General features: G+C 36.9%; 2 protein-coding genes across 7 annotated transcripts; one reads left to right on the forward strand and one right to left on the reverse strand.

Moving 5' to 3' along the window:
- Window positions 1-15796: 15796 nt before the first annotated feature.
- Window positions 15797-33322, reverse strand: FCF1 (FCF1 rRNA-processing protein). The gene is made up of 8 exons (XM_074235716.1): window positions 33235-33322; window positions 32926-32993; window positions 31003-31074; window positions 28445-28593; window positions 23551-23623; window positions 23178-23265; window positions 22774-22868; window positions 15797-20162 (listed from the first exon to the last, which is right to left on the reverse strand). Exons 1-8 carry the CDS (start codon window positions 33235-33237, stop codon window positions 20114-20116), a joined length of 597 nt encoding a protein of 198 aa, XP_074091817.1. The 5' UTR covers window positions 33238-33322; the 3' UTR covers window positions 15797-20113.
- Window positions 33323-33358: 36 nt separating this feature from the next.
- On the forward strand, window positions 33359-96578 carry AREL1 (apoptosis resistant E3 ubiquitin protein ligase 1). 6 transcript variants are annotated; one of them, XM_074235718.1, is made up of 21 exons: window positions 33359-33501; window positions 70046-70351; window positions 74470-74723; window positions 75956-76016; window positions 76722-76948; window positions 77706-77967; window positions 79353-79522; window positions 79646-79826; window positions 80321-80568; window positions 81867-81944; window positions 83135-83276; window positions 83409-83530; window positions 84685-84760; window positions 85272-85381; window positions 88386-88565; window positions 90042-90167; window positions 91411-91540; window positions 91623-91681; window positions 93602-93691; window positions 95401-95576; window positions 95676-96578. In XM_074235718.1, exons 4-21 carry the CDS (start codon window positions 76001-76003, stop codon window positions 95776-95778), a joined length of 2496 nt encoding a protein of 831 aa, XP_074091819.1. In that variant the 5' UTR covers window positions 33359-33501; window positions 70046-70351; window positions 74470-74723; window positions 75956-76000; the 3' UTR covers window positions 95779-96578. The 6 variants fall into 6 exon arrangements, with proteins under 6 accessions (XP_074091819.1, XP_074091818.1, XP_074091821.1 ...); XM_074235717.1 differs by having other exon boundaries at window positions 74470-74620; XM_074235720.1 differs by having other exon boundaries at window positions 74470-74620; window positions 77730-77967.
- The last annotated feature ends 47601 nt before the right edge of the window (window positions 96579-144179 follow it).

The following is a 144179-nucleotide window of genomic DNA, read 5'->3' on the forward strand; positions in this document are numbered from 1 at the left end:
CTTGAGGAACCATTCACATTTGGGTTTTGATTTACCCATCGATTCAATTTTTTTTTAAAAAAAAATTAAAAAAAAGAATTTATGCTGTAGAACTTGAGGAACCATTCACATTTGGGTTTTGATTTACCCATCGATTCCATTTTTTTAAAAAAAAATTAAAAAAAAAAGAATTCATGCTGTAGAACTTGAGGAACCATTCACATTTGGGTTTTGATTTACCCATCGATTCAATTTTTTTTTTTTGCAAGGCAATGGGGTTAAGCGGCTTGCCCGAGGCCGCACAGCCAGGCAATTATGAAGTGTCTGAGGCCGGGTTTGAACTCAGGTACTCCAGACTCTATCCGCACCCGGCCTCCCCTACAGCATAAATTCTTAACCTAAGTCTTTTCAAAGAATCGGTAACTGCATTTTAATATAATTGGTTTCCTATGTATTTTTATGCTGTGCTTTTAAAAACATTATTCTGAGGAGTTTTACCATACCACCAAAAGAATTCTGGACAGGGGAAAAGGTTCAAGAAGCAAGTTCTGAAGTTCACAAGGGAACACAGAAGCAGAGTAGCATTGATACTAACACAGGAGGTCAAATAGACACTTTTTAAAAATGAAGGTATATATGTTCAATTTAACAGTATCACAGGCAACCTTTTTGTTTTTCCTTCTATGGGTCATGGTCATAATTTAAAAAAAATTTCAAAGAAGAAACTGCTTTACAGAGTCAGCAGGATCTTCTATTTGGTTCAAATTCCTTAGCCCAGCATTCATATCCTCCACAATCTTGAAGAAGTCTCAAACGGAGTTGAGTGAAGAATTCATGAGACAAATGAAGGATATAAATTAGATTTATTCCCTTTCAAGAGTGAGCTGAGTTCCCTATTAGAACTTTCCCTTTTCAGGGAGGAAGTAGAAAGTAATTTATATAGACAAGATTTTACACATAACTAGCTCATTATGACTAAGTGCCTAAATTGAAACTAGGGCTCAGGGGGCAGCTGGGTGGTACAGTGAATAGAGCACCGGGCCCTGGAGACAGGAGGACCTGAGTTCAAATGCAGCCTCAGACAATAATTGCCTAGCTTCTGTGATCTGTCAAGCCCCTTAACCCCTTGGAAAAACTAAAAAAATAAAAAAAATAGGGCACAAACAAAAATTAACTCATCAGTTTAACTCTTTGTTAGCATAAATCTGACCTATCTTTCCCATCTTACTTTCTACACCTACCCTAAAAAAAAAAACCACCCCACCCAACCTGAATTCTTTACAGTCCTCTCTGTTTCTTCAACTGTAAAATAAATGATGCAATTGGGCTAAAGAACAGGGACTCCAAAGTCCTTTCCAACTCTAAATTCTTTCATTTTTTCCCATGCCATGCTCATTTCTAACTTTTTCCTTGGCTTGGAATATGTGCCACACCTCCCCCATTTAAATCCTCTCCATCTGTAAAGGCCCTGTGAATATTCCACCTGCTTCAGGAAGTTTTCCTTGACAATATGAAGTCACCTTATTCTTTTTTTTCTCTGAATTTCTATAGCATTTATGGTCTGAACCATACCAACTACCATTTGATTTTATACTTTTCACACTTCTGTTCTATTTGTGTGATTCTCATCTTATCCACCAAACTGAGGAACTGGGAGGGTGGTGCATTTCTTTACAATAATAGAAAAGATGGTGGTAGGGAAGATTTAAGGGGAAAGATGAATTGAGTTTTGGGCATGCTGAATTTACAATGTTTCCTGGATATTCAGTTTGATATGTCTAAAGATGTACTTACTATTTCTTATGTACAACTATCTATCCCAAAATGGTAGAGAGTTCAACAAGGAGACTAATTTGAAGTACTGTTACAATAATACAGGCTAAGGTTGCTGAGTACATGAATTAGGATGATGACTGTATGATTGTAGAAAAGGCAACAAATACAGAGAAGTGCAAGTAGAAGTGACACTCAATCCATCGGAACAAACAGGGAGGCCAAGATTCAGCATCTTTAACCTTTTGCCCTAAAACTGTAGAGATTATGACTTTACATTTCAGCATCACCCACCACTGTTCCTATGGCTAGCAAACTCCATCCACCTGTTGCTCTCCCTTGCCTATCTTTTATTGTTCAATTGTGTCCAATTCTTCATGACCCTATTGGAGTTTTCTTGGCAAAGATACTCTTAGCTCATTTTACAGATAAGGAAACTGAGCTAAGTGTTAGGTTTAAGTGACTTGCACAGCTAATACATGTCTGAGTCCACATTTGAACTCAGAAAGATGAATCTTCCTTTCCTTACTTCTCAGTCCCTTATTTCTATCCCCAACTTGTGTCTCATTTCAACTCTATTCATACATTCCACTACACCTTTTGAAGGTCCTTTTCCAAAAAGGATCAAATTTATAATTGTTTCATGTACTTTAAATTGAGAATAGGCAGAGAAATCTATAATTGCACTTTCCCAGACTTGGCTGCTATTACCACTAGTGTGTGTTAAGGTTTAATGACACCCAATTTTACTTAGAACCAGCTTCTGAACTCCCCACAAGCTTATTGATGCAGCACAATTTTAATTTCACCTTCCTCACCCTGAGCAAGCCTCCTGGTAAATTTTTAGAAACCTCACTTTAATTATTGGCTTATATTTCCTAGCTCCATCATTCTATTAGAGAGGTGACAATTGTCATGACAGGTCTTTTGTTTGAAAACCCTATGTAAACCCGGGCCCCCTAGTGGTTGTGTCTCTTCAGCTGGAGTGTATATTCAACTACTGACCTGAGCCACCATTCTGCACCCTACTTCTTTGTGAGATCCATCTTTCTATGAGTGCTCTTTGTCTGCAATCTTTGGGTTGGCAGTGTACTGACCTTTTTTAAATTCTATTGATTTTTAAATCTTTTTTAATTTAATTTTTAAGTCAGGAGACCACTGAATTGCTGTACATCTGTTCATACCCTCCTATATTGTGCTTGGATATGAGTATGATTAAACTACTTTTAGTACAGACTGGTGTTGCTGAATACACTCAAATGCTACTGTCAGTTTGTTTGACAATCCAAATAATTTCTGATCTGGATCAATTTGACTTTAATCTATTTGACTTTAATCTTACTGAATCTAGGAATCCCAGGGTTCAAGAGATCTATCAGCCTCAGCTTCCTCATGAAGTAGAGATTACAGGTAATTACTACAATACTTAATTTGCTCTACTTTCTTGAGAAATTCAGCCCAGTCTTCAGCACCTCTGACTCAAACTCCTGCTCTTATAATAGATAGGATACTTCAATATTCAAGCTAATGATTCCTCAAATACTCTAATCTTCCAGTTCTTCACTCTCAATCAATGAATAAACATTTTAAAGCACTTATCTATAAACATTAGAATAAGTACTGAGGAAACAAAAAAAGGCAAAAGGTATTCTGAAACTCACAGTCTAAGGGGGGGGGGGACAACATACAAACAAAAATATACAAAGTGAGATAGGATAAATAAGGAAAGGGGTTGGGTAAGCTTCCTATAGGAGGCAGAATTTTAATAAGGATTTAAAGGAAACCAAGGCAGTCAGTAGTTGGAGTTCAGGAAAGAAATGGCTGTCTATTCCTCTGCTGTACATTACCCATGCATAGGTTTCACCTTGGGTTTCACTGTTACCCACAAGTATTTCACTTCCTAGATAAAAACCAAACAAAACAATACAAAAACCTCTGATACTCCTCTACTTGACCACTGTATCTCTTCCCCCCCCCATCTCTGGGCAACTCTCCTTTTAAATATACTCTCCACCCATCAGAATTTAGCCCTGCTCTTCTCTGACTTCAATTTCCTGGCTTCCTAATCTTATTGTAATAGTTAACTAATTCAATTCAAATTATCTTCCACTCAACAATCCCTCAGCCCCTTATCTATCATGTTGAATACCTCCCCAATAATCATATGCAGAATTATTTTTATTATCTTGCTCCTCTGCTCCTTCTTAGATTGTTTGTTTTGTTTTGTTTTATCCTGTTTTTCCTGGTGAAGGTACTAGAGTGGTTAGCCATTTCCTTCTCTAAGTTATTTTACAGATGAGGAAACTGAGGCAAGTGAGGTTAAATGGACTTATCCAGGGTCTCACCCAGCCAATAAGTGTTTGAAGCTGGATTTGAACTCAGGTCTTCCTGACTCCAAGTCTGGCATTCTACCCATTGAATCACCTAGTTGCTCTTTTTTGATATATGATGTTTAATGAAGTTGAAAATGTGACAGGACATGTTAAAAGTTAAATGGGTCCTCACTATAGGAAGGAAATCTTTTTCATCTTCCCTGATTGACTGTTTCACCCCCCCCCCCCAAAAAAAATATTTCTCTTCTCAAGCATTCTACCCCTCCCCTCCCTGATGCTTTTACCTGAGGTTTAGAAAGGATACAGTTAATTGGGGGGAAAGTATTTCTGCAAGTATTTCTGATAAAGGTCTCATATCTAAGATATAAAAGGAACTAATTCAAAATTATAAGAATAAGAGCCAGTCCCTAATTAATAAATGGTCAAAGGATATGTATAGACAGTTCTCAATGGAAATCTAAATTATCTATAGCCATATTATTATTATTATTATTATTATTTTTTTTTATGTTTTTGCAAGGCAAATGGGGTTAAGTGGCTTGCCCAAGGCCACACAGCTAGGTAACTATTAAGTGTCTGAGACCAGATTTGAACCCAAGTATTCCTGACTCCAAGGCCAGTGCTTTATCCACTACGCCACCTAGCCGCCCCTAGCCATATTATTTTTAAAATATTTCAAATCATTAATTACTAAGAGAAAGACTTTGTTAAAGTAATTCTGAGATTCCACCTTCAAAATCATCAGCCTAATAAAGTTGACAAAAAAGGGGAAATGACTTGTGTTAGATAAAGGAAAACAGGCATGTGGTGAAACTGGTTATCCAGTCTTTCAGGAAAGTAATTTGGAACTATGCCCCAAAAAAGTTACTAAACTGCATGCCTTTTGACCCAAAGATTAGGCCTATGTGCCAAGGAGATCAAGAGAGAGATTGAGAGAGATCCGAGAGAGAGAGAGAGAGAGAGAGAGAGAGAGAGAGAGAGAGAGAGGTTCTATATATACAAAAAATATTTCTAGATAGTAAAGCATTTAATAGGCACTTTCCATATGCTAGATGTGTTAAGAATTGGGAATATAAATACAGGTAAAAAAGAAAGACAACCCTTGACCTCAAGGGGATTCTATCATAATTGAGGAAGACAACAAATAAAGGAAAGCTGGAAAGTCTTTGGCAAGTGGAGAATGAGAATTCCAGAGAATTAGGAATAGATCCAGAAAGAACCTCTTCAAAGGAAGTTCTGTCCATCGGATTTTCTTCGCAAAGATACTGTGGTTTGCCATTTCCTTCTCCATTAGATTAAGGCAAACAGAGGTTAAGTGACTTATTCGGGGACACACAGCTAGTCAAGTGTCTGAGGCTGTCCAGTACCCTATCCCCTGAGTCACCTGGCTGCCTTCCAAAGAAATATTAATGAGGCAGTAGATACAGCACAGCAGGAGCCCTGTAGTCAGGAGGACCTGAATTCAAATCCAGCTTCAGACACTAAATACTTACTTATCTGGGTGACCTTGAGCAAGTCACTTAACTCCATTGCATTACAAAAAAAAAAACCAAAAAAAAAGGAAAAAGAAATATTATTGTGCCATAAAAAAATAACAAAAGGGAAAATTTCAAAGAAAAGGGGAAGATTTGTATAAATTGAATAATGTGAGCAAAACAGGTCAACAAATGATGCAACAATAACAACATTTTAATGTTTGTCAAAATGTTTCTATTTTTTGTTTCAGAGAGGAAGATGAAAAGGAAAAATGCTTGATAATTGAAAAAGAAAATTTAATTTGACAATTAAAAAAGGATCATTCATCAATTCCCTCTTCTCTCCTGTCTCAAAACATCAAAACATTCTCTTCTCCTTTCCTCTGATCTCTGATAATGAGGTGGCCTTTATCTTTGTCAAGGCCAATTCTACTACTTTTGCCCTTGATTCTATGACTTTCTCTTTTCTCCAGAAGAATGTTCCCTCATACTGTTGGAGACACACTGCTTCAATACTAGTCTCCCTCCTGTCTCAAGGAATTCAGAGTACTGTCTTCTCACAACCTCCTGCCCTTATAAGTAGGAGATTTCATTTATTCATGTTGATGTTCCCTCTAACAACCTAAACTTCACAAAAGGGGTATGGGTTTTGGAATGGAAGACTGGAACCCCAGAACTGCTGGCATATAAGGGAAGACAGTCCTCATCATGTCCCTTGCCCTGTAGCACCTGCAATCCTAGACATATTGAGAGTGGACCTCCTTTGAAGCAGGTCATTTTTGCTCTTGTTCCTTGTTTGAATTAAGGTTTTTCTCCCAACTGAGGATCTCATTTACTCTTTTTAGGTTTTTGCAAGGCAAATGGGTTAAGTGGCTTGCCCAAGGCAACACAGCTAGGTAATTATTAAGTGTCTAAGTCCGAATTTGAACCCAGGTACTTCTGACTCCAGGGCAGGTGCTTTATCCACTGGGCCACCTAGCTGCCCCTCATTTACTCTTGTATTCCTCATTTACTCTTGTATTCTTTGGTATATGCTAATCTGTATAAGTCTACTTATTTTCTTTAATAAAGAAGTTTAGAGATATTTGTAATTTTTTCCCTATAATCAGCATTTGATGGAAATATAAGCTAAGTGCTATCCTTTTTGAGAACATCCAAGGATAGTGGCTTTTGTCCTAAATGCATTCTCATACTCCTAGACTAGTAATATTTGAAGTGGGGTTGATAGACACAAAACTAGGCCAAAGTTCCTTTTCAAACTTGGATGAGCAGTTGCCCATCTCCAGCAGTCCTGAACCCTATGCCTTTTTTGCCCACCTACATTATTAGTACTCCTTTTACTCTCTTTACTTAATACAGATCTCAGATCATATTTAACATATCACATTTATCCAGGTCATGCCTGAGTCAGCTGCATCTACATATTTAGATAGTTTCCAAGTGAGAGGAAACTACTCTGTCCCTGTGGACTGCAATTCCCAAAGGCCATACAGCCAGCTTCTGTGACTTAGTTACACTTGGAAAAACAGACTCAGAGAGTTATGCTTGAATCAACTGCCTATCAAACCACGAATTTGTGAGATCCAAGATCAAGCTTAGTTGAAAAAAAGAGTAGAGAATAATAAAAAGAAAAAAATCTTAGTATTGAATTAATTCAGCTCTTTTTTAAAAAAAAATTATTTAAGGCATCTGGGTTAAGAGCAACTTGCCCAAGGTCACACATCTAGGCAATTATCATCTGAGGTCACATTTGAACTCAGGTCCTCCTGACTCCAGGGCTGGTGCTCTATCTACTACATCTAGGTGCCCCAATTCAATTCTTAACTAAACAAGTAATTGTCCATCAAAAAATTCTAAATACACCACAGAATTAAATAAAATGATTTTATCCAAAACTTTAATCTAATTCTCTATGTGTCTTTATGAGGTTTTTTTGAGCAGAAATTGTTAGGTTTTATTTTTAAATTTATTTTTTATTTTGACTTTCTGATTGCTGAATTTATATACTAACCTATTAAAATCATTGTATTTTCCTCCACTAATTTATAATATTAATTTCCCCTTTTTAAAAATATATCAGGTCTATTTATTATATTAACTCTCTTATAGTCTTATTAACTTACACAAGATTCTTTGGATGAATCCGCTATTTTATTCTATTTTTCTCTGTCTCTCTACCTGCTCTGTCTCTCTGTTTCTGTCTCTGTCTCTATCTTGCTTTCTCTCTCTTTTCCCTCTCTCCTTTCCATGATCAGAAAAGAGTATAGTACAAAAATTTTCCCTACCTTCCATCTCTGTCTCATCTTTAGATTTGTATTAGCATTCATCTATGTGGCCCTTCCCAATACATGTTGATTTCATCCATTCTCTTTTTTTATAACTCTGCCTTAGATTTTGATTTCTCCTTGCTCTTGAATGTTTTTTTCTTTATGGCACTTCTTTAAGTTAGGTCTTCTAGAAGACTCAGTGTTTGTCTCATCCTATCTCTAGCTCATCTAAAAGTGTAATTGTTTTTCTCTCATGCTTCCCTTCCCTATCTTTTTATTTGAAGAGTCTAATTTCAAAAAATACTGATTCAAAGAGGCAGTACCATATGGATCTCTGTATCTAGATTCATAGGATTCAGTCCAATCCAAGCCCTCCCCTTTATCCTTTGTTCATTCTGGGTCTAGCACATCAATTTTCTGGACACAAGCATCTACCTTCTTAACTCATTTCCTTTGGAGATCCAGATTGCTCCTCCCTTAAGGCAGAACATAGTCCTGAGAAAAATTGCCTCTTCCCAGAGCTAGAAAAAAAGAACCCTCTCTGAAGTAGCCACTTTCCTTTGAAAAAACCCATCCCAAAGGAATTATCACATGCATCACTTTTGGAGAAATATCAGAGGTTACTCTTTCCATAGGCTGCTTTCTCACCCATCTTGGTTCTTTTCTCCAATTCTTTGGATGTACTCTCCAAATGTTTCATTCCCCTCAGATAGGTTGAGAATAAAAGAACCACAGCAAGATTGTATCTCTAGATTCCCTTCTCCACAATTCTTCCTTACCATATTCCTTTCCGGAATGGTCTTCCTCTTTGTAATCCCCTTTCACCACCAAGTTAATTTACTAATAAGGGAGCTTGGATTCTAATTCAAGGAAAAATTGAGTTCTCTATTTGCCTCTTGGACTCTCTTTGAAATGTGTCTATAGAAATTCTCTTTGATCTCAACCTATACCTCAAAGAATTTTTTAAAATCCCTAACTGTATTTAATCCTAGAAGTGTGTAAGCATTGATTAAACTTAGTTTTTTCCCCCTCTTTTTAAATGTTTGTTTATCTTTCTTGTTCTTTTATTTGATGAATTTACATGTCAAATGCTTTGGTTACCTCTACTTTTTTTTAATTATTATTTTTTTTGCAAGACAATGGGGTTAAGTGGCTTGCCCAAGACCACACAGCTAGGTAATTATTAAGTGTCTGAGGTCAAATTTGAACTCAGGTACTCCTGACTCTAGGGCCTGTGCTCCACCCACTGCACCACCTAGCCACCCCCTACCTCTACTTTTTTTGAAGGAAAGATTTCCATTCCTTTTTAAGTTCATTTTTTTCACTAATGATAAAGCGCAATTTTGCAACATATGGTATTTGGTAGTGCAAGTTGATCTTTACCTTTTAGTGAATTTTTGTACATCTTTTCTATATGTCTAATTTTGCTTTTTAAGGCATTTTCTTTATTGGATTGTTGTACCTCTTTCACCATTTGATCTATACTATCTTTAAAGTATTATTTTCTTTTTTCTTTTTTTATATTTAATATTTATTCTCATTTTGTACAAATAATTTCTTTTTTATACATTAATAAAATATTCTTGTTTAAGAGTAAACAAAATACGCCCTCCCCCCAAAAATATAGACTCACTTGAGCAATAAAGGGGAGAGAAAAAATTAAAATTAAAAAAATAATAGTAATAATTGTAGGTATGGCTAGGTGGTGCAATGGACGGAGCTCCAGCCCTGGAGCCAGGAGCACTGGAGCCCATATCCAGCCCCATACACCCAACAATCACCCAGCCATGTAACATGCAAACCACTCCAACCCCACTGGCCTGCAAAAACCAAAAAAAGAAAAAGAAAGACCCAAAATAAAATAAAATAGTAATAATAGTAGGGGTGGCTGGGTGGCAGACAGAACATTGACCCTTGAGCCAGAAGCACCTGGGTCCAAATCCGGCCTCAGATACCCAAAGATCACCCTGCTATGTGGCCCCAGGCAGGCCACCCAGCCCCATTTGCTCTGCACCACCCCCAAAAAATAATAATAATAAAAAATGTGCTTCAGTCTTTGTTCCAACACCAACAACTCTGTCGCAGGTGGATCACATTTTTTATGATAAGTCCATGGCAAAAGATACTTCCATATTTTTCCACCATTGCCATTGCTGATTGCAACTCCCTCCTTTCGTATTTCTCCACTACCATGCACTATATTTTCTCTCTCCTTTCACTCTGGCTCTGCTGTACGGTAGCTGAATGGCACAGCAGACAGATCCCTGGCTCTGGGGCCAAGAGGCCCTGAGCCCCCATACCACCCCTTAGGCCCAGCATCCACCTGGCCCTATGGTCCTGGACAGGCCTTCCAATCACAGCCCCTTGCAAGAAGTAAAAAAGAAAATGTGTTACATCTGACCACTCTCTCACCATGGTCCATCCTCTCCTCCATCACTCACAACCCCTGCCTTCCCCCTGTCCCCCCTCTCTCCTTCTTACTCCAGATGTCTGTACCCCATTGAGTATATATGCTGTTTCCTCTCCTAGCCACCTCTGATGAGAGCAAAAATTCCCCCCATTCTCCCTTGCCTTCTCCCCTTCCATATCATTGCAATAGCTCACTGTAATAAAGAAAAATCTTATTATATGAAATATCTTGGCCTATTTTTCCCTCTCCTTTTTCTTTCTCCCATTACATTTCCCTTTTTTCCTATTGACTCCATTTTTACACCATATTTTATCTTCAAGTTCAGCTTTCTCCTGTGCTTCAAGTATAAAAGCTCCCTCTACCTGCTTTATTAACTGAGAAGGTTCATATGAGTATTCTCAGTGTCATTTTTCTATGCAGGAATACATGCAGTTCATCATCATTAATTCCCTCATATTTTCCCCTTCTCCTCCACCCTCTATGCTTCACCTGAGTCCTGTATTTGAAGATCAAACCTTCTGTTCAGCTCTGGCCATTCCAACAGGAACATTTGAAATTCCCCTGGTTCACAGGACATTCATTTTTGCTGGGTAGTTGATTCTCAGTTGCATTCCAAGTTCTTTTGCCTTCTGGTATATTATACTCTAACCCTATGAGCTTTTAATGTAGTTGCTGCTAAGTCCTGTGTGATCCTGACTGCAGCTCCACGATATTTGAACTGTGTCCTTCTGGCGGCTTGTAATATTTTCTCTTTGACTTGAGAGTTCTGGAACTTGGCTATAATATTCCTAAGGATTGGTTTTTTGGGATCTCTTTTTTGGGGAGATCTGTGGATTCTCTCCATTTCTATTTTGCCCTCTGCTTCTAGAGATGCCAGGGCAATTTTCCTGTAGTAATTCTTTGAAAATGATGTCAAGGTTCTTTTCCTGATCATGACTTTCAGGAATTCCAATAATTTTTAAATTATCTTTCCTAAGTCTGTTTTCCATATCAGTTGTTTTTTCAATGAGATGTTCCACATTTTCTTCTAATTTTTCATTTTTTTGGTTTTGAAGTATTGAGTCCTGATTTCTCATAAATTCATCAATCTCCCTGAGTTCTATTCTTTGTCTGAAGGATTTGTTCTCCTCAGAGAGTTTTCTTTTCTCTTTTTCTATATGGCCAGTTTTGCTTTTTAAAGCATTCTTCTCCTCAATAACTTTTTTTTTTTTTTTTTAGGATTTTGCATGGCAAATGGGGTTAAGTGGCTTGCCCAAGGCCACACGGCTAGGTAACTACTAAGTGTCTAAGCCCGGATTTGAACCCAGGTACTCCTGACTCCAGGGCCAGTGCTTTATCCACTGAGCCACCTAGCCACCCCCTCAATAACTTTTTGTTTTATCCATTTGACCTAAACTTGTTTTTAGCATGCTATTTTCTTCAGCATTTTTTTTTATTTCCTTGACTAAGCTACTGACTTCATTTTCATGTTTTTCCTGCATCTCTCTCATTTCTTTTCCCAGTTTTTCTTCTAACTCCCTCATTTTATTTTCAAAGTCTTTTTTGAGCTCTGCCATAGCCTTAGCTCAATTTTCATTTTTCTTGTAGTCTTTTGATGCAGGAGCTTGTGCTTCCTCATCTTCAGACTGAGTATTTTGATCGTTCTTGGGATCATAGATAATGTATTTCTCAAAGGTGTTCCTCTTTTTTCTCTGCTTGCTCATTTTCCCAGCCTAAGCCTGTTTTTGGGGTGCTTCCTGAGCTTTTGAGACACTCCCAGAAGGGTCTCAGTGTGTGAGGCTCTGTCTTCCCTCCGGGTCTGTGAATGACCATATGCACCCCCTCTGCCACGGGGCTGAGGTAGAAGGGACCCTTGCTGTTCTATGGGGGGGCCTAGACTGAGATCAGGATCTGAATGTGTTCAGAGCCCTAGAGTCCTGTTCCAGGGGCAGAGCTCTGCAGTCTCTCTCTCTTCACTCCCCTCCCTAGGTTCAATGGGCTCATGCCCTGGGGGCTCCTGCTTACTGGCTCCTCCTGCTTCTTTTTCCTGGATCTGGCCATGTTGCTCTCTGTGTGCCCTGAGAGCTGGGCTTCATGTGCTCACTCTGGCAGAGGTCCCTCGCTGTTCCCTCAATTTGTGCCTGGTGCTCCCCAAGGCGTAACTCAGGAAACTCCCCTGCTGCTGTGAGCCTTGGCTCCCAGCGCCCTAGGGCTGCCTCCTGGAGGCTGAAGTTCTTTTGCTTTGGTGGGCTGCCCCTCCAACCCTGGGGAGCAGAGCCTTTCTGCTCTTTTCCAGGTTACCTTGAGTAGGACAACTGCCTCACTGGGTCCCTCTGTGGGCTCTGCCTCTCGAAAATTTAGTTAGAGTCCTTAGTTTTGAAGATTTATGAGAGAGCACCTAAGACAGCATCTGCTCTTGTTGCATCTTGGTTCTGCCCCCCCCCCCCCCCCCCCCCCCCCCGCGGTATTATTTTCTATCATATTTTGTTTCTGTGTCTGTCTATATGTTTACTAAACTGTTGACTTTTTTTTCATGATTTTCTTGCATTACTCTTTTCTCAATTTTTCCTCTTTCTTAACTTTAAAAATGCTTTTTGAGCTCTTTCAGGATTCTTCTTGAGCCTGAGATCAACTTACATTTTGACTCTTGCATTTGTGTTTTGATCTTTCCTGTCACTCATGGTCAGGATCTTTTTTGTTGTTGTTTGCTCATTTCCCCAGTCTATTTCTTGACTTTCTAAGTTGGACTCTTCTCCCAAGATGAAGGGGTACTTTCCCAAGATTATACAGCTGTTTTCAGAGCTAGTTTTGGGAGTCCTTAAGCGTTCAGTTCTTCCAAATTATATAATTAAAAAATAAAAGTAGGATTACTACTCTCTTGACTTGTGCTCTGGTATGTGAGTGACCTCAAATATTCTTTTCTGCCCTGAGATTGTGAGAGGAGCCTCCAAGAAGCCATAATAGATAAAGCCAAAGTCAAATGGGGCTTGGTGCCACTGACAGGGAATTGTGAAAAGAAGAATGCAGGGCATAAACAGAATCAATAACATAACCTTCTAATGTTTATTTTTCCTGTAGTTATTAACTTGTAGGAAATTTGTTTCCTTTTTCCACTTTCTGTTAGTCATATAACTTTATTTGACATAATTCAAGCAATTTTGAGGTGGTGAGGGGGAGAGAATTTAGATGTATCATCCCATTCAGAAATCTCCTTGGCTATATTTTAAATGAATCCCTCTTTTTTTCTAGAAAATTTCACCTTATTCTTTTTTTTCGGCAAGGCAATGGGGTTAAGTTACTTGCCCAAGGTCACACAACTAGGTAATTATATTAAGTGTCTTGAGGCCAGATTTATCACCTTATTCTCTTATAAACTTCTGGCACTAACAGAAACCTGATTCATTTCCGACATGATTATACCCTTAATCACTCTTTCTAATATTGGGTGCTCCTTCATTCATAATCTCTACACATGAGACTAGGAAGAGGATATGGCAAATTCCTTATTCTTCACTGACCTTGCTGCTGCTAGGAAAACCATTTATATCAGCCTTATCAACTCATTATCCCACTCTCTATAGTGGCTCTTCCAAACCTTTTTCATCCCTTCTCAACTCTCCATTGGTTCTCCCTCCCCTCAATCTCTCAGTTGAAAACCTTGCCTCATAGTTTACAGAAAAAAAATTGGAGCTAGTCACTGTGATCTTTCTTCTCTCCTCTTCCTCATATCACTCAGATGCTTCCTGTCATTATCTCCTCCTTTCATGTTTGAATCACATGATGAAGTCTAAGACCAAATTACTTGCTCAAGTAATCCCTTTCCATCCTATCTCTTCTAACAGGCTGCCTGCTTTGTCACCTCACTCCATCACTTATTTTCAATTTCTGTCTAAAGGCTCACTACCTACTGTCTAAAAAAATAGAACAAAAAAAAAACCAAACAAAAAATATGCTTGTTTCCTCTACTGTGGAAAAAACCCTGATCTTTCTATTTCTGATTACTTGCTATATCCTTTTTGCCCTTTTTGACAAAACTCCTTGAAAATGCCATCTTCAATAACTTTTTCCATTCTTTTTTTTTAAAGATTTTTCAAGGCAATGGGGTTAAGTGGCTTGCCCAAGGCCACATGGCTAGGTAATTATTAAGTGTCTGAGGTCAGATCTGAACCCAGGTACTCCTGACTCCAAGGCCGATGCTCTATCCACTGCGCCACCTACCTGCCCCTCATTCTTTTCTTAAACTCTTATAAGTTTCTTATCATTGCACTGAAACTGTTTTTTCCAAAACTATCAATTATCTCTTAACTGGCAAATCCGAATGCCTTTTCTCAATCTTCATTCTCCTATATCTCTCTGCTGCCTTTGACACTATTGATCAACCTCTTCTCCTTGTCTCTTCCACCTAGGTTTTTCCTGTTCATCAGATCATTTCTTCTCAATCTCCTTAACTAAATCATCCAACCAGGTGTCCCACAGAATTGCTTCCTAATTCTTCTTTTCTTTCTTTATACTATTTCAATTAACAAACTCTGCTCCCAAGGATTTGATGATTTTCAAATCTCTATATCCTGCCCCAATCTCTCTGCTTACCTCCAATTTTGCATCTTCAATTGCCTTTCAAACATCTTAAACTAGATGTCAGTAGATATTTTAAACTCAATATGTCCAAAATTTATCCTTCTTCCATACTCTCTCCCTATCCTACCTTTACTATTACTGTAAAGGGCTACCCCATCTTACCAATTACTTAGGTTCACCAGTTGGTAGTCATCCTGGATCCCTCATTCTTGCATCCCCTAATCTGTTAGCCTGCTCTCTTCCTCTCTCCATTTTCTTCATAACTTGCTGGTGGGTCTGCCTATCTCAAGTCTCTTCCCATTCCAATCCACCTTCAACTAAAACAATTTTCTTAAATCAAAGATTATACATATACATATATATGTATATATACACGCCCTACTCAATAAGCTTCAGTAGCTCCTTATTGTGCCCAGAATCAAATGCAAAATATTCTGTTTTGGCATTCTAAATTTTTTGTAATTTAGTCCCCTCCTATCTTTCTAGTCTTTTTTACACCATATTCCATAACACATACTCTTTGATCCAGTGATATTGGCCTCCTGGCTCTTTCCTGAACAAACATTTCAACTCTTGGCTCTAGGCATTTTTTCCTGATTCTCCCCAATGCTTGGCATATTTTTTAGGTCCTAAGTAAAATCCCATCTTTTATAGGAAGACTTTCCCAGCTTTTAATTCTGGGGTCTTGTTAATCATTTCCTTTTTATTCCATGTGAAGCTTAGGGGCAGCTAGGTGGCACAGTGGATAGAGCACTGGCCTTGGAGTCAGGAGTACCTGAGTTCAAATCGGGCCTCAGCCACTTAATTACCAAGCCGTGTGGCCTTGGGCGAGCCACTTAACTTAACCCCATTGCCTTGCAACCCCCCCCCCCAAAAAAAACCATGTGAAGTTTGTTTGCACCTATTTAATAGCTTGATGTTTTCCCCATTAGATTGTGAGCACCTTGGGGCAGATTGTTTTTTGTTTTTGTACCCCCCCCCCTTTAGCTCAACTCATTGTTAGGTACATAATAAATGTTCATTGGTTGATTGCCACTTCCAGACAGATCCTTCTTTTGCTACCATCCATCAGAAATTTCTCCTTTGAGAAATTTGCTGTCCATCACATCAGCTGGTATAAACATTTTTACTGAAATTTTATTTTTCCAATTACATACAATGATAGTTTTCCAACATTCGTTCATTTGCAAATGAGTTTCCCATTTTTCTATCACCTTCCCTTCCCCTGGCACTGAACAATCTTATGCTGCACATGTACAATTGGATTTAACATTTTTCCATATCAATCATGTTATAAAGTGAAATTAGAAGGAAAAAACCCTTGAGAAAAAAAAATGAAATTTTAGATGACAAATTCCATAACAGGTCTCTCAGAATTGTCCCTTGATCACTGAACTACTGAGAAAAGTTGTGTTCAGCAGAACTGATCCATTTCATAATGTTGCTGTTAATGTGTACAAATTTTCCTAATTCAGAATCAGTTCATCCAAGTCTTTTCAGGCTTTTCTAAAGTTAGGGTGCTTATGATTTCTTATGAGTACTCCATAACATTCATATACCTTAGCTTGTTCAAGCATTCGCCAATTTCTAATTCTTTGCCATTAAACAAAAGAGTTGCTATAAATATTTTTGTGATCTCTTTGGAATATAAATCAAGTAGTGGTATTGTTGGATCAAAGGGCATGCTCAATTTTATTGCCCCTTGGGTATAGTTCCAAATTGCTCTCCAGAAAGGTTGGGTCAGGTCACAACTCTACCAACAGTACATTAGTGTCCCAGTTTTCCCACATCCTTTTTTGTCATCTGAACCGATATGATAGGTGTGAGGTGATACCTCAGGGTTGTATTAATTTGCATTTCTCTAACCAATACTGATTTGGAGCATTTTTTCATGACAATAGCTTTAGTTTCTTCATCTAAAAACTGCCTGTTCATATCCTTTGATCATTTATCAATTGGAGAATGACTTGTATTCTAATACATTTGACTCAGTTTGCTACACATTCTAGAATTGAGTCCTCCATCACAAACACTAGCTGTGAAAATTGTTTCCCAGCTTTCTTCCTTCTAATCTTGGTTGCATTGGTTGTTTGTGCAAACCCTTTAAATTTAACATAGTGACAATCATACATTTTGCAGAAAGTTGAAAAACAATCTTCAGAACCAGGAGTTTTGATAAAGGTCTCACTTCCAAAATATATAGAGAATTGCATCAAATTTATAAGGTTCAAGTTATCCCCCAATTGATAAATGATCAAAGGATATGAATAGACAGTTTTTAAATGAGGACATTAAAGTTAAATATAATAATATGAAAAAGTGCTCCAAATCATTATTGATTAGAGAAATGCAAATTAAAACAACAATGAAGTAACACCTCATTGGTCAAGTTGAGAAAAAAGGGAAAATGGTCAAAGTTAGAGAGGTTGTGGGAGGATTGGGACATTAATATATTGCCGTGATATAGTTGTGAACAGATCCAACCATTCTAGAGAGCAATATGAAACTATGCACAAAGAGCATTAAAAATAGGAAAAGTTCCACATGTTCCAAAATATTCATAGCAGCTCTTTTTGTAGCGGCAAAGAACTGGAAATTAAGGGCATGCACATCAGTTGGGGAAATGGTTAAACAAGTTATGGTAGAAGAATACCATAGAATACTATTGTTCTGTAAGAAACCATAAATGGTTGGATTCTAGGGAAGCATGGAATGAGTTACAGGATCTAATGCTGAGCTAAGGAAGTAGAACCAAAACAATGTACATATTAACATTGTGAGATGATAAACTTTGATAGATGCAGCTCCTCTCGGTAGTTCAGAGCTAGGACAACCATTAGACCAGCTATGGAAAATTTTATCGCAATCCAGAGGAAGAAAAACAAAGCAAAACAAAACAAAAAACTAATCCTTCAGAATGTGAACACTTTATAATTATCCTTGGTGGAGACGAAAGATACAAAATAAGAACTGAATCATACTCTTACCAGTTTGCCATTTACCTCATTCCATCCACCTCAGTTTGGGGTACTTCCCATCTTTGATTCTCCTTTTGCTCAATATAGCTTTAAAAAATTGGAATAAGCCTTTTTAAACTTGTCTTTTGTATTTCAGGCCAGTCAGCACTCATTCTGTGTTTTATTGCTCCTGATCCTGTTATTCTAGCACTGTCATTTTTGTATTCATTTTGTTTTCACTTCCATATCTTAGAGTTTTTAAAAATCTAAGAGTACAGGGCAACTAGGTAGTGCAGTGGATACAGCACCAGCCCTGGAGTCAGGTGGACCTGAGTTCAAATGCAGTCTGGGACACTTAATAATTACCTAGCTGTGTGACCTTGGGCAAGTCACTTAACCCCATTGTCTTGCAAAAACTAATAAAAAAAAAATCTAAAGAGTTCACTTACACAAGCATCCTCAGACAACTCTCTTTTTCTTCTCACTGTGACTGTTTCTCATTTGTGCTTTTGAGATGTCACTCTTGGGAGCTTTCTAGTCCCGCCCCCCAACGGACTCTGACTTTGCTAAAGAAATTTTTAGATCATGGGACCCTATTTTCTTTGCATTCCATGCAAACAAAATCTTGAACCTGTTAAATTTAACCCTCTTTTATCACATAGTCTAACACGGAACAATCAAGCCCCTTAACTGCCCCACTCTCATGCCTTCAATTTCCTCACTATTAACTTATTCTCATTTACCTCCAAATACATTTTTAAACCCCACTATTACAAAACCCTTTTGTGACCCATTTCTGTCTCTTCTCTTTGATTTTTAAACTTTAGGAAAAAAGTCATGTATGACAAATAACCTTCACTGATCTTAAAGGCACAAACTCACTTTATTTAACACTTCTATTTTTTCCCAGTACCCAGGCATAAGGCTCAGTACATAAGAATACCTAATTTGGGGGGAATGAAAAAAAAATAAGTTAGTTGAAATGGGAAAGAACAAAATGATCAACCTTTACTTCAAAGTGAATTAAAAATGTATTTTCATCCTTGAATCAAGACATCTCACTGATTATACTTCCCAAAGGAATTTGGGAGACTGAAGCTCTGTACCAACTCTGCTCCCTTACCCCAATCCCAACAAACTATAGCAATGTACTTCCCTTCTTTCTTTGGATATAGTAGATTATGGGAGCTCACAAGGTGTTTCAATTTGGAGATATGTTAGTTTAGCTGAACTTTTTTTTCTTTCTCTCATTTTTTAAGGTTTTAGCAGGGGAATGGGGTTAAGTGGCTTGCCCAAGGCCACACAGTTAGGTAATTAGTGTCTGAGGTCTGATTTGAAATCAGGTACTCCTGACTCCAGGGCTTGGTACCTCATCCACTGTGCCACCTAGTCGCCCCTTTTCTCTCTTTTTTGACTCATCTGAGTGGAGGAGTAATTATTAAGAAAGGAAGGCAATGTAAGAAAAGGTATGAATAATACTTTTCAAAAGGTCCCTTAGAGGAGAAAGTTAAGACATTTTCCCAGAATGCTGACATCAATATGCATAATTATCAAGGAAGTATTTCTTCATACATTTTTCTTCTTCTTCAGTTTTTGCAAGGCATTGGGGTTAAATGACTTGTCCGAGGTCACATAGCTAAGTAAACATTAAAGTGTCTGAGGCCAAATTTGAATTCAGGTCCTCCTGACTCCAGAGTTGATGCACCACCCAGCTGCCACTCATCCTTCTAATACAAATTAGAAATTATTACTTAAATGTTTGAAATATATATATTCTAAGATATTTGGCACCACATTCTTCAAAGAAAAATTTCTTTTATCTAGTGACAGCTTCAATACTTTTTCTCATTTATATGTTAATTCCCAATACAAAATATTATACATAGTAACTTCATAGAGGGAAGGGAAGAAAGCACATGGAAGAAGTACCAGCTTAAAGCAGTGAAGAAGAATAAGACAATTAAGAATAACTCAGGGGGTGGCTAGGTGATGCAGTGGATAGAGCACTGGCCCTGAGTTCAATTCCAGCCTCAGACACTTAATAATTACCTAGCCTTTGGGTAAGCCACTTAACCCCATTGCCTTGCAAAAACTAAAAAAAACAAACCCCCCCCAAAACCCCTCAAAAACCCAACAAAAAAACAAAAAAACTCATTCTACAAAAACATCTGAACAAAATTAAATTCTGTATAAATTAAATGAATTTTTCATTAAGATAAAAAAATCATTTTGGAATAGGATAAAAAATAAAGAGTCTGTAACCCCCTTTTACATAGTATGACAAGAGAGGGACTAGAATGTTGTTTCTTTAACAGTATGGGTATTTCGTAGGCTGGCATCACACAAGTTCAGTCTCTTGATGTTACAATCGAGGAGCTCCGTAATCATCTGGCATTCTCTCGATGTTATACCTATTTACAATAAAGAATTAACACACTGTTCAGCAAAACTTGAAGAACCTATTCAATGGTCTTTATTTTGCTTTGTAGTAACTATCTGATATTCTCTCTTAGGTCTTGCAGCAAAAGCTATGAAACTAATCTTGGAATCTAGAATAATTCAGAGATTGAAAGAAATGCTGAAGATCAGAAGTAACAGCAACATTCTGTGATGATCAACTATGCTGACTTAGCTCTTCTCAGCAATACAATGGATCCAAGACAATCCTAAGACTCATGCTGGTAAATTCTCTTTTTAATAAAATTATATAAATATTTTATTTGTTTTTCCAACTACATACAATGGTAGTTTTTACTAATCACCATTTTCTTTGCAAAATTTTGAGTTTCACAATTTTTCATCCTCCCTCCTTTCCTTCCCCCTGACAGAAAGCAATCAGATATGACTCTACATTTGTAATCATGCTAAACATAGATAAAATTGAACATGTTGTGAGAGAAGAATCATATCCAAGAAAGAAAGAAAACATTAGAGTTAACACAATTACCCAATACATAAGACAACTTTTTTTAAAAATTGAAGACAGTTAAAACTTGATCTTCATTTAAACCCCATAGTCCCTTTTCTGGATATGTATGGCATTTTCCATCACAAGTCCCTTTGATTATTGTACTGCTGAAATGAACAAGTCCATCATGGTTGATCATCACACCATGTTGCTGTTAGTGTATATTAATATTCTAGTTCTGCTCATCTCACTCAGCATCAATTCATGCCAGTCTTTCCAGGTTTTTCTGAAATCTCATGCCTCAAGATTTCTTATAGAACAATAGTTTTCCATCAAATACATATACCACAATTTGTTCAGCCATTTCCCAATTGATGGGCATCCTCTTAATTTCAAATTCTTTGCCACTCCAAAAAGAAATGTTATGAATATTTTTGTACATGTGAGATTTTTACCCCTTTTGTGATCTCTTCAGGATACCAATACAGCAATGGTATTTCTGGATCAAAGGGTATGCAAATTTTTAGTGCCCTTTGGGCAAAATTCCAAATTGGCTCTCCAAAAAGATTGGACAAGTTCACAACTCCAGCAACAATGAATGCATTAATGTCCCAGATTTCCCAAATATCCTCCAAGATTGATCATTATCCTTTCTAGTATGAAGTAGTACCTCAGAGATGCTTTAATATGTATTTCTCTAACAGTCATATGACTATAGATAGCTTTTATTTCTTTGTTTGAGAATTGCCTTTCCATACCCTTTGATCATATATCAATTGGGGAATATCATATATCAATTGGGGAATGACTTGGTTTTTTTTTTTTTGGTAGGCAGTGAGGTTAAGTGACTTTGCCCAAGGTCACACAGCTAGGCAATTATTAAGTGTCTGAGGTCAGATTTGAACTCAGGTACTCCTGACTCCAGGGCCAGTGCTCTATCCACTGTGCCACCTAGGTGCCCCATGACTTTTTTTTAAAAATAAATTTGACTAAGTTCTCTATATATTTTATAAATGAGTCCTTTGTCAGAAATACTAGTTGTAAAAATCATTTCCTGATTTACTACATTTCTTTTAATCTTGTTGCAGTGGTTTTGGTTGTGCAAAACCTTTTTAATTTAATGTAATCAAAATTACATGATGGAAAATTCTATCCACATCCTAAGAAAAAGAACCAATGGGAGTCCAAATACAAATCAAAGCATATTACTTTTACTTTGCTTTTTGTGTTTTTCTTTTTCTTCTTTCACAACATGACTAATATGAAAAGACGTTTTATAAGATTATACACACACACACACACACACACACACACACACACACACACATATAACATCAAATTACTTTCTTAAGGGAATGGGGAAGGAAAGTTTAAGATTTCAAACTTTTTTTTTAATTTATTATTAAAGATATTGAGTTTTACAATTTCCCCCCCCAATCTTACTTTCCTACCCCCACAGAAAGCAATCTGTCAGTCTTTACTTTGTTTCCATGTTGTACTTTGATCCAAATTGGGTGTGATGAGAGGTAGGATTTCAAACTTTATAAAAAAATGAATTCAAAAATTACCTTTACATACAATTAGAAAAAATAAAATAGTATTAGAAAGGAAAGAAATGCTAAGGTATTTGTAGTACAGTATACTAATTTTGGTTTAGTAGAGTCCACAATGTGGGAAAAGAAGGACACAATTCAGTTCTGGGCTGGAATTTAAAAAATTCTGGAAAAGTAAAGGCAGTTCTTTTATGAGGCTTTAATTAACCAGGATTCAAGAGGTCAGAGGGGTTTTTGGCACATTTAGGTACTAGACTTAGATCCTGACTTCTGTGATTTCTGTTTCTAAAACTGACCACTCCCAAGGACTCCCAGTATTATCTTATATGTTCATATCACCCCTTTAATTCCTTACACTTTCTTTTGTTCCTTCTTTCCCTGCTGGTTCATCTTTTTTCCCCTCCTCATGATGTATAGCTATTTCAATTTTTGACAGAGGAATATATATGGTTTTCCATCTTGACCTTACCTTTAAATGAAAGGGCACATAAAATGATGAATATTTTTAAACTAATTTGAATGACAAATATTCTCATCATCATATTCAGACATTTCTCTCACCTATGGTTAGAAATATACATGATGGGAACTCCAGGGATCTTCCGGATTCTTCGCTTAAGATCTCGATCTACTGTAGCCACTATGTAACACTTGTGCTGGAAGACAGATAGGGGTTGAGATTATCTAGAAAATACACTGACCAGTGATACTATCCAAATTACATAGCCTAATATTAGTAAGAAAGGTGACTAATATCAGTAGTTATTGTCTATCTTCTTTTTCCCCCTCAGGAGGAGATATTCATGAGAATATTTGCTTATAAATAGGTTTCACATGATTTCCCCCCCCCCCCCCCCGCGCCCCCCCCATTTGCATAAGTTTTTTGGCTATAAGCGGAACATGGTTCGCCAATTATTAATCAACTTTTCTAGGCTAAACACAAAGAAGACCATCAAAATGGTTACCTGAGTGACCCTCTGGACTAAGCAATCATCTGCATATGTTCCTTTGTGTGAGCATGGCAATCGTTCAAATCTTGGGTCCTTAGCAATCCTGTAGGGATATAAAAACTGAATTCAGAGCCAGTCTAGGTAATCTGGTCCATTTTTCAAGCAATGGATTCACAACAAAAATCATGAAGTGATATCAATGGCAACATTTCCTAATATAGTTCAGTTCTATCAATGATCTGAATTAAAGGCATAGATGATGATCCATTAAGAACAGGTAAGACTAGGTCATTCTGGAAGCAATTTGGAACTATGGTAATTTGCTTTACATGAATTTTAACTAAGATGAGAAAAATTGGCATAATAAATAAATGAAACAGCACCCTACCTCAGAGCTACTCGGTATTTCTGCCCCAGTTTTTCAATTTCAGCCATCACACAGTCAGTTATGCAGGGAATACCTATATGTAATTTAAAAAATTATCATTCATGTCTCTGAAGAAAACTGTATTACTTTGCTTAGTATATATATATTCTAAGAGACAAAAATCAACCCTACTTTCAGATGATATAGTGGTTTGTTTAGAAACCCCCCCCCCCCAGAAAATTGGCAAAGAAATTGAGACAATAATTTGAGTAAAGCTGCAGTAAATACATGCACTGAAATCATCAGCATCAACACGGTTCATGGTTGGTCAGTGGCAATGCAATAAAAATGTTAAAATTACTATAAGTTTCAAACTAGAACAAATTACCAAATTTACTTTACAAAATTAGAAAAAAAAAGTAAGATATTAATTTAGAACAGGAGTCTTAACTTTTATCGTGCTGTGTATCTCTTTGGCAGGTTGGTGAAACCTATGAACTCCTGCTCAGAATACTGTTTTTTCCAAATAAAGAAAGTACAAAGCAATACAAAAAAATCAACTGTATTAAAATAAAATTATCAAAATGTTAAAGAAACAAGTTAAGGGGAACAAAGATCTAAAATCTCAAGGTTAAAAGCTATATTACAATAATCATGAGAGCTTTCCAGTACAGGTGAAAACAAAAAGAGAAAAGTAGATTAATAGACTAGAGAAATTAAATTTAAAAGTAATCAAATGTAGTAGCCTAATATTCATTAAACCAAATAACATAAATTACTTGGGACAAGAATACCTAATTCAACAAAAACTGGAAAAGCAGGAAAAATATTTTGGCAAAAATTACATTTAGAACAGCATTTTATGACACATTTCACAATTAACTCCAAATGCAACAAAATAGAGGTGGCAGGTGGTGCTTTTCAGATCTCTGATTAGAATTCTTTCTAAAATATGACTCTTGTTTTTATATTATCTTTCTTTCTGAATATATTCTTTTTCCAGCCCCTACCCAGTGAATCATCCCTTTTAACAAAAATTTCAAAAGAGGGAGAATAACAGGAATTAATCAAAACCAGCAAATTAGTGGAGCCTAAGTAAATTGCCTCATGTTAGGAAAATTCTTAACCCAACAAGGAATAGCGGTGATCATAAAACAGAAAACATTTTCAAATGTATAAAATTTAAAACAAAACAAAACTAAAAACCATTTACATGAACAAAATCAATATGGCTGGAACACCAAAAAATTCAAGTAGGAAAAATAGCTTTATATCATATATGTGATAAAAGCCTGATATCCAAACTATATGAAAGCATATAGTGAAGTGCATTTTAAGATCAAGAGCTATTCTGAAAAGATAAATATTTAAAGAATATGTATAGTTTTCAAAACAATTGCAAACTATCAAGAGATAAAAGAATGCTCCAAATCATTATCAATAAAAGAAATGCAAATTAAAATAACTGGCACATCTTAACACTCCTCCAAGTACCAAAGTTGATAAAAAAAAAAAAAGTCAGGGCAGCTAGGTGGGGCAGTGGATAGAGCACTGGCCCTGGAGTCAGGAGTACCTGAGTTCAAATCTGGGCTCAAATCCTTAATTACCTAGCTGTGTGGCCTTGGGCAATCCACTTAACCTCATTGCCTAGCAAAAACTAAAAAAACAAAACAAAAACAAAAAAAAACAACAACCCCAAAACAAAGAAATATATAAGAAATATACAAAGGCCACAAACTTAAAAAACAAAGTCAATGCTGGAGGGGGTTGAAAGAGGCCAGGTATACTAGGATTCTGTTGGTAAAATTGTAAAATGGTATAGCCACTCTGGAAATCTATTTGCTATAGTTTTTTTTTTTTGCAAGGCAATGGCTTGCCCCAGGCTACACAGATAGGTAATAAATGTCTGGGCAGGTGCTCTATCCACTGTGCCACCTAGCTGCCCCTCTGGAAATCTATTTGGAATCATAGGAGAAAAGTATCTGAATTGTTCCAATCATTTGACAATCTTACAACTGGTCACGTGTCATGATAGTCAAAGACCAAAATCACTTTAGATACTTATAATCTACCACCTCTCCAAAGAAAGAAGGGAAGTAAGGGGCAGCTAGGTGGCTTAATGGATAAAGCACAGGCCCTGGAGTCAGGAGTTCCAGAGTTCAAATCCAGTCTCAGACACTTAATAATGACCTAGCTGTGTGGCCTTGGGCAAGCCACTTAACCCCATTTGCCTTGCAAAAAAAAAAAAAAAGGGAAGTATATTCTTACTGTTTGATGGGATTGGGATAAGAGATAGTACAGGGGATCCCATTAACTTGGTTCCAGAAAACATGAAGAAACATCTCTCCTCTTCATATAGGTAGGAAACTATAGCTGTGCAATGTGGGGAATGTTGTCAAATTGTCAAAAGTTATTACATTAGCTTTGCTTAACAGTTTTCATTACAATGAGGTATGAAATTTCTAGAGCATGAAAAAACAAAGATGTTAAGTTTAAAAGAAGCACAACTATGGGAGAGTATAAAAATACTCTCCCTGAGATTATCCTCAAAGGCCAATGAAGAAATTGAAACTTCTCTATAGTTATCCATTTTATTTATTATATCAATAATTGCTATACTTGGGGACAGCTAGGTGGCACAGTGGATAGAGCACTGGCTGAGTCAGGAGGTCCTGAGTTTAGATTCAACCTCAGACACTTAATAATTGCCTAGCTGTTGTGGCCTTGGGCAAGTCACTTAACCCCACTGCTTTACAAAAAGCAAAACAAAAAAAAAAAATAATTGCTAGACTCCAGTACTTTAAGAACAACTACAATTTCATTAGTTTGGGCATGCTATCTACTGACAAAGCAAAGTGAACCATTCCATTTCTATGATCCCTCAAAAAAAATTCCTACTGGTCAAACTTTCTGGTGATAACTCAGGCATTCTTGAAGCAAATTGGATTTGATAGGCCCTAGCAGAGCTTATGCTCCAAAAAAACAATTATTTTCCATGACAACATTTAAAAAATTAATTACCCAATTATTTAAATTTTCCAATTATATGCAAGGATAATTTTCAACATTTATTTTGGTAAAGTTTTTTCCTTCCCATTCCTTCTTCCTCCCATCCTAGGATAGGAAGTAATCTGAAATAGGTTATACATTTACAATTGTGCTACACATATTTCCATAATTGTCACACTGTGAAAGAAGGATCAGAACAAAAGGGAAAAACCATGAGAAGGAAAAAACAAAAAATTAATAGTATGCCTTGATCTGCAATCTTTTCTGCGTGTGGATAGCATTTTCTATCACAAGTCTTTTAGAACTGTCTTTGCTTGCTGTTTTGCTGAGAAGAGCTATATCTATCACAGTTGATCATCACACAGTGTTGCTATTGAAGTGTATAATATTCTCCTTGTTCTGCTCACTTCACTTAGCATCAGTTCATGCAAGTCTTTCTAAGTTTTCCTGAAACCTAACCATTCATTGATTCTTATAGAGCAATAATATTCCATTCATATACCATTTAACCATTCTTCAATTGATAAGCATACAATTTTCAATTCTATGCCATTACAAAAAGAGAGGCTATGAATATTTTTGTATATGTGGATCTATTTTGATCTTTTTAGGATTCAGACCTAGAAGAGATACTGCTAGATCAAAGGGCATGCAGAGTTTTATTGCCCTTTGAGTACAATTCTATATTGCTCTCCAGAATGGCTGGATCAGGTCACAACTCCACCAACAATGCATTAGTTTCCTAGTTTTCCCACATCCCCTCCCCAACATTGATCATTTCCCTTTTCTGTCATTCTGATAGGTATGAGGTTAACATGAAAACATTACCAATAAAAACTTATGCACAAAAATTGCATAGGTCTTCTCTATGACATAGTTGAGTGGAAAATATGGGGAAAACATGGGAAGAGGGTCAAGTGTTAGATGGATATTTATAAATATTGAAAAACTCAAGAGGTAGATCTTCAAACATAAGGTAGATCCTATATGAACAATAAATACAACTTGGCTGAATTACAAAACTGATGAATTATAAATTGGTAAGGCAAAGAAAGGTTGCAATGAGTAATGGTGGATTACTTGCATTGATAGATGGGAGTTACTTAAGCCCAAGATATATCAAGCAACAAACATTAATTATATGAATAGTATGAAATATGAAGTCATTCCTCTTTGAAAATAAAGAGCACTGATTATGGCTCACTGAAAATTCAATGATTTCTAAATCAGAAAGTGCAATAGAATTTAAATAATGTATACTAATATTTGATGTTCTAGAGGCACTAGGATGATGTTGATGATGTTTGTCTTTGAGATGTGGGTATGAATTGGTTAAGAGATGTGATATCATGAGAAGTGATATCATGACAAGCACAGGAACTGGATGGGGGAGGGGGCTGTGCTAAATCACCAGTCTTCTTTCTTTTCTAGAGCCATCTGGGTCTAGAGGTGAGATATAGATTGGGACAACTGGAGACGGCTCTGGATGGGAGGCAGAGTTAAGTGACTTGCCCAAAGTCACACAGCTAATGAGTATCAAGTGTTTGAATCCTCCTGACTCCAAGGCCAGTGCTCTATCCACTGTGCCATCTAGCTGTCCCTGGCTCTAGGAAATTCTGAAGCAAGAAATTATATCCAGATATTTTTGGATTATGTGTTTTTCCAGTATTCTAATTCCTTGAAAATGGATAGTTGTCATGCAACTAAATATAGATATAAATTATTAGGTTAATGAGAATTTCTCATTTCACAACCATTTTAGGTAAATGGAACTTAACATATTTTAGGGCAGAGACAGTTTCATTTTTTCCTTTCTATTCCCAGCACTTGGCACATATTGTTTTAGTAATATTTCACTGATTAATTTATGCTATAGAAAAAGTCTTATTCTAAGCACAGTACTCACATTTGGCATACAGACAATCCATCATTGATTGCACTAAGTCCAACTTGGCTTTGATGGAGAAGTTGATAAAGTTGGTATCAACTAAAATGTAGTAAGGGGGTCCCAATTGTGTGTTATATTGAAAAAATAAGCAGGATGGGTGCTGGGGACTAAAAGATAAGAGTACAAATTAATTTAAAATGATTTTTATTCAGTACCAATAATACACTTGACAACAACTGAGAAGAATGCTGCACATAAAGTAAGTGAAAGGGAGCCTGAGAATTAACTTCTTTCCCCTATTCTGTCTTCAAAGAGAAAGACTTTGGACAGCAAATGGAATGCTGGGTAATAATGAAGATGGAAAGGTGGGTTGAGGGCCAAGTTGTATATGGGCTTTAAATGAGGAAATTATGTTGGATCTGAGAAACTACAGGAAGCCACGGGGGGGGGGGGGGGGGGGGGGGGGGAGTGACAAGGGCAAACCTGCACTTAAGGAAAATCACTTTGACAGTTGTAGGGAAGATGGACTGGAATGGGACAAGACTTGAGGCAGAGACCAAGGAAGAGACTATTGCCACAGGCAACAGATGATGAGGGTCTGAACTGGGGTGATAGCCATGTGAGTGATGAGAAGGTAATGAATGTGGGAAACAGTGGTAGAAATAACACCTGACAATCAATGGCATATAGGGTGATTACATGAGTAGGGGGTTAAAGATAATGCTCAGTTTGCCTCCTGGGCACCATAAAAAAAATAGGGAAGATGGAAAGTGGGGATTTGGGATTAGAGGACTGGAGTTTGGAGGACAGATTTAGAATCTATATAATTGGACTCATTTTATAGAGATAACTAAACTCAATGGAATCCCTGAGATCATCAACTGAAAGAGTATGTAGGAAAGAAGATCCAGAACAGTCTTAGATATACTCACTTTTGGAGGGGGTATGTCAAATCAGCAAACAAGGCTGATGGAGTCAGATAGGAAGGAAGAGAACAAAGAAAAAGAGCATAATAAAAATATTGAGAATAGGGCAGTTAAAAAATATCAAATATTGTTAGCATTTCAGAGATTGGGGGGAGGAGGCACAGAGGATGGCCACTAGACCTGGCAATTAAGGAACCCCTGGTAACTTTGGAGATAGCAGTTTCATTTAAAATTGTTCAGTAAAAGATTTAGAAAGTAAGAGAAATTGGAGGAAATGAGTATAGACAACTTTTTTCTAAAAGGCTGGCTAAAAAAAGGAAAAGAAACATTTGCTTGAGAGGGTGGCAGTGTCTAAGAGGCTTGGATGTGTTTGTGAGCAGCAGGAATGGAAGGGATAATTGTGAAGGAAATTTTTTTGAAAGGATGGGAGGAAGTGGAATCAAAGAGACAAGAAGAAGGGTGGACCTTGATGATAGGGATCACTTTTTCATCAAAAATGGAAGATAGATGAGATTAAAGGAGATTATCAAGGGGTTTTGAGATACAGAGTAAGGGGGAATAGGAAGCTTATGGTAAAAACCTCTCCATTTTCTTAATGAATTGTGAAGTGACATCCTCAAAAAAAAGATGAAGGGAATAATGAAGGAGGATTGAGGAAGGAAGAGAAAGTCTGGAACAACCTCTTTCCTAAGTAGAATACTGAAACAGTTAGTAAAGAGTAAAAGGTGAGGGTCATGTTGAGATTAGATAACATGAATTTGGAGTGAACCAGTCCACTCAATTGTATGGCTTTCTCCAGCTTTGTTCAGTAGCACGTGAGCAGGAATGGAGGAAATAGATGTTTAGTGTAATATAGAATTAGGGTTTGAAAAAGTGTCAACAGAATCTGGGACAAAACAGAGTATGAATTAGTTAAATGTAGTGGGGTGTGTGTGTGTGTGTGTGTGTGAAGATACAGCAGGGGTGAAAAGCCTGGGGAAAATACAGGAGGATGGGAATTTGAAGATCCCAGTGTGGATAAAGAACATTATTGGTTTAGGAGAGATAAGGTATAGGGAGAAATGGAATAGTATCAAATTATGATATAATAAAGAAATATAATAATAATTTTTAGAGTTTTCGGTGGTTGAAGTAAAACACTTGTTGGAAAGAACAAGGCTACGATCATCCCTGTGTGTAACTGAAGTGAAGTAGAAGAGGACTGAGAAAATTGTGGTATGTGGGGACAGCAATATACATTTGGAAGGACTGTTGTTGGTAATGGAAGTCTGCAACTGGAAGTGAGAAGTACTCTGGTAGATAATTGTTACCAAGATTTTAACCAGGTCATAAATTTGAATGAGTTAATGGTGGTAAAGGGAGAGTCTGGAACTGGATATGAGAAACAAAATGTATTCCAACTCATCCTCAAGGAGCAATATGTAAGAAAGTTGAGAAAGTGCTAGAGAGATGGCTAGGAATGTACTACATAATCTTGGAGAAATCAGGTCTCTCAGTAAGAAAATAGAAGGAATCTGAGTGGAAGAGGTTTAAAAGAGAAATTTGTTTAACTATACATAGAACATCCAAAAGGGCAGGATGGAAAGGGAAGGCAAGAGAAGGGGTGGAGATGAATACTAAGGAGAACTTTGGATTTTCTTCCATACTTACACTTCTCTTTCTTTGAGAGCACTGGGATCTTTCTTCTCTTTCTTTTTTGGTTTTAACCGATCTTTTTCTTTTCTAGTAAAATAAAAAATAAATTTAGGAATACTATCACAGTAAAAAAAGGTCCTTGTTAAATAAATATAAATACAGCCAACTTTTTTTTTTAGGTTTTTGCAAGGCAAATGGGGTTAAGTGGCTTGCCCAAGGTCATACAGCTAGGTAATTATTAAGTGTTGGAGACTGGATTTGAACCCAGGTACTCCGGACTCCAGGGCTGGTGCTTTATCCACTTGTCACCTAGCCGCCCAATATTTGATGGAAAACTATTTTTCTACAACTCTTAATTACTTTAAATAATGGATAAGTGATTTAGGCCAGGGCAGATCAAAATGAGGCCTGTGGGCATGTGGCCCACAGGGCAATTTTATGCAGCCCCCTATGGGCTTACTAAATTTGAATGGATTGTGGAGGTCAAGGAAATGAAATTTGGAACAGTAGCAAGAAGTACTCTCAATGACCCACATGTAAGAGAAGTCTGAAGTACTGAAGTCACTTAGTCCAAAGGATGGAGTTAGAATGAAGAGGAAAAATGTAAGCCAGGTACTGAAATCCTTGAGAATAGTGTGAGAATATCCTGGGCACTGGTAGTTAATTGTAGTACTCTCACTAAAATGGCAAATCAAAATTTATTGTCTATTGTTTAATAAAAACTTTTAAAAGATTGGGCAGTCCTGATATAATAATTTGTTGGACTTATGCCCAACAGTTCCCCTAAAGCTGCAGTAAGAGCTTCCCTGATAACATATTAGATATTAAGAAATTAGTCAAAGGAGATGTCTTAATATTCTGAGATTAAAAATACAGAATTTTTAATTTACACTTGGTTACATTCAAAGTAATTATGGTTTGCAAAGAGTTAAATAATTTTTATTTTTCTCAGGTAAACAACTTTAATCTATATTAAATTTATATGCAGGTGATGAATTATCATATTAATCACTTCCCCAAACTTTACAAGAATAAATAGGTTAGAGTTAGTATTGGCTGAGGAATTCAGGAATAGAAGAGCAAAAGCCTTTAAAACTATTAGTGGCATATTTTAGATCTTGGTATTTTATCTACAACATACACAATTTTTAGTTCACATATGAACGAACAAAAAGCGGGTAAGCCAAACATTTCTCCAATAAGAACAAACATATTAAGAGTTGGTGTGGGCTAATCAATATGAGGAACATTTTCCAGAAGAGCATGCTTTTCTAAGAGTATATCGATTTAATGCAACATGCACTATTCAGCTCACCTAGTCTCTTCCTCTCCCAATCCCTATAGTTATTTGTTGGCTAATTGTAATACCCCCTCCCCAGCCTCTCTTCCCATTCTCTACCCATTTATTTCAACTGCTACTGTTCCCATGCTTGTTTTAAAATGTTTAGTGACTGACACATGGAAACAGCTTATAAAATGTTTCTGGCAACTGTACCAAACAATAAACTTCAGCACCCAAAATAAAGTACTGGCAAAATTTGAACCTAGTCAGTCTCCCAGGCTCCAAGGCCCATCTTTATATTCGATCTATCATCCTGCTTCTTTCTAATATGATAAATATTTCAAAATAATGCTGACTTGAGTAACTATTCCGAAGCTACAAGAATGTCAAGAGTTAAAAAATTTTGGAATGAATTAAATTAAATACTTGAGATCAGTTGTATGACAAGCAATCCTACATTGAATAATTCCTGAAGAGAAGATTTTAAAAATTAAAGTTTACTTTCAGATTCTCATTTTTTTCTCCCATTGCCTTTAAATTCAGAGGTTTCTTTAAACTTAAGTCATATCTCAAAGCAAGTTAACACCTAACCAGGAATCCGGGGCCCAAACCTCCTCTAGTCCGCCTTAGAATCCTGACCGACTCAGATAACTCACAGTCTCTCGTCTCGTAAACTAAGCATTCGCTTCATGGTCGCGTATTTCCTCACTTTCTTTTGTTTCCCCTGAAAACAAAGACACGTTTGAGTTAAACTGCATACTGCATCCCGATACCTCTCCCACGTTATCCTTCCACCAAGAGGCGCCCCCCCCCCCCCCCCCCCCCGCTCCCAGGAGATAAGCCCGAAACCTGGGGAGCCGGCTCCAGAACTCAACCATCAAAAGCTCTCGACCCCGTCCACTTGTTTATTCTCTAGTGAGGAAAAACTCAGGCCTCTCTCATCCCTCCCCTGCCCAGTCGCTCACCATGTTACCGGGGTGCCTTCACGCTCCGAGTCCTGAAGGGAGGCGCGCGCGTTTCCGTCACTCTCCCTAACTTCCGGCAACACGAAACCCGGAACCGGAAATGCTGTCTAGGTCTTGTGAAACGGAAGAGCTTCTCAAGTGGGACCGGTAACGGGACCGGCGGCCGAAGTCTCCGGCACGTTGGGCGGCCGGTCCGGGGGACTCGGTGCTGGCGCCGCCCTAAGGCAGTGGGGCGGGGACCTGGTGTCGTTGCAGGCCCCGCTCTGGGTAAAGTCTCTTTTCTAGGGCTGGGAAGCACTTCCAGCCCCTTGGTTCAGCCCTCCGGGGGGCCCCCTGGCGAGCCCAGGGGCGCGGGGAGGTTGGCCGGATGGCACCTGCGGGTCGGGACCCCGAAATGCCCTTCGCCTTACGGCGCAAGCCCCCGTCCTTGCCTCGGCACGGAGGACTTGGGTAGATTGATCCATACACCCATTCATTAGGTAGATGGATTACTTGCACTTTGTAAGGCGCTGCCCCTTAAAGGGGAATCAGCACAGCCTTTTTCTCGCAGCTAGACGAGTGTGGAAGCTGTTGGGTGAGGGCCTTGGTGGTGGTTGGAATAAAATAGGCATAGATTAGAAAAACAGCTTTATAGCTTCTACTTTGAGAGATAGATCTTATGTGAGTGCATCTGTGCTCTGTATGCACACACTGAAGATAACGTGTTCATCCCACTTTCTGTTGTATTCTTTGAAGTTAGTATCATTTCAGGATACGCACACATGTGCGCATATATAGACACATGTATATATCTATAGCCTTGTGTAACCGGCACACATGTGTATGGTGTATGTATATATACTTATGTCCGTATTTCTAAGTAGCCGGTATGTATATAGCTAGTGTGCACGTGTGTATATAAACACATGTGTAAAATGTATAATCTGTATACTGCATATGTTTATTGTTACATTGTATATATGCAAATAGATAAATATTAAAATTGAGTAGAAACTATCCAAAAAATTGATTAAAGTGATTGAAAAAATTGATTAAATATTTAGGTTGCACAAACTCAAGATGTGTTGATAGATGCATGATTTTGTTATAGGTATTCCATAATAATAGTTTCAGATTTGATTCTGTCATTGTAAGAAATTTGAATAATGACTTTCTGCTACAAAACACAAAACACGCATTTCTCATAAGAGTTATTATAAAAAAAAGGTTCTTGCCTAAATAAGTGCTCTAAATTGATCACCACAGCTCCATTAGGCAAGTGCCATCGTTATTCCCATTTTACAAATGAGGGAATGGAAGCTTAATGAGTCTGTGATTAACAAAAGTCAGACAGTTTGTAAGTGTAGAGATCAGGGCTTTAGGTCCAGTTCTCTTTGCAGTGTCCTGCACTGCTTCATTTTTCTCCGTTGTATTTATCCATTTTGGAGAGCACTGTTAATCGTTTCTAACTCTCTTATGTAACATAAAATATTTAAGATTGAAATAATTCAGGTATCAGAGCTCCAGCTCTTGACTCCTGTTTAATCCTGGCTAATACAAAGCCAAAATATAACCCTTTACCCAGACTTGAGTGAAAGCCATGGATAGGGCTTTGGCTGATAATAGATTTTTTGGATTTTCCCTTTCTTATAAAGGAGTAAAACTTCTGATTGGTAAATGTTTTTAGCTAAACTTTTTGTATTGTAGCAATCTAAGCACTGGTGAAACTTTCCTTTAATTATTTATTTTAGAATTTTATCAATAATCTGTGTCAAAGTCAGTGACTTTGTTAGGATTTAGACTCTGTTCAATCAATTAGAATTTGCATTGAAATCAGATTAGGACCAAAAAAAAAGAATCTAGATTTAGTGTCCTGAAATTTAGAATTCCTGGAGAATTCTAAAAGTATAGTTGATGAGTACACATTTTATGATTATTCTTTATTAGAAGGTTCCTAGTTGCTTTTACTTGACAGAGAAATTTCTGGCAATGACTGAACCATAGAAACCAGATCATGACTCATTTTTTGAAAAATATTTGTTTTTCTCTATTGAGACTGGATATTGTAACCATGCAGGACCTGATACTGTTACCATGCAGGAATGGCTTACACAGAGGCTATATGGATGCTTTGAAAAAGGGCTGTATTATTTTGAGTGAGGTAGGATAAAAATCTGAACTTTTTAGTCTAGTGATGAGTAGAATAAATAATTTAATGATCTTCATAAGTTATAAGAAATGGATATATAGTGCTATTAGTTGTCCTAAAGAGAAAATCCCTATTCCCATGTGATCCACAGCCTGAAATCACCGAAGCTCAGACTTGACTCCATCATGTAATTGGATAAAATTATGGAGACTAATTTGAACACTAGTGAAATCATTAGTGTTTATCTTATAAAATTTTTTATAGGTAAGAAATTTCCTTAGGCACTTCTTAATATTTCAAAGCAAAGAATTTTAAGTGGATTCCACCTGCTTTAATTAACATGGAAATGAATTAATTTAAAAATATTTTCTAGAATGTTGCCATTTTATTTCTTTCCTTTTTAGTTGTAAGATTCATTTAGTGTTTTTTCCTGGCCACACTTGACAATTATAGTTGTAGATCATTGTTTTTTAAGTTGTTTACCTGCAGACGTTAGCATGTTGTCTAATAAATGTTCTGTTCTGAAATTCTTTATATTAAATGTTTTATAGGGAAGTTTGAGAGAATGGACCTTTGTCATGTATATTGAAACAAGAAACCCCAAACTATGTTTTGCTTCTGTTTGAAAAAAGGATTTTGTTGATTTGTTGGTATTTTCCCTATTTTTTTTTTTGAGGCTTACAGTGTTGTTGTTGAATCAAGAACCTTATAACTTATTCTTTTATAGTAGGAATTTAAGAAAGACCATGTATTTAATTAGTTAGAGTTGTCCAGTCTTAATTTAGATGCTTAATTTTATCACTGAAGAGGTTATAGAAATACTTCTAGAGACATTTATTCACATAGGTTCTCCTGATTTTCAATTGATAGTAACTGTTTTTGGTTTTATATATTTGCATGATTGACATATCTCTCTGGATGTTATTCAAATCAGAGTATTATAATTTAAAAAAATTGTTGAAGATCAATATGCAAGATCAAATTTCATGGCTTTATCAAAGATTCTTCTTTATGAAGTGCCAAATTATTTTATATTTTAAATGATTTGGCTTAAGAATTAGCTTAGATTGAGGTTTCAGAGAGATCCTTGATTTTGTTTTAATAAAGAAACTTTATATATATATATTATATATATATATATATATAATTCATGACATTTACTTAGAATGATTTTCAAACTTTTGAAATTGAACCTTTATGGTTTTTATATATAATTTTAATCATCTCTTACATAGTTTTTTTTTTGGCAAGGCAATAGAGTTAAGTGACTTGCCCAAATTCATATAGCTAAGTATTAAGTGTCTGAGTTCGGATTTGAACCCAGGTCCTCCTAATTCCCAGATGGTGCTCTATCCACTGCTACATAGTTTTTTAAAGTATTTGTAAAATTTAACATAGAAGCACTAAAAAACTCCCCTGCTTGTCTGTGTTCTGTTCTGAACTTCTTTCTATTCTCTTTCATGTATTTTTAATATTTCTTTGTTTTTCCTCCTTTTTTGGATCACTGTCATTCATTAGCTCCTTCCCAAATAGAAACCCTCCCTCATAGCCAATTGCTGTTCAATCGAATCTGACTCTTTGTGACCCCACCATACATAGGGTTTTCTCAGCAAAGAAACTAGAGTAGTTTGCCATTTTCTTCTCCAATAGATTAAGGCAAACAGAAGTTAAGTGAGTTGTCCCAGGTCACACATTTAGTAATTGTCCAAGGTCAAATTTGAACTCAGGGCTTCCTAAATCCAGTCCTAGCATTCTAACCACTGAACCAGTTGGTTGCCCCTTGTAGCCAAGAAGTATAGTAAAAATTAATACATTGGCTATGCTTATGACATGTTTTGCATCTAGTCTATTACTTCTCAGGGAAGCAGTGAGAAACATGCTTTATTAACTAAAGCATTTGTGACTGATCATTTATTAGTCACCTTTTTTTAGAGGGGAATTGGAGAAAGGTCTTAATCCATGATTTATTTAATCCCTGTAGGGAACTCCAGGACAGGGAACTCCTTCTCCTTGTGGTGCCCTGCAACTTTCTCAAATAATTGCCTGGGGCAGCTAGGTGGTGCACTGGAGTCAGGAGGGCCTGAGTTCAAATATGACATTGGACACTTAATTGCCTAGCTATGTGACCTTGGGCAAGTCACTTAACCCTATTGCCTTAAATTTAAAAAAAAAGGAATTGCCTGAGGATACTGTCTTTCTGATTCTGAGTCTGCCTCTCAGTCCTCTATAACAAGCTGCCTCTTTGGCACAAGTTTTCAAACCTTAGATCCTATAGCAACATGGGGTGCCATGACACTTAGAGGTGACAGTCATTTGGTGACAAGAAATATTTGTCTAGTGCATACTATGTGCCAGGCATTGTATTAAAGGCTGAGGGTTTAACAGAGGCAAAGAGATTGTCTAATCTCAAGAAGCTCCCATTTTAATGAGGCAACAACATGCAGACAACTTGATAATACAAGATAAGCACAGTATAGCTGGAAGGCTGTCTTAGAAGGAAGACATGAAGGTTGGGAGACACAATTAGGAAAGACCTCAGAAATCATGCACATGTGCTTTGACCACATGAAAATGAAAATTTTGTTTAATAATACTTTGCTCTAGCGATTTTAAAAAAAGGAGCATCTAGCTGGTTGGAGTAGAAAGAGCAGTGAACCTGAACTCAGGAGGACCTGAGTTCAAATATGGATTTAGACACTTGTCACTAGCCACATGACCCTGGGCAAGTCACTTAACTCTCAATTGCCTCACAAAAAAAGAATTTAAGAAATTGTTTTAATTTGTTTTAAGTCCAGACTCATGATAAAATATCCTTTTCCTCATGCAACTGACTCAAGCAAGGACATATAAATTTGGAGGAAACCCTCAGAGGTCCACGGTCACCTAGTCCAATTTATCTTTATTTGAAGCAGTTACATACTATCTACAATAAACCCATCAGGTGATCACTCATTCAGCTTCTGCTTGGAATCTCCAGAGATGGGGAAATCCATTTACAAGGCAATCCATTTTGTTTTGGGATAGCTCTAATTGCTAGGATATTTTCCCTCCTGTTGGTCCCTCTCATATAACATGTGCCCATTGTCCTTGTTTATATTTCCTGCAGCTAAACTAATCTAACTACTTTGTTTATATACCTCTAAATTTAGAAGACAGGTACCTTTTTCCCTTTCCCCTCAAATCTTTAACCCTAAACATTCTTAGTTCTTTCAGTTGAACTTGGGCAAAGTTTTGGGTGTCCTTATCCCATACCCTCTTCTCTGAATGTGTTGCAACTTTTCATTGTTCCTACCAAAATTAGTTTCTTAGAAATTTTTAATCTAGTCAGGATTTCTTAATGCTGTTTAAGATTATATTAGCTTCTTGACTGTGATGATACAGTTGAGTTTGTGATTCTTCCCATATGAACTTTTTGCTTCAATTCATTTAACTCTTCAGAGCTCCCAGAAACCTTCTAAAACTTTAAATTTGAGGTCACTTACTGCAAGGGAACAGTGAGATCACAATTTTGGGCAAAATAATATCCAATATATGTATTTCCATTTTTCCTACAATTTTTTAAGAAAATTGCTAAAACTCAAATACTCTTGTTATGGTATTCCCTCAATCTATTCATGTAGCAGCCTATCCAAAGCCTATCCAAATTTCCAAAAAGGAAATAAGGTTTATGTGACATGATTTGTTGATTTGAAGTGATTACTGCTCACCTCTCCAAATACTCACAAACAATTCTTTTAATAATGTGGTTCAGTAATTTTGCTAGAAATTAACATCAAGCTTTGTGACCTACAGTTTATAGTCTTCTTCCAGATTTTGAAAATATATTTTCCTATCTCCCTACCCTAAGAACCATCTCTTGTTCTTGTTTGTTTTAAGAATTACTAACTAAGCACATAATTAACATTTGTAGGTTCTCAGTACACTAGGGATAGTTTATTTAAGCTATTTAAGCTTAGTGATTTAACTTGATGAAGACAACTAAAATTTTTTTTTTTTGCAAGGCAATGGGGTTAAGTGGCTTGCCCAAGGCCACACAGCTAGGTAATTATTAAGTGTCTGAAGTTACATTTAAACTCAGGTACTCCTGACTCCAAGGCCAGTCAGTGCTTTATCCACTTGCCACCTAGCCGCCCGTAAAATTTTTTTTAAACCTTAAATACACTTATCTTAGATTTCAGTTTCCTGTTAACGAATTCTTTCTCCATCTGCAGATAATTTTTGGTAGAAAAGAACGGAAAGAAGAATTTAGGTAATAATAATGTTAATAACGCATATAGTGCTTTAAGATTTTTGCAGTGTTTCAGCTACAAGTACCCATGAAATAGATAATGTAAATATCTTAATTTTGTAAATTTTTTAATAGAACACAGAGACATCAGACAATATCTATCCTCTTATCCATTGTCATTGCCCTGTCCATCTCGAGCAGCAGTTTTACTCCTTCCTTCATTTTCCTCTTTTTTACAGCATAACTAAAAATGAATATTTTTTTGAGATAGCTTTCATAAAAACTTCACTTCATTCTTTTCATTAGCCTTCCTGATAGTATTTTGAAGAAATATGCCACTCTTGTTTTTACTCTCATTTGCCTACTCTTGTTCCTAATAACTGCATGTCTTTAAGAAAGGCTGGTTGATGGATGGCCTTCACAGCTACATCAGTTTCTTTAGGAGGAAGGTGGTTAGTGGAAAGGCTGCTGATGTTGGGTGAGAAAATCTGGATTTGAGTTCCAGCTGTGTGACTCCACAGATAAACCTAGAAAGTACCTTTTTAAAAAATTAATATATATTTATTTTTTTGATATATTTATTTTTTATTTTTTTATTTTATTTTATTAAAGATATTATTTGAGTTTTACAATTTTCTCCCAATCTTGCTTCCCTCCCCCCACCCCCACCCCACAGATAGCACTCCATCAGTCTTTACTTTGTTTCCATGTTGTACCTTGATCCAAATTGGGTGTGATGAGAGAGAAATCATATCCTTAAAGAGAACAGAATTCTCAGAGGTAACCAGACTCAGACAATAAGATATCTGGTTTTTTTTTTCCAAATTAAAGGGAATAGTCATTGTACTTTGTTCAAATTCCACAGCTCCTTATCTGGATACAGATGGCACTCTCCTTTGCAGACAGCCCAAAATTGTTGCTGATTGTAGCACCGATGGAATGAGCAAGTCCTTCAAGCTTGAACATCACTCCCATGTTGCTGTTAGGGTGTACAGTGTTTTTCTGGTTCTGCTCATCTCACTCAGCATCAGTTCACGCAAATCCCTCCAGGTCTCCCTGAAATCCCGTCCCTCCTGGTTTCTAATAGAACAATAGTGTTCCATGACATACATATACTTCAGTTTGCTAAGCCATTCCCCAATTGAAGGACATTTACTGGATTTCCAATTCTTTGCCACCACAAACAGGGCTGCTATAAATATTTTTGTACAACTAATGGTTTTATCCTTTTTCCTCATCTCTTCAGGGTATAGACCCAGTAGTGGTATTGCTGGGTCAAAGGATATGCACATTTTTGTTGTCCTTTGGGCATAGTTCCAAATAGCTCTCCAGAAGGGTTGGATGAGTTCACAGCTCCACCAACAGTGCAATAGTGTCCCAGATTTCCCACATCCCTTCCAACAGTGATCATTATCCTTCCTGGTCATACTGGCCAATCTGAGAGTTGTGAGGTGGTACCTCAGAGGAGCTTTAATTTGCATTTCTCTAATAATTAATGATTTAGAGCATTTTTTCATATGGCTATGGATTGCTTTGATCTCATCTGTAAATTGCCTTTGCATATCCTTTGACCATTTGTCAATTGGGGAATGGCTTTTTGTTTTAAAAATATGACTCAGTTCTCTGTATATTGTAGAAATGAGTCCTTTGTCAGAATCATTAATTGTAAAGATTGTTTCCCAATTTACTACTTTTCTTTTGATCTTGATTACATTGGTTTTATCTGTGCAAAAGCTTTTTAATTTAATGTAATCGAAATCATCTAATTGGTTTTTAGTGATGTTCTCCAACTCTTCCTTAGTCATAAACTGTTCCCCTTTCCATAGATCTGACAGGTAGACTAGTCCTTGATCTTCTAATTTGCTTATAGTATTGTTTTTTATGTCTATGTCCTGTAACCATTTGGATCTTATCTTGGTAAAGGGTGTGAGGTGTTGGTCTAATCTAAGTTTCTTCCATACTAACTTCCAATTATCCCAGCAGTTTTTATCAGAGAGGGAGTTTTTAATTTCCTCCTCATTTGTGGTGAGTTCACCTTTTTCATTCATAATACTAGCAATTTGGTTTTCTTCTTTCTTTTTTTAAATCAAATTGACCAGAGTTTTATCAATTTTATTGGTTTTTTCATAATACCAACTTTTGGTTTTATTTATTAATTCAATAGTTTTTTTGCTTTTGCTTTTATTAATTTCTCCTCTAATTTTTAAAATTTCTAATTTGGTATTTGATTGGGGATTTTTGATTTGTTCTTTCTCTAATTTTTTTAGTTGCATGTTTAGTTCATTGATTTCCTCTTTCTCCAATTTATTCATATAAATATTTAGAGCTATAATATATCCCCTGAGAGTTGCTTTGAATGAATCCCATAGGTTTTGGTGTGTTGCTTCATTATTATCATTATCTAGGATAAAATGGTTAATTCTTTCTATAATTTGTTTTTTGGCCCACTCATTTTTTAAAATGAGGTTATTCAGTTTCCAATTTGTTCTGGGTCTATATCTCCTTGGCCCAGTATTGCATATGACTTTTATTGCATTGTGATCTGAGAAAGATTGTATTCACTATTTCTGCCTTTCTGCAGTTGATCATTAGGTTTTTATGTTCTAGTACATGGTCAATTTTTGTATAAGTTCCATGTACTGCAGAGAAAAGGGTATATTCCTTTCTATCCCCATTCAGTTTCCTCCATAAGTCTGCCATATCTAATTTTTCTACCAATCTATTTACCTCCCTAATTTCTTTCTTGTTTGTTTTATGATTTGATTTATCTAGATCTGATAGCGGGAGGTTGAGGTCTCCTACTAGTAGAATTTTCCTGTCTATGTCTTCCTGTAATTCTTTCAGCTTCTTCTCTAAGAATTTGGATGCTGTCCGACTGGGTGCATGTACATTCAATATTGAAATGACTTTATTGTCTATGGTACCTTTTAGGAGGATAAAGTTTCCTTCCTTATCTCTTTTAACACTGTCTATTTTTGCTGCTGCTTTGTCTGAGATAAGGATTGCTACCCCTGCTTTTTTTACTTCAGCTGAAGCAAAATATATTTTGCTCCAACCTTTTACCTTTACTTTATATGTATCTTTCTGCTTCAAATGAGTTTCTTGTAAGCAGCATATTGTAGGATTCTAGTTTTTAATCCACTCTGCTATTTGCTTATGTTTTAAGGGAGAGTTCATCCCATTCACATTCAAGGTTATGATTACTAATTCTTTATTGCCCTCTGTGCTATCTTCCCTCTGTATTTTTCCCCTTTTCCCCCACTTTTATCCATATTGCCCAGTATTTTGTTTCTGAATACCACCCCCTTCAGTGTGTTTGCCCTCCTATATCACACCCTCCCCTTTCTTTCCCCTTTCCCTTTTTCCCTTTTTCCCTTTTGTTATTTTCCCTTATTTCTCCCACTCCCCTTCCCTTTCTCTGTCCCCCCTCCCCTTTTCCCCTTTTAATACTTGAAAGGTTAGATGTTTTATAAGTTAACTGAGTATGTGTAGGTTGACTTTAAGCCAAGTCTGATGAGACAAAGATTCAGGTGTTTCTCCTCTGCTCCCTTCTTCCCCTCTATTACCACAGGTTTTTTTGTACCTCTTAGTGTAATGAGATTTATCCCATTCAATCCCCTCCCTCCTCCAGTCTCTTTCCTGTCCCCCTTTTTAGGGAGCTAGTGTATTTTTCTAGATCAGTCTATCTAGGTCATAGAAAATTCTGAGTGTCTGTCCCTTCTAGTTCAGTATATTCTATTTAATAGAGTCAAAATTCCTGAGAGTTATAAGAGTCTTTCTCTCAAGTGGGGTTAAAGCCAGTTACATCCCATTAGATAGCAGTCTCATGGATAGGTCATGGATGTCCATCATTTCTGGCTAGGTGTATTCTCTCTGTTAGGGTTACATTTCTCAGGATTTATGAAAGTCTCCCCCCCCCCCCCCCCCCCCCCCCCCCCGTGCTGGAGTATAGCCAGTTTCAACTTACTGGATTGCATTTTTTTTTCTTTTACCACCCCCCCTTTTTTTTTTACCTTTTCATGTGTCGCTTGAACCTCCTGTTTGATGTCCAAATTTTCTGTTTAACTCTGGTCTTTTCATCAGAAATTTTTGGAATTCTTCCATTTCGTTAAATGGCCATCTTTTTCCCTGGAAGAGTAGGTTCAGCTTTGCAGGAAAGTAGATTCTTGGCTGCATTCCAAGTTCCTGTGCTCTTCGAAATATCTCATTCCAGGCCCTTCGATCCCTTAATGTTGATGCAGCCAGGTCCTGCGTGATCCTTACTGTAGCTCCTTGATATTTAAATTGTTACTTTCTGGCTGCTTGCAGGATTTTCTGTTTTATCTGATAGTTCTGCAGTTTGGCCACAACATTCCTTGGTGTTTTCATTTTAGTATCTTTTTCTTGTGGGGATCGATGTACTCTTTCAATAACTACTTTGCCCTCCGATTCCATGATGTCAGGGCAGTTTTCCATCACTAGATCCTGTAATATTAAGTCCAGGATTTTTTTCTCTTCAATGTTTTCAGGAAGTCCTATAATTTTCAGGTTGCCCCTCCTCGATCTATTCTCGAGGTCAGTGGTTTTTTGTTGATGAAGTATTTTACATTTGCTTCTATTTTTTCTATTTTTTGATTTTGTTTAACTGACTCTTGCTGTCTCATGGAGTCACTAGTTTCTGTAGACTCCGTTCTTTTTTTGGGGGAGTTTTCTTCATTAGCCTTTTGCAACTCCTTTTCCAATTGGTCAGTTCTACTTTTGAAAGAGCTTTCCATTTGACCAATTGAGGTTTTGAGAGAATTAATTTCTTTTTGCATTTGCTCATTTGAGGATCTGAGAGATTTATTCTCCTTTTGTGTTTGTCCAATTGTACTTTCTAAGGTTTTGTTTTCTTGTTGCAATGTATTAATTGTCTCTCCCAAATTTTTAAGCTCCTTCCTTATTTCTTCAAGGAAGTCTTTCTGTGCTGGAGAGCAGATTGTATTCTCCTCAGATGTTCCAGGTCTCTCTGAGTTGGGGTCTTTCCCTTCCAGGAATTTTTCTATGGATCCACCTTTCTGCTGACCCTTCTTCATTATGCTAAGACCTTGAGTTGGGGGGGGGGCTGGTTCACCTGGGCTTGGGATCTCTAAAGGCTTTACTGAGTGCAGTTTCTCTCTCTGGCCAATAGGAGGTGCTGGTTGCCCTCTCTGGAGTGTCTGTGACCTTGGTTGAGAGGCCTTCTCCCTTTGCCCGAAGGGAGGAGTTGGAACTATTGAATTCTTTTGCCTTCAATCAATGGTGGGCTTTACCCTGGCCTGAGGTCATTCCTCAGCTGGGCTGGTTCTTCTGCTCACACACCTGGACTTGAGGCAGTAGTTTGCATTTGTTTGGGAGGAGGCCTCAGTGCAATGGAGGCCTGGGCTCAGAGTTTCTCAGACCTGAGGAGCGGGGATGGCATCTGCAGCTCTCCTGCACCAGACCTCTGCCCACAGCCCCTTCCCCAAGCTCCAGGGGGACAGCACCAATACCAGTGCCTCTGCTTCCCCGCAGACCTAAGCCCCCTTCGTACAGCCTTACTACTGATCCAGCTGGTCTGGCTCTCGGGCCCTCAGACTCCTGGTTCCAATTCAGCTGTTAATCTGTCTGATCCCGGGCTAATCTTCTCTCGGAGCCCAGACTCACCCACCGGTACTCAGCCAAGGCTGCTGCAGGAGACAAATCCTGAGGTAGATTTTCCTCTCCTGGCTTTTCTTTCTGGGTTTCCTGGTTCGTATTTCTTTTAAGAGGTTTGTTTCATGTGATAGATGGGGAAGAGATCAGGAGACTTTAGAAGTGTGCCTGTCTTCTCTCCACCATCTTGGCCGGAAGTCCAAAATTAATATTTATTAAAGATATTATTTGAGTTTTACAATTTTCCCCCCATCTTGCTTCCCCCCCCCCCACAGAAAGCACTCTGTCAGTCTTTACTTTGTTTCCATGTTGTACCTTGATCCAAATTGGTTGTGATGAGAGAGAAATCATATCCTTAAAGAAGAGAAGAGAAATCTAAGAGGTGACAAGATCATACAATAAGATATCTGTTTTTTTCTAAATTAAAGGGGATAGTCCTTGCACTTTGTTCAAACTCTACAGCTCCTTATCTGCATATAGATGGCACTCTCCTTTGCAGACAGCCCAAAGTTGTTGCTGATTGTTGCACTGATGGAATGAGCAAGTCCTTCAAGGACATCACTCCCATGTGGTTGTTAGGGTGTACAGTGTTTTTCTGGTTCTGCTCATCTCACTCAGCATCAGTTCATGCAAATCCCTCCAGGCTTCCCTGAAATCCTGTCCCTGTCCCTCCTGGTTTCTAATAGAACAATAGTGTTCCATGACATACATATACCACAGTTTGCTAAGCCATTCCCTAATTGAAGGACATTTACTTGATTTTCAATTCTTTGCCACCACAAACAGGGCTGCTATAAATAATTTTGTACAAGTAATGTTTTTACCCTTTTTTTCATCATCTCTTCAGGGTATAGACCCAGTAGTGGTATTGCTGGATCAAAGGGTATACACATTTTTGTTGCCCTTTGGACATAGTTCCAAATAGCTCTCCAGAAGGGTTGGATGAGTTCACAGCTCCACCAACAGTGTAATAGTGTCCCAGATTTCCCACAACCCTTCCAACAATGATCATTATCCTTTCTGGTCATGTTGGCCAGTCTGAGAGGTGTGAGGTGGTACCTTAGAGAAGCTTTAATTTGCATTTCTCTAATAATTAATGATTTAGAGCATTTTTTCATATGGCTATGGATTGCTTTGCTCTCCTCATCTGTAAATTGCCTTTGCATATCCTTTGACCATTTGTCAATTGGGGAATGGCTTTTTGTTTTAAAAATATGACTCAATTCTCTGTATATTGTAGAAATGAGTCCTTTGTCAGAATCATTAGTTGTAAAGATTTACTACATTTTACTACCCAGTTTACTACATTTCTTTTGATCTTGGTTACAGTGGTTTTATCTGTGCAAAAGCTTTTTTATTTAATGTAATCGAAATCATCTAGTTGGTTTTTGGTGATGTTCTCCATCTCTTCCTTAGTCATAAACTGCTCCCCTTTTCATAGATCTGACAGGTAAACTAATCCTTGATCTTCTAATTTGCTTATAGTATTGTTTTTTATGTCTAAGTCCTATAACCATTTGGATCTTATCTTGGTAAAGGGTGTTAGGTGTTAGTCTAATCTAAGTTTCTTCCATACTAACTTCCAATTATCCCAGCAGTTTTTATCAAAGAGGGAGTTTTTATCCCAATGGCTGGACTCTTTGGTTTTAGAAAGTACCTTTAGCAATGTCTGTATTACCTACTTTGAAAAGTTGTTGCAAAAAAAAAGAAATTTGTAAACCTAAAAGTTCTGTATAATTATAAGTTATCACTGTGATTATTAGCTAAATATCCTAAATAATGTAATCTTAGTAAATGATATTGGGGAAATAACTGATTAACTTTTTTTTAGGGTTTTTTTTTAGTTTTTTTTTTAACAAGGCAAATGGTGTTAAGTGGCTTGCCCAAGGCCACACAGCTAGGTAATTATTAAGTGTCTGAGACCGGATTTGAACCCAGGTACTCCTGACTCCAAGGCCGGTGCTTTATCCACTAAGCCACCTAGCCGCCCCAGATTAACTTTTTTTTAAGGTTTGGTTTGGTTTGTTGTTTTTTTTGGCAAGGCAATGGGGTTTAGTGACTTGCCCAAGGCCACACAGCTAGGTAATTATTAAGTGTCTGAGGCCAGATTTGAACTCAAGGTACTCCTGACTTCAGGGCCGGTGTTCTATCCACTGTGCCACCTAGCTGCCCCCAGATTAATTTTTAAAGAGAAAAAAGTTCCAAGTCTAGACAGTAGATTCTGTCAAACATTTAAAAAAAAATCAGTTGTTTTCAAAAATTAATTTTTTAATAAGGTATTTTGTTAAACTCAGTTTTTGTGAGAAAAATGTATTTCTGATTTCTAAATCATGAAAAGATAAAAGCACAGCAAGAGATTTTTAAATGACCTTCAAGTAGTAAATAGTGATACAAAAAATAGGAAATTCATCACTGATAAACATTGATGCAAAAATACAAAATCAAATATTGACATAGGGAAATCAACATCTATAGAAAATTGCCTGTTTTCTGCTTATTGGAATAATCTATATAGTACCAGAATTTTTTCACTTGAAATTCTTGAGAACTCCTTACTCCTCTTGAACTAGACTCCCTCCTTTACTATAGTATCATACCTAGTCTCTGCCAATCATTTTTCTTGTTCTTAATCATGTCTTCTTAAATGGTCACTTCCAAGTTTCTTATGATTTAATTTTTTCCTTTTTATTATTATTCTTATTAACTTGAAAAACATAGAAGAACAAAAAAAATGCACATGAAATTGAATCTTTATTAGCTCAGAGTTTTTATATTTCTCATGTCACAGGGTAGTTCTGTCTAACATTATCCTTGTTTGTATCTTTTGAACTTCCTCTGTTCTTCCCCCCCCCTGTAATGATTCATTGATGTTCTTTGCTTTCTTCATCACTTCCCTCATTTCTCCTACCTTTTCCCATTATTCTTAATTCGTCCTCCAGATCCTTATTGGTAGGAATCAAGTCCCCCTATGGCAGTTCCCTAAAAGTTGAAATGATAGTAAGGTAAGTGAAAATTTTATCAACTTCCTCTGTTTTTCATAATGGGACTTGAGTTAAAAGAGTATTAGCTTTAGAGTCAGAAGACCTAGGTTCAAATTTCTCCCTTAAGTTTACTACCTGGATGACCTTGAATAAAAACCACTTGTGGTTTCTGGGCCTTGGCAGCCTTATTTGTAAAATGAAATGTTTAGACTAGAAGGCCTCTGAAATCCTTTCTAACTGCATGATCTTATAACTTCCCCATCACTTTCATGTCAAACCCTTCTGCCAACTTTTTGCTTTGCTTCTGGACCTCATCATTCAACACTTTTTTAAAAAAATGACTTGCTGATGTATAATATACTATCATTACAATAGCTCTTTTTATTTCTTCCTCCTTTGAGATAACACCTGCATATTCTTTATCCTACTGCCACCTCCAGTTCATGGATGGCCAACAGAAGACTATATTAATATATAATGCTAGCTTTGCAAAGTGAAGTAGCATGGTGTATGGGATAGAGAAGTAGCCACAGAATCAGGAAGCCCTAGGTTTTAGTTCTACCTTGAATGCACTGGCTGGGTGACCACTGGAGAATTTCCCAGGCTACTTTGTAAGACCACATTGCAGTGGGAGAGGAAGTTGTTCTTGGGAAATTTCTTATACTGATGAAATCATAGGTCTAGGGGTAGTTATGTGGCACAGTGTATAGAATACCATCCCTGAAATCAGGAGGACCTGAGTTTGTTTATTTATTTATTTTAGATTTTTCAAGGCAAATGAGGTTAAGTGGCTTGCCCAAGGCCACACGGCTAGGTAATTATTAAGTGTCTGAGGTCAGATTTGCACCCAGGTACTCCTGACTCCGAGGCTGGTGCTCTATCCACTGTGCCACCTAGCCACCCCAGGACCTGACCCGAGTTTAAATCTGACCTCAATAATTAGGCAGCTTTGTGACCTTGGGCAAAAAAAAAATAATAGGTCTAGTTAAAAAAAAATCAATCTAGACTTTATATTATAATGCTTTTTTTTTTTTAAGATTTTTCAAGGCAATGGGGTTAAGTGGCTTGCCCAAGGCCACACAGCTAGGTAATTATTAAGTGTCTGAGGTCAGATTTGAACCCAGGTACTCCTGACTCCAAGGCCGGTGCTCTATTCACTGTGCCACCTAGTCGCCCCTATATAATGCTCTTTTTACTTATATCACTTCATCTCTACATTCCTGGCTTAGAATACATACCATCTAGTCAGTGATAAATCTGAGGTTGCTTCCTTATCTTTGAAGATATTTAGTTTTATTATTAGTCATGTCAGTGCATAGATGCATAAACTAGCCTCTGTCACCACCATTCTTCCTAAGTCATAATTGCCACTAAGTAATATCTGGTTGTGCACCCATATTTGGATAGTTTTCTTCCTCCATTTTCAATTTAAACTTTAAATCAGACCACAGATCATCAAGCAAATATATTAGCAAATATATTCTCTTCTTTCAGACTTAGCTGATTGAACCATGGATTGGAATAGGGAGAAATTCAAAGTAGGTGGTTGAATATTAGTCCAGGAGAGAGATAAAGAGGGCTTAGACTGGTGTGATGTCTATATAAATACAGAGAAAGGGACCTACCAAAGGTTTTATGAAAATAGAAATGGTAGGATTTGGTGGTAGATGATGCAGAGGTTGTAGACATAGGGCCTAGGAGAATGATCATACCCTAAACAATAATAGGAAAGTTTGGCAACAGGTATGGTTCATATGAGGTTTTTTGACATGTAAAGTTTGAGATACCAGTCTCGTTCAAGATGACCAAAAGGCAGTTGGTTGTACATGACTATATATGGATGAAAATATATATGGATGTAGAGATATGATAAATGAATTCATCAAGTCTATTGGAATGTCCAAGTAAGATGATATAGAGCAAAAAATAGAAGAGGGCCAACAACAGAGTCTTAGAAAACAACAAAGGTTTGTGGATATGACATGGATGAAGAACTGGCAAGCCTTGAATGTAAGACAGCCTCCACATGATTTGTGTCAGGTTAACACATGGATTCATCTCTTCTTCCTGTGGTCAATCATAGACATCATCGCTCCTAACAACACTGTTAAGTCCTTATTGTTATTTTGTGAAGCACCAGAAGCTACTTTCTATTATGGTCCAGTTTTCTTCTCTATGGGACCAGCCTTGAGCCCAATACATACATAGCTCCAAAGATTTAATGATCCTTCTTTTCTTTTTTCCATCTTCCTGCAACAGGTTTAGATTTCCTGTTCCTTCCTTGGGGTCTTTTTATTCCTTCTTTGTTTTCTTCTTGAAATAATTCTTTTCATGCAAGAAACAACTTGGTTCTTCCTTCTAAAGTAGAGCATAGAGAGTCATTCTTCCTTTTTACCTTCTTTTGCACAAAATACAGGGGACCAATATGCATTTTTTACACGCAATTTTTATTTGCTTTGGAGGAAATGCAGACTGTGCTATTTCTGCAGATGACTGAAAGAAATATTCCTTCATAACTGCTGAAATTTTGATAATTCTGGTTTATTCTTACTAGGATTACTAATGAAAACTGCCCCTCTATGTATTTGCCCAGGTTATTAATTAGCATGTGGGTGTCCAACTTTTGTCAAGGGCTGCATATAGAATTTAATATTTATGACTACAATGTAGCTTATACTGAGCAATATAAAAATAAAATGTAATAATGTAATAAAGTATAATTAAAAATGAGTATAGTAATAATACTTACTTTTTAAATGAAAAATAAGAACATGCCATTTTTGTTTTTTTGAATTTTACAATTTTCCCCACCAATCTTGCTTCTCTCCCTCCATCCCCTACAGAAGGCATTCTGATAGTCTTTACATGGTTTCTGTGCTATACATTGATCAAAATTGAATGTGTTGAGAGAGAAAAATCATATCCTTAAGAAAAAAAATATGAGATAGCAAAATTATATAAAAGATAATTTATTTTAAAAAATTAAAGTAAATAGTCTTTGGTCTTTTTTTAAGCTCCACAGTTCTTTTTCTGGATGCAGATAGTATTCTCTATCACAGATACCCCAGAATTGTCCCTGATTGTTGCACTGATGAAATGAGCAAGTCCATTAAGATTGATCATCCACCCCATGTTGCTGTTATGGTGTACAATGTTCTGGTTCTGCTCATCTCAGAATCAGTTGATTCAAATCCTTCCAACTTCTCTGAATTCCCATCCCTCCTGATTTCTAATAGAACAATAGTGTTCCATTATGTACATATAACACAGTTTGTTCAGTTATTCCCCAATTGATGGACATTTGAAATTATATAGTCAGGTCATCCATTTTTATTAAGGACCTAGCATGTGCTAGGACCTGTGCTACAGAGGATAAAAAGAATGTTAAAAAAACATACTGTCTTGGGGCGGCTAGGTGACGTAGTGAACAAAGCACTGGCCTTGGAGTCAGGAGTACCTGGGTTCAAATCCAGTCTCAGACACTTAATAATTACCTAGCTGTGTGGCCTTGAGCAAGCCACTTAACCCCATTTGCCTTGCAAATACCTAAAAAAAAAATACTGTCTTCCAGGAGCTTGTAGAATGCATTCATTTTCTGCTTTTCTTTTCATTTACATTGAGTGTATGTTTTCCTGGGTTTGTTTGCTTCACTCTGAATAATTTGATATGTGTTTGTGAAACATTCATTTTCTTTAAAAATTGTTTTTTTCTTCATTTATTTCTAAATATATTCATCCTCCCACCTCTTCTACCAGAATGCTATCCCTTGTAGCAAAAAATTTAAAAAAAAAGACCAAAAGTTTCTAAAAACTTTTCGACCTCCACTGAGTCTGACAGCATGTGCAATGTTTTACATTCATCATCTTGGAAAGAAAGGGAACAAAGTATACTTTTTTTTGCTGTCAGAACTGGTCAATTTAAATTAACCATTAGCAGTATTTTTTCTCATTAATTTAGTTTAAACATAGAGCACAACAATATTCCATTATATTCATGTACCACAATTTATTTAGTTATCCTTTAATCTAAGCATTTTTTTTATTTTTATTTTTATTTTTTAGGTTTTTGCAAGGCAAATGGGGTTAAGTGGCTTGCCCCCAGGCCACACAGCTTGGTAATTATTAGGTGTCTGAGGTTGGATTTGAACTGAGGTACTCCTGACTCCAGGGCTGGTGCTCTATCCACTGCGCCACCTACTTGCCCATAAGCATTCATTTTCTAGTTCTTTATTACTACAAAAAAAAAAGTGCTGCTATGAATATTTTGACTAATATCTTTGACTTCACAGTGTGTCTTAGAGTGGAATGGGAGCTAGGAATGGCTGCTGAACTAAACCACCTTTGGCAAAAACCTCATCTCCCCCTCAAAAAAAAAATCCCTTTAGATCTGCCATGCAAAAGGTAGACCCCCATTTTCCAGATTCTTAGGTACACTGATTTTGTTTGTTGAGCCATTTGATACTGGTTGCATTGTTCTTATAAGGTATTAATCACTATTTGTGAAATTGAGTTACCAGTATCTTATTGTACTTGATTGTACTTTTTCCTTCACAGTTTAAACCACTGGATAGAAGGGGTTTTAGAATGTCTTTGTCATTGAAAGATCCAGGTGCTACAACTCTCTTGCTCCTTCAGGGAAGTTCCATCTTGTGTTGATTTTTGTTGTAGATGTTGAAACTAATGGGAAAAGGAAAAATTCACCTTTTCACATATTTATTCCTGTTAGTAAGAAATTTTTTCCACATCTCTGGGATTAAGAGAATGATTGGAGGGAAAAATAGATGGAGAAAAATTCAGAGAACCACTTTCTCCAAATCATTAAGTTTAATTGGGAATAGTGGAAAGAGGAAAGAAAAGAATCCATGCCCTAATGGAAATTGAGCCTACTGTTGGAATCCTGTGTGCCATTTTAGTTTTTGTTCTTTGAGGAACAGGTCTCAGATTTTCTAGAATTCTCTGACTGGGGTTGAAGTGGGATGATAGGGGTGGAGAGAGTGGTTATGAGGTAAACAATTCCAGCTGTTGCCTCCTGCTGATGACAGCTATTGTTTTATTAGACTCTGAGTCCTAGAATTTTGTTGATAGTTCAGGTGTGTACCACTTGCACTCTGGGACCACATATGGCTCTCAAAACCCATGCATTTGGCATTGTTATATTTTGTTATTATACTCATTGGTAATATGAGTACATTGTAGTCATAAAAAATATTAAATTCTATATGTGATCCTTGACAAGTTTTTTTGGGTGATGCAGCCCAAAAAAGCTAAAAGGTTGGACATCCATGCTTGTTATTTCTCCCTATAGGTAATGTGAAGTTTCTTGAGAAACCATTAGATAACCAGGGTTTGCTGGCATTTGATTGTTAGATAGGCAAGTGAAGTAGGTAACTTTGTTAGATATTTGAATATCTGAATTGATTTTCCCATAGATTTCAGCTACTTTGTCTTGGGACTTTTGTGGTTGGTTGAGTTTTTCTTTTTAGAGTCTGATATAGTTTCAACTATTATAGAAGTACTGAGCTAAGATTATTGTTCTTTCTAATATATAAAATATTGTATGTATTTAGAAATAAAAATAGGATAGAATGTAAAAAAGTTGTTAGTCAATATTTCTATCTTTACTGCCATATTTATGTTTATCGGCTATTTTGTATTTGTAAAGTAATACACACAAGTTGTAAGAAGGCAAAGGAAGAGACATTCTAAATGTGCAGGTAGCACTAGTTTGTCCTTCCCCCTCCCCCAATAGAACTGACTGCTTGCCTACTATTTCATGCAAAGCTTAATGAAATAACTTCCTGGACTTATTGAGGGAGATGGCTTATCATGTTTAGGGAATTAGACCTGAAATTTTCCCACTGTAACCAAGAGTCAGTATCCCAGGGTCACAAGTATCCAAAGCTGCCCTGGTATGGGAATCCTGGGGTGCGTTCTAGTTCTGCAGGTCATTGGCACAATAGAAGTCCAGTTTTATGCATTAAAAAAAATATGAGAATGAGGAGGATCAGTTGAGATTTTTTATATATGACAAAGATAAGTCAGTTTTGATTCCAACAGTAGGCTCAATTTCCATTAGGGTATGGATTCTTTTCTTTCCTCTTTCCACTATTCCCAGTTAAACTTAATGATTTAAATTTTTCTCCATCTATTTTTTCCCCCCAACCATTCTCTTAATCCCAAAGAGATGTGGAAAAACTTCTTTTCTAACAGGAATAAATATGTGAAAAGGTGAAGTCACCAACTATTCAATTATTTCTTTTCTTTTCCTTCCTGCTAAGGTGCTTTCTCCTAATCTAGAGACATATTTCTTAGGATCATATAATGGAAAGTGACCTTAAATTCAATCCCCTAATTTTACAAATAGGGAAACTGAGGCTCAGAGAGGTTAAATGAATTGTCTAATTAAAATAAAACCTGAACTCTCTTGTTTTAAACTCTATTTCCTGAATCTTTGTGATAACTATCACCTTTTCAGTTTCAAGAGTTTTTGGTTGGATTCCCGGTTATTGATTTTTTTTTTTTTTTTGGTAAGGGCAGTGTTGTTCAGGAGGCAGATCATAGAATTTATTAGAGACTTGGGAATTTTACCATCTCTGACAGTTATCTTCTTGCTAAGTTTTTTTATCCCCTAATTCTAAATTTCCCCTTTAACATATAGTGGATGTTACTTTAATATCCTTCTATATATAATTGCACAGTCTACTCTACCTCAGCTAATGGTGACAACAGAGAATAATTTTAAGATTAGTTTTGAAACTAGAGGGCATGTGGGTTAATTGAGGCCGATTTAATCTGAAGATAGACCAGGTCCTAGTGTTTTTATTGACTCAGCAGCAGAAATACAGATGTTTCATGTTAATTTGAGGAGACGAACTGGAAGCAAAACCCTCTAAGTAAAATTGAGAAATGTAATTTATTAGGGCTAAAGGGGAAAATTCTTTTATAAATTGAAAATCTTGCCAAAAGCAAACATAGTCTATTAACTAACAGACCTTGGTAATGTGGCAAATTGGAGCTTAAACAAAGAGATAGTAGAATCAGGATAGCTTAATTAGAGATAAAATGGAATGCAAAAGTTTTTTATAAAAACACTGTAAAAAGATTGTGACAAGCTATCTGATCTGGAGTAATATACAAGGCTAAGAATTTGGATCAGTTTAGATTTGAAATTGTTACATGCCTTTAAAACTATTTTAAACATTGAACTATTAGAATTTATGGCAGTGGGTGTCAGCTTTGGGTCATGTTTAGGTTAGTATCCCTACTAATAATGAAAATGAGTGGGAATGACATGTGAGTTACATTTGCAGAAGATCTTAAACCAGGAAGTGATGAGAACAACAGGGAATTAAAAAAACTAATACAAAGGAACCAAAAGATGTTGGTGACCTAGTCAGGAAATTACAGCATGAAATACAACTTAAAGTTTTAACAAAAGCATCTGGAGAAAATTAATCTGAAACACAGCTATTGGGGGTAGTAGAGAAAGCTGAAAAGTAACAATAGTTTAAAAAAAACAAAGTCTAATGTAAGATTACATTATTTTCCTGGGTAAGGTGGTAATGAGACTATTAACTAGAAGATTACATAGGAAATTGTAACATAATATTGTAGCAATCTAGTATTGTGTGATTTTGGGGGATTGCCTACACAGAAGTATTATGTCATGGAGCTAAAGAGGATTATCTCATTTTGTTTTGACTGATGAGACAGTTCCTGGAAGGCTGCAGTCAGTTTAAGGCACCTCATTACAAGATAGCTGTAGAGCATTTGGAGGGAGTTCAGAGAATTATAACAGGAATGATTAAGGAACTGGAGGGACTGACTTATGAGGAAAGAATATAAATGAAATCCTTATAACTTGGCAGAACAAAGACTGCAGAAATATACAACTGTATAAATATCTCAAGGATGAAATCTTATGAAAAGGAGAATTTTTTTAGGGTGGGAATTGGGGAGGGTGGAAAGAATAGAACTAGAGTAAAGTTTAATCAAGAAAATTTAAGGTAAATATATGCATTGTTTGATGATGAAAGCTATTTGATAGTTCACTTTTAGTAAGTTTGCTATGTTTCTTGGGTTTTTCACAAAAGGACATTTTATTTTCAGTTAGTACTTTTCCCCCTGGAATCATTATCTGTTACTTGTATCTTGAAGGCACAATAGCCACACCCTAGTGTAGCCAGCTTCTTTCTTGACTTTCTTAACTTTTTTGTAAATAAGTAGGTTGTTAGGTAAATAAGTAGGGCACAAGATTGAAATGTCTCCATTCTCTGAAACAGAATCTACAATTAAGATGTCCCTCAGCATTTTAAAGCTGTTAATTAAAAAATATTAGGGACATTTCTGCCAAGAGAAAATAGATTATTTGATTCTCTTTTATGGACCATTGGCCCAATAATGTTTGTAATAAAACTTATATTTGGGAAATATGAAAAACTAATATTTGTCAGGGGAAGCACGTTAAACCCTGGAATCAGTTGAGACAATTAGTAACGTAACTTATAAAATGATAAAGCTGAGACAATTTGAATTTTTTTTTTTAGTTTTTTGCAAGGCAATGGGGTTAAGTGGCTTGTCCAAGGCCACACACCTAGGTAATTATTAAGTGTCTGAGGTCACATTTGAACTCAGGTCCTCCTGACTCCAGGGCCAGCGCTTTGTCCACTGCGCCACCTAGCTGCCCAGAAAAAATTTTTTCTAATACTTCCTTTGCAAGAATAGGTGCTGTTTATAATTGTAAGCTCTAACACTGTGAAACAGAACAACAGAAACTTGTCAGGAGCTGTCTGTGACTTCTTGTTTTTTTTGTTTGTTTGTTTGTGTTGCAAAACAATGAGTTAAGTGATTTTCCCAAGGTCACATAGCTAGGTAATTATAAAGTGTCTGAAGTCAAATTTGAACTCATGTCCTCCTGACTCCAAGGTTTGGTGCTGTATCCACCTTGCCACCTATCTGTCCCTATCAATGACCTTTTAGATTCAAACTCCTTTTTTTTATCTTCTTTTTAGATAACTGAAATACTTGATAGTGACCACCAACATTAGCTTCCAGCCCTTTAAATGCTATTGCAACCCTCCAGGGTCATTTCTCAATCTTTTGCTCTTTGTTGTTTTTATTCACTCCTTTACTCTTTTTTTTTTTTTTTTTAGGTTTTTTGCAAGGCAAATGGGGTTAAAGTGGCTTGCCCAAGGCCACACAGCTAGGTAATTATTAAGTGTCTGAGACGGGATTTGAACCCAGGTACTCCTGACTCCAAGGCCTGTGCTTTATCCACTACACCACCTAGCCGCCCCACTCCTTTACTCTTTATTTGTTAATTTAAAAAAAAAAATTTGGTTTTTGCAAAGCAGTAGGGTAACATGACTTGTCCATGTTCACACAGCTAGGTAATTATTATGTGTCTGAGGTCAGAATTGAACTCAGGTTCTCCTGACTCCAACACTAGTTCTCTACTGCACCACATAGCTGCTGCCCCCCCCTTTTTAAGAAAAATTCTATTGTAAATTATTGATTATTAAACCTCTATTAGTTCTAATATGCAGTTACTTATCCTTTGCTTTATTTGACTGCTAATAATCCCTTCTCTATTTCTTTGGCAGTTTTGACATAGAGATCCAGTTGTTTGAGCAGAAAAATCCAGGGTTTCTTACCTTTGCTTATTATAAACATGTCTGAAGCCTAGTGATATAACTGTTTCCAATAACATCCTTCACATAGTTAACATCAAAGGAACCAATATATCTTTTTCTTTTGGGGATTATTTCAATTTGTTCCAAGTTTTATTAATCACCATATATAGTAGTGACTTTTTTCAGTTTCTAAATCTGTTTGAAAGACATCCACTTTGATGAGAGGATTTGGAATGATGAAATGGTATGGGCATTGTGAGATATGAGATGTCAAGGTGACTTTTATGTGCACAAACATCTTTCATTCTTTACATAATTTATATTTTGCCTTCTCAACTGTATCATATAAACAGTATCATATAAACCATGAGGAAATGTATAATATCAGTGTTGACCCATCATTTTTCTTTATCCCACTTGCTCCTGTAGCAATCATTCTTGTTTGTTTTAAAAAAATAATCTTAGTGACATATTTTGCTTTTATATCTCTTTTCTTTTTGTATTCTTCCCCACTATTTTAGAGTCATTTTTGTAATAAAGAATATAAAAAAGAAAGAGGATTTTTTTAAGTTCTGTAAAACTGAATGAGAAACAGAAGGAGATTTCTTCTAATATCTCTAATTTGGGACCAATGAGAAATTTTTGGCCATTGTAATTTTCATAGCCTTTGATTTCTATTGTTTTGTTGTGGTTGTCCTTTTTATTTACCTTATTATAGTTGTGTATATTGTTTTCTTGGTTCTTCTCACTTTCCTTTTCATCAGTGTTCATATGCTTCGCTGTATTTATCATGTTGATTGTTTCTTTCAACATAATAATATTTTATTGCATTCATGTACCACAATATGTTTAATCATTACCTGTTCATGTACTTTGCTTCCAGTTTTTTACTACCATAGAAAAAAATGTTGCTATAATATTTTGGTGTATATGAATATATCTTTTTATCATTGATTTGGGAAGCTATCCCTAGTAATAGCATTTCTGGATCAGAGGATTTAGACATTATTGTCATTTTTTTTGCACAATTTTAAGTAACTTTCCCAAATGAACCAATTCATAACTTTATCAATAGGGTAATATATCCAACTTTCCATAACCCCCTAACATTAACTTTTCTAATTTTTAAATTCTCCACCAATTTGTGGGATGAGGTAAAATCTTAAGATTATTTTATTTTGCATTTCTTTTATTTAGACCATTCTTTCATATGCTTGTTATTAATTCACAATTCTTCTAGGAATTATTTGTATGTTTTAACTATTTCTCTATGGGGGAATGACTTTTAGTATTGTACATTTGTTAGTTGTTCTTCATATCTTGGATATTAGACCCTTATCAGAGATATTTGATGCAAATATTTTTCCCATTTAATAGATTCCCTTCTTAGTTTTATTATTTGTCAAATCAATTTAATAATCAAAATTATCAGTTTTATATTTATCTCTGTCTTTAGCTATAACTGTAAAAGGGCATATGCTTTTTTTTTTTTTTTTTTTTTTTAGTTTTTTAGAAGGCAATGGGGTTAAAGTGGCTTGCCCAAGGCTACACAGCTAGGTAATTATTAAGTGTCTGAGGCTGGATTTGAACTCAGGTACTCCTGACTCCAGGGCCGGTGCTCTATCCACTACGCCACCTAGCCGCTCCAGCATATGCTTTTCTATAAATTTTCATTATGGTATGATCTGTAATTTTCAGATTATATATCTTTTTTATTGGAATTTTAGTTTAACAATTTTTCATGCAATTGTAGTTTTTTTTAATATTTATCCATTTGCAAATTTATGAGTTCCATGTTTTTCTTTTTTAGTATTTATTTAATTTTTTGAAAATTTATTTGTACATTAGTAAAATATTTTTATTGTAAAAGTAAACAATACCCCCTCCCTCCCATAAAAATATAAAACCTATGGGAAATAAATTAAAAGAAAGAGAAAAAATATGTTTCAGTCTATGTTTTGATACCATCAGCTCTGTCTCAAGTAGATTACATTCTTTATCATAAGTCCATAATAGAAGTTACTTCCATATTTTTCCACAGTTACTGTTGTAATTTCCTCCATCCATTCCTCCGCACTACCATCTATTATATTTTCTCTCTCTTTTCACTCTGTCTCTCTTCTAAAATTGCTATGGGGCAGCCAAGTGGCACAGTGGACAGAGTGCTGGGCCTGAGGCCAAGAAGCCCCAAGCCTACATCCCACTCCAGAGACCCTGAAACCATCTGGCCCCATGGTCCCAGACAGGCGACCCAATCCTACCACCTTGCAAAAAGTAAAAAAGAAAATGTGTTATATCTGACTATACTCTCCTATGATCTACCCTCTCCTCTATTACCACATCCTTCCTCCCTTCCCCTTGTCCCCCTTCTTTCCTTTTTCTTCTAGAAATTGAGTATGTATGCGCTTTCCTCTCTGAGCCATTTCCTTTTTTTTTGCCAGGCAAATGGGGTTAAGTGGCTTGCCCAAGGCCACACAGCTAGGTAATTATTAAGTGTCTGAGACTGCGTTTGAACCCAGGTACTCCTGACTCCAGGGCTGGTGCTCTGAGCCATTTCCAATGAGAATAAAGGCACACACTATGTTATTACCATCAAATTTGGCTCTCTCCTGTGCCTCCTCTATAAAGGTTCCTTCTACCTTCCCTAATAAACGAGAAAGTTCATATGAGTATTATCAGTATCATCATTCCATGGAGGAATACATGCATTTCTCATCATTAAGTCCCTCATAATTTACCCTTTTTGTCTACTCTTTCTATGCTTCACCTGAGTACTGTACTGTGAAGATCAAGCTTTCTGTTCAGCTCTGGTCATTTCAACAGGAATATTTGAAATTCCCCGTTTCACTGAAAGTCCATCTTTTCCCTTGGAAGAGGACATTCAGTTTTGTTGGGCTGTTGATTCTCTGTTGTACTCCAAGCTCTTTTGCCTTCTTGAATGTTATATTCCAAGCCCTATGAGCCCTGAATGTAGATGCTGCTAAGTCCTGTGTGATCCTGTGCAGCTCCATATTTGAATTATGTCCTTCTAAGGCTGCTTGTAATACTTTCTCTTTGACTTGGGAGTTCTGGAAATTGGCTATGATTTTTTTTTTTAGGTTTTTGCAAGGAAAATGAAGTCAGGTGGCTTGCCCAAGGCCACACAGCGAGGTAATCATTAAGTGTCTGAGACCGGATTTGAACCCAGGTACTCCTGACTCCAGGGCTGGTGCTTTATCCACTACGCCACCTAGCCTCCCCAATTGGCTATAATATTCCTGGGGGTTGGTTTTTTTAGATCTCTCTCTGGGGGAGATTAGTGTATTCTTTCATCTTCTATTTTACTCTCTGCTTCTAGGATATCAGGGTAATTTTCCTGTAGAAATTCTTTAAAAATGAAGTCAAGGGGCAGCTGGGTGGCCTAGTGGATAAAGCACCAGCCCTGGAGTCAGGAGTACCTGGGTTCAAATCCAGTCTTAATAATTTCCTTAATTACACTTAATTACACTTAATAATTACCTAGCAGTGTGGCCTTGGGCAAGCCACTTAACCCCATTGCCTTGCAAAAAAAAAAAACCTAAAAAAAATGAAGTCAAGACTCTTTTCCTGATCATGGCTTTCAGATAGCCCAATAATTTTTAAATTATTTCTTTTGGATCTGTTTTCGAGGTCATTTTTTTTCCAATAAGATATTTCACATTTTCTTCTAATTTTTGGCGTTTTTGGAAGAGTTTTATTTCTTCCTGATTTCTTCCAAAGCCATCAGCTTCCTTTAGTTCCATTCTGCATTTGAAGGAGTTATTTTCTTCAGAGAGCTTTTTTTATCTCCTTTTCCAGTTGACCAGTTCTGCTTTTTAAGGCATTCTTCTCCTCATTTGCCTTTTGTTTTGCTTTTTCCATTGGGCCTAAACTGGTGTTTAGCATATTATTTTCTTCAGTATTTTTTTGTATATCTTTCACCAAGCTGTTGATTTGGTTTTCATGATTAATTTGCATTGCTCTCATTTCTCCTTCCAATTTTTCCTCCAACTCCCTTAATTGCTTTTCAAAGTCTTTTTTGAGCTCGTCCATAGTCTGAGCCCATTTTCTATTTCTCTTAGAAGTTTTGGATACAGAAGCTTTGATTTTTGTCATCATCTGAGTATGTGTTTTGATCTTCCATGGGATTAAAGTAATTCTCTATGGTCAGATTCTTCTTTTTCTGTTGTTTATTCATTTCCTCAGCCCAACACTAATTTACAGCACTTCCAAGGCTTTGGGTTTTTTGGGAGGAGACACCCAACTGGGACCTGTATTCCTCCATGGTCTTATGCTCTCTTGCCTATGCTTTGATATGTAGATGACCACAGCACTTCCCTCTGCCCTGGAGCTGTGAGGAGGGGTCCTGGTTGTCTACTCAGTACGGAAGCCCAAGCTGCAACCTGAGTGTGGACAAACAGCAGAGTCCTTCCCCAAGGGAGAGCAGAGAAATTGCTGCAGTCTTCCCTGACCCCCATATCGTCTGTGAGCTGTGCTCTGGGGGTGCAGGCTGCTTTCTCCAGATTCTCTGCAGGTTCTGTGCCGGTGCTCCTCACTCCACACTCATTTTGGTCTAGATGAATTCTCACCCTGTCCCTTCAAACTGCTCTGGGGCTTCACTGTGATGGGGCTGTTTCCAACTCCTGGTCCTGGTGAAACACACCATTCCTGTGGAATTTCTAAGTTATCTTGGACTGGGAAAATATATCACTCAGTCTTTTTGTGGGTTTTGCCCCTCTAAATTGTAGCTAAAGTCATAATGTGTTGGCTTTTGAAGTTTGTGGGGGGAAGGAGTTCCTGGCAAATGCTGCCTTCATGCTGCCATCTTGGCTCTGCCCCCCACCCCCGAACTTTTGAGTATTATTGGGACATGACTACAAGGACTTCACTTCCTTCAAGGTCTTATGGAAGCTCTGACTACTCTCCTGGTCTGTGAATCACCACAAGCTTACCCCTATGCCCTGGGGCTGTGAGGAAGTCCCTGCTCTATGGGGGACCCAGACTTCGACCAGGGTCTGAATAAGGTCAAATCCCCAGAGTCCTGTCCCAGGGACAGAGGAGAGATCTGAACAGTCTCCCTCTACTCCCTTCCCTTCCATGGGCTGAGTGCTCAGAGCAGCTGCCGGGAGTTCCACACTTTTCTACACCCTTCCTTGCCTCCTCTCTGCTCATGGTAGCAGTCTGGTAAAAGGAGTACCTGTACATTCTTGTCATATTGTGAAAGAGGAATCAGAATTAATGGGAGAGAAAAACCATGTAAGAGAGAAAAGAAAAACATAAAATTTTTAAAAAGGGAACAAATTATGTTTTATTTGCCATAGTTTTTTCTTCTGGATGTGGATGGCATTGTCCATATCAGATCTCCCAGGGTTGTGCTTGATCTGTGAACTGCTGAGAAGAGCTGTCTGTGTTCATCCTAGTTGATCATCTCACAGTGTTGTTAATGTGTACAATGTTCTTAGTTCTGCTAACTTCTCTCAGCATCTGTTCATGCAAATCTTTCCATACTTCTCTAAAGTCTGATTGCTCATGATTTCTTTTAATACAGTCTTATTCCATAACATTCATGTAACATAAACTTGTTGAGCCATTCCTCAATTGATGGGCATCCCTTCAATTTCCAATTCTTTGCCTTACAAAAAAGATCGGCTGTAAATATTTTTGAACATGGCAGAATTTTCCCATTTTTTATGATTTCTTTAGGATATAGAACTTGTATTGGTATTTCTGGGTCAAAGGTTTGATCAGTTTTATTGCTCTTTGGGCATTGTTCCAGAATGACTGGATCAATTCACAACTCCACCAATGGTGCATTAATATTCCAATTTTCCCATATCCTCTCCAACATTGATCTGATGATCACATATCTGTTTTGAATTTTTTGTACAATGTTATAAAGTACTGGTCTAAATCCAGTTTTTGCTAGTCTGCTTTCTAGTTTTCCCAGCAGCTCTTGAATTTTTCCTTAGATAAATTTATATTGAATCAAATTTCTTTTTTTCTGAGTCTTTCTTGCTTAGTTGTTCTATTAACTGATCCTTCTATTTTTTTAACTAGTACCAAATGATTTTGGTGATTGCTGCTTCATACATAATATAGTTTAATGTCTGGAAGCGCTATTTCCTCTTCATGCCTACCTTTTCATTATTTTCCTCAACATTTCTATATTTTTTTATTCCTCTAATGAATTTTGTCGTTATTTTGCTTAGCTCTGGAAAGGCTAAATTGAGGCAATTGAGGTTAAAGGACTTGCACAGGATCATGCAGCTAGCAAATATCTGAGGAGGAGGAGGTCCTCATTACTTGAGGGCTGTTGCTTTAGCTCTAAACTTTAAAATACATTTTTTTGATATTTTATTTTTATTTAATCCAACTTTACTTCATGAAAGCCTTTCAACAGTCATCCACCTGCATACACATAAGTTACACATTTATCCACCACCCTTTCTTTCCACCTCCCACCCCTAACAGTGAACAGTCAGGTAAAAGTTGTACATGCTCTCATATTAGTCATTTTGTGTATGAGGAATTAGGACCAAGGGAAAAGAAAGCAAACCATGGGAATGGATAAAGTATCCATTTGGATTCTGTTTTTGTTGTTGTTGTTGTTAATCCCTCTGAATGTGGATGGTATTGTCCATAACAGGTCTCCCAGGATTGTCCTAGATCTCTGAACTGCTGAGATGAGTTGCAGTCATCATAGTTGATCAATTCACAATGTTGATGTTAAGTATACAATGTTCTCTTGGATCTGCTTCCTTTGCTCAGCATCAGTTTGTGTAAATCTTTCCATTCTTCTCTGAAGTCCAACCATTCATTTCTTTTTTTAATATTCTTTTTGTACAAATAATTTTTTATACATTAATAAAATATTCCTTGTAAACAGAATACCCCCCACAAAATATAGACTCGCTTGAGCGATAACATAAAGGGGAGAGAAAAAATTAAAATAAAAAAAAATAATAGTAATAATTATAGGTATGGCCAGAACCCCAGCCCTGGAGCCAAGAGCACTCAAGCCCATATGCTGCCCCGTACACCCAGCAATCACCCAGCCGTGTGACATGCAGGCCACCTCGACCCCACTGCCCTGCAAAAACCGAAAAAAGAAAAAAAAGCCCCAAAATAAAATAAAATAGTAATAATAGTAAGGGTGGCTGGGTGGCAGACAGAGCATTGGCCCTTGAGCCAGGAGCACCCGGGTCTAAATCCAGCCTCAGGCACCCAAAGATCACCCTGCTATGCCGCTTCAGGCAGGCCACCCAGCCCCATTTGCCCTGTACCCCCCCCCCCCGCCAAATAATAATAATAAAAAATGTGCTTCAGTCTTTGTTCCAACACCTACAACTGTATCGTGGGTGGATCACATTATTTATGGTAAATCCATCACAAAAGTTACTTCCATATTTTTCCACCATTGCCATTGCTGATCGCAACTCCCTCCTTTCGTATTTCTCCACTACCATGTACTATATTTTCTCCTTTCACTGTGACTCTGCTGTAGGGTAGCTGAGTGGAGCAGCAGACAGATCCCTGGCCCTGGGGCCAAGAGGCCCTGAGCCCCCCTACCACCCCTTAGGCCCAGCATCTACCTGGCCCTATGGTCCTGGACAGGCCATCCAATCCCAGCCCCTTGCAAGAAGTAAGAAAGAAAATGTGTTATATCTGACCACTCTCCCACCATGGTCCATCCTCTCCTCCATCATTCACATCCCCTGCCTTCCCCCTGTCCCCCCTCTCTCCTTCTTACTCCAGATGTCTGTACCCTATTGAGTATATATGCTGTTTCCTCTCCTAGCCACCTCTGATGAAAGCGAAGATTCCCTCATTCCCCCTTGCCTTCCCCCTTACATATCATTGCAGTAGCTCATTGTAATAAAGAAAAATCTTATTATATGAGATATCTTGGCCTATTCCCCCTCTCCTTTTTCTTTCTCCCATTACATTTCCCTTTTTTCCTATTGACTCCATTTTTACACCATATTTTATCTTTGAATTCAGCTTTCTCCTGTGCTTCAACTATAAAAGCTCCCTCAACCTGCTCTATTAACTGAGAAGGTTCATATGAGTATTATCAGTGTCATTTTTCTATACAGGAATACATGCAGTTCATCATCATTAAGTCCCTAATATTTTCCTCTTCTCCAATCTCCATGCTTCACCTGAATCCTGTATCTGAAGATCAAACCTTCTGTTCAGCTCTGGCCATTCTAACAGGAACATTTGAAATTCCCCTGGTTCATTGAAAGTCCATCTTTTTCCCTGGAAGAGGACATTCAGCCTTGCTGGGTAGTTGATTCTTAGTTGCATTCCAAGCTCTTTTGCCTTCTGGTATATTATATTCTAACCCTATGAGCTTTTAATGTAGTTGCTGCTAAGTCCTGTGTGATCCTGACTGCAGCTCCACAATATTTGAACTGTGTCCTTCTGGCGGCTTGTAATATTTTCTCTTTGACTTGGGAGTTCTGGAACTTGGCTATGATATTCCTAGGGGTTGGTTTTTTGGGATCTCTTTCTTGGGGGGGGGGATCAGTGGATTCTCTCCATTTCTATTTTGCCCTCTGCTTCTAGAATATCGGCAATTTTCCTGTAGTAATTCTTTGAAAATGATGTCAAGGCTCTTTTCCTGATCATGACTTTCAGGAATTCCAATAATTTTTAAATTATCTTTCCTAAGTCTGTTTTCCATATCGGTTGTTTTTTCAGTGAGATGTTTCACATTTTCTTCTAATTTTTCAGTTTTTTGGTTTTGAAGTAATGAATCCTGGTTTCTCATAAATGCATCAGTCACCCTGAGTTCCATTCTTTGTCTGAAGGATTTGTTCTCCTCAGAGAGTTTTCTTATCTCTTTTTCCATCTGGCCAATTTTGCTTTTTAAAGCATTCTTCTCCATAACTTTTTGAACTGTTTTATCCATTTGATCTAAGCTGGTTTTTAGCATGCTATTTTCTTCAGCATTTTTTTGGATTTCCTTGACTGAGCTGCTGGCTTCATTTTCATGTTTTTCCTGCATCTCTCTCCTTTCTTTTCCCAGTTTTTCTTCTAACTCCCTCATTTGATTTTCAAAGTCTTTTTTGAGCTCTGTCATAGCCTTAGCCCAATTTCTGTTTTTCTTGGAGTCTTTAGATGCAGGAGCTTGTGCTTCCTCATCTTCAGACTGAGTATTTTGATCCTTCTTGGGCTCATAGGCAAAATATTTCTCAATGGTCTTATTTCTCTGCTTGCTCATTTTCCCAGCCTGGGCCTGGTTTTGGGGTGCTTCCTGAGTTTTTGGGACACTCCCACAAGGATCTCAGTGTGTGAGGCTCTGTCCTCCCTCCTGGTCTGTGAATGACCATAAGCGCCCCCCTCTGCCACAGGGCTGAGGGGGGGGCTGCTGTTCTATGGGGGGGGCCTAGACTGGGGTCAGGATCTGAATGTGGTCAGAGTCCCAGAATCCTGTTCCAGGGGCAGAGGACAGAGCTCTGCAGTCTCTCTTCACTCCCCTCCCTAGGTTCAATGGGCTCATGCCCTGTGGGCTCCTGCTCCTAGTTACCGACTCCAACTGCTTCTGTTCCTGGCTCTGGGCAATTGAAAGACCAAGTTGCTTGCTGTGTGCCCTGAGGGCTGGGCTCCAAGTGCTAGCTCTGGCAGAGGTCCCCCACTGCTCCCCCACTTTGTGCCTGGTGTTCCCCAGGGTGTAGCTCTGGAGGCTCCCCCACTGCTGTGAGCTGCTGCTCCCAGCACCCTGGGGCTGCCTCCGGGAGGCTGAAGTTCTTTCACTCTGGCGGGCCACCCCTTCGGCGGGCTGCCCGTCCAACCCCGGGGAGCAGAGCCTTTCTGCTCTTTTCCAGGTTACCTTGAATAGGAGAACTGCCTCATTGGGTCCCTCTGTGGGTTCTGTCTCTTGAAAGTTTAGTTAGAGTCCTTAGTATCCAAGTTTTATGAGAGTGCTTCTAAGAGCTGTTGCTCTCTTGTCACCATCTTGGCTCCGCCCACTTTAAAATATATTTTGATAGTATTATCATATTTGTCAAGTTATGGCCTATCCTTGAATATTACATTTTTTCCAGCTAGATTTCTTTAATACTAGAAAGACTAGATACTTTAATTGTCACCATATTATAATTTTGTTTTGAATAAAAATTTTCATCTCTAATTTATTTTATGGATTAAAATCAACAGCAATACACTGGGTCAGTTGATGCAGCTTAGTGCTTTTGGTCCTTCAGGTATTAAGGAGTAGTTTATAATTAGCTCTAAGTAGTTATTGAATGTTTGATAGATTGATTCCCAGATATTATAGTTACTTTCAATAGGACTTCTATTATTTTCTCTGAAAATTTGCTATTGCTATGTAGAAATGATGTTGATTCTGTGGATTTGGAACTTTGTATGAGAGGTAATAGGGAGAAATTGAAGCTTTTTTCAACAGAGATGTGATATGGCCAAGTTATAGAAGATAACTGGCTAGAATGTGAAGACTATTGTATGGGGAAGAAAATGAAGGTTATTTCAGTAATTGTGGTTATTATACAAGAGTTGTAGCAGTGAGAATAAGTTAAGTTTGTAGTCTTGACTTTGCTAAGGCTATTAATTATCTCAATTAGTTGCCCTGCTGATTGCTTAGAATTCTCTAAATTATGTCATCAAATAGCGATAATTTTGACTTTTTTGCATATCTTTATTCTTATAATATCTTTCTCTTGTTTTAATTGCTATTACTAGCATTTCTATTTATTTATTTATTTGGGTTTTTTTTTTAGCAAGGCAGTGGGGTTAAGTGACTTGCCCAAGGCCACACAGCTAGGTAATTATTAAGCAAGTGTCTGAGGTTGGATTTGAACTCAGGTCCTACTGACTCCAGGGTCGGTGCTCTATCCACTACACCACCTAGTTGCCCCTATTACTAGCACTTCTAGTACTATGTTAGATAATAGAAAGGAAAACTTAATTTCTTTGTTTATTGAGAAAATTTCTAGTGTTTCCCCTTTATGTAGTGTGCTAACTTTTGACTTTAGAGAGATGTTTTTTACAGTATTAAAAACAAAAAATGATACTTCAGATCCTTCTATGCCTATACTGACAGTTAACTCTTATTGAAGTTCACTATGAGATTGCTAAGCTCTGATTTTCATCCATTCAGTTCACAAATATTTGAGCATTATTTATTTGTAAAGCACAGAAGGAGCTAAAGGATAAACTGTATAATTATTGCTCTCAAGAAGTTTACTTTTTCTTACCAGGAGATAGGGCAGGTTTAAAAATAATTTTAATACAAGACAGAATCTTTAGAAGAGCAGCAAAGGGTAAAGAGGTATCATGGAAGTGACTTTGAATGTAACTTCAAATGATGTTAGGGATGGACATTCTAGGAACATTCTCCACAATGTCATGCCCTTCCTCTTCATTTCCAGTGCAAACACCCAATTATAGATTCTCTTTACTGGTTACCAAGACTGTTGAAATTGCCTTCATTTAATTCCTCAATCAGTTCATCCTTTATTCTGTTGTCAGATATTTTCCATATGTGTATATATATAAATATATTTATTTATATATTCACATATTATATATGATCAGGCTACATTACTTCTTTGCTTGGCATTCAAGGTCTTCCACATATGTGCTACCCTACATTTTCCTACCTTTTCCCCCTTCTACTACATGACTTGACTCCAGCTGTAAGAGGAAGGCTATTTATATTTCCCAAGAGTTGTTGAAGTCCAGTGTCCTGTTTCCTTTGCCATCCCAAAGCATTCAATACATGTTTGCTGAAATGAATTGAAGAAAGAACATGATTAGAAAAAACTCATGATGTGTTTGGGAAATACTCAGTATTTTTGATTTGCAGGAGCATAGATCTTAAAAAGGGGAAATAGGTGAGGGACCAGAAAGCTAGCTTGGAGTTTGAACAGGGAAGGCCTTGGATGTCATAGTAAGGAATCTCAAACTTTCTCTCTAAGCACTGAAAAACCATTGGAGGGTTAGTCTTAGTGATCTGTTAAGCTTGTTATTGCTATGTGATTCAATTAAAATTAAGGATGTGATGATGATGATGTCATTTTAATTGGGAAACTTCTGACTAGAGTCTAATTAGATCTTGATTATTATTTTTACCCCACCCTCTTCCTCAATGCCTCCACCTTTCTTCTTCCTGTTCTACTTTTTCATTGTCATTTTGTTTGGTTCTATCTTTCAGAAACAAATAAACAGCTGATTTCTTTCCTTTTCAGGATGGGAAGCTGGAACACATACATCTGATTGGATGGACTGTGCCTTGTTTTAGAGAGGAAGACTAGAGATGGAGTCGTCGTCTTAGGATTAGTTTTTCTCCCTGGGATTCACAGTGCATTCCAAGCACTTTACTTCACTGTGATACTACCTTATCAAAGGTCTGATGGACAGACCATTCATATTTACCTTTCCTCCTTTTTTCTTCATGTGGAAAGTGGAAAGCAAGGCAACAGAAACCAAGAGAAAATTGGTTTAATGAATGAGAGTGCTACCTCAACTCTCAGAACATGGGCCCTCCTTTAAAGGTAAGCTACAGTCATGGTTTAAGATTGTTATTGTTGGCATAAGGGAAAACATGGTATGGGCATTTTCAGAAAGAAATGGTTCACTTGTAAATGGGCCTTGTTTAGCAGAATCAGAGTGACAACTGGATTACCCTGGTTGGAACCGTATAATTTTGCGAGTGGTCAAAAACTAGCTTTCATTCCTGGGGATTGGCTTTTTTTAGTACTTCCCTTTAATGTTAAGCCCCAAAAAAATCATTTAGTACTAAAATGTTAACCTTGTATATTTTCCAAGGACTTTAGAAATAATGACATCATTCATACATCCCAGCATTTCCCTAAGGCAACTCCCAAGACAAGTTTTTTTTTTTCTAAACTTGTTTCCTTTTACAAATAATGTACCAAGGGGAGTAGGGAACTTGTCCAAGGTCCTTAAAGAGGGAACTATGAGATAGTTTGGGTTATATCCAGCTGAACTGAATTGCTCCCATTACTTTCCTATCCCTGTTCTCTGATTTTACTTATGCTGTTCCTATGTTTGGAAAGTCCTTCCCACTCTAACTCATCTGTTAAATTCCTACCCTTTTTCAAAGTTCAACTTAAATGTTACCTCCTTTATGAAGCTTACAGTTTCCCATCTTTTTTCTTTAACACCTCACCTAGCACTGTTTCCTACCTCTGTAATATACTCATCATGTATTATTACCTTAACATCTATTTATGTTTTCATTAACTAGTCTGTAAACTCTTTGAAGGTACAGAATGTCTTATCTCTGTATATTTCTCTCAAGACTTAGTCCATTGCTCTGCACAAAGACATTTTTTGCATTGATGCCTTATATTTTTACATAGCAAACATTTCCAAATATACCTTTCCTCTACTCAGTAACAAAGATAAAATATACCTTGTAACAAAGATAAAAAAGAAAAATAGCAGTTCACCAAAACCAATCAACACAATGACATAATGACTGCATCTACGCCCTCCTCATTCATAGTCCCTCATCTCTCCATTGAAGGGAGGAAGATGCTTTTTTCTCTCCCTTCTGGGAAAAGGAGGAAAATACAGAGGTGTTAGAACAATAAGGAGTCCAGTTTGGTGAGAGGACAGGATAACCCAAGGAAGATCATAAGAAACAGGGCTAGAAGAGCAAATGAGAGGATTGTGGCAATAAGAAGCGCAGAATAGGTCAGAGATGATTTTAGAATAAGGTCACTAAGAGGAGGAGCACAGAATCCTTTTTGTTTGTTTTTTTAATTTTCAGTTCCAAATTTTCTCCCTTCCTCCTCCCTTTCCCTCCCTTTTGAAACATGATATAAAAATATGGAATATTTGAGAAATATGATACCCGTTCTACATATGAAGTCATGCAAAACATATTTCTACATTAGTCATGTTGCAAAAAAAAAACAAGGTAAGAAAATAAAGAGAAAAATATATCAGTTTATGCTCAGAGTTCATCAGTTTTCTCTGTGGAGATAGCATTTTTCATCATGAGTTCTTTGAAATTGACATTGCTATGGATCATTTTATTGATCAGAGTTTCTGAGTCTTTCAAAGTTGATTAGAGTTACAAAATCGCTGTTGCTGTGTTTCATTTTTATAGTATAGTAGTATTCCATCATATTCATAAATTTTACAGCCTGTTCTGCCATTGCCCATTTTTTTTTTTTTAGGATTTTGCAAGGCAAATGGGGTTAAGTGGCTTGCCCAAGGCTACACAGCTAAGTAATTTTAAGTGTCTGAGACCAGATTTGAACCCAGGTACTCCTGACTCCAGGGCTGGTACTTTATTCACTGTGCCACCTAGCTGCCCCCCATTGCCCAATTTTGATGGCCATCCCCTCAATTTCCAGTTCTTTGACACCACAAAAAGAACCGTTATAAATAGTTTTGTCATGTGGGTCCTTTTCCATTTGATCTCATTGGAGTAATGTTATTACTGAGTCAAAAGGTATGTACAGTTTTGTAGCCTTTTGGGCATAGTTCCAAATCATTCTCCAGAATGGTGGGACCATCGCACAGCACTCCCATGACAAAAGCTCAGAATTCTTAAGGGCCAAAACCAAAATGAAATAAGTAGGGAAGTTGCATTGTGGCCTGAGAATAGAAAGAGCGCCCCCCCTCTCCCCCGGGGTTGGAGATAGAGCATCTGGATTCAAACTGTTGCTCAGTGCTCAGTAATACTGGATAGGGAGGGCATTTAACATCTTTGAGCTTTAGTATTTGTTTTCTTATTTATAGAATGAGGGAGTTGGAATAGATGATCTATCAGGTTAACTTTTAGCTCTCAAGCATGTTATCTTGTGATTTAATAATAAAGGAAGGGGGTCTTTGGTATATAGCATTCAAGAGGGACAAGAAAGGAGAAAATATAAAGTTAGAGACAAATTAGTACAGCCAGTATAGAAAATGTTAAGGAATAGAAAATCAGTAAGTAGTTTTTTTGAACTAAGCACCAGGGATACCATTGTAAAGAATGAAACCATTTCTACTCCAAATGAATTTAAATGGTGGAAACAGAACATGTAAAATATAGACCACATAATTATAAAGTCAACAAATACAGTTTGGATTGCAAAGTATGAGAGGGGGAGTAATATCTCATGGTCCAATAAATTGGGGCCAGATTGTGTAGGAATTTAAAAGTTAAACAGAAAAGTATATATTTGATCCTAGAGGCAATGGAAAGCCAGTGGAGCTAGTTAAATAGAGGAGTCAAAGAGTAAGATCTATACTTAAGGCAAATTTCATTGGTATTAGCATGTAAGATGGAGTGGGGACTATTGAAAAAATATAGTTGTGAGGTAATGAAGTCCTAAATTAAAATGGTGACCATGTGAGTAGAGAAAGGATTGGGATTTTTTTGGTTGTTGTTTTGCAAGGCAGTGGGGTTAAGCGACTTGCCCAAGCTCACACAGCTAGGTAATTGTTAAATGTCTGAGGTCAGATTTGAACTCAGGTCCTACTGACTCCAGGGCCTGTGCTCTATCCACTGTGCCATCTAGCTGCTCCAGAATTGTTGATTTTTAGAGCTCTTAAAAAGGTAGAAACAATATATGCCAGTTGAATGTAAAAGGTGAGATAAATTTCAGAAATGTTAATTCACATGGGTTTTATCTAAGATCAAGTCATTGATCTTTTTCTTATGAGCCTTTAAGATAGAAGTGTCATACTCTGGACTACAATGTTATTGGGAAATATTTAACAGAACTTAAAAAATACCACATAAATAATATTAATATGTAGTTTTCTAAGTTATGTGACACAGATTGGTTTCTAACTGTTAAAGGTAAGTAATATAAATATTATTCAGAAGACTTGGGCTATAATAATCCTGGCCTTATTGCTCAGCACCTATGTAATGCTGAGTGACTTCCTTACCCTCTCTTAGCTTCAGTTTCATTCATATAGTGAAAGACTTTGAACAGGTAGTCCTCTAATTCTATTAACTTCTTTTTAAATAGATTAAGAAACTGAGACTCAGAAAATTTATCATTTGCCTTGGAGCCAGGACTGAAGTATGAGTTCCTGACTTGAAAACTAATGCTGTTTCTACTCTTCCATCTAGAATTCAAATATTTTTGGCTTAGGAGGAATTAGTAGTCAGAGTCATGGGTTAGAATGGGAAAATGTTAGATCTGGAAGAGGACACAACGAGCTTAACTTCTAATTTTATAAAGAAAGGAAACGAGACCCAGTAAGAGGAGGTGACCCAGGTTTTTGAGTTCAGTCCTCTCTGCATTGCATTCACTGTGCTGCCTCCTGTGGGCTTTTTGATTATGTTCCAATCAATGGTTCAATTCAACAAGCATTTATTAAGTAGCTGCTTTGTGCCAAATCTTGTCCTGGGCATTGACACTCAATTTATTTTGGGGGGAGCAAGACTAAGTTGTATGCAGGTCCTCACATGTCTTGTGAATTCCCTAATTGAGCAAAAATTTAAAAGTCAGAACCACTTTGGAAAATATTCCAACCCAGCCTACTTATTGGTTTAACTGCACAAAGTTACCAACATATCATGCCATTTCAGAGACAGAATACTTTCTGAGAGAAGTTCACTGCTTTTCTCTATGGTTATAGAGTTTGAGAGCTGGAAGGGAACTTTAAGATTGTCTTGTTTATCCTCATTTTTCAGATGAGGAAACTCAACAGAGATAGGACTTGAATCCAGGTCTCCTGACTTCCATTGCGATGATCTTTCTGGTATACTTTAATGGCTTCCATTGTGTAACACAGAAGAATGATACCGTTGTGTGCTTATTTGAGAAGACGACTCAGTCATTAAGGTCCAATTCTTTGTGCTGCATATGTCGTTCAAGTAGTAGTCCTATGTAGAAGCAGCTTGATGCTAAACTATATTGACAGTGTAAATGCTTCAGATATGGAATGGTGGGTGGCTTTTTTCCCCTCAGTTTTTTTTCTCTTTATAAGTTAACCTAAACAAGGGCTCTTAGGAAACTTGATTAGGACACCCCTGAAAAAACTCTTTTGCTTATTTTCCATTATATTGCCAATGGAAGAATTGATAGGTGCTCTTTGCTTGTGACTTTCCTTTTTAATCTCTCAGGCATATTCCTTAGAAAGGCCCATTTTAGTCCCCAATGACTTTGACTTTGGGGATTTTTCCTTATATTTCAGAAATTAAAAATTTAATCCTGGCAAAAGGTATTTTAAGATGATGAGTTATTTTATATGTTTCAATTGTAGAAATTGTTCTCAGTTCAGTTTAGAACGGAGAACAGATTGAATTCAAAATTAGGTTAAAATGCTGATAGTTTATCTTGTACCACATAGTTTTGAGGGAGATAGGAGCTATTGGGGTCCAGAGGTATTCAACTATTAAGGTACACAGCAGGCTATTCCAAGGGAATCTTATGGTGGTTCAGATAAAAATAGTAAAGACTTGGAAGTAGCAGTATGAGTTCCCATCGCTTTATAAGCCATCCTTGAAGAGTGGCCTCTTAGTGTGAGGGGAAGTACAGTCTTCATAATTTGTTTTTGCCTTAGTTTTCTGCTATTCCATGGAGATTGTCAACCAAGGGGCCAATTAATGGATAATTAGCCTGATTGCTGAGTTTAAACAAGCAGCTTGCTGTTACATACCCAATGCTTATTGGGACAATTCAAATTCATTTTAATTACATAATGCCAATATGAGAATAATAATAATAATAATACTTGTTTTTTTAAATCCCACATTTTATGTTACTAATTCTACTTGGATAAATTATTTCCAGAAAGCAACTGTAAGAGAACAGTGACTCCTTTCCCCCCATTTGCATTAATTAGCATCAATTTGTTTGAAATGGGGAACTGTCCCAGGAGACCTGAATTTGAGAAAATGAAAACCATGTTATTTGTAATTATCAAAGAAACAAAGAAATGTCTGGTATCCCAGAATTTTTTTTGGTACATTAGTATTCTTTTGAGGGAGTTCTTTGTTTCCATGAAATGTCTTAAATAGAACCATGTTAGTTTTGAATGAAAGGATAAAGATAGGACAACTTTAGGGATTTGATTGGCTTAATTAAACCCACAAAACTTATTCTGTGCTATCCTAGGTGATATGACTGTGAGGAAGAGGAGTGGAAAGAACTAAGCTCGTTTTTTTTTTTTTGCAGCTGCAGCTGTGATCCTCAGCTATCTGTCTTCATTGAAGGGACCTGATGTTTTACGTTATTGGTGAGTGATGGAGAGAGCCCTATTTTCTCTCTTCTTTCTATTGTTTGTGAATCTTATTTAACTTCATTGCTATGAGACCTAGAAAATTGCTGGTCCTACCAAATATAACCTTGGTAGACATGACAGTAGTAAAACTACTTATGCCTTATGACTGTTTTGTTTTTACTTCATCTATGAGGGGCGGCTAGGTGGCATAGTGGATAAAGCACTGGCCTTGGAGTCAGGAGTACCTGGGTTCAAATCCGGTCTCAGACACTTAATAATTACCTAGTTGTGTGGCCTTGGGCAAGCCACTTAACCCTGTTTGCCTTGCACAAAAAAAAAAACCCTAAAAAGAAAATGAAAGACCTCATTTGTGGGAACTATACAGAGACTGGGTGCATTATGTATGAGGCATGTTATGTCAGAAAAGAACATCTCATTACTTGCCAACAATACAGGACAGATTTAGAACAAGAAGGAACCTCAGAGGTCATCTAATCCATCCCAGTTGTTTTACAAAAGAGGAAACTGAGGCTCAGGGAATTTAAGTGAGTTACCCAATATCATATCAGTAGTGCATTGCAAATCCAAGTCTTCTGATGCCAGATCCCTAGTCCCATATACTATATTTGGGAAGATTTTCTACCCTTTTTCAAAGATTCCTGGCCTCTCCTATATTAAGTCTAGCTGATGGGTGATGTGTCTATTCTTTTCTCCACACAGGTGGAATCACAGTGTCTGTGGTTGCCTTCTTCTTCACAATTAAGTTCTTCTTTGAGCTTGCCGCACGAGTAGTCAGCTTCCTCCAGAATGAAGACCGGGAGCGCCGAGGGGACCGGACTATTTATGACTACGTGCGGGGAAATTACCTGGACCCTCGGTCCTGCAAAGTCTCCTGGGATTGGAAGGACCCCTATGAGGTGGGCCACAGCATGGCCTTCCGAGTGCATGTAAGGGAATGTTTCTGTCTCCACACCCATTGGGATTTCTAGTGGCTTGCTTTTGCAGAGCCTGGTTCTGCCTGTGGGTGGTGCTGGATTGAAATATTATTATTTTCTTTTGCCCTGCCCTCCCACTCCAAAGAATTTGGGAAGGATTTAAGAGACCATTCTGTTATTTTTCTTCTAAGGATCCACTTCCCTTTTATGTATTATAAACTTGACACCTTTTCAGAAAATGAAAAATATTATTGGCACAATCCAGGTCAAAACATCCCTACTGCAGTGCACAAAAGTATAGCATTCAGTCCTGGCCTGAGAAGATAAAGCTCAAACCTAGATAGTTTGGGAGAAAAAGCAATTGCTTCTGTTTACCTGGAAGTGCCTATATTGCGCTCAATGTCAATGATACCAGGGGAGTTTGATTTTTAAATTTGGGTCAGTCCTAATCTCTCAAGAGGAGAGACTTTTGGGAAGTCAAGAGTTAGCATTGGTTATTCAGAAAAGTGGGGTTTGATTCAATGGTGCATCAACAGTCCACTCCTGTTGGTTGCACAGCTAAGTTAATATATTAATGAACTTTCTTTAAATTTTGGGTTATATATAGCTATAGTTATTTCTCCCTGTAATACCATGAGCAAGACTGTGGGAGTAGATGGCAATTTTCAAACACACAACTCTTTATTACTAGTACCTGCTTTCTCCATTTACAATGAATAGGTTAATTTTGGCTATTGGGGAATAATATTCTTTCTCTGGGCATTAACAGGTGCCTTTCACTTCTCATATGCAGTTATTCTACAAGAATGGACAGCCCTTCCCTGCCCATCGGCCTGTGGGATTACGAGTTCACATCTCCCATGTTGAGTTAGCAGTGGATATTCCAGTAACCCAGGAAGTCCTTCAGGAACCCAATTCCAATGTTGTAAAAGTAGCCTTCACTGTTCGCAAGGCTGGTCGCTATGAAATCACAGTAAAACTTGGTGGATTAAGTGTGGCCTACAGTCCCTATTACAAAATTTTTCAGGCTGGTAAGACTTTAGAGTTAAAATTCTCAAGATGGATTTAAGAGTCTTCTGTAGTGTGGCGGCTAGGTGGCACAGTGGATAGAGCACTGGCCTTGGAGTCAGGAGTACCTGGGTTCAAATCCAGTCTCAGACACTTAATAATTACCTAGCTATGTGGCCTTGGGCAAACCACTTAACCCCATTGCCTTGCAAAAAAAAAAAAGAGTCTTCTCTAATTTGATACCATTCCAAGTGAAAATAATCCTATCCTCCTCTTGCCTTTATTGCCATTGTATGCTTTTCTGTATTGATGGAGTTTATCATTAGTAAATGTTTCCAAAACTTCAGTTTTCTGAGAATTGAATCTCCTTTTGTCTCTAGTTATTGTCTACTTATTCTTTTAAAAATTTTTTTTTTTAAATTTAAGGCAGTGGGGTAAATTGCCCAAGGTCATACAACTAGGCAATTATTAAGTGCCTAAGGTCAAATTTGAATTCAGGTCCTCCTGACTCCAGGGCCAGTGCTCTATCCACTGTGCCACCTAGCTGCCCCTCTACCTGTTCTTTTTACATATTACATAAGCAACCAGATCCTCCTTAGATCTGTTTAAAGTTCTCAGAAATGTGGAACCACTCCTGGTATGCAGCAGATATTTTGTTCCAAGTTGGGGGAATAACCCTTGTGCCATATATACTGTGGTGGCATCCTTTTGAAAGTACCATTGGGAATTAGCCAATTTCATAGCTCCAGAATAAAGATATATAAGCTTTTGGGGTTAAATCCTAGAGTAATTTAATTAGTTTTTGATATTTTAACCATGGGCTGGTAACTGGTATTTACCTTTCCCTTTGGAGCTAAATTTTTCAAACAGCTTCTTTTGTAACTAGATATTTCATTATACCTTCCTTTTGCAAGAATATCCTCACTTGGAGACCCTCATTTCTACCTAAAATTCTCTTCAGTGCGGGGTGAAAATTCTCCCCTCCCTTGCAATTCAGTCTATCACTGAGGTGTGGGAATGTAGGGAGTGGTGGGGAGGGGGACAGTGATAGTACATGACCTTTTCTTTTATTATTATAATCTTGGTTCTGCCTCCCTGAAAAGTCCTCACTGGGAAAATTGGAAGAGAGTAGAAGTGGGAGTCTAGCTACAACTTTTCAGTTCTCTTTTCAAGTCCATTCTCTCTCATTTCACATGGATTAAAAGTGGATTTATAGTCATAAGAACCTAGGATTCATCATATGACATAGTCCCTTTATTTCCTTCCATACTGTGATTTTAAAAGTGTTGTTTGACCTTGGAGATGGGGAAGCCTTCAGAACACTTTTCAAAGAAACATTTTGTACTGTGAGGATCCATCTGTTTCAGCATCTCTCTTGAAACATTAGATCCTGTCTTCTTTGTTCTAGGGATGGTGGTTCCTTCCAAGACTAAAATTGTGTGCCACTTCTCTACTCTTGTTCTGACCTGTGGGCAACAACACACCCTTCAGATAGTCCCTCGAGATGAGTATGACAATCCTACCAACAATTCTGTGTCTTTGATAGATGAACACAATTACAGTGTATCCATTCATGAGGTGAGCTCTCCTTTTCCTGTGTGCTAGGGAGGTTAAAGTCCTTTTGTTTTTAGTCAGCCTCCTTTCCTTACTCCATTTCCTGTCCTCTTATTATGCTAAGTGATATTCCATCTCTTTTTGTAGCTTGGTCCTCCAGAAGAAGAAAGTACTGATGTCTCATTTGAGAAAACAGTGATGTCCAAAAGACAGACTTGCCAGGTGTTCCTTAAGCTCACCTTGCATTCCCGGGGCTGCTTCCGTGCCTGCATTTCATATCAAAATCAGCCAATCAGCAATGGTGAATTTGATATAATTGTCCTAAGTGGTGAGTTGAAGGAATTGGAATTTGTTCATTTTTGATGTATTTCTCTTCTCCTCTGACCTATTGAAATTTTTATTAGATCTCTGAGCTCTTCTTGGTTTAGAGCAATTCCTAACTTTTTTTTTTTAATGAATATTTGTCATTCTGGCAAAGCATATAGACCCCTCAAAATAATGTTTTTCAAATGCATAAAATAAAATTTAGAGTATTAAAAGGGAAGCCAGTTATACTGACATAGATATCAAAATATCTAAAAAACAAATTCATGATCCCTTGAAATTTGTCCACAGACCCTGGGTTAAAAATTCCTAGTTTCAAGTGTTAAAAACTAACTTTTTAGTTAAAAACTAACTTTGACTAGTTATCACTCCAGATCTCTAAATCTCTACCTCTATTTATACTTTTAGATATCTGCATATATAAAGAAAAATATATCACAATTTAGTTTGTCTGTCTATTGAAATCTTATTTTCATTCTTTTCCTTCATGCTTTTTAGAGAATGAGAAGAACATTGTAGAACGCAATGTATCCACCTCAGGGGTCAGTATTTACTTTGAGGCTTATCTTTATAATGCCACCAACTGTGCCAATCCACAGTGGCATCTTCCACCCATGCACATGAGCTCTTCCCAACGTCGTCCTTCCACTGCCACTGAGGAGGAAGATGAAGATTCACCCTCTGACAGCCAGACCCCTGAAAAAGTGAAAAAACCTAAAAAGGTCTACTGCTATGTATCACCCAAGGTAAAAACACCTTTCTTTTATACTTTTAAATTCTTCTGCTCTTGCTTAAATATTTATCTGTAGAACTGTATCTTTGACAGAATTGCCTTTCATAGTATCTGCTCTACTAGAGCTGGAATAGAGTGATTATCTTTAACATTCTAGAAAACTGGAAAAATTAGATGAAAGTTGAATATACACTTGTGATATTCTGAAGTTTTTGATATTCTGGACTGGACCAGAGTAAGCTGTTTTAAATTGTAACCTGTCACCATGTTTTTAGCTGTTCCTGGAGATATATTTTTCAAAGACATGGACTCTGGCAGGTTGTGGAAAAGCTGCCTTTAGCTGTTGGAATTTTCTCACCAGAACTAAAATCCTAGCTGGCACCTTGTGCTGTATCAAAACAAGCAGATTAAGTATAGAATTTTATATTCTCACAATGCATGACAAATGACTTTCCTTCTTTCCTTAGCTTGAGGGATTGGAGTAGAAGCATTTTGGCAGGGATGAGGTGCTTTGAATTATGGAGTTCTTTTTAAATATATGGATTTTGTTTATGAATTGAGGACTTATATAAATGAGAAACTATGCAAATATCTTCTTATAGTCCTGCAGTTTCTATGTCTCTGTGACCAAAACTAAATTTTTGAACCTGTTCCACTTAACATTCTCTCACAATTTTAACAGTTTAAAGATCTGGCCTAGTGAACATTAAATGAGAAATTCCTTTTAGATTTCTTTTACTTCCTGTGTCATTCTTTTCCTTCTTTCATTTTGTTGGAAATTACTTCAAGGGGAACCTTACTGTATCCTTATATGGGGGATTTTTTCTCCTCTTCCTCTTCGAAAAAAATTCCAAAGGTTGTTTTCAAGTTAGCTTTCCTCTACCCCGGCTGATCCTCAAGTAAGGAAGACAGTTGTAGGCTAGTGGGTCAATTTCTAGAAGTTAAGAGAGTTGCTGTCAAACTGGAAAAGAAGGAGAGGACTATTCTCAGTTTCTGTATGCATGGGTCCCCTTTTAAAAAATAAGCTCTAGAACTGAAAACGACATTGAAGACTTATCTATTCTAACCCTCTCATTTGAGGGCTGAGAAATAGATCCAAGGAGGAAAGAATGGGGTGGTTTTAGGTAGTTTTTCTAAGTACATACAAGAAGTAGAGTGTGAATTTGAACCTGGAAGGATTTCTCAATCTTGAGCCTTGAGCAGTAATAAGAAATGTAGTTAAACTTTGATGAAACTTAAATTCCAATGACCCTAGGTGATTAAATTTTTTTTCTCTTGCTTTATTTTCTTTTTGGTTTTTTGGTCCCCCAGCAACTCTCAGTGAAAGAATTCTATTTGAAAATCATTCCCTGGCGCCTCTATACTTTTAGAGTATGCCCTGGGACAAAGGTAGGTTGAACTCTGTGCTTTTTCCTTGTGGAATGATTTTTCCCCCCCCTTTTTAAAGACTATTTCCCTATTTTGCTCAGGCTGAAAGTACAGGGTCTATATACTGGCCCACTATGATTGGCATAGAAGCTTTGAACTTCTCTATACTTAACATGGGCCATTTGTCTTTCCATTCCCTTCTCCCCACCTTGTCCTTCTCCTTCCCCCCAATATTAATCCTGAATGTCTTCTGGTCATCTGATCAATGTAACCCACTGTAACTCAGAACCCCTGAGTTCAGGAGATCCTTCAACCTTGCAATAGCAAGGATTGCATGTCACATATCATCATGCCTGATTCAACCTCTTTCCCTTTTTTCCCTGGCAGAGCTTTTGAAGGATCTCATTGTACACAGAATCTGCTACCCAATGAAGGAACGTTATTTCTACCAAATAGCATCAGGAATATGTAAATTGTAGAAATATCCCATAGGATTTATTAGCAATTAAAAATACTCTAGCAGTAATAGCTTGATAATGCTAGAGTTTGCCTGTTAGAATATTTTAATTAACTGAAGGAGCAGTTACCCACTCAAACCTTTATCTTACTCAGTTATCCTGTGCTGAATATTAGTCAATAAACTTAGCATTTATATATATATATATATATATATATTATATGTATAATATATCTATGTCCTTTAACTTCTTTCCCTACATAGACTCAGAGAAATCATAAGTTTTTGCCCAGAAACTGGAATGGGCCATTGTGTTAAGAGTAAGCTTTCCCTAAGAAATTTAAGCAGACTTATTCTTTTCTAAGTCATGTAAGCTAGACCCACCCTGCTGTTATTCTCAAAATCCTTAGTCTATAATGCTAGAATTGAAAGGAACTTTTCAAATCAATTCTAAACTCTCTTCATCTTATGCTGCTTGCTGGTAGAAGCATATGGAGCTTCCTCTGCTTTTTGTTCTCAAATTCTGTTCTTGAAACCCTGATAGATGAAAATTATTTTGAATTCAGATTTTGTGAAACCTCAAAGTATTATTTGGAATAGTCATGCTTGCTCCAGGGTAACTCTGCTTTGTCGCTACATACTAGACATTCTTTGATGGTATGTGGCCAGCTTTGGGCATGAGGGGTTTTGTTGGGTTGATCTGGTAAATTAACAGTTTTGATATTGAATTTATGTATTTTTTCCTTCCTTATAGTTTTCATACCATGGACCTGATCCTGTGCATAAGCTGCTCACACTAGTGGTAGATGATGGGATCCAGCCTCCTGTAGAACTTAGCTGTAAGGAAAGGAATATCTTAGCAGCCACTTTTATCCGTTCTCTCCATAAGAACATAGGTAAAGTTGACCTGGGATTCTTAATGAGAAGGGAAGGTTAACTAACAATATAGGTATAAGAGTGTAGAATTGTATTTGCCAGACATATTTTGTAATGAGATTATGACTACAGTGGGTCCTACTGCTTCTCAGGAGGCTCAGAGACCTTTCAGGACAAGGTGAACTTCTTCCAGCGAGAACTACGACAAGTGCACATGAAAAGACCACACTCGAAAGTCACACTGAAGGTTAGCAGACACACCCTATTGGAGTCTGTAAGTAATGTTTTATTTCCCTAGAAACTCCAAAAGCCCTTTGAACTTCTAAAAGAAGTCAAATTCTCTTCCTGTTTAATACTCAAAATGGTCTCCTCTATAAGTCTTTTTTTTTTTTTTAGGTTTTTTCTAGGCAATGGGGTTAAGTGATTTGCCCAAGGCCACACAGCTAGGTAATTATTAAGTGTCTGAGGTCAGATTTGAACTCAAGTCCTCCTGACTCCAGGGCCGGTACTCTATCTACTGCACCACCTAGCCGCCCTATAAGTCTTATAAGTCTTACAAGTAGCATTATTATTATTATTATTATTATTATTATTATTATTATTATTATTATCATTATCATTATTATGGTGAAGGAAATAGATAGGGCAACACGTAAATTTAAAACCTAAACAAAAAGAAATCTTATGTAGGAGCAGTTAGGTGGTGCAGTGGATAGAGTACCGGTCCTGGAGTCAGGAGGACATGAGTTAAAATCTCATACACTAACCCCATTGCCTTGCAAACCCCCCTCCCCTTCTGAAAAAAAAGAAAGAAGGAAGGAAATCTTATGTATATGTGTAAGGCTGGCGTATGTGGTTAAAATTATTAAGGGAAAAAAACCACTTTTAAATACATGAGAAGAGATGTTGACTTTAAAGAATGGATATCTGACATTGTTTTCTCAGTAGCACAGACATGAACCATACATTCTCTTGGTGGGTAGTTTTGACTTCTTTCCAGAAACTGGAAGATTTGACTTTGGATAGCCCATGTTTTTGCTGTGGCCTCATTCCCTGTCTTGTCCCCAGCTCTCTGACTAGAGAAGATTGTTTTGTGCAGTGGGGCTTTATTGCTAGAAAGAAGAGGTTTACCTTTGGTTATTTTAGTGACTTGTTTGCTCACTTTCTTTGGACCTCAGTTTTCCTTTCAGTAGAGTTGAAGTTTATAAACTCTAGCCTTTCTGTTCCATGGAAATATATTTTAATATTTTTTAAAAATCAACTTACTTTGAAGCTTTAGGTTTTATATTTGTGATATGTTATTAAATTAGTTCACTTTCAGTTATGACATTTCTTCTGTTGGGTTTGAGTAGGTACAGCCTTGCTATTGACCTCAGTGTTTCTGATATGATTGTGTATTGGTAGTTTTTTCTCTTTCTTGTCTTCCAGTCACTGAAAGCCACTCGGAATTTCTCCATTTCAGATTGGAGTAAGAATTTTGAAGTAATTTTCCAGGATGAAGAAGGTAACTTGGGAATTTTCATCTTCCAACCTTGAGATGCCCCCTTTTTTTCTGAGAGAAAAGATTAGGCAATGAACCAGAAAAGGAGTAATAATATTCTGGGTTCAGATGCCAGATAGAGCCTAATGAGTATGATTATGAGGGAAAGTGAAAAAAAGAAGTGCAGAAGTTTGGAGCCTAGAAGTTTTATTGCTTGGAAAGCAAAGGGAAATGAACTGCTTTTTAGTTTTTTGTCTATCTGTGTATTTACACTAGGGGGCACAGTTCAGTGTCTAAAATAGTTGTTATTCTATAGATGGGAACCAAATTTCATAACCCTTTGTATTTTAGCTCTGTGTGTGTTTGTGTGTCTGTGTGTGTGTGTGTGTGTGTGTATGCACACATGTGCATGAGTTTGAGGTGGAGGGGTAGGAGAAGAGGAAAAAGGAGAGGGAATAGCACGAGGCAGATAAAATAAAGGAAATTAAGTTGCTTTAGGCCCCAAACTGATTTTTTCTTTCTTTTTGTTGTTCAGCTCTGGATTGGGGAGGCCCTCGCCGGGAATGGTTTGAGCTAACCTGCCGAGCATTGTTTGATACCACCAATGAGCTCTTCACTAGATTCAGTGACAACAACCAAGCTCTGGTGAATCTTTGACTTTCTCTGAACGAGATTGAGAATGGGGGATTGGGGGTGGCACGAGCTGTTCTTTAAATGGCAAAACCAAACATATATAGATCTGGGTGGTAGATTAATAGTCTAAAAATCCTAGTTCTTTTCATGGTCTCACTGTTGACTTAATGTGTGAACTAATCATAATCAGGCAGTTTCCTTTGTTTTACATCTCTTATATAGGAAGAATTTACTTGTTGCTAGATAACCCATTCAAATGAAAGAAATGATAATGCAATCACTATCACTACTACTGTTTGTTGTTATTATTATTATAATAAAACATTATTCTAGTCTATGATCTCTTCTCAAGGGATAGTTTAATCAATGAACTTGCATCTTTGGTCCCAAAAGTAGACTTTAACTGGGGAAATTCATGGGTTTAGCATCAACAGTCAGCAAGTATTGTTACTTTATTTTTTTATATTGGAAAATATTCGAGGTAAATTTCAGTTGCAAATTGCTAAGAAGAACTGATTTTAAATATATCTTTGCTCTTCATAACCTTCATTTTTATTTTAAAATTTCTAATTTTTTTTGCTAGCTTTTCTGTTTTGTCGCTTTTATTTTTGAATATATCCTTCCAGTATTCAGTACTTCCCAAGCTATTCCTTGTAAACAAAGAATAAAAAAAAGAAAGAAAAGATTTCAATTTTGAAACAACGTCCAAATGGCTATAAAGTTGTGCAAACCCTTTGAACCAATACTTGGTCTATATCCTAAAGAGATCATTAAAAAAGGGGGGAAAGATCCACATATGTACAAAAATATTCATAGCAGTTCTTTCATGGTGGCAAAGAATTGGAAATTGAAGGGATGTTCATCAGTTAGGAAATGGCTGAACAAGTTGTGTTTTATAAGTGTAATGAAATACCATTCTTCTATAACAAATGATTAGCGGGTGAATTTTGAGAGAAACCTGGAAAGACTTATATGAACTGATGCTCAGTGAAGTGAGCAGAACCAGAAGGTTGTGGACAGTAACAGCAATATTGTGTGAGGATCTACTGTGGTAGACTTAGCTCTTCTCAGTGATACAGTGATTAAAGATAATTCTAAAAGACTTGTGATGAAAAATGTCATTCACATCCAAAGAAAGGACTATGAAGTCTGAATGCAGATCATTACTTTTTTACATTTGTTTTTTGTTTTTTAACAGGAAATTGATTTTAATTATATAAAAACACATAAAAAGTAGTAATGTTGTGACATACAGTTGAAGATGAAATATGAACTTTGTCTCAAGCTCTTTGGAATCTAATTGGTAAATGAGATAAAGAGCACCAGTTTGTGGCATATCCAGGGATCAGCTCCTTATTCTTTTACAAAGAGAGAGAAACAAGAAGAAACGAGGGACCTAGTTGGGGGACAAGTGAATTGAGGTTTCAAATAGCAAATAAATTGCCTAGTTAGAGATCATCCCAATACAAAAGTAGGGGCAAGTGAGGGAGAGCCCATTCTAGGTATCAATGAAGTTGTGGCTATCACTCGTACCTATGAACCCATATGTAGAGGTCAACTGAACTAATTCCAAATAAAAAGTTGCTTATCTCACCTGAAGGAGGAATTTGGACCATGTTACCTGATTTTTCTAAAACTGAAGATTTTGACTGAGCAGATATTAAATGAGCTCAACCAGTTACAAAAAAAAGTTGCAAAATAAAGATGATTCCCCAAGCCCAATTTAGAAAGTGCATTCAAAGTGACATATGATTAGCAGGTGAATTTCAGGAAAAACCTGGAAAGACTTACATGAACTGATGCTCAGCGAAGTGAACAGAATCAGAAGGTTGTGGACCTATAAAGGAGATTGTAGAAGCAAATCAGAACTATATCTCAAAGAAACCTTTAGACCACAAGAATAATTCTTTTGTGCTGTTCCAGAAAATTCTTCCTATACTTCTCAAGGGAAAATGAAATAGGGGACCTTAGTCCCTAGTGAAAAGAAACAAATTTTGAATTTTTGAGATGAGCAGTTAGTCCCAGATCTCTTCCCCAAACATTTCAGTTAGGAAGTCCAGTCAGTTTACTGAAGAACTCATTCATGGATCAACTGAGAGGAAGTGAAAAGAAACCTTTTGTCTTGATGAAAATCATTTCAGAGACAACAGGATGTAGTAGCAAAAGCCCTGGACTTGGGTCCAGTTCCAGCTCCAACTCTGACCCTCCATTTCTTCATTCAAAAAAATGGGAATAATACTTCTTACTTCCACTACTTACCTTATAAGGTTGTAAGGAACATGTTTTATAATCTTTTTAGCATCATATAAAGGCTTCATTGTAAATGAAAAAAGGGGAGAAACAGAAACAGAAATTTTAGAACCTACCACCCAGCTCTGTAGTATGAACTGTATCAAAAAATCTTAGTTATTAGAATAATACAAATAATACTGTTGGCAGAAAACCTATAAATTATACTTAGGATCACTCTTCATTTCCTTTGACCTTTTTTACCATCAGCTTCTCATATAAAAGGCTAGGAATCCCTGTTCAGTACTAGAATATGAAGGGACCTTGGAATAAAATGACACAGCAGGATGAGATATAAGTAGCTTGGTCTTGGAAAGGTCCAAAGCCTGAAGATATACCTTCAAAGGAAAAGGGAACTGGGGTGGGAGACAGGGAGCCTGGGCTAAAATCTCTTAAATTACTAAAAAATTTGATAGCTTTTGCTTTTACATTATTCATGTTTTTCAGTTTTTGATCCTGGATAGTCTTATTTTATAACACAGAATTAAAAAAAAAAGTTCAGCAAAACTAAACCTTACAGCCAAGTCCAGAATTTTATGTAGTATTCCATATGCATTGCCCCTTCCCTTTGCAAAGAAAGGAGTAGAGTGTACCTTAACTTTGAATTATTTAAGTGACTCAAATTGCGGGAAAGACTGGTAATTTTGAGGACTTTTCGCTGTTCTTTCTTCCTTAGGATCTCTACTAAGCCTGGACAAAGCCCTTGAAATCTCTTCTCTCTTTTCAGGTGCATCCAAACCCTAACCGACCTCCACATCTCCGGCTCAAGTTATATGAGTTTGCAGGGAGGCTCGTAGGCAAGTGTCTCTATGAATCATCTCTAGGAGGAGCTTACAAGCAACTGGTCCGAGCTCGTTTTACTCGTTCTTTCCTAGCTCAAATCATAGGACTTCGAATGCATTACAAGGTAACACATCTGGATCTATGTTTTCCATTGTAAAACTCCAGGCTTCTATTCAATTTGATTCAATTCAGTAAACATCTAGTGAGTAGTGCTCAATGCTGAAGATCTATACAAATAAGGATTAAAGCGCCCCTGCCTTTGAGAAGCTTATATTGTACTGGGGAATATGTTGTTAACAAATAATTAAATACAAGATCATTTGAGGCCAGGAACATTAATAACAAAGAAGATCAGGAAGGGTTTCCTATTGAAAGTAGAACTTGAACTGTGTTTTAAAGTAAACTAGATATTGTAAGAAATGAAAATGAGGGGGATGCCTTCTAACTTCGGTAAAGACAAAGAGGTATGATATGGAATGCTGAATTCAAGGAATGGCAAATAGACCATGTAGAACAAAAGAAATTATTTTAGAAAGGACTTAAATTCCCAAGCTGAGAAGTTCTTTTCTCTTAGAGTTCGAAGGAAGTCATGGAAGATTCTTGAGTCATGAGAGTGACATAGGAAAACCTTTTTGGAAGATTATTTTGGTAGCTTTGTAGAATATAGTTTGGAGAAGGGAAGAGATTAAAATCAAGGAGACCAATTAGGAAACTCTTACTATTCTGGGTGAGAGAGGTGAAGGTAGAAGTAATGTAGTGGTTGTATAAGTGGTTCCAAGAGAAGGCATGATGGACAATTGACAAGAATAGGTAATTGACTGAATACAAAGGATAAGGGAGAGTAAGAAGTTGAGGACTTAAGAATATGAACCTAAATGAGTAGAATAACAGTGCTTTCAAGAGAAGTTTGGAGGATGGGCTGGTTTAGAGAGGAAGATAATTCTATTTGAGTTTTGAGTTTGAAATACTTGTGAGACATAATGGTAGAGATGTCCAGTAGGCTGCTGCTGATGTTGGATTGGAGGTCAGGTGATATATTTGTGTGTGTGTGTGTGTGTGTGTGTGTGTGTGTGTGTGTGTGTAGTGGGGCCAGAAACCATATTACAAGTTTTTTCCCCTTTGATCTTTTTAGCTTAAAGAACTATGAATGGTATTACTGAGTTGAAAGGATTGCACAGATTTATAGCCCTTTGGGTACAGTTCTAAATTATTCTCCAGAATGGTTGAACCAGTTTACAGCTCTCCCAACAGTGCATTAGTATCCCACTTTTTCCACATCCCTTCCAACATTTGTCATTTTACAGTCTCATGTGTGAAGGAGGAGATGGTAGGGTCTTCATCTGAGTGTTCTGAGAGAGGAGGAAGAATTTAGAAGACCTGAGGAAATAAGGGAAGAATTGGAAATTTAACGTTATAGCAGAGAAGAATAAAGGGAATATCATGCAGTAGGAAGGGCCCAGTCAAGATTAGGGATCATAAATACATTCTAGAACCTATTTGGGGAAGTGAAAAAGACAGGGTTCCTCTCCTATACCAAGCTCACTTTTTTGTTGAAGAGTGAATGTTCATGTTTCTTTTCCCTGTTTTTTTTTCTCCTCAGTACTTTGAAACTGATGATCCAGAATTTTATAAATCCAAGGTTTGTTTCATTCTTAACAATGATATGAGTGAGATGGAACTGGTTTTTGCAGAAGAGAAATACAACAAATCAGGGCAGCTGGATAAGGTAAGAGGCAGAACCAAAGTCCAAGGCCCTTCTTAATATGTATGGTATATATTTAGTCTTGCAGTGATAAACGGGCACCAATCTAGCTGTTAGTTTTTGAACAAATCATTCCTTGTGTATCCTTGTTCCACTCTAGAGAAAAGACACATGATGTGGTGATAAGAATCCTAAAATTTTAGCACTGGAAGGAATCTTAGAAATAATCTTATCTAACCCTTACAGAATAAGAAAGAGAGTCCAGGAAAAGTTAAGTGACTTGCTTTTGGTCTACAGTCACTTAATGGCAGAGCTGGAGTGAGAACCTATGCTTTCTAACTCTGATGTTTGTCTTTCATTTTCGAAGAAGACCACAACATCAGGGAGGTTGATAAGCTCATGAATTGGATTTGAGTGAGAGGGGTGCTGTGCTAAGTCACTAGCCTCACTTTCTCCTCCAGAGCCAGATATGAATCCAGGACCAGGAGATGGCCCTGGATGCAAGGCAGTCAGGATTAAGTGACTTGCCCAAGGTCACACAACTAGTAACAGTCAATTGTCTGAGGCTAAATTTGAACTCCTGACCTCGTGACACCAAGGCCAGTGCTCTATCCACTGTGCCACTTAGCTATCTTTTCTAACTCTAAATCTTGTTTTCATCACTATACTCTTTTGGAGAAAAGAGTACAGAAAATTTTAGGAAAACAAATATCCCCATTTTGAGAACTCTTTAATTCTATAGTCTAAAGTAGCAGAATTCTATAAACTATCACTTATCCTTTCTGTGATATTTTATGATACTCTTTTCCCGTTTCCTCTTTTTACTTTATGGCCTATAGACTCATGGCTTAGTTGAAGGATAGGTATTATAAGCAAGTGAGATCAATGGTGACTGAATCTTTGAGTACTGAAAGCTTAAGACATTCAGCAGCAGGATAGGTATTATAAGCAAGTGAGATCAATGATGATTGAATCTTTGACTACTGAAAGCTTAAGACATTCAGCAGTAAATCTGGTAGGATCCCTTTCCACTACACCATCCTTATAATGTGACCAAAACAAGAAAACATACTCAGAGATACAATTTGTAGAAATAACCACTGGTGAAACACAAAAAAACCAGAGACTTGTTAAACTTGAGTAAAGGAACTGAGAAGGGAACTTGATGAACACTGATTAGGTATATTAGGTATAGTTATTAGGTATAATGATTGAGTCTTTGTGGAACATCATATTTACCATTCCTCAAGTCTCATTCCTGTTTCAGGTTGTTGAACTCATGACTGGTGGAGCTCAAGTCCCAGTCACCAACTCAAATAAAACCTTCTATCTAAATTTGTTGGCACAGTACAGACTGGCCAGTCAAGTTAAAGATGAAGTGGAACATTTTTTGAAAGGTAAAGTTTTTTTTGGTTTGATAGCTATAGCCCCCCTCAACAACATTGCAGATTTGACTTGTATTTGACTACTTTGTTTCAGGCCTGAACGAATTAGTTCCTGAAAACCTTTTGGCTATTTTTGATGAGAATGAACTTGAGGTCAGTGCTTGAATTCCTGAGATCCTGCTTTGATTCATGACACCTAGCATAATACCTACTACAAAGTAAAAGTTCAGTAAATGTTTTTTGAATTAACTAATGCGTATATTCATAAGTAATTCTTTTATTGGATGTCTGATATGGAATACATTGAAGAGTCATTTTTACTTTTGCTATAATTTTTTCTTCATTGGACCCTTCTTAAATCTTTCTTGCTTCATTAGACTAATAACAGAAACCCTAAAAATTTCCAGTCCCACCTATAATAAATGATCGTGTTGGATGATTAGATGAGTTGACATCTGCACTGTTGAAGGCAGTACTAACTTGGATGTAATTACAACTCTAAGGAGGTACTTACTGGGAGTAGAATGAAGGTCTCATTTTATATGTCCAGGATTTTCCCCAAAATCCACAGGAACTTTGAAGCTTCAGTAACTTAAGTTGTAGGTCTGATAATATCAGTCTGTAAGAAGCATTTAAAAGCAGACTTGAGGACATTTGGGACAATACCATCACCCAGTTATACAGGATGGATTCTTACTTTAAATCCTGTGACAAAGCAACTACTGTAGACATGAAGGCAAACTGTCCCCTTGATGAACAGAGTTGAAGTCCATATTCTCTGTGAAAAGAAGTTTAAGTTTACCAGTTACAAATGATTTCTTTCATTCCTATATCCTAAGTGAGGTTCATAAATGAAAAGCTTAGATTTAAAAAAACAAAACAAACCTGTGTCTTTTTAAAATAGATACTATGGTTCCTGCAGAATTGCTTTGAGAGAGTAGGGGATGGGGTGGAGTATTAATTATAGATTAAGGCCTCAGCAACCTTGTGCTTATTTGTACTTATTACAGAATTTTCTTAGAGCATGGTAATAGGATGCCTTTTGAGTAGTCTCTTTGGCATTTTTGTATTATCTGTTATCTTGAACCCTTGGATATTGAATCAAAGTGAAATGACACTAATTGCTTGAAGTTTTTAATAGATATATAAGTTAATAACTTAGTTTAGGCTTGAAGAGCTCTTGCCTCATGTTTTTGAGGAATGTTTATTACTATATTTGACTTTACTATTGTCATATTTATGCATATGGGCAGAAGGGAAGGAAAAGTTTTTTAATGATTTTAAACTCCCTTTAGTTGGTTAGTTCTACAGACTTTTTTGTAGTAGGAAAAGTTTATTTAATAGATTTAGTTGGGTCTGTAGCATATGAATGCTGCTATCTTCATCTTTGGTTACTATGTATTGAATATCTTTCAGATTTTGAACCCAGCAAGAATATCATTTGAATTCTGAAATTATTAATGTTCTGATGTTTTTATTATCCCCAGGAGAGTATAGTTTTCCATTTATATGATTGAAGGAGGGGAGGTTAAGGATTAAAGGTGAGAGAATTAAAGTTTAATTTTAAAATGATTAAAGGCAGGAAGGAAGGTGTATTAAAAACATTCAGGATTGGTTTAAATACCTCCATTGAGGACAAATCATCTCCTTGCTTCCTTCAGTGCTCATGATCTGTTCTTTATGACTTTAAAAGGTCCAGAGGAAGTCTTAAATACTATTGTTGATTTCTTGTCCACTATTTGTTGATTCTTTGTCCACAGAAGTAACTAGCAATGATCATTTTGCCTCTAGGACCATTCATGCTAGAGTTATGACTTTGCCTTTTTTCTCATAAAATTTTCACTTTCCTTACTCTTTTGATATATCTTCTCTTTATTCAAGGCTTTTGCATGTTGGCCTAGGAAATGGAAAGCATTTATGTAGGTTTTAATCTTTGGTGGTGTCATTGGTTGGATAGTTTACCTGAATAAAATATAGGAAGAATCACCTAAGAAAACCCAATAGAAATACCTCCTTTTGGTTATAGCATTGAATGTGAATAAGTTTCATTAATTTTTGCTAATCTCCTTCTAGCTACTGATGTGTGGTACTGGTGACATCAATGTCTCTGACTTCAAGGCACATGCTGTAGTGGTGGGAGGCTCATGGCACTTCAGGGAAAAGGTAAATAGGGAAAAACTCTAAAAATTTAAATATTTTGTTTTTATATCATCTTTTTTTTTTTTGTTAGGTTTTTGTAAGGCAAACAGGGCTAAGTGGCTTGCCTAAGGCCACACAGCTAGGTAATTATTAAGTGTCAGAGACCGGATTTGAACCCGGGTACTCCTGACTCCAAGGCCGGTGCTTTAGCCACTAATGCCACCTAGCTGCCCATATCATCTTTATTTTCAAACCTATCTCTACCCCTGAGCCAACTTTTGTAAATAAAAAAGAAAATTTTAAATAAGAGAAAAATAGCTGTTTACCAAAAATAACCAAATCATCAACTAAGTTTGGCAGTATATGCAGTGTTTCTCATCCAGAGTCCTTCAGCTTTGGACTGAAAGATGGGGAATATGTTTTTTCATTTCTTCTTTGGAGCTTGTTCATTTTAAGTCATTTTTTTGTGTGTAGAATGTTTTATTGTCATGATCGTTTGGAAAAGAAATTTTGTAATTAGTCTTTCTTAAAAGAACAAAGTAAGGGGCGGCTAGGTGGCACAGTGTATAGAGCACTGGCCCTGGAGTCGGGAATACCCGAGTTCAAATCTGGCCTCAGACACTTAATAATTACCTAGCTGTGTGGCCTTGGGCAAGCCACTTAACCCCATTGCCTTGCAAAAAAAAAAAAAGTAAAAATTATACCTCATCATATCAGGCATCCTACCTTGCCATTTGGGAAACATTTTAAAATGGAAACAAGCTAGAGAATTCAGAATAAGGGCCTGTGAAGAAGGTTGAAATGGTCAGAGAAGTAGACATGATAAATGGAAAGGAATGAAATATAGAGGTAGAGAGAGTGTTAGGGGAAGAATCCTGAAGGGTTTTCTTAGTACATAAATCAAGAAAATGGGAAAGTAAGCAGCAGGTTATTCACATCATCAGCCAGCTAACAAATATTCATAGGCAAAGTTAAATACAGTATTTGTTATATAATCTATATCCCTGATGTAGTTCAGCCTGAGACTTGCTGCTTTCAATCAAGGGGATTATTCATCTGACAATTTATTAAGTCGAACACAGAGCTAAATGCTTGGCTTGGGGTACAAGAAAGACAAAAATAACATCTTTACTATCTAGGCTCTGATATTCTAATGGAGAGGGAAACATGAACATAATTAGATACGAAAAAAAGATATAGAGAAAATCGAAGGTAATCCCAGAGGAAGGGCACCAGCAACTAAGGGACTGAGAAAAACCTTTTGCAGAATATGGGATCTGATCTGCCTTGAATGAAGCCAGGGAAACCAATATGCAGAACTAAAGAGGCAGAGTCAGGAGATGCAGGACTATTTGAGGAGCACAAGAGGGCCAGGGAGGCTGGATTATAGATTGGATGGAGGTTGAGGAGTAAAGTGTAAAATGAGGAAAGGTGGGCAGACCTTTCAATGCCAAAACAGTTGTCTTTGCCATCTGAATAGGATGATTTCCTCCTAGTCATAGAATGAAACACCATCACCAGTGCTTTTTATACATGCAGTAGAGCTGATCTTAGAAGAAATCATTAAGCCTAATCCTTCTTTTCCTTACACTTTAGAAATAGCCACTCTTGTTGTTTCCCATATGATTTCTAAATATCCCAGAATTTATTCTTTTTTCCTAAACCATCAGGCCGATTATCTTTGGTATAAGTTCTTTTTTCTTGATTTTTTGACCCTGTGCTTTTCTTGCTAGGTAATGAGATGGTTTTGGACTGTGGTCTCTAGCCTCACACAAGAAGAATTGGCAAGGTTGCTTCAGTTCACAACTGGCTCCTCTCAGTTGCCGCCTGGAGGCTTTGCCGCCCTCTGTCCTTCATTCCAGATCATTGCTGCTCCAACCCATAGCACGTTACCCACTGCACACACATGGTGAGTATTTGACCATAAATGGCATCCTTTGGAGGAATTTCTTTCCACCCCTTGTCCCATTAATAATATGATTTAATTGATTTTCTTTTTGCCTTCCAGTTTCAACCAGTTGTGCCTCCCTACATATGACTCATATGAAGATGTGCACAAAATGCTGCAACTGGCCATCAGTGAGGGCTGCGAGGGCTTTGGCATGCTCTGATCCACTCTTCTAATGTCTTCTGACCCCTTGATTTTCCAGAGTGCCCTGGGGGGGGCACAGTTCCTTTTAGGCAGAGCACAGACATAACTTTTGGCCCCCAGAGCAGACATAACAGTCAGCCAGAAGAAGTTGCATGCTCCCCATTTCTGGAGTATTTTGCCAATTATAGGCCTTGTCCCTAAATCCTATATTGTTTCCTTCTCCTCACATAGGCCACATCAGTATGGTACATAAATATTGGAAGTTTTTGGCATGTAAGTTTTGGCATCTAAGAGAAGAAGAATTCCATTTGATCTTCAGTGAGCAGAAGATCTCTGTAGTTGGGACTACCTGTCCTATGGAAGGCTATGCACCAAGGGCTCTGAGGTCCATTGAACATCTGGCTCGCTGGAAGCCTTAATATCTGCCAATGCCTTGCTCCAGCTCCCTCTGCTAATGCTTCCCAATGGAACCTTCTTTTCATTTCCCTCTGGGATCTGACACAGCCTCAAGACCTTCTCTGTGGAAATGATGATTCCTTTTCTCATCAGGAGCAGAGAGAACCACAGAATCTGCTATAGGAACTGGCCAGTCTGACTGGTCATTGCTTTGTTTCCCTGCACAAAGCAGGCATACATAGGCCATAGCGTTGTACTACCTCTAATGGGAACTGGCAGCACAAAGGTGTCCTTTTCCTAGTGTCAGATGACACTAGGTACAGAACTGGAAGAGGAGCTACTCTTGTAACCATTTCCAAAAGCTCAGAAAGCCCCATAGGAGAGTTCTTTTGATTTTGTTATTGTTTATTTGAGTTCCCCTCCCCCCCCCCCCCCCCCCCCCCCCCCCCGGTGAATTCAGGTCAACTGAGTAAAGCTGACTGAATTTAGACTATATATTAGAACTACACCCCTCCCCCTTTCCCCAGTTGAACATAATGGATATATTACAATCTTTAGCTCAAGTAGCATCAAAGGGTATTCTTGAGTGCATGGTGGCATGGAAGCCACTGACACTATGCATTAGGTTTCTTTTTCCCACAGAAGTTCGGCTGGGTCTTCTCACTTTCCTCCATGTTGTTGGACAGTCTGCTGTGTTCTGTGAATCCATCTTTTACATGGCCCTAGTATCTTGTCCTAAGATTTTGCTAAAGAAAATTTTCTAGCATAGGGATCCTATTTATTATGTTTGATTCTACTGGAGAAATCTTTCTAGCAAAGGATTAGAATAATATTTTAACTCTCCCTGGTAGATAAGAATTCTTTTTTTTTTTTTTTGGCTTAATTTTTCCCCATTCTGGGAACAGTGAGTCAAGAAAAGAGGAATCTAGAGTTCCTGAATTATGACATACTACTGACCTGTGATAAAGCCTTCCTATGTCCTTTCTCTCAGGTTCAGGGTACTCATACTATGCTTAAAAGATACCTGCTTTAATCATAAAAATTTTAGCTGTATCAGTGCCTTCCCTTTATCAACCATGGATGAGAGGGCTATGAAGGGAAAAAAGAAATGAATGCTAGTTTCTAAGAAGCCTCATGGAGTGTCTTGGTTGCTGGAAATTGGAAAATATCTCTTGAAAGATTTTCTTTTTTATTTTAAATTTGAGTAATAATAATTTCAAGATTAGAAATTTTGCCCACTTGAAAAGTTTCCATTTTCAAGACTTTTGCTGTGAGACCCCATTCCCGGTGGAGTGCTCTACACCAAGAATACTACAAGCCATCTTTGTTGCCAAAACCAGCAAGTACATAAGAGTCCTGAGACAGAACTTACGGCAGGGCCTCAGCCTCCTGGAAAACCCCCTCCCCTCTGGTGGGGACCAGAAGGGACAGGCCCTCTCACCCCATCCCTTGCCTTCTTCCTGAGCTCGTACAGCTCTGTGGCTTCAGTCTCTTTCAGCTGTCATTTGTTCTTTCTTGACCAGGGTGCTGTCTTATCCCATCTGCTGGAGCCTGAATCCTGCAGCTGGGGCCTTAGCACTCCTAGATCCTCCATGCCCTATGTTTACTACACTCCTCAGGGACCCAGACAAGGTGTTGCTTTTCACCTTAATCCTCTTCCAGTAGGATGTAGGAAGGCAGGTGCAATCACCACCCTGGAAAACAGGAACAACCCTTTATCCCTCAAGCCCAGAAAGGGGTTTCCAGCTTTGTGCATGTGAACTGCCTCTGTGGCTCTCCTTTAGTGGACCTTCTTCTGGATCCCCTAATCATTCCAGTGGCTATCCAGGGACCTTACTGCTGGGAATTAAGGTCATTTCCTGTCCTGTAAAGCTTTAGTTTTAGTATTTGTTTAGGGGGGCTTAAGTCATGTAATGGCAACCCCCTATCAGTAAGGGATCCTCAGTATTTTTGGTTAATGAAACCTCTTTGGTACATTATCTATTGTATGTGTAAATTTTTTCCAACCTCTGGTTTACCATGCTCCTTCATTTAGTCCAAAACGACTCCTGGCCCCTCTCTGATCTTCCCATCCTACCCCTGGCATTTGGGAAGACAATATATAACATTGAGGGAAAAACTTAATTTTTGACAGTTCTTGATATGCAGTTTTTTTTTTTTTGGTCGGCACTTTTATTTATCCCCTTATGACTGAGGTGCTTTGGGGTTAACTGAGTTCACAACAAAGAAAAAGGCTGCATGTTTCATGAACTTGGGGCAAGGACCAGATTTGTCAGGCTGGGTAGGGTTTGATCCATATGGGCAATTGCAGCTAATGATGTAAATAGTTTGTACAATAAATAAAAGTTTAAAAGAAAGAGTAAAGAATATGTGTCTTGTTTGAAGAAGAAACTTAGGATTTCCTTAAGTAGAATCAAAATGTTCCAATCATCTGGGCTGGCTATGGAGAAGGGTGTGTGAAACTGTCTAAGGAGGCACTATGTCATGGGAACCAAATGGAGTGTTTTGAGTGGAGGAGGGAAAGGACTTGTCTATATTAAGAGAACTAGAAGCGGAAGGACATTAGAGATCATTTGATCTAATCTCATTTTCTAGATGAGACCAGAAAGGAAGAAAGGGTTCAAATCTAGACCTTGACTCCAAATTCACTGCATCTCAGGGAGTGGGTCTTTATGAAGAAACATCCACATTACAGAGGAGACAAGATGTGAATTATTTTTCCTAAACTGATTAACACAAATTCTTCATTTATCCGTTTGAGAGTTATGGTCATCAGTATGAAACAGAAGACAAAGGTACATGAGAGTTACAATATCTTGTCCGTTCTTCCTTTCTAACTAGGGTAGAGAACATTGTCAAGCCAATTTGCTAGCGTCTATCACTGTAGAAAGAGGAGAGTTTAGAGAAAGTGGAGGAAAGCCATTGGTTGATTTCAGTCATTTCCATTTTTTTCTCAGTATTGCATTCATTGATTTGCAGGTCTAAGGAGTACTGATTTTAGTTGTAGGAATGGAAATATTTCTGGCTCTTGTATATCCCTTATGTTAGGCAGTGTTTATATCAAGCAGTGAATGATGTAAACAGAAGATGGCTAGACTGAAGCCAATAAATAAAGAGTTTTTTTGTATTAAAACGAGTTAATTTCTCCACATTTAATAGTATCTGCTGTGCATTAGGCCCTGGGCCAAGTGCTTTGAACAAATAACTCATTTTATCTGCACAATAACCCTGCACATAGGTGCTAGTATTTTTCCCATTTTACCATTGAGGAAACTGAAGCAAACTACTTACCAGCAACACGAAGCAATATTTGAACTCAGATCCCCCTGACTTCAGGTCCCTTAGCATTCTATCCACTGCACCACCAGACACCTACTTGTCCTTGTGTCTGCCTCTGAAGAAACCCATTCTTTTTTTCTTTTTGAGTTCAAGCAGTGCCATTTTGTTATCATTATTTATTTTAGGTTTTTTGCAAGGCAATGGGGTTAAGTGGCTTGCCCAAGGCCACACAGCTAGGTAATTATTAAGTGTCTGAGGCTGGATTTGAACTCAGGTACTCCTGACTCCAGGCCTAGTACTCTGTCCACTGCACTACCTAGCTGCCCCCCAGTGCCATTTTGTTAACATCTTGCCATTTTGTTAACACAAAGATGTGTTTTGTAAATAGAAGCAGAGTCCTTTGACCTGAATTGGAAATGACCTTAACAGACTGGGGGGGGAAGGAAGCATCACATTTTATTTTTTAAGGTGAGTGATTAATAATGATGGTATCTTATGTTTTTTTCCTTGATTCTGTCCCTGAAAGGCATTTTAAAAATCTTAAATGTTTTATTTAAAACTTAATCATGAACTTCCCTATTACTATCTAAACTTCTATTTATAGTACAAGAATTTTTGTCTGTTACTGCTTAGTAATCTAATTCTTCAATATATGAAGACATTTTCTTTAAAAAATTTTTTCCTTTATTCAATAGACTTGACGCCAACAAACAAACATTTCCCTACCAAAAAAAGAGAGGAAAAAAGAGATTCATATTGACACTAATGTATAACTTATTTATTTAAATTTAATTTAACAGTAATTCCAATACTTCCCTGCCTGTCTATGTTGAATTCTGAACTTTCTTCTGCTCTCTTCTATTTATTTAAATTTTTTTTGAACAGTGTTCTTAATTGCTCCATTAACTCCTCTGAACCTTTCCAGTAAAGAGTTCTCCTTTAACAAATGAGTGAAAAAGCAAATCAAATCTACACACTGGCTATGTCTGAAATTTTTTCCTTAATGATATTTTCCAATTGCATGTTATGAAATTTTTTCAATATTCATCCACATGCATATTTTTCTTACCTAATTTTCTTCCACCCTCCTCCCCTCAGCAGCAGTCTAGTGAACATTGTATAAATACAGTTGTGTTTAACGTGTTTACCTATTAATCATTTTATGTATGAGGAATTAGGACTAAGGAAAAAGAAAGAAAACCATGGGATAGAAACGAAAAACGTAAGATATTTTTAAAAAGTTAACACAGTGTTCCTTCAGATTTGATAGTTTGTTTTGTGTTTTGTTATCTTTGTTTGGATGTGGATGGTATTGTCCATAACAGGTTTCCCAGAGTTGTCCTAGCTCTCTGAACTGCTGAGAGGAGCCATCAAAGTTGATTAACTCACAGTGTTGTTAATGTGTAGAATGTTCTCTTGTTTCTTCTCCCTTTCCTTAGCATTAGTTCCTGTAATTCTTCCTATGCTTCTCTAGAGCCTATCTCTCTGAAATTTTATCTCATTCTGAACCACTAGTCCAAAACCTTTCTACTAGAAGAAGGGAATTATGATTAATCATAAGTTTTCTGGTATTGGAATTGGTCATTGCATTTATCATGGATCTTAAGTTGTTCATGGGGCAGTTAGATGGTTCAGTGAATAGAACCTTTCTTGAGGCAGCCAAGCTCAGTGGATATAGAGTACTGGAGTCAGGAGGACCTGAGTTCAAATTTGTCCTCAGACACTTAATTACCTAGCTGTGTAACCTTGGGCAAGTTGCTTATCCCCATTGCCTTAAATAAATAAAATTTTTAAAAACTACTGACAAACCTCTCTAGTGTTTTTGCCAAGAAAATCTCAAATGGAATCACAGAGTTAGACATAATTGAAATGATGGAACAACATAAGCCTTTTAGGATTTTTCTTTATTATAGTCACTGTGTATTGCTCTTTGGACATAGTTGCATATTGCACTTCTACTGGTTCTGCTTCACTCTATCAAATTTATACAAATCCTCCAAGGTTTCCCTGAAATCCCTTTCATCATTTCTTATAGCATAATTATTTCATTATATTACCTTACTATTTGTTCAGTCATTCCAAAATTGACACAACTTTGTTTCTAGCTTTTTAGTATAACAAAAAGTCCTTATATAAATTTATTTGTGCTTGTGGGTCCTTTTCATTCTTTCTTTGATCTCTGGGGTGGGAAGCACTCAACAATGCCTACTTAAGCCACCTTCATGGCCATTAAGCCAATAGAACAATTAGAATAAATTGTTCTTTGCCCTTTTCACTGGAGGAAATCTTCACATGTTTAGGGTAGACATCTTCCTAAGGTTTCTAAGGAATAGGGGAGTGAGTACATTCTAAGTTTGGGGGGTGGCAAAATCATAGAGAGAGGAAACAGAACTACTAGTGGGGAATGCAGACTAATTTGGTTACCAGATAATGCACCAGAGTGTGTGAAGAAAGTTTAGGAAGACAGGATGGAGCCTAGAGGTGCTGCTTTAAATGTGAAGTTAAGGAGTTTATTGTATTCTAACTTACTCTGCCTAGTGATAATAACCCCAAATTGAAGGGTATGCACACCTAATGACTTTGGTAACAAATTACTTGATAATTGGACCACTTCACAGTTCTGTCAGCACTGTATTAGTGTATTTGCCCTCTGTAATTCCTCTAATAATTGTCACTAACCTTTTTGGTTATCTTTACCAATATAAGTATATGAAAGAACCTCAGAATTGTTTAAATTTAATTTGTATTTCCTGGAGATTGAGAATTTTTTTCATTGTGGTGGTTGATAGCTTACTTCAGAGAACTGTAATCGAATCCCTTGATCATTTACAAATCTCTTTTGGTATGGCTCTTGTTCTTATATTTTTGAAACAGTTTATATATATTGAATATTGGACTTTTATCAGAGAAATTTTCTGCAAAGATTTTTCTCAGTTAATTGTTTCCCTTCTGATATTAAAACCTTTTAAATTAATTTTTTTATCAGTAAAACTTCAATTTTATATACTCAGAATTGTCTGTTTTATCTCTGTCATGCTTCTAGCACTTTTTTGGTAAAGAACTATATCTAAATAATACATACACACACACACACACACACACACATATATATACATAGATATATATATATATATATATATATATATATATATATATATGTAAAATTTATATCCTTTCATGACCCTCTAATTACTTTGTGCTGTGATGCTAAATAGCTTGGTTATATATTTAGAGTCCATTTTGGAATATTGTGTGAGATGTTGGTCTTAATCTAATTTATTTCAGATGGTTTTCTGGTTTTCCCAACAATTCTCATTGAATAATAAATTCTTCCCCAAAGAACCAGAATTGTTATGTTTATTGAACATTATGCTACTGTTAAATTCCTTCTTTGTCTTTTGTATATAATTTGTTCCATTGATCAACCTTTCTTTCTTTTTTACCCAAAGAGAGTTTTGATGATCACTGTAGTGTGAGATATGATACTTGACAGGCTCCCTTCCTCTCACTTCAAAAAATTTTCCTGTAGATTCTTGATCTTTTCTTCTTCCAGATGAATTATGTTACTATTATTTCTAACTCTATAACATTACTTTGATTATTTGATTGGTATTACACTGAATCTGTAAATTTGGATAGTATTATCATTTTTATGTAGCTGACACAACCCAACAATAAGCATTCAGTATTTCTGGAAAGTTACACAATTTTCTTCCACCTTCCCTTCTTACTCCCCTCCCCTCAGTGGTGAACAGTCTAGTAAACATTGTACAAGAAAGAAAACCATGGAATAAGAAGGACAAACATAAGAGAAATTTTTAAAAAGGGAACATAGTGTTCATTCAGATTCTGGCGTTTAATTTTTTTCTTCATCTGGATGTGGATGGTGTTATACATAGATCTTCCAGGGTTGTCCTACCTCTCTCTGAACTGTTGAGAGGAACTACATCGGATCAAAGCTGATCAACTCATAATGTTGTTAATGTGTACATTGTTCTCTTGGTTCTGCTCCCTCCCCTCAGCATCAGTTCCTGAAAATTTTTCCCATGCTTCTCTAGAATCCGACTATTCATGGCTTCTTATAGAACAATATTACTCCATAACATATATCATAACTTGTCCAGTCATTCCCCAGTTGATGGGCACCTCTTCAATTTCCAATTCTTTACCACGACAAAAAAGAGCTGCTATGAATATTTTGCAACATGTGGGACTTTTCCCATTTTTTTTATGATTTCTTCTAGATATAGGTCTAGGATTGGTATAAGTGGGTCAAAAGGTATGATTAGATTTATTGCTCTTTGGACATAGTTGCATATTGCACTTCAGAATGGTTGGATCAGTTCACAACTCTACCAGTAGTGAATTACTGTCCCAATCCTCCCACAACCTCTTCAACATTGATCGTTTTCCCCTTTTGTCATCTGGCCAATTGATAGGTATGAAGTGTAACTTCATAGTTCTAATTTGAATTTCTCTAATCATATGACATGAAGCCTTTTTTCATATGATTATATATATATATATATATATATATATATATATATATAGCTTTAATTTCTTTTTTTTGAAATCAGTCTGTTCTTATCCTTTGACCATTTATCAATTGAGCAATTATTTGTAATCTTATAAATTTGATTTGATTCTCTTTTAGAAAAGAGATCTTTATGAAATTGTTTCTCAGCTTTCTGTTTTCCTTCTGATCTTGGCAGCATTGGTTTTATTAGTGCAAAACCTTTTTAATTTAATATAGTAAAAACCATCCATTTTGTAATTTATAATGTACTCTTTCTTGTTTGGTCATGATTTTCTCCCCTTTTCATAGATCTGTCAGAGTATTTTTTTTTTTGCAAGGCAATGGAGTTAAGTGACTTTCCCAAGGTCACACAGCTAGGCAACTATTAAGTGTCTGAGGTCAAATTTGAAATCAGGTCTGCCTGACTCCAGGGCTGGTACTCTATCCACTGCGCCACCTGGCTGCCCCTATCAGAGTATTACTTAATAATTAATTTGTGTATGGTATCGCACTTTATATCTAAATCCTATACCTATTTTGGCCTTATTTTGGTATAGGGTATGAGATGTGGGTCTATACCTTGTTTTTTGCCATACTGTTTTCCAGTTTTCCCAACAGTTTTTGTTGAATAGTGAGTTCTTATCCCAGAAGTTAATGTCTTTGGATTTGTCAAATAATAGATTACTATAGTCCTTTTACTAGTTTCTTTTGTACCCATCCTAATCCACTGGTCCAATACACTATTTCTTAACTAGTACCAGGCAGTTTCGATGACATCTGATGATATTTATAGTATAGCTTTAGATCTGGTAGAGCTAGACTACCTTCCTTTTATCAGTTCCCATGACATTCCTGAGCTTTTGGTGCTCTAGATGAATTTTGTTATTATTTTTTTCTAGCTCAGTAAAATAGTTATTTGGTAGTTTGATTGTTATGGCACCAAATAAGTAATTTAATTTGGGTAGAATTGTAGTTTTCATTATATTAGCTTGACCTAACCATGAACATATGACATTTTTCCAGTTGTTTGGAACTGACTTTATTTTGTGAAAAGTACTTTGTAATTCTGTTTATACACTTTCTGGGTTTGTATTGGGAGGTAGATCTCCTAGTATTTTATGTTGTCTGCAATTACCTTTTTTTATTATATTTATTTTATTTTTGTACACATGATTTTTTTATACATTACTAAGATATTCTTGTTTAAGAGTAAACATAATAGCCCCTCCCCTAGAAAATATAGACCCTCATGAGCAATAAAGTACAGGAAAGAGGAAAAAATGAAAATAATAATAATAATAATAATAATAATAAGGGCAGCCAGGTGACGCAGTGGGCAGAGGACCAGCCCTGGAGTCAGGATCACCCAGGCTCAAATCCGGCCTCAAGACACCCAACAGTCACCCAGCTGTGCAACCCTGGGCAAGTCACCCAACCCCACTTGCCCCACAAACCCCCAAAACAATAATAACAATAATAATAATAATAAATGTGCTTTAGTCTATGTGCCACCACCGCCAGCTCTGTCATGGGTAGATCACATTTTTTTTTTAGGTTTTTGCAAGGCAAACAGGGTTAAGTGGCTTCCCCAAGGCCGTACAGCTAGGTAATTATTAAGTGTCTGAGACCAGATTTGAACCTAGGTACTCCTGACTTCAAAGCTGGTGCTTTATCCACTACACCACCTAGCCGCCCCTAAATCACATTCTTTATGATAAGTTCATCACAAAAGCTACTTCCATATTTTTCCACTGTTTCCATTGCTGTTCGCAACTCCTTCCATTCATACTTCCCCTACTACCATACACTATATTTTCTCTCTCCTTTCACTCTGTCCCTCTTCTTAAATGCGCTGTAGGGTAGTTGAGTGGCACAGAATGATCACCAGCCCTGGGTCCAAGAGACCCCGAGCCCACAAACCACTCCTAAGGCCCAGCAAACACCTGACCCTGTGGTCCTGAACAGGCCATACAATCCTAGCCCCTTGCAAGAAGTAAAAAAGAAAATGTTAAATCTGACCACTCTTCCCCATAATCCACACTCTCCTCCATCACTCAATTCCTCCCTTTCCCCCTGTTCCCCTTCTCTCCTTACTCTAGATGCATTCGCCCTCTCCTTCACCCCTTCCATATCATTGCAATAGCTCATTGTAATAAAAAAATCTTATTATATGAAATATCTTAGCCTATTCCATCTCTCCTTTCTCTTACTCCCATTATATTTCCCTTTTAGCCATCCATTTTTTTACAATATATTATATCTTCAAATTCAGCTGTCTCCTGTGCTTCATCTATAAAAGCTCCTTCTACCTGTTCTATTAAATGAGAAGTTTCTTATGAGTATTATAAGTATCAATTTTCTAAACTTTCTGTTCAGCTCTGGCCATTTTAACAGGAACATTTGAAATGCCCCTGGTTCATTGAAAGTCCATCTTTTTCCCCTGAAAGAGGACATTCAGTTTGGCTGGGTAGTTGATTCTTGGTTGCATTCCAAGCTCTTTTGCTTTCTGGAATATTATATTCCAAGCCCTATGAGCCTTTAATGTAGTTGCTGCTAAGTCTGGTGTGATCCTGACTGCAGGATCTGTCCTTCTGGCTGCTTGTAATATTTTCTCTTTGACTTGGGAGTTCTGGAACTTGGCTGTAATATTCCTGGTGGTTGTTTTTATGGATCTCTTTCCAGGGGAGATCGGTAAATTCTCTCAACTTCTATTTTGCCCTCTGCTTCTAGGATATCTGGGCAATTTTCCTGTAGGAATTCTCTAAAAATGATGTCAAGGCTCTTTCCCTGATCGTGACTTTCAGATATCCCAACAATTTTTAAATTATCTTTCCTGAATCTGTTTTCCAGATCAGTTGTTTTTTCAATGAAATGTTACACATTTTCTTCTAATTTTGGTTTTGAAGTATTGTATCTTGATTTCTCATAAAGGCAGCAGCTTCCTTTAGTTCCATTCTACATCTGAAGGATTTGTTTTCCTTGAAGAGTTTTCTTATCTCATTTTCCATCTGGCCAATTCTGCTTTTAAAAGCATTCTTCTCAATAACTTTTTGAACTGTTTTATCCATTTGACCTATGCTAGTTTTTAGCATATTATATTCTTCAGCATTTTTTTGGATCTCATTGACTAAGCTGCTGACTTCTTTTTCATGTTTTTCCTGCATCTCTCTCATTTCTTTTTCCAGTTTTTCTTATATCTCCCTCACTTGATTTTCAAAGTCTTTTTTGAGCTCTGTCATAGTTTTTCTTGCAGTCTTTAGATGCAGGAGCTTGTACTTCTTTATCTTCAGATTGAGTATTTTGATCCTTCTTGGGATCATAGACAATGAATGTATTTCCCAATGGTGCTCCTCTTTTTTCTCTGTTTAATCATTTCCCCAGCCTGGTTTTGGGGTGCTTCCTGAACTTTTGAGTATTATTGAGACACCCCCCCCAAAAAAAGATCTCAGTGTGTGAAGCTCTGTCTTCCCTCCTGGTATGTGAATGACCACAAATGCACCCCTATGCCCAGGCTGAGCTGGGGGGGGCAGGCTGCTGTTATATAGGGGGGCCTAGACTGTGATCAGGATCTGAATGTGGTGAGAGCCCCAGAGTCTTGATCCAGGGACAGAGGACAGACGTCAGCAGTCTTCTCCACTCCCCTGCCATGGGTATGCTGAGTGCTCAAGACTCAGTTGCCTGAGCGCTGGTGTTTACCAGTTCTGCCTGCTTCCACTTCCTGGATCTGGGCTGCCACAGCCACCTCTAGTGGCTGAGTACCCTGAGGGCTGGGCTTCACAGGCTTTCTCTGGCAGAGGTCCCCCCCCACTGATCTTCCAAGTTGTGCCCGGTACTCCCCAGGGTGTAGGTGGGGAAACTACTCCTGCTGTCAAGCCCTGGGGCTGCCTCCAGGAGGCTGAAGTTCCTTCACTCTGGCGAGCTGCCCCTCTAACCCCATGAAACAGAGCCTTTCCCCTGTTTTCCAGGTCACCTGGGGCTGGAGAAACTACTGGATCCCTCTGGGTTCTGTCTCTCAAAAATTTAGTTAGAGTCGTTGTTTTATAAGTTTTGAAATATTATAGAGAGAGAGCACCTAAGAGAGGCTCTTCTCCTGTCACCATCTTGGCTCCACCCCTGCAGTTACTTTTAATGGAATTTCTCTTTCTTTCTCTTGCCCTTGGGCTTTGTTGTTCATATATAGAAATGCTGATGATTTATGTGGGTCTATTTTATATCCTACTACTTTGCTGAATTTGTTCAGTGTTTCAAGTAAGATAATTTTCTAGTGTTCTCTAAGTATACCATCATATTATCTCAAAGAATAAAAGTTTTACTTCTTTGTTGCCAATTCTAATTCCTTCAATTTCTTTTTCTTCTCTTATTGCTAAAGTGAACATTTCTAATACTATATTGACTAGTAATAGTGATATTGGCCATACTTGTTTCACCCCTGATCTTACTGAAAATGCTCCTAGTTTATCCCCATTATATATAATATTTCTTGATGGTTTTAGATAAATATTACTTATTTTTTTAAAGCATTCTTCTCCTCAATAACTTTTTGAACTGTTTTATCCATTTGACCTAAGCTGGTTTTTAGCATGCTATTCTCTTCAGTATTTTTTTTTTTTTTTTTGGATTTCCTTGACTAAGCTGCTGACTTCATTTTCATCTTTTTCCTGCATCTTATTTCTTTTCCCTGTTTTTCTTCTAACTCCCTCATTTGATTTTCAAAGTCTTTTTAAAGCTCTATCATAGCCTGAGCCCAATTTCTGTTTTTCTTGGAGTCTTTATAGATGCAGGAGCTTGTGCTTCCTCATCTTCAGACTGAGTATTTTGATCCTTCTTGGGCTCATTTGCAAAATATTTCTCAATGGTATTCCTCTTGTTTCTCTGCTTGCTTATTTTCCCGGCCTGGGCCTGGTTTTGGGGTGCTTCCTGAGCTTTTGGGACACTCCCACAAGGATCTCAGTGTGTGAGGCTCTGTCCTCCCTCCTGGTCTGTGAATGACCATATATGCTCCCCTCTGCCATGGGGCTGAGGTGGGGGGGGGCCCTGCTGTTCTATGGGGGGGCCTAGACTGCGATCAGGTTTTGAATGTGGTCAGAGGCCCAGAGTCCTGTTCCAGGGGCAGAGCTCTGCAGTCTCTCTCTTTGCTCCCCTTCCTAGGTTCAATGGGCTCGTGCCCTGGGGGCTCCTGCTTCTGTTCCTGGATCTGGACTGCCAAAAGACCATGCTGCTGGCGATGTGTGCCCTGAGGGCTGGGCTCCACATGCTCACTCTGGCAGAGGTCCCCCACTGTTCCCCCACTTTGTGCCCGGTGTTCCCCTGGGTGCAGCTAAGGAGACTCCCCCACTGCTGTGAGCTGGGGCTTCCAGCTCCCTGGGGCTGCCTCCTAGAGGCTGAAATTCTTTCGCTCTGTCGGGCCACCCCTCTGGGGGGCTGCCCCTCCACCTGGGGAGCAGGGCCTTTCTGCTCTTTTCCAGGTTACCTTGAGTAGGAGAACTGCCTCACTGGGTCCCTCTGTGGGTTCTTTCTCTCGAAAGTTTAGTTAGAGTCCTTAGTTTATGAGTTTTATCAGAGAGTGCATAAGACATGATTCGCTCTTGTCGCCATCTTGGCTCCGCCCCCAAAATATTGCTTATTATTTTAAGGAAAACTCCACTTATTCCTATGCTCTCATAAGAATGAATGTTATATTTTGTTAAAGGATTTTTTAGCATCTGTTGAGATAATCTCATGGTTTCTGTTGGTTTTGTTATTAATATGTTCAGTTATGTTGAATATTTTCCTAATATTGAACCATCCCTGCCTTACTAGTATAAATCCTACCTGAGCATGGTATATTATCCTAGTAATAACTTGCTGTAATCTATTTGCTAAACTTTTAAGATTTTTGCAACAATGTTAATTAGAAAGATTAGTCTATAATTTTCTTTGTCTATTTTGATTCTTCCTGATTTGGGTATGGCACCATATGGTTTCATTGGCAGATTTCCTCCTGTTTTTTAAAATAGTTTATGTAGAATTGGAATTAATTGTTCCTTAACTGGTAGAATTCACTTGTAAATCTATCTGGACCTGGAGACGTTTTCTTGGGAAGTATATTGATGGTTTCTTCAATTTCTTTTTTGAAATGGGGTTATTTAAGTATTTGATTTCCTTTTCTGTTAATCTGGGTAATTTGTATTTTTGTAAATATGCATCCATATCACTCAGGTTATCAAATTTATTGGCATACAGCTGGGCAAAATAACCCTGAATTATCTCTTTAATTTCCTCTTCATTGGTGGTGAATTTACTCTTTTAATTTTTGATACTGGTAATTTAGTATTTTTCTCTCTTTTTAAAATCAGATTAACCAAAGACTTATCTATTTTATTGCTTTCTTCATAAAACCAACTCTTAGTTTTATTTATTAAATCAATGATTTTCTTGCTTTCAATTTTATTAATCTCTCTTTTGATTTTCAGAATTTCTAATTTGGTATTTAATTGGGCATCTTTAATTTGTTCTTTTTATAGCTTTTTTACTTGCAAACCCAATTCATTGATCTCCTCTTTCTCTATTTTATTCATATAAACATTTGAAAATAAGAAATTTCCCCTAAAAACTACTTTGGCTGCATTCCATAAATTTTGTTACAATGTCTCATTGTTATCATTTTTTTGGATGAAATGATAGATTATTTCTATGATTTGTTATTTGATCTACTCATTCTTTAAGATTGTTATTTACTTTCCAATTAATTTTTGGTTCATCCTTCCTTGTAATAATATTACATGTAATTTTTATTGCATCATGACCTGAAAAGCATGCATTTATTATTTCTGCCTTTCTGTATTTGATTGTAAGGTTTCTAATGTCCTAAAATATAGTCAATTTTAGTACAGATGTCATGTATTGCCGAGAAAAAGGTATATTCTTTTCTATCCCCATTCAGCTTTCTCTAGAGGTCTATCATATCTAAGTTTTCTAAGATTTTATCCACTTTCTTGGCTTCCTTCTTGTTTATTTTGTGATTAGATTTATCTAGTTCTAAGAGAGGGAGGTTGAGGTCCCCCACTATTATAGTTTTGCTATCTGTGTCTACTTGTAATACATTCATCTTTTTCCTCTAAAAATTAATATGCTATGCCACTTGGTGTATGTGTTAATGATATAACTTCATTGCCTATGGTGCCTTTTAAGAAGATATAGTTTCCCCATTTTTTAAAATTTTTGCTTTTGCTTTGTCTGAGATCAGGATTGCTAATCCTGATTTTTCTACTTTTGCTGAAGCATAATATTTTACTCCAACCTTTTACCTTTACCCTGAGTGTATATCTCTGTTTCAAATGTATTTCTTGTAACATATTGTAGGATTCTTGTTTTTAATCCATTCTGCTATCCATTTCTGTTTTGTAAAAGAGTTCATTCCATTCACATTTATAGTTAAGACTACTAAATCTGAAGGACAGCTAGGTGGCATAGTGGGTATAGCACTGGCCTTGGAGTCAGGAGGACCTTAAGTTCAAATCCAGCCTCAGACACTTAATAATTTCCTAGCTGTGTGACCTTGGGCAAGTCACTTAACTCCATTGCCTTAAATAAATAAAAATTTTTTTAAAAAAAATTACTAAATCTGGACATCCAGCCAAGATGGTGGAGAGAAAACAGGCAATGTGCTAAGGTCTTGTGTTTTCCCCTCAGAAATAATATGAAAGAAACCTCTTAACAGAAATTTGATCAGCAAAACCCAGAAAAAAAAGCTAGGAGAAGAACATGTATGAATAAGGTCTATCTCTGGGGATCATGGGCGAGCCAGAGGCAGAGAGCAGAGAGCTGAGAGCCACCAGGGGCGGCATAAGACCTGGACTAACCTAAGATCAGCTGGGGAGGCTTTGACTGTGGGAGCTGAGGTCCAAAGCTGCAGAGGCTTTGGCCATGGGAGTTGCGTTCTGGGGGCCCCAATAGGGCTGGAGGGTGTGTTCCAGTGCAGAGAGTTACAGAGTCCTGCTGCTCATCCATCACTGGGCTTGGACCTGAGCTCCATACTTTCAATGGAGCGCTCTTCCCAGAACAAACATAGTAACAGCACCCCACCCCCACCCCCAGGCGTGGGCAGCAGAGATCCCTCAGTTGAATAGGGATTCTCATTCTCATTCTCATTCTTATTCTCATTGAAGGAATTAGTATTGGGGATTAAGAGACAAAATTTTCATTCTTTGCAGATGACATGATGGTATACCTAGAGAATCCCAAAAAATCATCTAAAAAACTACTAGAAATAATTAGCAAGTTTAGCAAAGTTGCAGGATATAAAATAAACCCTCATAAATCCTCAACATTTCTATATATGACTAGTAAGATGCAGCAGAAAGAGATAGAGAAATCCCTTTCAAAGTAACTTCAGACAGTATAAAATACCTGGAAATCTACCTGCCAAGGCAGACTCAGAAACTTTTTGAAAACAATTACAAAACACTTCTCACACAAATAAAATCAGATTTAAATAACTGGGCAAATATCAACTGCTCAAGCCAATATAATAAAAATGACAATTCTTCCAATACTAAACTACTTGTTTAGTCCCCTACTAATCAAAAATGCCAAAAAATTGCTTTAGAGTTAGAAAAAAATTGTAAGTAAATTCATATGCAGAAATAAAAGTCAAGAATTTCCAGGGATTAAATGAAAAAAAGTGCAAAAGAAGGTGGCTTAGTCCTACCAAATCTAATATTATAAAGCATCAGTCATCAAAACTGACTGGTATTGGCTAAGAAATAGAGTGGAGGACCAGTGGAATAGACTAGGTGCAATAGCAGGAAATGATTATAGTAAGCTGCTGTTTGATAAACCCAAAGATATTGGGATAAAAGCCCTCTCTTCTGTAAAAACTGTTGGGAAAATTGGAAGTTAATATGGCAGAAACTGGAATTAGACCAACACCTCACATCCTGTACCAAGATAAGATCAAAATGGATACAAGATTTAGACATAAAAAACAATATTATAAGCAAACTAGGAGATCAAGGAAGAGTTTACTTGTCAGATCTATGGAAAGGGAAGCAGTTTGTGACCAAGGAAAAGATGGAGAACATCATTAAAGACAAGCTGAACAATTTTGATTACATTAAATTAAAAAGCTCTTGCACAGACAAAACCATTGTAACCAAGATCAAAAGAAATGTAGCAAATTGGGAAACTTTTTACAACTAGTATTTCTGACGAAGGATTCATTTCTAAAATATATAGAGAACTGAATCAAATTTTTTAGTCCTCTTTTTTTAGTTTTTTTTTTTTGCAAGGCAAATGGGGTTAAAGTGGCTTGCCCAAGGCCACACAGCTAGGTAATTATTAAGTGTCTGAGACCAGATTTGAACCCAGGTACTCCTGACTCCAAGGCCGGTGCTTTATCCACTATGCCACCTAGCCACCCCCTGAATCAATTTTTTTTAAAAAAAAGCAAGCCATTCCCCAATTGACAAATGGTCAAAGGATATGACAGGCAATTTACATATGAGGAAATCAAAGCGATCCATAGTCATATGAAAAATTGTTATAAATCATTACTTATTAGACAAATGCAAATTAAAGCATCTCTGAAGTGCCACTTCACACCTCTCAGGCTGGCCAATATGACCAGAAAGTATAATGATCAATACTGGAGGGGATGTGGGAAATCTGGGACACTAATACATTGTTGGTGGAGCTGTGAGCTCATCAAACCTTTCTGGAGAGTAGTTTGGAGTTGTGCCCAATGGGCAATGAAAATATGCATGCCCTTTGATCCAGCAGTACCACTGAGGAGATCCTGAAAAAGGGTAGGAACATCATTTGTACAAAGTTATTCATAGCAGCTCTGTTTGTTGTGGAGGTGAATTGGGAATTAAGTGAATGTTCATCAACTGGGGAATGACTGAACAAATTGTGGTATGTGTACATTGTGGAACACTATTGTTCTACTGGAAACCAGGAGGGATGAGAATTCAGAGAGGCCTGGAAGGATTTACATGAACTGATGCTGAGCAAGATGAACAGAACCAGAAGAACATTGTGCACCCTAACAGCCACATGGTGTTGATGATCAATCTTAATAGACTTGCTTATTTCATCAGTGTAAAAATCAGGGACAATTTTGGGTTATCTATGATGAAGAATACCATCTGTATCCAGAGAAAGAATTGTGGAGTTTGAACAAAGACCAAAGACTATTACCTTTAATTAAAAAAAATACCACATTATCTTATTATTTAATTTTGCTCTTTCTTATATTTTATTTTATTTTTCCTTAAGGATATGATTTTTCTCTCAGCACATTCAATTTAGATCAATGTATAGCATGGAAACAATGTAGAGACCAGCAGACTGCCTTGTGGGGGTGGGGGTGGGGGTGGGGGAGGGAGGTGAGATAAGGGGAAAAACTGTAAGATTCAAAAATAAATTAATTAATTAATTAAAAAAAAGATTACTAAATTTTTAATTCCTATCATGTTATTTCTCCTCGTTTGTACTTTTCTATTTCCTTTCCCCTTAGTCCTCCTTACTTTTAACTTTTCTTTTAGATTTAATCTTTGCTTAATTTCACTTTTACCTTCACCTTTCCATTTATCAGGCCCTTCTTCCTTTTACTTTCCCTTTCCCCCCTTATTTCCCTGTAGGGTGGGATAGATTTTTTAATTTTATTTTTGTAGGGCAGTGGGGTTAAGTGGCTTGCCTAAGGTCACACAGCTAAATAAGTATTAAGTGTCAGAGGCTGGATTTGAACTCAGGTCCTCCTGACTCCAGGGCCAATGCTCTATCCACTACACCAACTGGCTCAGTAGGTTAGGTTTTTAAACCATTGAGAATTTATGTTATTTCCTCTCTGGACCAAATTTATTAAGTAGAATTTACTCAGGATTTACTCTCCCTTCTTTCCCTCTACTATAATAGGTTTTTGTGCCTCTTCACCTGATGTTATTTATCCACCAATGCCTGGCTTTCTCCTAATGTAGTCTTTCTTTTTATGTTTTTATTGTTTTAACCCAGTCTTGTATTTACATCCCCTTTGTCAAAATGTACTCCTTTGATCTGACCTGATAGAAGTAGTATTCTCAAAGGCTGACTGAATGATTGCTTGACTGATTGATAAGCAGCCTTGCCTCATAATCACTGAATACCCTCCCTCTTCTGTCTCATTTGAAATACACTTCAAGTGGTATGAATTACATCAAATTATATCATTTTATACACTACCCCCTTTTCAAGTACCCTCCATGGACACATAATGCTTATGAGCCAAAGTATCGTGTAAAGCAAAATTATTTCTTGAACCATTTATTATGGGGGCATAATAAAGCCCACTTCCTGCAATCGTAACCAAAGCATCAAGCAAAGCAAAATATTTTCATGATGTAAACATGTCCAGTCCCTCTAAAGATACTCTTTCCTTCTGTTTCTATAGTATTCCAGTTGTAGCCCTCAGTCCCCCTAACCAAAGTATTGAGTAATCTTCTCCCTCTATCACTTTAGCACCTCAGCCATGGTTCTAAAATCCTTATTAACTAAATTACAGATAAAGACTCTTGTCTTGTCACTTTCTAATCTCTCTATGTCTAATCCTTCTAAGTATGCTTCCACCCTCTGTCCCTATTGTACCACAAACCTTTAGGTATCTAGTAAAGTTAAGTCTCTTCTGATTTAATTATTTATAGAGCCTCTAAGTGCCCTAAGTACTGAGATACCCTGAAGATCTCCCTTAAGACTTTAGAATTGATTGTAAAATCATGACAAACATTGGCATAGTATAGGGTACCGTTTTTTTTTTATTAAAGATATTATTTGAGTTTTACATTTTTCCCCCAATCTTGCTTCCCTCCCCCCTCCCCCCCACAGAAAGCACTCTGTCAGTCTTTACTTTGTTTCCATGTTGTACCTTGTTCCAAATTGGGTGTGATGAGAGAGAAATCATATCCTTAAAGAGAAGAGAAGTCTAAGAGGTAACAAGATCAGACAATAAGCTATTTTTTATTCTAAATTAAAGGGAATAGGCCTTGCACTTCGTTCAAACTCCACAGCTCCTTATCTGGATACAGATGGTACTCTCCTTTGCAGACAGCGCCAAATTGTTCCCGATTGTTGCACTGATGGAATGAGCAAGTCCTTCAAGGTTGAACATCACTCCCATGTTACTGTTAGGGTGTACAGTGTTTTCCTGGTTCTGCTCATCTCACTGAGCATCAGTTCATGCAAATCCCTCCAGGTTTCCCTGAAATCCCATCCCTCCTGGTTTCTAATAGAACAATAGTGTTCCATGACATACATAAACCACAGTTTGCTAAGCCATTCCCCAATTGAAGGACATTTACTGGATTTCCAATACTTTGCCACCACAAACAGGGCTGCTATAAATACTTTTGTACAAGTAATGTTTTCACCCTTTTTCCTCATCTCTTCAGGGTATAGACCCAATAGTGGTATTGCTGGGTCAAAGGGTATGCACATTTTTTTTGTCCTTTGGGCATAGTTCCAAATAGCTCTCCAGAAGGGTTGGATGAGTTCACAGCTCCACCAACAGTGTAATAGTGTCCCAGATTTCCCACATCCCTTCCAACAATGATCATTATCCTTCCTGGTCATGCTGGCCAATCTGAGAGGTGTGAGGTAGTACCTCAGAGAAGCTTTAATTTGCATTTCTCTAATAATGATTTAGAACATTTTTTCATATGGCTATGGATTACTTTGATCTCCTCATCTGTAAATTGCCTTTGCATATCCTTTGACCATTTGTCAATTGGGGAATGGCTTTTTGTTTTAAAAATATGTCTCAGTTCTCTGTATATTTTAGAAATGAGTCCTTTGTCAGAATCATTAGTTGTAAAGATTGTTTCCCAATTTACTACATTTCTTTTGATCTTGGTTACATTGGTTTTATCTGTGCAAAAGCTTTTTAATTTAATGTAATCGAAAATATTCTAATTGGATTTTGGTAATATTCTCCAACTCTTCCTTAGTCATAAACTGTTCCCCTTTCCATAGATCTGACAGGTAGACTAGTCCTTGATCTTCTAATTTGCTTATAGTATTGTTTTTTATGTCTATGTCCTGTAACCATTTGGATCTTATCGTGGTAAAGGGTATGAGGTGTTGTTCTAATCTAAGTTTCTTCCATACTAACTTCCAATTTTCCCAGGAATTTTTATGAAAGAGGGAGTTTTTATACCAATGGCCAGACTCTTTGGGTTTATCAAACAGCAGATTACTATAATCATCTCCTGCTTTTACACCTAGCCTATTCCACTGGTCCACCACTCTATTTCTTAGTCAATACCAAACAGTTTTCATGACTGATGCTTTATAATATAATTTTAGATTGGGTAGGGCTAAGCCACCTTCTTTTGCACTTTTTTTCATAAAGCTCCTGGCAATTCTTGACTTTTTATTTCTCCATATGAATTTACTTACATTTTTTCTAACTGATTAAAGTAATTTTTGGGAATTTTGATTGGTAGGGCACTAAACAGATAGCTTAGTTTTGGTAGAATTGTCATTTTTATTATATTAGCTCTACCTATGTATGAGCAGTTGATATTTGCCCAGTTATTTAAATCTAATTTAATTTGTGTGAGAAGTGTTTTATAATTGTTTTCAAAAAGATTCTGAGTCTGTCTTGGCAAATAGACTCCCAAATATTTTATATTGTCTGAGGTTACTTTGAATGGGATTTCTCTTTCTAGCTCTTCCTGCTGTTTCTTGGTAGACATATATAGAAAAATTGAGGATTTATGAAGGTTTATTTTATAACCTGCAACTTTGCTAAAATTGCTAATTGTTTCCAGCAGTTTTTTAGATGATTTCTTGGGATTTTCTAGGTAGAGCATCATGTCATCTGCAAAGAGTGAGAGTTTTGTCTCTTCCTTCCCAATTCAAATTCCTTTAATTTCTTTTTCTTCTCAAATTGCTGATGCTAACATTTCTAATACAATATTGAATAGTAGTGGTGATAATGGGCACCCTTGTTTCACCCCTGATCTTATTGGGAATGCCTCTCCCCTCTCCCCATTGACTATAATGCTTGTTGATGGTTTCAGACAGATACTGCTAATTATTTTAAGGAACAGTCCATTTATTCCTACACTCTCTAGTATTTTTAATAGGAATGGATGCTGTATTTTGTCAAAAGCTTTTTCAGCATCTATTGATATGACCATATGATTTCTGATAGGTTTGTTGTTGATATAATTAAGTATACTAACAGTTTTCCTAATATTGAACCAACCCTTCATTCCTGGAATAAATCCTACTTGATCATAATATATTATCCTAGTGATGACTTGTTGTAATCATTTTGCCAAGATTTTATTTAGGATTTTTGCATCTATATTCATCAGGGAGATAGGTCTATAATTTTCTTTCTCTGTTTTAATTCTTCCTGGTTTAGGTAACAGTACCATATTGGTTTCATAGAAAGAGTTAGGCAGAGTTCCATCTTTCCCTATTTTTCTAAAGAGTTTATATAGGATTGGAACCAATTGTTCCTTAAATGTTTGGTAGAATTCACTTGTGAATCCATCAGGCCCTGGAGATTTTTTTTTAGGGAGTTCAGTAATGGCTTGTTGAATTTCTTTTTCTGAGATAGGGTTGTTTAGGTATTTAATCTCTTCTTCATTTAACCTGGGCAACTTATATTTTTTGTAAATATTCATCCATTTCACTTAGATTATCATATTTATTGGCATAGAGTTGGGCAAAATAATTTTGAATTATTACTTTAATTTCCTCCTCATTGGTGGTGAGTTCTCCTTTTTCATTTATGATACTAGCTATTTGGTTTTCTCCTTTCTTTTTTTTTAAATCAAATTGACCAGAGGTTTTTCAATTTTATTGGTTTTTTTCATAATACCAACTTTTGGTTTTACTTATTAATTCAATAGTTTTTTTGCTTTCAATTTTATTAATTTCTCCTTTAATTTTTAGAATTTCTAATTTGTTACTTAATTGGGGATTTTTGATTTGTTCCTTCTCTAATTTTTTTAGTTGCATGTTTAGTTCATTGATTTCCTCTTTCTCCAATTTATTCATGTAAGCATTTAGAGCTATAATATATATACCCTGAGAGCTGCTTTGAATGAATCCCATAGGTTTTGGTATGTTGTTTCATTATTATCATTATCTATGATAAAATGGTTAATTCTTTTTAATTTGTTTTTTGGTCCACTCATTTTTTAAAATGAGGTTATTCAGTTTCCAATTTGTTCTGGGTCTATATCTCCTTGGCCCAGTATTGCATATGACTTTTATTACATTGTGATCTGAGAAAGATGTATTCACTATTTCTGCCTTTCTGCAGTTGATCATTAGGTTTTTATGTCCCAGTACATGGTCAATTTTTGTATAAATTCCATGTACTGCAGAGAAAAAGGTATATTTCTTTCTCTCCCCATTCAGTTTCCTCCATAAATCTACCATATCTAATTTTTCTAACAATCTATTTACCTCCCTAATTTCTTTCTTGTTTGTTTTATGATTTGATTTATCTAGGTCTGAGAGCAGGAGGTTGAGGTCTCCCACTAGTAGAGTTTTGTTATCTATGTCTTCCTGTAATTCTTTCAGCTTCGCCTCTAAGAATTTGGGTGCTGTCCCACTGGGTGCATATATATTCAATATTGAAATAACTTTATTGTCTATGGTACCTTTTAGAAGGATAAAGTTTCCTTCCTTATCTCTTTTAATGCTATCTATTTTTGCTGCTGCTTTGTCTGAGATAAGGATTGCTACCCCTGCTTTTTTTACTTCAGCTGAAGCAAAATATATTTTGCTCCAACCTTTTACCTTTACTCTATATGTATTTCTCTGCTTCAAATGAGTTTCTTGTAAGCAGCATATTGTAGGATTCTAGTTTTTAATCCACTCTGCTATTTACTTATGTTTTAAGGGAGAGTTCATCCCATTCACATTCAAGGTTATGATTACTAATTCTTTATTGCCCTCTGTATTTTTCCCCTTTCCCCCCACTTTTATCCATATTGCCCAGTATTTTGTTTCTGAATACCACCCCCTTCAGTGTGTTTGCCCTCCTATATCACACTCTCCCCTTTCTTTCCTCTTTCCCTTTTTCCCTTTTCCCTTCCCTTCCTTTTGTTATTTCCCCTTATTTCTCCCACTCCCCTTCCCTTTCTCCATCCCCCCTCCCCTTTTCCCCTTTTAATACTTGAAAGGTTAGATGTTTTATAAGTTAACTGAGTATGTGTAGGCTGACTTTAAGACAAGTCTGATGAGAAGAAGATTCAGGTGTTTCTCCTCTGCTCCCTTCTTCCCCTCTATTACCATAGGGTTTTTTTGTACCTCTTAGTGTAATGAGATTTGTCCCATTCAATCCCCTCCCTCCTCCCATCTCTTTCCTGTCCCCCTTTTTAGGGAGGTAGTGTATTTTTTTAGATCATTCTACCTAAGTCATAGAAAATTCTGAGTGTCTGTCCCTTCTAGTTCAGTATATTCTAATGAATAGAGTCAAAATTCCTGAGAGTTATTAGAGTCTTTCTCCCAAGTGGGGTTAAAGCTAGTTACATCCCATTAGATAGCAGTCTCATGGATAGGTCATGGATGTCCATCATTTCTGGCTAGGTGTATTCTCTCTGTTAGAGTTAGATTTCTCAGGATTTATGAGCATCTTCCCCCCCCCCCCATGCTGGGATATAGCCAGTTTCAACTTACTGTATATCATTTTTTTTTCCTTTTACTGATCCCCCTTTTTTATCCTTTTCATGTGTCTCTTGCACCTCCTGTTTGATGTCCAAATTTTCTGTTTAGCTCTGGCCTTTTCATGAGAATATTTTGGAATTCTTGCACTTCATTAAATGTCCATCATTTTCCCCAGAAGAGAAGGCTCAGCTTGGGCAGGAAAGTAGATTCTTGGCTGCATTCCAAGTTCCTGTGCTCTTCAAAATATCTCTTTCCAGGCCCTTCGATCCCTTAAAGTTGATGCAGCCAGTTCCTGTGTGATCCTTACTGTGGCTACTTGATATTTAAATTGTTTCTTTCTGGCTGCTTGCAGGATAGTTCTGGAGTTTGGCCACAACATTCCTTGGTGTTTTCATTTTAGGATCTTTTTCTGGTGGGGATCGATGTACTCTTTCAATAACTACTTTGCCCTCCGATTCCATGATATCAGGGTAGTTTTCCTTCACTAGATCCTGTAGTATTAAGCCCAGGCTTTTTTTTCTCTTCAATGTTTTCAGGAAGTCCTATAATTTTCAGGTTGCCCCTCTTCGATCTATTCTTGAGGTCAGTGGTTTTGTTGATGAGGTATTTTACATTTGCTTCTATTTTTTCTATTTTTTGATTTTGTTTAACTGACTCTTGCTGTCTCATGGAGTCATTAGTTTCTGTAGACTCCATTCTTTTGTGTTTGTCCAATTGTACTTTCTAAGGTTTTGTTTTCTTGTTGCAAAGTATTACTTGCCTCTCCCAAATTTTTAAGCTCCTTCCTTATTTCTTCAAGGAAGTCTTTCTGTGCTGGAGACCAGATTGTATTCTCCTCAGAGGTTCCAGGTCTCTCTGAGTTGGGGTCTTTCCCTTCCAGGAATTTTTCTATGGATCCACCTTTCTGCTGACCCTTCTTCATTATGCTAAGACCTTGAGTTGGGGGGGGCTGTTTCACCTGGGCTTGGGATCGTTAAAGGCTTTACTGAGTGCAGTAGGAGGTGCTGGTTGCTTTCTCTGGAGTGTCTGTGACCTTGGTTGAGAGGCCTTCTCCCTTTGCTTGAGGGAAGGAATTGGAGCTATTGAATTCTTTTGCCTTCAATCAATGGTGGGCTTTACCCTGGCCTGAGGTCATTCCTCAGCTGGGCTGGTTCTTCCACTCACACACCTGGGCCTGAGGCAGAAGTAGTTTGCAATTGTTTGTTTTGGAGGAGGCCTCAGTTCAATGGAGGCATGGACTCAGAGTTTCTCAGACCTGAGGAGCCCAGTGATGGTGTCCACAGCTCTCCTGCACCAGACCTCTGCCCACAGCCCCTTCCCCAAGCTCCAGGGTGACAGCACCAACACCAGCACCTCGGATTCCCCGGACCCAAGCCCCTTTCATCCAGCCCCACCGCTGATCCAGCAGGTCCCGCTCTCTGGCCCTCAGACTCCTGGTTCCAATTTAGCTGTTACTCTGGCTAATCCATGTCTGATACTCACCCACCTGAATTCTTCCAAAGCTGCAGTGGGAGACAGATCCTGTGGTTGATGCTCTTTCTACTTGCTTTTCTCTTTGGGTTCTGTGAGTCAGACTTCCTCTAAGAGATTTTTTTCATGTGATAGATAGGGAAGAGGTCAGGAGACTCTGGAATGGTGCCTGTCTTCTCTGCGCCATCTTGGCCAGAAGTCTAGGGTACCCTTATTAGAAAAATTGTTGAGCTCTATGAGCAAATCAAAATTAAAGTACCTTAAAGGAAATATGAGATATTTAAGTTTAGAGTAAATACCCCAGATATTCACCTGGACTATTTGTGTCTGACCTCTGATAGAACTTTCTGAACTCTTATTGGTCTGATCTGCCACAGCCAGATGCATCATAATTTGTTTCAAACATAGTCATGTCCTTTTGTTCTTTAATAATGAAGAATTAGAACAAACCATAATCATATCCTCTAATTGCAATCTCTCTTCAATTATATTCAACTTTAACTATCATAACAGAAATAATTCTCAAGAGTTATAAGTGTTATCTTCTATTATAGGGTTGTATATAATTTAGTGTTCTTGACTAATATTATTTTTTTTTGCTTTCCCATTTACTTTTTTTGTTGCATTTGAAGATTGACTTCTCTATTCAGTTCTTGTTTTTTATCAGGAAATTTTGAAGTTCTCTGTATCATTGAAAATCCATCTTTTCCTCTGACAGAATGATGAATTTTTCAGGATGATAATTCTTGGTTTTCATCCAAGGTCTTTTACCCTCTGAAATAACATATTCCAGGCCCTCCAATCTTTTAATGTTGAAACTGATAATTCCTGTGTAATTCTGATTGTGCTTCTATTGTATTTAAATTGCTTCTTTTTGGCTGCTTGCAGTATTTTCTCTTTTATTTGAGAGTTCTAGAATTTAGCTGTTATAGTCCTTGGAGTTTTTATCTGGTGGTTTCTCTCTGGAGGTGTTCTGTGTATTCTTTCAAGAACTATTTTATCTTTTGATCTGGTATATTAGGATAGTTTTCCTGATAATTTCCTTAAAAGATATTTTCCAGGTTTTTTTAATCTAGACTTTTTGGTAGACCAGTAGTTCATAAATTATCTCTCCTGGATCTATTTTCCAAGTAAGTTTTTATTCCTAAAAGTTACTATATATTTTTTCAGTTTTTTCAGCCTCTTGATTTTGTTTGATGGAATCTTGGTGTCTCATAGATTCATTAGTTTCAATTTGCCCAACTCTAAATTTTAAGTTTTTATTTTCTTCAAGGTAGCTTTCATGTTGCCTTTTCTAATTGGTTAATTGCTTTTCGCTGAGTTGTATTCCCTTTCCAGTTGGTTGATTTGAGTTTTAGATGAGTTGCATTCCTTTTCCAGTTGGTCAGTTTTATTTTTTAGAAGAGTTGCATTCTTTTTCCAGTTGGCTATTTTTATTTTTTAAAGGCATTGATTTCTTTGCTCAATTTTTCATAATTCTGCTTGCTTGACTCTCATTTCTTTTTTCCATTTTTTCTTCTTCCTCTCATCTTTGATTTTTAAACTTTTTTAAGTTGTCTATGAGCTTTTGGATTTGAGTCCAATTCATAGGCTCCTTTCAGACTTCACATGTAGGTAGTTTGCCATTGCTTTCTTCTTCTGAGATGGCATTTTTATCTTCTCTATCTTCATAATAGATTTCTATGGCTAATGCTCTTTTAGTTGTTTGTTTTTGTTTTTTGCTCATTTTGTTGCTTGAATTCTGCTCCTGGGATATAGAAAGTATAATCCTGAACATTTTGTGCAGGGGCTGGAGTCTGATTCCTGGTTTATCACTGGTCGTGGTGTTGCCTATGCAGCCCAGGCAATGTCTGTGCAGAGGTTTGTTTCCTCCTTTATGTCAACTCAATCCTGTCTTTTACCCCAGTGTTACCAGGTTTCAGACTTTGTCTGGGGCTGGGACCCTCCCTGCTGGCTTGCTATCTAGCTGAGCCAGGACCTAGGCTGCACTGTGGCTCAAAGCTTCCTGCTGGCTTTCCTACTCTCCTACCTTGCTGGGCTTTACTTCCCCTTTCCCCCCAAGGAGACCCTCCTGCACTGAAGATTCTCTATGATGGTCACCTAGCCGCCCCAACATAAAGAATTTTAATAATACAATATAAGAAAATAAATTGAAAACAGGAATAAAGTAATAAATTCACTCTCCAAATGAATTTTTAGCAATATTCAAAGAAAAATTCAAATATTATAAAAATTATTTTTTCTTCTTTTGTTACAAGTTCTTTTTTTGCATTTTCATATTGGCAATTTGGTTTCTTCTCCATTTAATAAATCATACTAGTTGATAGCTTATTTCTTTTTTCAAAACACTTATTTATATTTTTATTTATTTATTTTTAGATTTTTCAAGGCAATGGGGTTAAGTGGCTTGCCCAAGGCCACACAGCTAGGTAATTATTAAGTGTCTGAGGTCGGATTTGAACCCAGGTACTTCTGACTCCACTGCACCACCTAGCCGCCCCACTTATTTTTATTTTCAATTCAATTATGCTTTTTTTCAGTTTTTATCTCTTTGACTATTTGGAATTTCTATTCTTGTGTTTAGTTGATGTTTTTGACTGATTATTTTTGTTGTTTTTTTTTAAAAACTCTTGCCCAACTCATTGATTTACTTGATTACTCCTGTTCTTTAATTGTTGAAAGTATTGGAGATAAACATTTTTTCTTAAGGACTGCCTTGACTGCATACCAAAAGTTTTGGTATAGTATATTATTGTTATTCTCTTTTAGTGAATTTAGCTATTACTTTTTAAATTTATTTTTAAGCCACCATTGCTTTATGATTAAATTAGTCTCTAAATTTGAATCTTTTTATCAAATGCTCTTTACTAATTATAATTTTATTGCATTGGGGCTAGTGAAGGAAATATTTAATCTTTCTGTTTTTGTACATTTGTGTATGGGGCATTTATGCACTAATTTTTGTAAACAATTGAATCTATCCTAATTGTCCAACATTAGACTTACCATCTTTTCCCCAAACTGTTAGTATCAAGAACCCATTTTTCCCTCATTTACCTAGGCTTACAGCTTAGGTGTTATCCTCAACTCTTCACTATTTTCCCCCCTTTCTTCCCCATTTGTAGCAAAATGGATTAGAAAGCCCTATCCAACAATGTAATTTGCAAGAAATAAACTTGAAATAATATTTAAACTTAAAATGCTTTAGCTTCCCCCTACCTTCACAACATCTCTCATGTATGTTCTTTTCTTTCCCTTATACTGGTACCACTGTGGTGCAGACCCTCCAGTCTCATAAATGGACAGTTATGTTAGTCTTCTGGTCTCCTTGCCTCAAGTTTTTCCCCGTTCCAGTCCATCCTTCTTTCAGATGCTAAAGCATAGGTCTGACTATATCACTTCTCTACTTCAATTCCAGTGACTCCCTATAACCTCCAGGATCAAATAGAAAATTTTTTCATTTGTTTTTTAAAATCCCTTTACATCTTGCTCCCCCACTCCCTTCCAGTCTTCTTACTCCCCTCTATGTATTCTGCAATCTTATGACATTGTCCTCTTTGTCATTCATAAAATGAAATATTTCATCTTCTGATTTTGGGAATTTTTATTCACTGTCCCCCACTCTTAGAATACTGTCTCTCCTCATTTCAGCCTTCTAATTTCTTTGTCTTTAAGTCCCAACTGAAATTCTACCTTCTGCAAGAAGGCTTTCCTGTTCTCTTAGTAAAGGGTTTTTTTTTTAAAAATAGTATTTTTATCAACTTAGATCAATGTATACCATGGAAACAATGTAAAGACTAACAGACTGCCTTCTGTGTGGGGGGGGATTGGGGGGAAGATTGGGCGAAATTGTAAAACTCTAAATAAAATCTTTCTAAAAAATAGTATTTTATTTTTCCAATTGCATGTTAAAGACAATTTTTACCATTCAAAATTTTTTCCCTCCCATCTCTCCTTCCTAAAAAAGCCAAGAATTTAAAATAGGTTATATATGTGTAGTGTAATTTCCATATTAGTCTCATCTTATGAAAGAAGAAACAAACCAAAAGGGAAAAATCATACACAAAAAAAATAAAGTGAGAGTAGTGTGCTTTGAGCTACTTTCATATTCCATCAGTTCTTTCCATTCTTTGCCCTGGATCATTCTATTGCTGAGAAGAGCTATGTTATTCATGGTTGATCATCACACAACTTCACTGTTACTGTGTACAAAGTTCTCCTGATTCTGATCACTTTACTCAGTATCAGTTCATGTGAATCTTTCCAGATTTCTCTGAAATCTGCCTGCTCATCATTTGTTATAGTACAATAGTATTTCATTACATTCACATATCACAACTAGTTGAACCATTCCCAAATTGATGAACATTTCCTTAATTTCCAATTCTTTGCCACAACAAAAAGCTGCTATAAATGTTTTTCTAAATGTAGGTCCTTTTATATGATTTCTCTGTCATCATATTCAACTGAGATCAATGTATAACATAGAACCAATGTAAAGACTAACAAACTGCCTTCTGTGGGGGGGTGGGGGAGGGAAGCAAGAATGGGGAAAAATTTGTAAGACTCAAAATAAATAAGTAAAAAAATAAATAGGGGTGGCTAGGTGGCACAATGGATAGAGCACCGGCCCTGGAGTAAGGAGTACCTGAGTTCAAATCCAGCCTCAGACACTTAATAATTACCTGGCTGTGTGGCCTTGGGCAAGCCACTTAACCCCATTTGCCTTGGGAAAATCTAAAAATAAATAAATAAATGAATGAATGAACAAATAAATAAATAATAAATGAATGAATGAATGAATAAAATAAGTAAATGTAGGTCCTTTTTTTCTTTTTTGTGATCTTTTTGGAATACGACCTTGTAATGGTATTGTTGGATCAAAGGATATGTTTAGTTTTATTGTTCTTTGGATAGAGTTCCATATTGCTTTCCAGAATGGTTGGATAAGTTCACAAATCCATCAACAGTACCAAAAGGTCTTTTTTTTAAAGCTTTTTTTTAAGTGTTGCCCTTAGCTTCTCATTTAGTAATTTTAACTTCTTTGTGTATATTTAAAATACTAAAATCAGGGGCAGCTAGGTGGTGCAGTGGATAAAGCACCAGCCCTGGAGTCAGGAGTACCTGGGTTCAAATCCGGTCTCAGACACTTAATAATTACCTAGCTGTGTGGCCTTGGGCAAGCCACTTAACCCCATTGCCTTGCAAAAAAAACACTTTAAAAAAATAAAATACTAAAATCCATTTTCTTTTTAATGCGGCTTCACTTGAATCTAATCATAGGAGTATTATATTTCATTCTCTTATGAAGTCAAGCTTAGGTTTTGATCAGAGGGGAAAAAGTCTGGAAATCTATGGTGTTAATTCCTCTCCTATACCTGACAGCAGATAGACACAAACACACACACACACACATACACATGAAAGAAGAGAGGGAAAGAAAGAGAAAGAGTTAGAGAGAGAGAGAACTGTTAGATCTACCTGGAATGATTTAGAATCACTGCTTTGTGTGTGTGTATATGCATAAATATAAATAGACTCACATGAAAAACAGGCGTTTTAAAACATTCCAGTTAAATCTAACAATTACTTTTCTAGCCACATTTGATTCATTTTGCCTTCAATGGTTAGCACACAAAGATTCTCCTGAATAGTAGTACCTCTTTTTCCTTTTCATTCTTGGAACCCTAAGCAGTTGAACTTTTTCAGACCTTGCACAAATGTTTTTGTTAAATTACTATTTTCTTCTCTCATAGAAAGTATAAGGAAGAAATTTTCAGGCATTTTCTGGTTCTATAATGGGACAGCATACTTTATAATCCTTAAATGAATTTTCCTATTGGGTTTTTAAGAGTGTCTTAATATTAGATCCCAGGAAGCAATCTGACCTCAGACACTTAAAGGTTCCTTAACTATGTGACCTTGGGCAAATCATTACCTTGCAAAAACCAGTAACAAAACAAACAATCAAAAAACTAGATCCATTTCCAAAGAGTATAACTTCTACCTAATATTCAGGTTTAAGTTGTAATTACTTCATGGGTTGGATACTTTTTCCACTCTTTGTTCTCTTAAAATATTTATAGGCAATTTTAATGTTTTTAAAATTCTAAATTGTGTTGCTTCGTAAGGGTCTTTTTATCTTTGCTTTTCAGTTATTTTCTTCCCGGTAATTTCCCCTTTGTCACTGAGTCAGTGATAGATGTGAAACTCTCCAGTAACAAAGATTTCTTTTTTTAAAAAATGATACAGAACTAAATTTAATTCAGATTATGGTAGAAACTAATTAAGACATTAAAGACTAAGAATCAACTGAATTAATATACAATATATAATAGTTAGAAATCTATTCTTTCCTGGGAAACCAGATTCTGTCAATTAAATCTTAAGGTTTTCATGCTCCAAATTTTATTGGATATAAATTTGATACTGTTGGCTGAACTTGACTATTTAATATCAGAAAGATTTGACAAAATCTGTGTTTGTTAAAAAAAAAAACTGTGGCTAGTTCAAGGGTGGGTATTGTAATAGTTTGTGATCACTGAACTGATGGGTTGGAGATTATTTCTATGCTTTGATTCTATTTGATTTTCTCAGCTCTTCCATTCCATGATTAGGAATATGTTTTATCTCTACTTTATAGAATTTTATATAGAAATTTACTGTTTCTACTACTGTGCAGTGTTTCAATTTCTGCTTTTCTTTACCTACCTGATGATTGCAAGAAAGTAAAATTTCCCTGGTCAAATGCCTAAGGATTGGACCATGTACTTTTTTCATTCTCTCAAAAATCTTTTCCCACTATCTCCTCCTTTGTCTCATAAAGAAAAGACCTTTCTTGTCGAGACAAACTACTTCACATATACCTTTTGTCCCATCTACCTTGTGTTTTCTAACAGATTGCCCCTCTTTCAACTCCACTCTGTCACCAATCTTTAGTCTCTCCTTAGATATAGATTGCTTCTTGCTGCTTACATATTTTCCCATTCCTCCACTAGTCTTTAAAAAAATCTGACTTGATCCAGACATTCTTGCTAGCTATTCCCTTATATCTCACCTCACTCTCATGGCTAAATTCCTTGAGAAGGCTGTCTATAGCCAGTCCTTCCATTTTTCCCCACCTCTCACTTAATTTTAAATCCTCTTCAGTCTAGCTTCCTGATCTCAGTATTTTACCAAAACTGATCTTCCTGAAATTACTAATAACTTATCAATTGTTAAATGCTTTTCTTAATCCTTTTCCTTCTTGAACTTCTTGCCATTTTGGACACTTGATTCCTCCTCTCCTGGTGCTCTCTTGTCTCTAAGGTTCCCCCCCCCCCCGTCAGTTTTTTTATGAGACTTTTATTTTCTAGTTTTCTAATCTGCCTAACCACTTAATAGTCTCCTTTGCTGGATTTTTTCCAGCTTATGTCTAATAACTGTGGGTTTACCCTAAGGCTGTGTCCTGGGCCCTCTTTTTTCCCTTTCTTTATTATCTGATTTAATAATCTCATCCTATCCCACAATTTCAGTTATCATCTCTGTACAGATTATTCTCAGATCTATTTATCTTGCCCTAACCTTTCTCCTGAACTCTAGACTTGAATCTCCAACTGTTTATTAGATATCTTGAACAATTAGTTCCCCCAAAGACATCTCAAATGCAACATGTCCAAAACTGAGCTCATCATTTTCCTAGTAATCTCATCTTCTTCCAAACTTCCTATTAGTGTCAAAGGCACCACCATCCTCCCAGATACTTCAAAATCTAGAGGATATCCTGACTTTCTCTTCCTAGATTTAGACTGCTGCCAAGTCCTATTGATTTTTATCTTTCCATTTCTTATATATGTCCCCTTCTCCCTGATGCTGCTACTACCCTACACATCCTCATCACCTCAACTCTTGGATTACTACAATAGCCTTCTAATTAGTCTCCTTCTTTCAGGCCTTTTCCCATTCCAGTCGATCCCTTTCTAGATGTCACATTGATCTTCCTAAACTGTAACTCTGACCATGTCTTCTCTTCTCTCCATACTCACCCTCATATATTTGCATTTCTTTGTAACCCCCACTTCTTAGTACAAGATCTTAATAAATACTTTTTGACCTGTCTTAGATCTGTCAGTTTTACAGAGCTGATATTGTCGCTTGCTTTTTCAGGTCATTTTCCCAATATGTCATTTGGGAAGGGGAAATTTGACCTTGTAACCATCACAGAAGAATGTTGTAAGAAGTTACTATCAGCAGTGGTTAGAAAATCTTTTACAAATATAAAGTTCCATGAGGGCATTCAGGATTGAATTTAGTGGATAGACTTCCAAGTTTAAATAAAATAATTCTACATAAAGAAAACAAGATACCCTTGAGGATACAGATAGAAAAATCCCACCCCATACTTTAATATTCCCACTTTAGTGAAAAATCTGTAGGTCAAGTGAAGGCTTTAGAAGGAGGTAGACAGCAGACTGATGTTTATCTCCAGAAAGTGTGCCTGGAGAAAAAGTTCATTTAAATACTTCCTTTAAGATTTTTGACTCTAAATAACTTTCCTTATGTGAAAAACAATAGTAATAGTCTGAGCCTTGGTGCTTAGCACTCTTGGTGCTTGTTCCTTATAAAGAGATTACTCTTGTTTGCCAGGCTCTCTTGATGAAGGAGAGAGCCTTACTCTCGTTTTTTGTTATTCTCATCTTGAGTCACTCCATGGCACCTTTTTGGTCTGATCTCTTAACTCTGATTTAAATCCCACAGACTACTTTCCTCATATCACTTCACCATCTTCCTATCATCTTTCAGAGAAAGGAAAATTATTTAACTTTTTTATCCCCTTTCCAGCCAAGTGATTTTTGTAGGGCAAAGTATATTTTGTATTCATTAGCATCTTGAAATGAGCATTATCCTGATCCATGAACTCTGAGTTCACAGGATCATGCATTTCAAGCTAGAAAGGACTTTAGAGATCATTTTTCTCTAGTCTCCTCATCCTGTAGATGAGAAAATGAGACCACTGAGGTGAAGTAACTTACTCAGGGTCACATAGTAAGTAACAGAACCAGGATTTAAACTCAGGTTTTCTGACTCCAACCCAGCATACTTCCCACTATTCTATATTGCCTGTGTTTACCCAGTCTGCAGATATAAAAATGTAGCATGACAAAGTAAATAGACAGGCATCCTGTAAACTAGAAAGACCTGGATTCAAGACTGAAACATAGTGACTTTGTTTAGCACTTCATTTAGCCTTCCAGTGGTCTTGGCAACTGTCTAAGACTGTAAGTTGCATAGAAGCAGCTGACTTGATCTTGGCACAGATAGTTTCTTGATTTAGAGATATCTATACCAGTGAAATCACAGGTCCAATCCCTATCCCTGTAGATATAGAACCAATCCTTGGACTACTGATTTCCTGATCTTTTTTTAAAAAATAGATTTTTATTTTATTAAATATTTACCTATTACATATAAATTTTTTAGCATTCATTTTTGAAAATTTTGAGTTTTAAATTCTTTTTGTTCCTACCCATCTCCTCCTTTAAAAGGCAATTATATCAATTATACATAAAGAATTTCCTTATTAGCCATGTTGCAAAAGAAAACAGACAAAAAACTCCCTCCCCTCAAATAAAGTTAAAAAGTATGTTTCAATTTGCATTCAGAGTTCATTAGTTTTCTCTCCGAAAGTGGATAGCATTTTTCATCATGGGTCCTTTTGTAATTGTCTTGGATCACTGTCTTGATCACAGTAAGTATTTTACAACTGATCATCTTTATAATATTGCTGTAACTATGTTCAGTTTTCTCTTGGTTCTGCTCACTTCACTTTTCATGAGTTTACGGAACTGACTTACTGCTCTTAACTTCAGTTGTTCCCACATGGCTGTAGCCAAAGGGACCAGGATATAGAAAAAGATGATACTCAGAGTTATGGAGTAGTTGCCTCTACCAACCATTCCCAGGGCTTTAAGCTACATCCATCATCACTGTATTTTATTTGTCTTAAAGCATCTTTCCTACTCCCTTCACAGTTGAAGCCATTCTACTTCAACTGAACTTCTATCACTCACCCTATTTGCTTTACACACCCTTCTCTGGAATTTATATTTTCCTATCAAGTTTGTGACTTCTGGTTTTCCTTTGGATATTTATTTCCTCCACTTTCCTTCTTTGTGGGACACCCAAAACCCATCAATCCTTTTTCCTCAAACCTATTTAGCTTTTGATAAAACACTTCTGTTTATGAATTTGGAGACTTAAAGGAAGTACAGAGTAGCTGTAAGTGGAATCTATTGAGTGAGTGCCTTTTATGCATATGAATTGAGAAAAATTATTTTTCCTTCTTTTGCTGAAGCAAGAAAGCCTATAAAACTGAATTCTAAATCAAGAGGCAGTAGGACAGTGTCTCTCCCCACCCCCCAAAAACACACACACACACACACACACACACACATACACTGTGCAAACTAATAGGACTTTGGATTGGGAAATTTCATCATGTGCTACCAAAGTCTGCTATCCTCTTAAACCTGCTGTCCCAGACAAAGCAGACCTGGGGTGTTGACTTTGGCAGCAGAAGGCTGAACAGTGGTCTGCTAGTACAGTGAATATAATGAAGGTCTGAGTGTTGAGGTAGGGTACTGCTTGCTTCTATAGTGTTATCACAACAATCAAATGAGCTTGTCCTTTGGTTGGAATAACCAAGAGGGCCAGAGGATAGATACGGTCATGCCAAGTCTGATGGACCCTACAGCCAGTGCAGAATCAGCTTTGTGAAGTGATCAACAAAAGAACTGCACAATGCAATGAGATCAGTTATTCGTGACCAGACTGGATGGGAAACACTCAAATTCACTCCATCTTTTCTTTCTGTTAATCAAAAACAGGCAGTCAGGAGTCTCTGGTCATCTTTTTGGAGAAGGCTGCAGCTGATTTATATTTCTAAGTTTGGACCCAAAGTAGTATCAGATTACCAAATCTCAGAGCTTGATTTCAGCTGAATGTGACATGGGTCAGGATGTGGCCATTAGGAAAATTAATCCTTAGTTTCTTCCTTAAGGGATTCAGTTCACCCCAGGAACTTCAGTACCAAAAGGGATTCCTTTATTTTAAGTCTGTCTCATTAAAGAAATCTAAGTTATCCAGAGAGTCGTGTTAGGACATGGAAGGAAATCAAGAAGTCTATTTTTTAAAAGAGATAAAACAGGAGTGATTTTCTAAGGGGCTAAGTGACTTACCCACAGTCATACAATTAAGGACTGGAATTTGGATATTCCTGTCAGGGGAGTAGCAAATTGGTATCCTGGAAATCTATTGCTCTGGGAATCTCTGAAGTTGGAAGCATAAGAGATCAAGGGACTGGGAAAAGGCCTTTTTTGAATTGTGATTGATTTCATTCAGGGATAATCTGATGAACTAGTCTCTAAGATTGATGCATTATGGGAAAGAAACAAAAACAATTACAGTTTGAATAAGGACCCAAAGTCCAGTCAAATCTGACTCTTGAAAGAAATGGATGTTTAACTATTAGCAGACACTGTATTTCTTTTCCTGCTTTAGGATTATTTTCATAGTATTTCATAGTTCTAGCAGAGTCCATATTCTTCCTTATTTCTCAACTCCAACCTCTCTCATTTTAAGAATCTGCTTTGTTTCAGGACTCTTGCATTCTTGTTTAGATCAAATGATGGGTTATACTAAGTGAAAAACCATATAAGTCTCTGAATCATGAAAATGGATGTCAACTAGTGTTCACATAGCAAAGAACCAGGCACTTCTAAGCACTGGGAATACAAAGAAATAGATGAGACAATTTCTGTTCTCAGATAGCTCAGAGCCTAATGGGGAGACAATATGAAAACAACTGTATAAACTATATACAGGATAAATTGGAAATATTCAAAAGAAGAAAGGCTTCAGTTTGATTGATTAATTCTCAGAGTGAAGGGCACTGATGAAATGTTTAAAATGAATACTCTAACTAGCAGTTAAGTACATTAGGTTGAATGATACCAAGCTTAAATTTAGAGAAGGAACTGATAATAGTTAATTTAGTGGCAAGATACTTAAATTAGCATTTACTTTTTTTTTTAAGTTTTTTTTTTTGCAAGGCAAGGGTTAAGTGGCTTGCCCAAGGCCACACAGCTAGGTAATTATTAAGTGTCTGAGGCCCGACCTGAACTCAGGTACTCCTGACTTCAGGGCCAATGCTCTTATCCACTGTGCTACCTAGCATTTACTTTTTTTAAAACTTCTTTTTTCTTATCTTTTTACATTACAATACTAGTTGTAAAAGTAAACATAATCTCCCCACCACCACCTAAAGAAACAGAAACCTCAAGAAAAATAAAGTGAGAAGGGAAAAAAAAAGTAAGCTTTAATTTGCATTCAGATACCATCAGCTCTATATTTGGGATGGATAGTATTCTTTATCATAAGTCCATCAGAGAAATTGCTTCAATTTTTTTCCCACAATTGCTATTGCTAGCTGTATTTCCCTCTATCCAATTCCTCTCCACTCTCATCTATTCTATTCTCTCTCTCCTTTCTCTCTGTTCCTTCTCAAAGGTGTGTTGTATCTGACTGCCTTCTTCCATGATCTTTCCTCTCTTCTGTCACCTACACCCCCTCCCATCACCATCTCCTTTCTCCCATCCTTTTCCTTTACTATTTTCCTCTAGGGTAAGATAGATTTCTATACTCAATTATGTATGTATGTTATTTCCTCTTTGAGCCACTTCCATTGAGAGTGAAGGCTCACTCATTCCCCTCACCTCCCCCACCCCAGTCCATTGCAAAAGCTTTTTCTTGCCTCTTTTATGTGAAATAACTTTGTCCATTCAACCTCTCCTTTTTCTTTCTCCCAGCACATTTTTTCTTGCCCATTGTCTCCATCTTTATAATATATTATACACACTATCTGTTAAGAGAGGAACACCAATAGAGTCCATGGCCTCAGATTTCTATACAAAGTATGGACAAAACTAGAAAACGAATTTCCTCCCAAGGAATTAGCACCAGTAAGGATGAGAAACTCTCAAGAACTAGAATCTGTTGACACAAACAAATGATTCACAGGTTGAAGAAAGAACTAGCCAAGAATGATTAATTTTAACTCATTAGGAACTCATCAGCTAATTTAGATTGTGAAAAGATTGCTTGCATAGAATAGAAATGAAGACAAGTGAAGATAAATACTACTAGAGTGGCATGGTTGTGTAACAATAATACCTAGAATTCTACAACTCATAATGAACCGAATAATAAATGCGAAAGTTAACAAAAAAGTTTTCCTTTACTATTTTGGGAGCAAATGGGAAATCAAAAGAAGGACTGGGGTAGGACCATTGTTTAGGGTTGGGTGGGTTAAAGATGGAGACAAAGTAGATTTTTTAAATTTATTTCACTCTATTTTTTTTTCCACTAAGAAGAATGACCTTTGTACTGGAAAGGATAGAAAACAAATAATGGGAGTTAATTCTCTGTCATATGTGAGTTCATCCAGTTTCCTTCAAGCATTTAGGTCAGTAAACTGGAAAAATTATCAGAGTACTGAAAAACTGGTGGATCCAATTGCTGACTTCTTTTCACTGATCTTTGAAAAATTTTGGCAAATAACAGCAGTCCCACAGAACTGAAGACCATCAAAAATCTTGATTTTTTTTTCTAAGGAAGAGAGTTGATTCTTTATAGGAGCTTGACTTCATTTTTTTATTACAATCTTATATTTTAACATTAAAAAGATGGGTTGTAAGCATTTAGAAAGAGAAGTAATGACTACTAAGACTATTGTTTCATTAAGAATAGATCATGCCAAATGAATCTTATTTTTTTTGACTTTTACACAAGACTGGAGGATCAGAATTTTGTTTATCCCTACTTGGATTCAGCAAGGCATTTTACAAAATTTCCCAAGGTATCTGAGATGTAGGTTGGATATTAGATGATAGTAGAATTAGGTGGATTTGGAACTGATTCAACATCCATAATAAAAGAGTGAATATAAATGAGTGTATGTCAACCTGGATTAATGGCGTCCAGGCCATTAATGTAGTACTTCATTGATCTGTTCTTGATCCTATGATATTCAATATTTTTATTCATGATTTGGATGAAGGGGTAGATAGCATGCTTATCTAATTTGTAACTGAGATGAAGCTAAATTGATTGCTAACACATTGGATAAAAAAAATCAGGATTTTGAGCTTTTTATTCTGGCTCCACTAGGAACAGCAATAGCCACTATCAAGTTTATCTCTAGGAAGAACTAATTGCCATCTATGAACTCATTTTTAGGAAGGGAATATTGTTGCTTGAGGAGAATGTAGTTGGCTAAATGTTTGGTGGAACATGAAAGAATTCATGTAAAAGACCAACTGACCCAGAAAGCATTTTAGGGACAAAAGGGTTTTTTTAAGTATTGCTGTGATTAGCATATTGATTCCTAAGCAACTTAAAACTACCATGAGAATGAGCAGTAAGGAAAGATAGAGAAGCAACATCAGTGACATAAACTGACATGAGAGGTTGCACAATAAGGAAAAGCGTAAAGAGCAAGAGAGATTAAATGGGGAATCTTGCCACCCAAGAACATGCTGCCCTCCAAAGGAAAGGGTATAGGGGTGTGAGAGGTTATTTGAGGGATCATGCTTCCACAGAGCAAGTTGTCCTTCAAAGGAAGAGGAGTGAGTGATCTTTTAAGGAGTTACGAGATGTAGGTTGGGGCTGGTTGCTCAAAGAGCAGAGATGAGGTAATGAGAGCTAGGTTGATGAGGGACTGAAGCTCAAAGATTAGGGCAGGGGCCTTTGTTTTGTTGTTCAGGGAGGGGTAAATTCTTTTACATGAAGTTCATTGACTCCTCTCAATAACTAGAACAATGGTCAATACAGAGATGACAGATTAATAATTATAAAATGCATTTTTCTGTCCAATATTTCCTCTACTTCATTTTTAACCAAGAAAGATGTCCACATGCTAAAGCACATTCAAGTCAGGCAAGAATGTGACCAATCTCCATGTCAATCTCTGATGTATTGCTATATAAAAGAGCAATTTGCATGGAGATAGTTCAATTGGTAGCTGACTAATAAGGTTATTGTATATGGCTGGGATGGCTTACCTTCTCTTAAAAATTGTGCCTAACCATGATTTCCAGTTGTCTTAAGGGAGAATTCTAAGTTAGAAATGGATTTAGGTTATGGATGTGGTCAAACTCCAATAAAAGCTGCTTTTTAAAATATTGAATAAAAATTAAAATAAATTTTTTTTTTTAGGTTTTTGCAAAGCAAATGGGGTTAAGTGGCTTGCCCAAGGCCACACATCTAGGTAATTATTAAGTGTCTGAGGCTGGATTTGAACTCAGGTACTCCTGACTCCAGGATCAGTGCTTTATCCACCACTCCATCTAGCTGCCCAAAAATAATAAAATTTTTTAAAAATTTGAAGTGGAGAACCTTGATTCTAACAGTAAGATACAGTAAAATTCAACCAGTAAGATGAAGCTTAAGGTAAAGTCCTTAATGAATTCAGAAAACTAATTGTACAAGTATAGAATGGGGAAGGGTTACAGAAGCACAGTTAGTTTGTATGAAAAATCTATAGTAGTGAGGTTTAATGTACCGCAAACTCAAGAGGATTCAATATTATGATAGTGACAGAATCAGTAGAAAACCTTAACTCAGTCTTAGGCTGCATTCAGAAAGGTATAGTGTACAGGATGAAGAAAATTCTTAGTCCAGGTTTCACCACATCTAAAATAATGAATTCAGTTCTGGTTCAGCACTTTAGCACTTCAAGGATGAGCCAGCAGAGGAACGTGACCAGACTGGTAGGAGTGGGGTGGGGTTTCCAGATCATGAAACAGTAAGATCAACTAATTTTGTTTAGCCTTGAGGACAGATTTTTGCTAACAGCCTTCAGGCATTTGAGGGAATGTCATATAGAAAAAAACAAATTAGATATAACTAAGAGCAGTCAAAATTGCAAAGAATGGATTTCAGCCTGGTATAAAGGAAAACTTCCACCAAAAATAAGTTTCTCCAGGTCTTTAGGTAGAAACTGGATTGTCTGCTTGTCAGAGATGGAGAGTTAGTATGTGACTTTCTGTTCATGGATGATTGTGCATTCAGTGCAACCTCTGAGGCTGAGATACAACAAAATTTGGATCAATTTTTTGCTGCTTATACTAATTTTGGCTTAACAGTTAACACCAAATAAACACAGGTGTTCCACCAGCTAGCACCACCATGGAGAAATATTGTATGCTGTGGTTAAGTTCACTTTGTCAGTAGACTTTCCAAGTGAAGTATACTTGATAATACACTGGTAATGAATTTGACACACACATTACCAGAGCTAGCTCAGTGTTTAGGAGGCTTTGAAACAAAGTGGGAGAGAGAAGACAGAATTGTTGTTGTTTGCCTCTGAAAATACCATCACTGCCAAGAAACTGAATCCCTTCCATTTGAATTGTCTTAGGAACACTCTGAAGATCTCCTGATGAGACAAAGTTGGACAATGAGAGCCTTTCTCAAACTGAACTGCCATGTATTCAAACTCTTCTACAGAGAACACAACTGCAGTGGATTGGTCACATTTTTCAAAAATCAAAGGTACCTTTGCAGAGAGATTATTTTATAGAGAACTCACATGGAGATCAAAAGAATAATTACAGGATTACTTTCAAGATCACTCTGAAGAATTTTGGAATTGATTGTATGTCATGGGAGATACTAGCAAAGGACAGTCCACCATGGCATGCCCACATCAAAGAAAGTTCTATGCTTTAGGTAGGAACAAAGCAAAATCTCAGTAACTCAAAGGGAACATAAAATAGGCAAATTTAGAGACATTTCCACTCCCTAATGTTCCTGTAGACTATTTGTATCCAATCTATGGTAGCGCTTTCCAATCTTTTATTGTCCTAATTAGCCACAGTTCGACTCACTACCTCAACTCCAACATAATAATTTCATTTTGGTCCTCTTTGAAAATGAAGGAGATTTTTGATGAGGTATGGATTGAGGTAAATACCTTCAACATCTCTTCCAATGCTGAGATTCTGTGTTTCTGTAACTATTAATCGAGCAGCTATTGACTGGAATGTGAAGACAGTACTTGAGAGGAAATATTTAAAACCTCTGTAATTTTCATTTTATGTCCATAATACTCCATCCTTGAATTTTGTTATCTGCTCAAACCTGGGCCTCTATACTCAGCTTTCTAAAATTATGGCACCCCTTTCCTAGAGCTTACTTTCTCCCAGTTACCTTTCCTTTGGCCTTCTGAAGTTTGGAGAGTTGGCAACTGGGATGTGTTTTGGGTCAATCTCTTTAGAAAACAAGTCATTGCCTCTTTTAAAAAAAAAAAACAAATCTTAGGGGTGGCTAGGTGGCTTAGTGGATAAAGCACAGGCCCTGGAGTCAGGAGTACCTGGGTTCAAATCTGGTCTCAGACACTTAATAATTACCTAGCTGTGTGGCCTTGGGCAAGCCACTTAACTCCACTGCCTTGCAAAAACCTTAAAAAAAAAAGAATCCTTTCCCAGTCCCTCTTAAGGTCTATGAATTCCCTCTGAAACCACTCCCAATTGACCAGAATCTCAGCTGTGTGGCCTTGGGCAAGCCACTTAACCTCATTTGCAAATCTTTTGTTTTTATATCACCTTTGTTACCAAATATACTCTTCTTCCTCCCTCAAGCCATCCTCTGAAATAGGAAAAAAAAGAGAAAGTAGTTCATAAAACTAATCAAAGCATAGATGAATTTCTGAGTACATGCAGTATTTCAAACCCCAAGTCTCCACCTCTTTTAGGAATTGAAAGAAGTACATTTTCTTATTTTTTACTTTGAGGACAAATTTGGCCATTGTTATTTAATTTTGTTTCTTTTAGTTCTCTCCATGTAAATTTTTATAGTCACTATTGTTTTTCTTTTTCTGCTGCTTTCACTCAGCATCAGTTCATATAGGTCTTCCCTTGCTCCTCTGAATTCTTCCTTTGCATTTAAATAATTTTAAGTTATAAACTTAAACATCAAAAAACAAAGATGTTTGAATATGCACCCCAAAAACCCCCCAAAAAGGGATGTTATAAATGTACTTGTGAATACTTAGTCCAGAGAGATTAAAATAGCTTTTTATTAAGACATTTTAATAAATGACACACCTCTTTCACTGAACCCTGGAAATGCTAGGTGTTATGTGCACTTTAAAAGGCTTTGGGGGTGGCTAGGTGGCACAGTGGATAAAGCACTGGACCTGGAGTCAGGAGTACCTGGGTTCAAATCCCGTCTCAGACACTTGATAATTATCCAGCTGTGTGGCCTTGGGCAAGCCACTTAACCTTATTTGCCTTGCAAAAAACTTAAAAAAAAAAGGCTTTGTTCCTGCCCCTTCTTGTCAGTCATTGGCTGGGGTCACAAATCTAAGTGATATGTTCACTCCCATGTGTTTTCCCCACTCTGTTCATTATACTAATGAGCATGCCCAGAGGAGAAGGAAGAAGATCCCAGATTAACTCAGAACTAGGTGGGGCAGATTTGACCTAATCTCAGGTTTTGAACAGGTTGAGGCTAAATCTTTTGTTTTAATTTACATACCTGTCCTTAGGCAACAATATGGGCAGACCCAGTCTTTGTAATGTAAACTAACAATCTCCCTTCACATTCTTGTGGAACCCAAACACCCCCATATTCCTCACAGGGATTATATGTGAAATTCAACTATGTACAAGTTTTTTTTCTTTCCAAACCTCCAAAAGGTTTTTGTGTAACTCAAATTTTATTTGATGGGTCCAATACTTTGCTGGTATGACTTTGTCCCTTTCTGAACTTTCTTCTGTAATTTTAAAATTAAGCTCTTTTCTTTATTTCCTTCCTTGGTTTTTGGTGGTCTTATCACCATTCTTGCAGTTTTCCCCATTCTGCACTATAAAAAGACATCTGAATTTATTTAAATAAACAATTTGTGGCAGGCATTTTGCTACATAAAGTGTATAACTAAGCCCTGTGAAAAAGCAAAATGCCCTCAAGGAGCTCACAATCTAAAAAGGAAACCAGCATACAAACAACTATGTACATACAAGCTAAGTACTATAAATAGGAAGCAACCAATAGAGAAAAGGCTTTAGAATCAAGAGAGATGGGAGAGAGCATTGCAGGTTTAGGAGCAACCAGAAAATTTGCCTGGAACTGAGATGGAGGAACAGCTAAGAGACCAGTGTGCCTGGATGAAAAAGTACGTGGCAGGAAAAAGAATGAGGAGGAGGGTGGTGTAAGGTGTAGAAAAACTGGAAAGACAGGATTTTTAATACAGAATCTTTTTGATTTTATCAAAACTGTCCATCTTATCTCCTGTGGTTTTTTCCCCAACCTTTGCAGAGTCAAAATTCTATCTCCTTATCTACAAATGTGAAAGCTATTTCCTTCTCTATTTCTCTCATTTGTTTATGAAATGACCTTTCATATCTTGGGTAGGACTAGATTATAAAGGATGTTCCCCTTCACTTCATTCTGTGCTGATTCACACAAAATTTCCAAGGTTTTTCAGAAACAGACCCTTATACCATCTCTTTTGGCACAATAATATTACATTCCTTTAATACCATTATTTGTTCAACCATTTCACAAATGATAGGTACCCACTACATTTCGAGCTTTTTGCTCCAACAAAAAGCCCTGATATAAATATTTTTGTGCATATAGGTCCTTTTTCTTCTTTTAAAACTCTTTGGGGTATCTGCCTAAAAATAATATCCCAGGGGTAAAGGGTCCAAGTTGCCTTCCAGAACAGTCAGATCATTTCTTAACTCCAATAACAAGTCTACTTGACCTTCTATAGCCCCTCTTACAATTGTAGCTATTCTTTTTGTCATTTTTGCCAATTTAATAGATGTGAGATAGAAACTTAGAATTGTTTTAATTTTAATTTCTCAGTAATAGTAATGTGAAGATTTTTTAAAATTCATAAAAATATGGTTGAAAATTTATCTTTTAAAAACTGCCTGTTCATAATCCTTTAGTGACTATCTTATAGAATAATTCTTGTTCTTATATATTTGAAACAATTCTCTATACATTGTGGATGGTAGGCCTATATCAAAGACATTTACTGCAAAGATTTTTTCCTGTTTGCTGTTTCCCTTCTATCATTTGGATTTTATCAAAACTATCCCTGTGGGTTTTTTAACCTTTCCAGAGTCAGAGTTCTATGTCCTTAATCTACAATTGTGAAAGGTATTTCCTTCTCTATTTCTCTAGTTTGTTTATGATATGACCTTTCATATTTTAATCTTGTGTTTGTTTCTAGCTTATTTTGGAATATATTCTTAAATGATGGCCTAAATCTAATTCTGGCCAGACTGCTTTCCAATTCTCTCAATCTTTTTGGTCAGGTTTTACCAGAGTAGCTATAATCCATGGGCTTATCAACCACTATATTCAATTTGTTCCAGTGATAAACTTACAGCATATTTTGAGATCTAGGCTGCCTTCTTTCTCATTTTTTCATAATTCCTTTTGAGACTTTTGATCTTTTGTTCCTCAGTGAATTTTGTTATTATTTTTCTAGTTCTAAGAGGTTACCCTTTGGGGGAACTAGATGGTACAATGGATAGAGCACCAAGTCTGAAGGAAGGAAAACTCATGAATTCTGTGAATTCAGATTTGACCTCAGACACTTATTAGCTGTGTGACCCTATTTTTCTCAGTTGCTCATCTGTAAAATGAGCTGGAGAAAGAAATGACAAATCATTCCAGTATCTTTGCCAAGACAGCTCAAATGGGTCATGAAATTGACCATGACTGAAATGAAATACAAAAACTACTCTTTAACATTTGATATGGTTCTGAATCCATAGATTAATTTAGTTTTTTTAGGTAATTTAAAATTTATCATTTTTATTATATTGTCATTGCCTAAAAATGAGCAAGTTTAATATTTCTAATTATTTAGCTCTGTTTTCCTATGAAGATTGTTTTATAGCAGTAGTCATACCATTTCAGTCCTTGTCTTGGTAGCTTGACTCCCAATTATATATTGCCTAGTTATTCTGAAAGAAAATGACAATTGTAGCAGTTGTAGGAAAGCACACCACTCTCATGGATCTGTGAAGTGGTCCAGCCATTCTTGATCTATTTGCAAAAGAGTATTAACTGCTGAGTATCTAGTCTATCATTTTATCCCTAAAGAGATCAAAGAAAAAGGAAAAAGAATCATGTATTAGGAAATATTTATAGCAGCTTTTTTGTTGTTGATGTAGCAAAGGAGTGCCCATCAAATGGTCAACATCTTACTGAATTTTAAGGAAAAAAATAGAAGGGATTCAGGGATTCAGGAAAACTTGGAAATTCTTATATGAACTGATACAGTTTGAGGTGAATAGAACTAGGAGAATTATTTTTAAAATACCAACACTGGAAAGAAAAACAACTTAGAAATACTTAAGAATTGGGTGGCTAGGTGGCGCAGTGGCCCTGGAGTCAAGAGGATCTGATTTCAAATGCAGCCTCAAACACTTAATAATTGCCAAGCCATATGACCTTGGGCAAGTCACTTAATCCATTGCCTTGCAAAAAACATAATGAGGAAATACTTAAGAATTCCAATCAATTATGAGTAGCCATGACTCCAGAGAACTACTGATAAAGCATGTGCAGAATGTGATATGTAATTTTGGATAAGACAAATGTATGGCTTTGTTTTGTTTTGTTTTACTATGATCACTTTTTGCAATATTTATGTTATTCTTTTTTAAAGAGAGTGCTTTTATAGGAGAGGGTAGATCTAATGCTAATCTTTAAAAAAAATAGAAAGGAAACAAAAGATGGTCACTGAAGCAATTTTTTTAAATCCATAGAAAGTTCAGAGGCAAACACAGAACATTTGAAAGCAACATGTTGAATTATATTGTTAAAAAAATTAAGCTATAAATAATAGATATTTCACAAATAATCCTTTTTTCTGTTCTATATAAATATATGTTTTCTTTTGGGGGTGCTTATTAAATTTAGAATAAAAAAATTCAAGCAAGCAAAAAAATAATATAACCATTATCTAATTTAATTTCTAAAAAGCATAAAATCAAATTATCATTATAAAAATATGAAAAAGAATTCACAGAAAGTGAGGAAATGAAGGA

Source organism: Macrotis lagotis, chromosome 4 (genome assembly GCF_037893015.1).
Source record: "Macrotis lagotis isolate mMagLag1 chromosome 4, bilby.v1.9.chrom.fasta, whole genome shotgun sequence".
Taxonomy (NCBI): domain Eukaryota; kingdom Metazoa; phylum Chordata; class Mammalia; order Peramelemorphia; family Peramelidae; genus Macrotis; species Macrotis lagotis.

Coding starts and splice junctions, on each gene's coding strand:
- FCF1 (XM_074235716.1), bottom strand. Junction 23,266..23,550: donor AAATACCGAGTAGCTCTGAG/GTAGGGTGCTGT, acceptor ATATCCCTACAG/GATTGCTAAGGACCCAAGAT. Junction 20,163..22,773: donor ATGTATATTTCTAACCATAG/GTGAGAGAAATG, acceptor TATTGTAAATAG/GTATAACATCGAGAGAATGC.
- AREL1 (XM_074235718.1), top strand. Junction 79,523..79,645: donor ACAGTGTATCCATTCATGAG/GTGAGCTCTCCT, acceptor CTCTTTTTGTAG/CTTGGTCCTCCAGAAGAAGA. Junction 91,682..93,601: donor TTGATGAGAATGAACTTGAG/GTCAGTGCTTGA, acceptor ATCTCCTTCTAG/CTACTGATGTGTGGTACTGG.